Here is a 144,179-nt window from a genome sequence, read left to right on the forward strand (position 1 = left end):
TGGATTCTCGCCCATAACTTCCTCTTCCCTTTCAGAATCTGAATGAACTGTCACAACTTCTTCTTCAGATTCCAATTTCTCTTGACGAGCTTGTCTACGCCTTGCGTGCAAGGTTCTTTCAATTTCTGCGTCAAAAAGAAATTCAGCTGAGGCCTTACCTCGCATGCACAGCTTAGACAAATATTAGAATTAGAAAAAAAATAAAAAGTGCAGAAAATAAAATTTTAGTCGCAGAGCAACAAAATTCTAATTGAACTCAACTTAAACTCAATATTATGGCAGTCCCCGGCAACGGCGCCAAAAACTTGATCGGTAAAATAGCAAGTGTACTATTTTGCCTCTTGTAATAATAGGGAAAATTCCCCGAATGTCGATCTTAGGGACTGCGCAGGAATAATGAGTTCAATTCAAGGTTCAATTAAACAAAAACTTTAATGGGGTTTTGTTTGGTAATTATAACTTAACGAAAAATAGAATAAGCAGTAAATGAAATTGACTTTGTAACAAATGTGAGTAACATGCTAGGGATAGTGGATGATTGACAATGTAACAACTCTGAAATTTCTATTGCAACAACTTATTTTCAATAATCAATTACCGGTTCTTAAGGTTGTTTGATCCTAAGTCCTTAGTGAAAAAACCTTTGATCCTTCATCCTAAACCCTAAGTCCTTAGAGGTTTACAATGAAATCAAGCAATTAAGTTATCAAGAATATCCGGTTACTATAAGGTATTCCTAGTCCTAGGTAATATATATTATAGCATATTCTCATGAAAGCATTATCAATGGTGGTCCGCCTAAATGATAATCATAGATCAATTCCAATTTGTCCGAAAGGAAAAGCATTAGAAAGATCAAGAGAATAATTCAACAATTAAAAACATGATTGTTATTGCAATTGCAAACTCAGAGTCATTACAAAGTTAAATCAGAGCCACCCCCCTAGCATTGGGGGGTTTAGCTACTCATAGTATTCAAAGAAAACATAATAATGAATAAAGACATTACAAGAAATTGGAGGAGATTGAATCTTCAATTGCTTCCGTTCATGAAGATCTTCTCCTCTCCCAAACCCTTGCTTTCTCCAATCTTCTCTTGTATTCTTTTCTCTAAATTGTCAAAAAGTCCCTTCTTTCTTGCCCTAAAGTTGTTTTTATAATCAATCTTTCATTTTGGTTGAAACCAAATGCCAAGAATACCCTTAATGATCCCATTTGAGTGAGGAAGCTTAAAAACACATATTCAGCCCGCGCTCATCAACACGGGCCGTGTTCCTGCACACGGGCGCCCGTGTTGATCCTCTGACTTTGGTTCAAACTCGCATTTCCAGCTACATTTCAACACGGGTGGCCGTGTTGATTAACACGGTCCGTGTGAGCCCTTAACTTCATAATTTGGCTTTGTGTTCTTCATCAAAGTTGTAGCCCTTTTCGTTAGCGAAATTTTTCCACCGGAACCGCGTCATTCCGAGTTACGAAGCTCTAGTTTTGATCAAAATACTACACGCATATCACGATGAGAAACATGCTGAAAATTTCCATATCTCACACTTGCTAACACGAGCCGTGTCAGCCCTGTGACTTTCATCTCTGTTGCATTTTCTTTGCCACGCTTCATCCTAACATGGTCAGTTTCAGGTGACACAGGTGGTCGTGTCAGACCTCATGTAGCTTGACTTTTCACTTCCTTCGAAACTCCCCTTTTTGTACTTTTTGACATTGATTTGTCTCGATTTATTCCTTTAAGCCTGCAAACAGTAAAATACACAACCAAAGCATAAAATGTCGAATAAAGAAATAAAACACTCAATAACATAACTTAAACATACTTAAAAACAACGGAAAATATATGTGTGAAAACCACTGATCAAACTCCCCCAAACTTAAACCGTTGCTTGACCTCAAGCGACAATTACAAAAGTTAATGACCCTCAAAGCACACGGTGTTCATACGTGAGATATCCGCCTGTATTGATCAAGAAACAGTTGGTTCGGCATTCACATGACGCGGCGAGCTTTGTTACCACATTAAACCTCAAGCTCCCGTTTCGGATACCTCTCCAACTATGCTTTGCACTTAAGCCTCTTTCCGATTTTCCTCCTCTTTCATTCGGACAATCATATTAAGGCACTGCATCTCTTATAATACTCATCACCTGCATGAGACGAATCAAGGCTTCTTATTTTCTTTTCGTGGCACCAAACTAGCAGCATTGGCTACTTTTTATTCCCGATGAAATTTTCAAACTTTGCAGTTATATATTGTCCTTTTGGACGACGTTTGGGGATCAATCTCCTTTGGGCTGAATAACTGGGTGAGGGTTACCCAACTTAGCGAGTCGATTGCCTTTTACCGCCTTTTCATCATTTGGTGCCAACTTTATATCTCTTTTTTTTTCTCAACCAGTCACCATGCAAGTGAATCTGAATTATGCCAGACTGTATCAATAAACTACTCGAGAAGTACTTCTCAGGAGACAAGTACTATGGTGCAAATCTACATGTTAGACTCGTATTTCTTTTAGGGAACCAAGGGTGTTTAAACAAACCTCTTCTTGTCACATTATTCCGCACTTCCTGTCCTCAAACAAACCTCGCTTCATCTCTATATACTATTCCCGATCGCTCTTTAGGATCAAAACTTCTTCAACAAAAATTAAAATTTCGGTCCAAATTTGGGCAAAATTCACTTTATGGTTTCACATCATACCAATAACATAAAAATAAAATGCAAAGAGAAGAACCTCCCCCAAACTTGAACTAAACATTGGCCTCAATGTTTCAGAACGAGCCTGAGAGAGGTGACTCACAGAGGGTAATGCACTCTAATGATCACTTCCAAGCTTTCACCAGAGACGTCCTCTTTTATTTCATGAAAATAAAATAAACAAACGGAGAAATTAATTATTAAAAGTGTGGGTTTCCTCCCACAAAGCGCTTCTTTTAACGTCGCATGGCTCGACGGTCCAATACCCTTTATTAAGGAGGGTACTTCCTCCTCCAAACTTGGTTGCTTGTCACTTCTGCAACCACAAACTTATGAAGCCGAGAAGTAGGGATCACTTTTCTCTTCAAGTTACTACCCACTTTCATCTTCTCACCTTTACTTTCCACTGTTTTCTTCTTCTTGATTTCTTGAATTACCGTAGGAATTTTTATAGGTGTATGAGCTGAGGCCACCTTAGAGATGATACTTGAAATTTATTCAGGATGATGTGGACTTTTGTTGGCTCCCTCACTTCTGATCATACCAACTTTAGATTGATTATTCCCACCAGCAACTTGTTTTTTGACTTCTAACACCTTCAGTGTTACCTCCTCATCAAATGATTTAACTACGAGTTCCCCTTTTTCAATATCCAAATTGCAGCGACTAGTAAGCAAAAATGGTCGCCCAAGAAGGATTGGAGTCTCTTCATCCTCAGGAATGTCCAGGATGTGGAAATCAACTAGGAATACAAACTTATCAATCTCTACCAATACATCTTCAGCTATCCCATATGACTGCTTAATGGTATGATCGGCGAATTTCAACTTTGTCTCACTCTCGCTTATCTTTCCAATGTCAAGCTTTTTGAAAATAGACAATGGCATTAAACTTACACTAGAACCAGAATCAATTAACACCTTCTGGAACGATCTGTCATTGATAGTGCAAGGAATTGCCACTGCTCCAGGGTCTTTCTTCTTGATTGGGATCCTCCTTTCTGGTGAGACTCTACCACACTTTTCAGTTACCACTTCAGGTTCCCCTCCTACAGGTCTCTTTTTAGAAATCACTTCTTTCATGAATTTCTTGTACAAAGGCATATTCTCCAGTGCTTCAAAGAAGGGTAGGTTAATCTCTAACTTTTTGAACATTGCAGCAAACTTCTCAAAATCCTTTTCTGTTGAATTCTTCTTTGTCACTCTAGAAGGAAAAGGTAGCTTGATTTCTGGTTTAGCATCTTTTTTCTCTTCACGTGGCTTAACCGGTGGTATCACACTTTCGGACTCTTTCGCATTCTCTCTTATCTCCAAATCTACCTCAATGAACAAGGGATCATCTATTTCCTCTTTTTCTTTTTCCGATTCTACCACTTTCTTACTCCTTGTAGTAACAGCATTAATCTTCTCTTGGTCTTTCGGATTTTTCACAGTTGAGCTCGGAAAGGTACCTTGTGCCTGTAGAGTGAGATGTTGTGCTATCTGACCCACTTGAACTTCCAAATTTTTAATTGAAGCGGTGGTGTTTCTGTGGTTGTTTCTTGTTTCTTCTTGGAACTGAGAGCACAGCCCAGCCAATCTTTGAATTGCCACTTCCCACTCTGCCTTCTGGGTGCCTTGTTGTTGTTGATCTTTCCAAGCAAAATTTGGATGATTCTTCCACCCTGGATTATAGGTGTTAGAATACGGATTGTTTTGCCTCAAGAACTTGATCTCTTCAATTTGTTGAGGAGTTGCAAAACAATACACAGTTTGGTGAGGGCCGCTACAAATCTCACAGCTGACAGTTTGAGCCGGTTGAACTTGAGCGACAGTTTGAGTCTCAACAGCAATCTTCTTTAGTCTTCTCTCAACTTCAGTTGCAATTTGGTCTTCCATTTTTATAACTTTATTAGCCAACTTCAAATCAATTATCCCTTCAGCATGGCTTACACTACGGTCATATAATTCCAAATGCTCATTCGCAGCAATAGCTTCAATGATTTTCTTGATACCAGTGGCTGTTGAGAAATTAGTTGAGCCACCGGCTGCCGTATCGATCAACTGCTTTGTCTTTATTTTAAGCCCGTTAACAAATACTTGCATCTGTTTAGTATGATCCATGTTATGAGTTGGGCATGCTACGAGGATCCTCTTGAATCTTTTGTAGGCATCTCCCAACGGTTCACCCTCTTTATGCTTAAAGTTCAGAATTTCATACCTTTTTCTTAGAAATACTGACGCTGGAAAATACTCATTCAGGAAGGCCTTTTCCATCTCTTCCCAAGATGTGATACTGCCCGCTGGGAGGGAATAAAACCACTCTTCTTCCTCTTCGGCTAAGGTGAAAGGAAACATCCTTAGCTTCTTGGCTTCTTCAGTATGACCATCAATTTTCAGAGTGGTGCTCATGGTCAAAAATCTTTGCAAGTGCTTGTTTGCATCTTCATTAACCTTTCCAGTGAAAGGCTTTCTTTCGAGCTGAGTGATTGTGCTTGGATGCAATTGAGAATTAAGAACATTCACCGGTTGGTTGACAATTGTTAGTCTCCCACCTGGTGTATTCACAACACCATAGTCTCCGAGGAGTCTCTCAGGTTGAGGTGGATTCTCGCCCATAACTTCCTCTTCACTTTCAGAATCAGAATGAACTGTCACAACTTCTTCTTCAGATTCCAATTTCTCTTGACGAGCTTGTCTACGCCTTGCGTGCAAGGTTCTTTCAATTTCTGCGTCAAAAAGAAATTCAGCTGAGGCCTTACCTCGCATGCACAGCTTAGACAAATATTAGAATTAGAAAAAAATAAAAAGTGCAAAAAATAAAATTTTAGTCGCAGAGCAACAAAATTCTAATTGAACTCAACTTAAACTCAATATTATGGCAGTCCCCGGCAACGGCGCCAAAAACTTGATCGGTAAAATAGCAAGTGTACTATTTTGCCTCTTGTAATAATAGGGGAAATTCCCCGAATGTCGATCTCAGGGACTGCGCGGGAATAATGAGTTCAATTCAAGGTTCAATTAAACAAAAACTTTAATGGGGTTTTGTTTGGTAATTATAACTTAACGAAAAATAGAATAAGCAGTAAATGAAATTGACTTTGTAACAAATGTGAGTAACATGATAGGGATAGTGGATGATTGACAATGTAACAACTCTGAAATTTCTATTGCAACAACTTATTTTCAATAATCAATTACCGGTTCTTAAGGTTGTTTGATCCTAAGTCCTTAGTGAAAAAACCTTTGATCCTTCATCCTAAACCCTAAGTCCTTAGAGGTTTACAATGAAATCAAGCAATTAAGTTTTCAAGAATATCCGGTTACTATAAGGTATTCCTAGTCCTAGATAATATCTATTATAGCATATTCTCATGAAAGCATTATCAATGGTGGTCCGCCTAAATGATAATCATAGATCAATTCCAATTTGTCCGAAAGGAAAAGCATTAGAAAGATCAAGAGAATAATTCAACAATTAAAAACATGATTGTTATTGCAATTGCAAACTCAGAGTCATTACAAAGGTAAATCAGAGCCACCCCCTAGCATTGGGGGGTTTAGCTACTCATAGTATTCAAAGAAAACATAATAATGAATAAAGACATTACAAGAAATTGGAGGAGATTGAATCTTCAATTGCTTCCGTTCATGAAGATCTTCTCCTCTCCCAAACCCTTGCTTTCTCCAATCTTCTCTTGTATTCTTTTCTCTAAATTGTCAAAAAGTCCCTTCTTTCTTGCCCTAAAGTTGTTTTTATAATCAATCTTTCATTTCGGTTGAAACCAAATGCCAAGAATACCCTTAATGATCCCATTTGAGTGAGGAAGCTTAAAAACACATATTCAGCCCGCACTCATCAACACGGGCCGTGTTCCTGCACACGGGCGCCCGTGTTGATCCTCTGACTTTGGTTCAAACTCGCATTTCCAGCCACATTTCAACACGGGTGGCCGTGTTGATTAACACGGTCCGTGTGAGCCCTTAACTTCATAATTTGGCTTTGTGTTCTTCATCAAATTTGTGGCCCTTTTCGTTAGCGAAATTTTGCCACCGGAACCGCATCATTCTGAGTTACGAAGCTCTAGTTATGATCAAAATACTACACGCATATCACGATGAGAAACATGTTGAAAATTTCCATATCTCACACTTGCTAACACGAGCCGTGTCAGCCCTGTGACTTTCATCTCTTTTGCATTTTCTTTGCCATGCTTCATCCTAACATGGCCAGTTTCAGGTGACACAGGTGGTCGTGCCAGACCTCATGTAGCTTGACTTTTCACTTCCTTCGAAACTCCCCTTTTGTACTTTTTGGCATTGATTTGTCTCGATTTATTCCTTTAAGCCTGCAAACAGTAAAATACACAACCAAAGCATAAAATGTTGAATAAAGAAATAAAACACTCAATAACATAACTTAAACATACTTAAAAACAACGGAAAATATATGTGTGAAAACCACTGATCACTAACCTTGTGAGGGGATCTTTTGGGGAAAGAACTTAGAACGGTCCTAACTTAAGGAATCTTCCCCAATAAGTTATTTTATTATCATGCTTTGCATCCAGCATTTCATGACATTGCATATCATTTTCATCATGCAAGTACCTCATTCCAACTGTCTCTTTCATTCAGTTGTCTGTCAACTGTCAAACTGGTTCCTCCACACGAGTACGAGACTAGAGCCAACGTCAGACGAAGAATGGCGGACCAAGAGCAACACAATGCACAAGTTCGAATGGAGATTGAGGATCTGAAGTTAGGAATGACTAAGCTCACCGAGATGTTGCAAGTTCTGATTGCTAGAGGAGAACCACCTCAAAGGACTGTCATTCAAGAGGTCGCCGACAATGTCGAAGATCCTATTCCTGTTCAAAGGCCAGCCACTACTTGGCCCGAGTTTGGTTTACCTCCAGATTATTCTCCGCCTCACGCTACTGCTGCTATGTTTGGTCAAACTTCACGACCAATATTCCAAGCTCCAATCATGACTGAGTCTCAGCCAATTGTGCACGCTGCTGCCCAAACCGCTTATGGGAATCCTCTCTTTGAGTACCATGCTGAAGGTCATCAAAGTGAAAGTCAAAGAGAAGCTGGGGACATTGATGAAGTCAGAGAACAATATCAAGTCTTGGAGAAAAGACTAAGAGCTATGGAAGGCGCTGATTACTTTGGGTTTGCTGCTGAGAACATGTGTTTGGTTTCCGACCTGGTCATACCTGCCAAGTTCAAAACTCCTGAGTTCGAAAAGTACAAAGGGTACACTTGTCCAAGAAGTCATTTGACCATCTACTACCGCAAGATGGCTGCTTATACCAAGAACGACAAATTGCTGATTCACTGCTTTCAAGATAGTCTGACTAGCGCTTCCCTGAAATGGTATATGGGACTTGAGAAGAGTCATATCTACTGCTTCCAAGATCTGACTGACGCTTTCATGAAGCAATACAAGTACAATCTAGACATGGCTCCTGATCACCGTCAACTACAAAACATGTCTCAAAAAGAAAGAGAGTCCTTCAAGGAGTATGCTCAACGTTGGAGAGAGCTAGCTTCTCAAGTGGAACCTCCTTTGGCTGAAAAGAAATTAACTGGAATGTTCATGGATACTCTCTCACCTTTCTATTGGGAGAAGATGATTGGAAGTATGTCCTCCAACTTTACTGATTTGGTGACCATCGGTCAAAGGCTAGAGGAAGGAATTAAGAATGGCAAGGTTGTCAATGCTGCTGAATCCTCTAATGGGGCAAGGAAGTCTTTTGGAAACTTCCATAAGAAAAAGGAAGGAGAAACAAATGTTGTGAGTGATGAAGACAGAAGACCTCGTCAAAGGACTAATAACTATGATCAACCAATTGTAGTTACAGTTGCTCCTGTGACCAAGGCTCCACAAGTTCAAGCTCCTCAACCTCAAGTCGCAAATCAAAATCAGAATCGTGGTAGGACGACCTATGATCCTATTCCCATGACCTACACTGAGCTATATCTTGCATTGGTCAAGAAAGGTCTGATTACAACAAGAGCTTTTACTCCTCTGAATCCTCTTCCACCCGGTTTCAGATCAGATTTGCATTGTGAATTTCATCAAGGTGGTGCTGGCCATAATTTGGAAAGTTGTTTCGCGTTGAAGGCTAGAGTGCAAGAGCTGATGATATACTTCAAGGATATCAACCCCAATGTTGTCAAGAATCCTTTGCCCGAGCATGACAAGAGTGGCTGAGGACAAAGAAAGCCAAGTTACCTCCCTAAAGCCAAGTGTTTCATGATAGGATAGCTCCTCCTCGTCACTGATTAGTCACTAGGCCTTGTTTCTTTCTGTTTGCAATTTCCTTGTTTTAATTTGTGTACTGCATTAAATTTTGTTTGTTTCTGAATGTTTGATTTTAATGAAATGAGCGTTGCATATTTGAATCAATCCATTTACATCCATTGTTTGTTTCTTTATGCTTTCTCTTTCAAAAAAATAATAATAAAAATATATCTCTTTTTCACTTCCTTTATCAAGCTTTTGTTTATGCAAAGATTGGAGGGAGGATGATGACAACGAAATACCAAAGTTGTTGAATTGTATGCTTTCAAATAAAACTTTGCTGATGATATACAGGCATTGTTTCAATCCCCAAACACTGGAGAAATAAGGAAGTAAATCCCTTGTTAACCCCCTTTGAGCCTTAGAAGTTGGTGTTTCCTTCTATATGCAAAACCCGCAATTTTAACCTGGGGCAGGGTAGTTCTCAGTTAATTTATTTGTGCATTCAAATTCAAGAGAATCATTAAGTATACCTCTCAATAAGGGTTTCAATCAAAAGTGACCAAGATGGTTATCATTAATCATTATCAAGGCGGTCACTATCTTTCCAATGTATCAAAAATTCAAAGAAAAAGCCCGCTAAGTCAACACCTATGAAGGAGACTTAGGCAAAATTGGGGCATCCCGCTGACTGTAATCTCAAATGAAAACAGGTCAGGCAAAAGTTAGGGATATAAAAAGGAGTCAATAAATTCCTTGAGCAACAATAAAACGTTGTGACTATCAAAAGGAAGAAGTGACTGTCATCTCAAAGATTCCCTTGATCTTTAAACCATCATCATTATCATAGGTGCAATTCCAAAGCCTTTTGGAGCCTGCATGCATAATTTGAATTAACTGAGCGTAGGACTGAAGTTCATCGCGAAGAATGGGGTGGGTACAAATATATTTTGAGCCTATATCCTTTGTTTCTATAACCGTGAACCAAGCCACGTTACAACCGTGAAGCAAGGTTTATTTTGAAAGCACACTACAACAAGGTTACGTTAACCTGACTCCTAAAGATCTTTGCAAATTGTTTGTTTTACCATACCTTTTGCTTTATCCATCAAATTTGAATGTCTAGACAACTGTGTTTGGACCTTTGATTCATTTTCTTTACATCAATAGCATCATTACTACAATGAGTTTGATTTCAAAATATGCTTTGAGCATTGCATTAAAATTAACATTTTTTGAACGAACATTTTATTTGCAAGTACTCATCTTTCAAGCAAGTTCAAACAGTCGAGAAACTTGATGAGTGATCCTATCAGGGGCACGTTACTTCAAGATCCTGTTGTTCAAAATTTATGCTGGGGCAAGCATTCCCAACTTTTATTTCAAGAACTGAAGCAACGATCAGGTGACAATCATCCACTCAGGGGCATTCATCTTCAACGATCCCCAAGCAGTTTATCAGTCCTTCTCAAAAGGATCATCAGCGTGACAAAACAAAGTCGGCAATGTGCTTGTGTTGAGGAATCAGAATTGCAACCTTCCCTCACAAAAGAGTCTACCTCAGTTGTCATAACCAATTGCATTACATTCATCATTCACATATCATGCATAGAAAATTCAAAAAAATCATGCATCTAAACAAAATTCATACTCATTTGCATTCTTTCAAGGTCCCGTTGTTATCAACATTTTACCTTGAAATGAAAGCCCAACTTACTTGGCATTTACCAAAACGATATTTGTCTCTTCATCCAAAGCTACTCTTTGATTTGTATTTGTGTCTCTTCATCCAAAGCTACTCTTGGATTTGTATTTGTCTCTCTTTGTTCAATGCTACTATTGGATGTCTTATCGTTTCTCTTCGTCCAAAGCTACTCTTGGATTTGTATTTGCTTCTCTCTGTCTAAAGCTACTGTTGGACATGTTGTTTCTCACCTTTTATCCAAAGCTATTGTTGGATATCACAATCCCTAGTAAAGCGTTATTCAAAGCTACTGTTGAATGATCTTTGTATCTTTGAGTAGGAATACCATCCTTTTCTCATCCAAAGCCACTCTTGGATGTTCTTGAGTTTGTTTCTTCCTTCCCATCCGATGCTACTATTAGATGGTCGCTCGTATTTTCCAAATTTGGTATCCATGTCATCTATTGCTCCTCAGGATGACTCTGATATATTTTCTGGTTCAGGTTTCCTTTTTGCATTCAAAGCCACTTTGAATCTCTTTGGTTTCCGTTTTATCCAAAGCTACTGTTGGATTATCCCCGTTGTTTTCAGAGTTTGGATTCTATTTGTTCAAAGCTACTGTTGGACGTCTCTGCCATATCTCCGAGTTTGTAGGTCTCCTCTTGCATTCAAAGCCACTGTTGAGTCTTGTTGGTTTCCTCCCATCCGAAGCTACTATCGGATGTCTCCGATGTTTCCCTAGAGTTTGGAACCTTTTTCAGATTCATCTAAAGCCACTCTTGAATGTCTCTGATGATTTCTGTCGTCTAAAACTACTCTTAGACATTCCCACTATCTTTCTACCCAGAGTTTATCTCTCATTTTGAAGTCTCTCCATCATTAGTCTGTCTCTTGTGGCACTATATTCCCCACATAATTCAGAGCGTCTCATATCATATTGCATTCAAAATAACAAAAAAAAGAGTCCATGCATTGCATTTCATTTGCATATGAAGGACAAAAATTGTGTACTTTGTATTTAAGTCTCTTCACATCTTCGAAAGAAGAAACTTAAATAGGGGCATCTGTCGTACCCCAATTTTTGACCTACTCTTTTTTTAACCATTTCACTATCCATCTGCATCATTTATTAAGTCGGGTTAGTTTGTTAAGCGTGTCACTTTTTCGACTTTTTACGATTGTTTTTCTTCTAGCGTTTTTAATTGAATTATTAGTTTAAAATTGATTCTTTTTTCTCTTTAATAATCATTGTGAATAATGTTTATATTTTATTTAATTTTTGCTCCTTTATAATAATTTCTGATTAATTTGGTTTTTCTACTAAAGTTCGAAAAAATGCATATATAAAATGTTGTGTCTTAATTTCTAGTCTTATTTTATTTTATTTATTTTTTTATCTTTTAATTAGAATTAATGTTATTTTTGTTTTTTTAATTAAAAAATTTATTTTTGTTATACAAATAGAAATAGTATTTAATTTAAATTGTTGTTAATACAAGACCCAAATTACAAGTCTTAAAGCCCATTTCACATTTTTTTTTACAATAGACAAAACAAAAAAAATGGTAATAACAATACAAAAATAAAAATAGAAAAAAGCAGTCTTCTTCTGCTATCCCACGCCATGCTATCCCATGCCATGCGCCATAACTGTCCAAATACCTGCAAAAAAAAACATGCTGCAGCCATGCCCTGCTCTCCATCAGCCTGCACATATGACAAACATTGCACAGAAATGATCATACAAAAACCTGAAACAATAAGGTGCTAAAACAGGGCATCATATTTGTTCAAAAATCCATTCCATTTCCTCCCAAATTCCCCCAAAATTTAACTCAACTCTCCTATATAACATATGGCTCAGAACAAAAAAAAGGGGAGGACCAAAAAACGGATTAGAGGAAAAACCACAAAAGAGAAATTCTGAAAACTTCAACCAAATACACATACCAACACTTCACATCCTTCACAAACCTTCACATACCAAAATCCATTACACCTTACAGAAACCACTTAAACTTCATCACATAACACAACCTGCAATTTCAAAACATAACTCAACGCACATAAACGCAACTTGCAAAATTCCTCACCACACTTCAGAACCTCCTTCACATCATCAATCATCAAATGCTCAGCACAAACTTGCATCCTCCAGAATTGAATCCATAAACAACACCCTTTACAGACCTCACAACCTCACACATCTTGCTCACAAGCAGTTCAGACAGAGACAACAAAAAACAGAAAAAACACACAGCATACCGCAACAAGCACATAGCAAGTCCAGATCTCGAAAGGAAAAGAGATGAAGGGTTGAGTTGAATCGGAAGCATCAAGAGAGAAAGGGCATACCTGGAAATCTTCCCTCGGTAACATCCGAGTCGGTATTTCGCGTTCTTTTTACTTTCACTTTAATGTTCACTTTTCACCTGAGTTTATGGGTTGTAAAGGCTTGTGTCTCCATTTCGTCGCTTTATCTTGCTCACATTATTGTTCGGTTCATAAAAGCAGAGAAAACGCATTGAAACCGAGAGAAAATAGAGAGAGAGAGAGAGAGAGAGAGAGAGAGAGAGAGAGAGAGAGAGAGGCGAGATCTAGAAAGTTTAACATGTTGTTGTTGTTGTTCTATCCTGAGCGATTGAGAAAGCAGTAGCGAGAACGTGAGCTGAGAGACGAAGAGAGTTCCATTCTCTTTTATTATTGTTGCTCTTGTTTCGATTCAGCGAGAGAGAGAAATAGAGATCGAGTGAGGAAGAGATTCATATTGTTTTTTTTCATTTTTTCCTTCATGGAATAGCAACGTGAGAGAGATGAAGATAGCAGAGTTTGAGTGAGGAAAGAGACGAAGAGCGGCCGTTTTCGATCCTTCAGACTATAGGGTTTTTTTACTTTTGTCAAATGAATGGAACAAATGGGCCATTGGATCTGGGCCCGAATTAGTCTTATTGATATTCCCACCAACTACTCTGAACGCTGCACCCCTCTTCGGGTGTGTCTCTTTACCTCTTGGGCCTTCTCCATGATGGGCCATCAGCTTTCTTTTTGTTGGCACCAATCTTATTTTTGTTCATCTAATTGTTTTTTTATTTTCTATTGTTTAGTTTATTTCTTTAGTGTTAGATTTTAGTTCCTAATAAATTCATAATTTTTAAAATACCAAAAACATGTTTTCTTTAGTTTAGATCTTATTTTTTATTTTCTTTATGTTATTAAAAATACCAAAAATATTAGAATAAGTTCAATTCAAACTAATAAATCTTGGTCCAATGCCAAGTCGTTTCAAATAATTCTCGATCCAACGTCGAGCTTTTTTTTCTTTTTTTGAAAACTCTTTTTTTCTTAATCATACCTAAAGATCGTGTGACAAGGGGTGTACACATATTGAATACCTCGATTCTTTTAGATTAACACCTTTTTTCTAAAACCCTTCTTAATCAAATCAAAAGATTAAGTGACAAGGGGTGGACACCTCTTGAATATCTTGATCTTTTGAATTAAAACATTTTTTTCAAATCAAAGTGATCAAGTGACAAGAAGTGAACACCTCTTGAATACCTTGATCCTTTGAATCAAAACACACTAATCAAATCAAAGTGATCAAGTGACAAGAAGTGAACACCTCTTGAATACCTTGATCCTTTGAATCAAAACTATTAATAAAACCAAGAGATTAAGTGACAAGGGGTGAACACCTCTTGAATACCTTGATCTTTTGAATTAAAATAAATTAATTAACAAGGACAACAAGTGACAATGGGGCTCGCTCCTGTTCAATACCTTGGGTAAAGACGCGCTAGGTGCACACCTATGCTCAATCCTTTGCTAAACGTCCGCAAAAACATCCTTTAAAACACAACTTCAATCTCATTCAACCTTTTTTGCCTTATGTCTTTTAAAAATCTTTTCATAAACGAGACTCTTAATCAATTTTCAATACGAACATACTTCCACATGTGAAGATCGAACATCTTCCACTCGAATGCGATGATGGCCAAAATCATGTCTTATCTTGATTTAGTCATCCATTCTTGTAGTGATATCATATCCATGTGCGCGTAGTATTTCCATTTGAAAGCGATCGAGTACCTCTCGCTAAAATCAATTAACAAACTTTCGTGGTTCGTAGCCCGAACTATGATTGCTCTGACTTTCCCATTGCACTAGGGAATACGTAGGCACAAGATACAAACGTCTTGGCGAGCATAATAATTAAAAATCTTTTCTTTTTTCACAATAATAATAAAAAACCCTAAAAAAACATTTCTTTCATCTTTTCTCGATTAATAAGCTAAAGAACACAAACATTACACTAACACTCAAAACACGAAACTAACTAAATGAGTCCCATCGAGTACGATGGAGGTGAGGGGTGCTAACACCTTCCCCTTGCTTAACCGACTCCCGAACCCTAATTTGGTTACGACGACCATCTTATCCATTTTTTTTCATTCATGGGTTTTATCGATATTTTCCCTTTCCTTCTTGGAATAAATAAAATTCGGTGGCGACTCTATTGCACTTCGAGCGCGCGATAAACGCTCGAGTCACATTTTTACCGCTACAAATAGCAAGATGGCAAATGATCTTAACGGAGTATGACATTCAGTACACTTCACAAAAGGCGATCAAAGGAAGTGTGGTAGATGATCATCTGGCTCATCAAGCAGTGAATGATTATCAAGCATTGAACTTTGACTTCCCAGATGAAGACATTATGCTAGTTACTGACTACGAACAACCAGGATCGGAGGAAGGACCCGAGCTAGGATCCCGATGGACTATGGTTTTTGACGGAGCCTCTAATGCGCTTGGCAATGGCATCGGAGCTGTGATCATTTCTCCTACAGGAGGACATACACCATTCACTGTCAGATTATGTTTCAACTGCACTAACAATATAGCCGAGTATGAAGCATGTATTCTGGGTCTCAAAGCTGCAATCGATCTAAGAATCAAGTTCCTGGAAGTCTACGGAGACTCAGCCCTTGTAATTTATCAAGTCAAAGAGGAATGGGACACGAAGCACCCGAATCTAATTCCATACAAAGAATATGTGCTGAGTTTGATTCCGTATTTTGAAGAAATCACTTTTGAACACATCCCGCGTGAAGAAAATCAACTGGCCGATGCCTTAGCTACCATGTCATCTATGTTCAAAGTCATGTGGGACAATGAGACGCCAATGATCACCATTTATAGACAGGATGAACCAGCCTATTGCAATGAGATTGATACCGAAGGAGTAGAAGAAAAACCATGGTTCCATGAAGTAAAAAGATATCTCGAAGCTCAGGAGTACCCTGAAGGGGCATCCATTAACGATAGAAATTTTCTAAGAAGATTTTCTACTAAATTCTTTCTAAGTAATGGAATCCTGTACAAACACAACCATGACTCGACTTTGCTTCGTTGTGTGAACAAGAAGGAAGCGGAACAGATTATGGAAGACATACACGATGGTGCTTTTGGTACTCATTCAAGTGGACATACAATGGCTAAAAAGATCTTAAGAGCAGGTTATTACTGGTCTACCATGGAGACAGACTGCCATCGTCACTCCAGAACCTATCACAAATGCCAGATATATGCCGACAAAGTACATGTACCCCCAGTCCCATTAAACATCCTGACGGCTCCTTGGCCTTTTGCAATATGGGGTATTGATATGATTGGAGAAATCAAGCCTACTGTCTCCAACGGACATTGCTTTATTCTGGTCGCTATTGATTACTTCACCAAATGGGTAGAAGCAGCTTCGTTTGCTTCAGTCACCAAGAATGTTGTGGTCCGGTTTATCAAGCACAATCTCATTTGTCGGTATGGCATCCCTGAAAGGAGCATCACAAACAATGGCACAAATTTAAACAACAAGATGATTACTGAACTCTGCACGCAGTTCCAGATCAAACATCATAATTCCTCTCCATATCGACCAAAGATGAATGGCACGGTGGAAGCTGCCAACAAGAACATCAAGAATATCATACAAAAGATGACAGTAACCTACAAAGACTGGCATGAGATGTTACCTTTTGCTCTTCATGGTTATCGCACATCAGCGCGTACTTCAACAGGGGAAACTCCATTCTCCTTAGTCTATGGTATGGAGGCAGTTCTGCCAATTGAAATTCATATTCCTTCCCTAAGGATTATGAAAGAAGCTGATCTAAACGAATACGATTGGATTCAGACTCGGTTGGACCAGATAAACTTGATTAATGAGAAGAGGCTTGCGGCTATTTGTCATGGTCAGTTGTACCAGAAGCGTATGATCAAAGCCTTCGACAAGAAAGTCAAAAGTCAGGCATACCAAACTGGTGATTTGGTTGTCAAATGCATCATCTTACCACAAGGTGACCCCAAGGGCAAGTGGACTCCCACTTACGAGGGACCATTTGTAATCAAGAAAGTATTCTCCGGCGGAGCCATGTTGCTTACCATTATGGATGGCGAGGATTTCCCACACCCTGTAAATGCGGACATAGTCAAGAAGTACTTCGCTTAAAAGAAAAGCTCGCTAAGTCGAAAACCTGAAAGGGCGACTTAAGCATGAGCGTCTCGGTGGATTGAAAACCTGAAAGGGCGATCCAGGAAAAAGTTAGAGACTAAAAAATAAATAATTATCCCGGTAGGCTGAAAACCTGGAAAAGGCAGCCTAGGCAAAAGTTAGGGAATAAAGTGTACGACTATGTCCCGTTTGGCTACTTAATCACCTTCAAGGTTCAACACATCAAAGGCACCAATCAGTCCAATCACTTTCTTTCAACAAGTGAGGGATGAGATGCTCGAAGACAGATTGGCAATAGCAGAGTTGAAACTTGACTGGATTGTTTTCACATAGCTATTTATAAGTACTTTTCAAAGTTTTATGACAATTTCCTACTACTAGGATTTTTGTCTCCTTGTACTAATCCGCCTATTATGGCTCTCTTTCAAAATCAATACAGTTCATGCTCAAAATCAATGTTTCCACTTTTTCTGTTTTGAGTACATAAACGTCCCAATGATAATTTTGAATAAACATATGCATTTGAATATGACTGATGTTTATAAGAAAAACAGGAATAGCATTCAGGTAATGTCCCAATCATCTAGACATCATCCCGAAACCAGCATCAGAAAAAAGTCCCCAACAGAGATGCATTTCTCAGCAAATTCCTCAATGAGATTGTTCTCTCCAACAAAGTGATTCGAGAAACCTTATTCCCCAACAGGGCCGTTCAAGATCACTATCCCAAGGAGGATTACACACCTTTCTCATTCCCATTCAAAGTGCAATAAAATTAGAACTTTCAAATTACCTTTCATCCTCAAGCGGTAGTCAAAGATCCCTCAACAGAGCACTCTAGTCCATAAAAAAGTGCCCCAGCTGAGTGTACTCGAACAAGATAGCAAAGATCATCAACGATCATATTGCCTTCATTTCCTTCATAACTAGCAGGGATTTATTTTCCCAACCAGAAGTTTGATACGCTCTAAACTGCATAAGTCATGTCCATACATCATACATCATATGCATATTCATACATAGCATATAATGTTTCATGACAAACACATACATAACATGCACGATTCTCATTTAGATTAAGAATCTCAACATATACATTACATGCATCATGACATGGCATGTCGCTAACTCGATTTTTCAGGTGGACGAATATCCTCAGCAAAGTTGTTCTCAATCACATGCAGTATTCTCCTGGATTCTATTCAGACAAACATTCCTCTCAGGTATAATCAAGCCAAAGATTCATTCTGAAGAGATCTCTCTTTTCGAACCACCTATCAACTCAAAACAAGCAACACAGGTCTAAGTCGATACCTTGGACGGTTCCTTAATGATCTACCTTCAGATCTAAGTCAATACCTTAGACGGTTCCTTAATGATCTATCTTCAGATCTAAGTCGATACCTTAGACGGTTCCTTAAAGCAGTCAATCTTCAAGATCCAAAGCGGATACCTCAGACGGTTCCACAACGATCAACCTTCAAAGATCTAAAGCTGATACCTCAGACGGTTCCACATAGATCAACTTTCAAAATCTAAAGCGGAAAAACTTTGGACAGTTCCGTAACTATCAACCTCCAAGACTTAAAGCGGTAACCTCGGTCAGTTCCGTAACTATCAACCGTCAAGATATAATCAAAGGATTCATTCTGATGAACAAACTATCAACACATTTGCCAGATGGCATCTGAAAGCCCATCTCAGGTAATGTTTCAATCTGCCAACAACATTTCTCAGACAACATTCAAATGCAATTTCCAACATCACTTCCGGTGGAGATAAGTGCAAATTTTCAGGGCATCTAAATATTCAATCATCTTCTACCTTCAGATTCAAATCAGTCTCTTTAGGTTTAAGAAGATTGAATAGGGGGAACTGTTATACCCCAAAATTTGCCCGCATCTTTTTCAAGAAGAAGGCAACAGACTTTTGTCTAAAAATTGGGAGTTTCATATAATCTTGGATTTTATTTCATAAATATCCTGATTTTATGAATACTCGATTTTTAGAATTTCTCTTATACGGTATTTTGGTTCGCTGTTGAATTTATTCTTACACAAACGCCAAGTACTGCTTATCACTTCACACACGCTATTTATTTGAGATTTATTTGCAGATAAATAGTACTGACGCAATTGGTACAGAATTAAATTTTGCAGGCGCAGAGTCCGGGGATTCAGACTGTACTGGCAACAAGTAAATTATTATTAGTTTTTTGTTTCCCACTAATTTTTGTACTATATATTATTATTTTCAAAATCTCTTCTATTATTTTCAAAATCTCTTACTTACTTTTAAAATCTCTTTCTTTCAAATCAAATCCTAACTTTATTCTATACATCTCTCTTTTCAAACCCTACCATACACTTTCTTTCAAATCCTACTACCACTCAAATTTTCCTTTTTGTACGGAATCACTTCATTTCCCCAACGTCTCTATCCTTCTTTTCACTCTATAAATACCTCTCATTTTTTCCATAAATTCTCACATCAAATTTCAACACATTTCTCAAACTTCTACCTCATAATTATTTTCTCTTCTTCCTCGTCAAAAATGGCAAAATGGATGGATATGTGTTTTCTTATGGTCATCATTGTTTTAGTGGTGATCATGTCCTTTTTCTGTCTGCATAGTCCTGAAAAATGAGGACCTGGGTTGCTTACACTCCCGTTCATCTATATGTTGTTATTTATAGCATGGGTTTTTAATCGTCATTTTTAAAGTTTGTCGTATCTTTCGCTTTTAAATAATGTACCGTTTATTTTATCTGTCGTATTGTTCATTATATTATGTAATATTTGTATTGTCAGTATTAAATGTCGTACTATCTGTCGTACTGTAGTTTAATTATCTAGATAATATTATGTGTGTTTTCTGCTAGTTAAATATTTATTTTTCTGTGCATTAAATATTTTTCAAGGTTATTATCGGTAATTTCGTTCGCATACAGTATATTTTATTTATTTATTATGTTTGTGTTTTTCTAACAAATCATGTAAATAAATTTTCACCATTAACACAACAAAAAAAACAAAAATAAAAAATTAACTTTAACTGTTGAATTTTCACTTTAACTGTTACGTTAATACCCGGACAGCCAGTTAACAGTCAAACCCGCTGACAGCACGATTGTCCGTGTTTTGTACCATCAATTAAATCAATATTTTTCATATCAAAATTCCAAGATTTTTTTCTAGAAGTCTTCTGATAATAACATGATCAGGAGAGACTCAGCACTGCACAAAAATCAGGTACGCTTAACTGTCTCTTACACAAATAGTCCCTAACTAGGGTTTTTGTTTTTTTTCAGGAGAACGAGTTTTTTGAGACCTCAAATGGATTTCATGGACCTCCATATGTCTCAAAGTACCACCATACAAATTTTCAAACTTCAATTCGCTCAGACGCACAGTCAGCAGCTCAAACAGTCAACAGACGACCAGTTTGATCGAAAAGTCAACAGACAGTCAAAAATGAATTTTTTTTTCAACATCCATATTTTGTCAAAAGATTCATCATTTGATCAATGGTTGATCATGATTCATCAAGAAAATATGAAAAATCAACAAAACCCTAAGTTTCAAAATTAGGGTATTCTCCTAAAAGTCAACTGAACTTTGACCGGCCATAACTCTCTCCTCGTTCATTCAAAAAATTCCAACCAAAGCTTGTTTTGAAGGAAATTCAATTATCTTTCAAATGCAATTGATCCCATGGTCATTGGATTCACCATTTGAAAAATATGAGCTCATACATTACAGGTCATTTTCAAAGTCAACAAAAAGTGGTTTTTTGTCAAAGGCCATAACATCAAGATAACTTCTCCAAATGAAAACAAGTTTCCAAAGTAACTTGTAGAGGATATCTTGAGGTTTCTAAAAAGTACAAGAACTCCTTCATATGATCAAAATTGAGGGATTTATGCCTTGTTGAAGTTGGCTATTTTTTGGGAAAATGCATGAAACCAACATTGATAAAAAAATGATTTTTTTTCAAAAGAGGCCAAGTTTTCATGATCCAAACATGATTCTAATGATGCTAAGGGCCTCCTCGACCAACTTATGGCCCATAACATTTTTATTTCTTTTTTGGTTTAATTTTATAACATTTAAAGTTAAATTAAAAAAGAAATGGTGAAGGATAATGATACAATGCTTTGTTCTTAAGCTAAAGCCATCAAAATTGATCAACACTCTGCAGCATGAAGGTACATAGCAGGCCTAGAGCAAGAGGGATGAAGAAAATTAAGCCATGGTCAAAAATTCAAAGATTTTTAATATTAAAAAATCAAAAGTTCAAAAAAGCAATCAAAGCTTCTTAGCTTAAGATTGCAGCACATTCATTGCTTATAAATGAAGTAGAATACTTCATCAACAACACACACACGAAAATACATCAAGAGAATAGCCAAGAAACTCACCAATTTTCAAAAAATATCAAAGAACTTGCAAAATTCGAATTTCATTTTCCATCCATTCTCAAGCCAAACCAAACACACAAACACTCTTCTGAGCCTTCATATACCAAAACCCAACCCTTACACGAAGCTTAAACACCTTATAGAAGCCTCACTCACTCACATGCATATATAAATCATATCTAACGTTTGGTTTGAGTTTGTGAAGTGATTTATAGTAGCTTTGACGTGCAACATGAAGCTTTAAGTCCCTGAAATACATCTTGCCATTGCCAACCGTGTGTTCATATTCTTCTTCGAATCTCTTGAACAAGGCCGTTTCAAGACAAACTAACACCACCAGCGGATTCCCAGACCTCGATTTAGGGGGGTAGGGTCCTTCTTTGGTATTTATTTGACCTATTTTTACAGGTGGAGGGATGCCCTAGCCGGAGAAGAAGACCGGAAACACTGTTCCGGCGGTCAACAAGTCCCAGGGGAGAGTCAGTGCACGCGTGGCTCCTTCCAGTCTTCCCATTGGCTAGTCAACAGGTCCATGGCTTGTGTGGCAAAACGTTAAAACATGATTGGTTGTTATATAAAAACGTGGGTCCCAGCTTGACTTATACAAAATCTGGAGGATCACACGCGTGTAGCCCACACAAGCTTTGTAACACCCCATAATTTCAGTTTATTAATTTAATATGGATTTAAATTAAATAATTGGAATTTTAGAATTTAAATTGGATTTAATTGGAAAATGATGGAATAAAGGCTATTGGGCTTATGGTGTGATGTTAGTAAAAGAGGGGTGCTATATTGGTTATGCCTTTTACTAAGTTGTGATATTTTATTTTATTTTATTTTCATAAAATAAGAAAGAAAGGAACCATTTGGGGAGAAAGGAAGAACACGTGAAAAGAGCAAGAGAAGAGAAAGAGGCAAGAACGTGAAACCGGAAGGAGAGCATCCAAGAGATTCATCGAGGTAAGGGGGGGACTCTTCCTTTTAGTATCTCTTATGTGGTCTTAGGTGATAGGTAGATTGATGTATGGTTGATTCAATTAGACATTGGGATTGTTAGGTTAGGGTGTTCTAATTTGGATTGAATTGATGATGATTGTGTGAACTATTTGGTTAATAATGCGTTAAATGATGTTTTTGTGGTGTGTAATTGAATATATGATGATTGTATGCCTGTATGTGATGTCTGGAATCGTTTTTGGGTGAAAGGGGAGTGAAATCGCAGGGTCTGTCGCAGACTTGGGGTTTGCTGAAATCGCAGGTCCGCTGAGCGGAGGGGGTCCGCTGAGCGGAGGTCCCAACGTAGTTCGCTTCTGTTTGACGTCGCTTGAGGTCCGCTGAGCGGGGGTTGGAAGGGTTTCGCTTCTGCCTTGCTCCGCTGAGCGAACCTTGCTGTGTGTAAAATTTTCCAAACTTCAAAATAACGTATCTTTTGATCCGTGAATCATTTCTTAGTGCCGTTTTGGGCGTTGTGCAAGTAATTAAGTGTTTTATAAGATGGATGATGAATATTGGTATTATCCGACTTTATTACCTTAAAGACTAGATTTAATTACTTGACGAGAATTGAACATTGTGTGCATATGAAATAGGTGTGACAATGTGTTTGATGTGATGATGAATTGGTTGTGATTTGTTATTATGATTGTGATGGATGCATGACTATTTGAATGATGTTGAAAACATGTACATACTTATTCGGTGATGTGGTGTTGAGATGAGTTGTTCATCGTGATTCGGTGTGTTTTAAGTATGTTATATGTGTTTCATTCATTCATATGCATTGATGTTGGATCCCGGTGATGTTTGGATCGTTGGTGGACATATTTCCCATTGTGTGGAAATTGTGTCGGTGGGCCGTATCTCGATGAGGCGTAGATCGGTTAGGTGGATTGATTCCACGGATTATTGGTACCACATGCATAGTGTCAGTTGTGTCATATGCATTCTGTCATAATATGATTGTATGGATTTCTGTAGTGTGTGTTGTAATCTATTATTGTGTGAATTAATAATGGGTGTGAATCTGAATATGTATAATTGGGTGAACGGTATATTATGATGCTTGTTGCTTATGAATTGCATAATATTTACTAATTGAGAATGAGACTCACCCTTACATGTTGTCATTTTCAGATTGAGGAGTAGCGGCATTAGTGCTTGGTGAGGATGACTCATAGAGTTTATCCGTTTATGTTGGATCGTGTCGGTCATGCTCTGATCTGTAACACTGGGGAACGATAGTTGTAGAAGTTTTTATGAACTTATCCATTTTATTTGATGTTGAAATATGATTCCATTTGGTTGTATTTGATGATGTTTAGTATTCCGCTGTGATAAACATAATTATGTTTTGGTGAACCGTTTCCTAATGAAGCATGACTTTGACCTTAGTTGATTTATTTATTTTAAATAATTGTGGCACCCTTGTGCATATGTTTTTACTCTGATTAATTATTAAAATTGCCGCGGGGTTTAGAAGGGTGTTACAAGCTTACCATGCTCTCCCCAATCTGATCCATTGATTTCCACTAAAAACACATCCAATGTTCATAAACACGCATGCACACCCTGGAGTCTCAGCTCCTTACCAAACAGGATCTTTCTTTTAATATTTTTAATTTCTTTCTTTTATAACTTCTAAAATTATTTAAAAATAGTTTTAAAAATCAAAAAATTATATAAAAAATATTTTTAGGTTGATAAAATATTGTATTAATTTTTGACATAAAAATATTTTATTTTTCTTAATAATTAAAATATTTTCTTAATTAATCAATATATTCATATATTTCCTTTCAATAATTATTTCTAACCTATCAAAAAACCAGAAAAAAATATTTTCTTTTTATTAAATTAGGTTTATATATTATAAACTAATTTTGTACATATTTAGAATATTTTTTCTCTTTAAGCTTTAATTATTTGTATAATTATTTGTATAATTATATGTTAATTAACTTAATAAATTTCCAAAATCATTTCAAAAAAATTACAAAAAAATTAGTTTTATTTTAAAATTAATTAACAAGCTATATGAACATATTTTAGGCTTAATTTTTAGGTTTAAATTTTATTTCTACCTTTTTCTCATTTTAATTAAATTAATTATGCCTTAATTTTAATTAAAATCAACCATCCAAAAAAATCCAAAAATATTTTCTTTTATCTTATTGCAATTTAAATTCATAGATAAGTGTATAGGTTGTCAAAATCATGTAAATAGCGTAGTTTACATTTCTCGCACAATCGATGTAATAGCGTAGATTTACTTTCGGCATTTTATATTCCCGAACTTTAAATTTCTGTACATATAAAACTGCGTGTATGTCAAAGATAATAACCATAGCGTTAGATCACTAACTTCAAAGATAAAAATATCTAAATCAAAAACACAATCACACTTGCACCTCTTAGGGTAATCCCTCTGTTACTCTTTTCAAAATCAATTCTACTGTTTCAAATACAATTCAAAACAATTTTTTCTGTATCCAGTCAAAGAAAATTTTCTAAAAGAAAATAGGAAATGACCTTATAAACTTAGGGTAGATCTCCTAATTGCTTGCTCAAATCAAACAAAACAACAAATGTCTCACATATCATTGTTTTTCAAAACTTTCAAAAAAAGACAACATTTTGTATATATCCAAACAAGGATCATTACGAAGTTAAAGATCTTTTTTTCAAAACATCTTTCGAAAGATAAAATACTTTGTATACATCCGCGCAAGGATCATTACAAAGTCAATTTACAAAGGTATTTTAAAACCACATACAAGCATTTCAAAGCAAGACAAATGATTCAAACAAGTGAGCTAAGCAATTAAGAGCCCATGGATAACCATGGATACAAAGGGGTGCTAATACCTTCCCTTTGTATAACCTACCCCCGAACCCAAAATCTCTTAAAGGTCTTTTTCTGTTTCTTTTATAAACCTTTCCTTAATTGGATAAAATAAAAGTCGGTGGCGACTCTCTGATTTTCAAAACTCAAACTAAAAGAAGAGTCAGTTCGTATCTCACGAGAAAAACCGAGGACGACACATAGCAAGTGAATCCTTTCACGCAGGTAAACTTGTCAGAACCATGGCAAGTAATCCCTTTTACGCAGGTAAACTTGTCACAACCATGGCAAGTAATCTCTTTTACGCAGGTAAACTTGTCAGAACCATGGCAAGTAATCCCTTTTACGCAGGTAAACTTGTTAGAACCATGGCAAGTAATCCCTTTTACGCATGTAAACTTGTCAGAACCATGGAAAGTAATCCCTTTTACATAGGTAAACTTGTCAGAACCATGGCAAGTAATCCCTTTTACGCAGGTAAACTTGTCAGAACCATGGCAAGTAATCCCTTCTACGCAGGTGAATTTGCTAGAACCATAGCAAGTAAATCCTCTTACGTAGGTGAATCTGCTTGAACCATAGCAGGTGATCCCTTCCTCGTCTAGGATATATGCAAGGGCTTACTAGAACTGTAGTAAATCCTTCTCTTCAAACTGTGAAGGCTTGCTAGCACTATAGCAAGTGGAGTATCTTCTACACAACAAACGGCGAGTCCTCGCTATGTAAGACTCGGGCTTTAGCAGGACGCTTTCATCTTTCACAATTCAGTACAAGGAAAATTTAGGGGTCTTCCATTATTTAATGACTCTTCGATTCGAAAAGCGTGAGACCCGCGTATTCTCACGCCATCCAATCCAAGGTAATTAAATAGGGGCAGTTGTCATACGCCAAAATTTTCCCATCTCATTTCACCTTCAAACTCATACAATGATTCAAGGATCAAGGGTTAACTCAAGGCACACTCTCCTGATCAAAGATCTTCTGAACCAGGGTTTTGCATTCTCTTAAGAAAATTTGTGAATCAAGGTCTCCAATGGATTTCATATGGCTCATTAGACTTCAAACCATCCTGTCATACCCCAAAATTTGCCCTCATATACTTACGAACGCCATTTTATTTCGAATAAATGAATTGGCACAATAGGTAAGAATTTGAGCGTGAAAGCTTCATTAGCGCGAGGTCCCGAGTTCAAATCCCACTTCTAACATTTTCCCTTTTACTTTCTTTTTAATTTTAGTTCTAACTTTATTTCCATTTATTCAAAAATCACAAAAATTGCATTTTTTATCATTTTAATTTTAATTTTCGCACTAATTTAATAGGCATTTTTTAAAATAGTCAATTTTCACTTTTATGTTTTTTTTAGTCAAAAAATCACCAAAAATCATAAAATATTAAAAAAAAAATCAAAAATAGTATTTTTTCATCATTTAATTATTATTTTCGTATTTATATATTAGGAATTTTTAAAATATTATTTTTTCATAAAAATCTTTATTTTTTGTATTTTTAGTCCAAAAATCATTAGAAAAAAAAGATTTACAAAGATTTTGTTTATATTTCTAAATATTGTATAATTGTATAGTTTAGGAAAGAATCAACATAATTAGTTAAATATTTCAAAAATCAAAATCAAATTATATTTGATTTAGAGTTACGATTTCTTAATTAATTAATTGATTCTTTTAATATTTTTGTTAACCTAATTTTTATGTATAAGTAGCACTAGGTTCTACACTTTTAAAAACTAACAATTACCAATTTCTCAATTCAATCTCTCACAACTAAACCCTTATTTTTTAACACCTTCAACCCCATTCTTCATTCCTAATTCCTACATACAAAACAATTCACCGAGTTTCTTCAATATCTTTTGTTCTTCTTTTGCTTGGTTCTTGACCAATGATTTCCTATGAGGCCTCCTCTTCTTCTTCTTTTTTTTTTTAAATAAAAAACTTTTTCTAAATCTTTTTGTCAAAACTAAAAATAAACCTTTTGTTTTTAAAACCTTTTGGCCAATGATTATCATATGAGGCCTTGATGTATGTTTTTATACTAACTTTAGTTTTTGGCCAATGGTGATACTTGAGGCCACATTTTATCAAAATTCTTATGTTTTTGACATCCTCTTTATGTTTCGAAACATTTTCTTTCAACTCCCTTTTTTAAAAACCTTTTTCAAATACTTTATCTAGAATTACAATATTTTTGGCCAATGATGATACCTGAGGCTTGTTTTTTTTAAAATCATTGCTTTGGCCATTGTTGCTACATTTTAGTTTAAATTTATGTTTTTACGATCATAATATTTTTTTTAGCCATGATCTAACTTTCTGAACCTTTCTTTATTTCTTGGGAAAATTGTAAATTACATGAGGCCAAATCCTTTTTATAATATTTTTTATTTTTATTGTATCTATTATCATTACTAACCTTTTTTTATTATAATTATTATTATTAGTAATATTTTTGTTAATTTCTTCTATTATTATTATTATTATTGTTATTATTATTATATTATTGTTATTATTACTATTATACTATTATTATTATTATTATATTATTGTTATTATTACTATTATACTATTATTATTCTTATTATATTATTGTTATTATTATTATTATATTATTATTATTCTTATTCTTATTCTTATATTATTTTTGCAGGTACCTCCTTAAGCCATCACACCAAGTACCCTCATGAGCGCACAACACCCAATCTGAGCTAAGTTTCATTTTTTTGTTTTTATTTTTAATTGCATGAAATTTTTTATATATATTCTTTTATTTTTTTATTATTATTATAATTTCTTTCTTTTATTTATTTTTATTTATTTAATCAAATTAGTTTTTATACATAATAATTTCATAGTTATTTGTTTTAATCGAAAACTTGTTTTTTAATTTTATCAATAATTATTTTTAAACAATAAAAATTGTTATTTTTGTATATATTTTTAATTAATTAATTAATTAATTGAAAATTAATAATTAATATTTTGTTAACCTTGATTCATTTATAAACCCTAGAATCTTCAGGCAGGTGTTCTCCACTAACGCATTTTTAAGCCTTATAAACCTTTTGGGTCACAATAAGTTTTCTTAAATAACCCTTTAGGGTTTGTAAACTTTTTAGGGTTTGTAATCAATTAGGGTTTAAATCAGTTAATGCACTAACATTTTTCTTCTTCGTGGCTAATTTTCAAGATTAACCAAGATCCTTCAGTTACGCGCCATCATATCAAAAAGCTAAGTTCTAACTCTTTTTTTGTTTAAATATCATTTTAATTCTTATTTTGCCTTTTGCCCAAAATAGGGTTTACTTCAAATAGTCAATGAATCTCTCCTACACTCACCCATATTATTTTCATTTTAATTTTCAAAGTCAATCGAGGATTCGAGGAAGATCAAGGCATTCAAAGACGTTTAAAACTAATTATTGTTCCCTCTTATTTTCTGCTTTTATTTCCCCTTCCCCGCAGGTGTTTATTGTAATAGCGTAGGACTTTATGTTTTCCTGCCTTTAATTTCTGCAATTTTAAACTGCGTGGTTAGTAATCTTAGGGAGTGCAAGCCTTGAATTAACATAGATCACTAATTATAAGATAAAATACCTGAATTAACCACTTGATTGTGCCACACACACACACCTTTAGGGTAATCCCTCTGGTTGCCTGGTTGCCTTATTACTGTTGCCTTGTGGCCTTAATTTTGTTGCCTAAGAATAGTCAAGTCCCTAGATTCCGAGGATACCTAAAGCAAATGTTGCCTTCAAAGTTATTGAAACTCCCTCGAAGCTGCCTCGGTAAAATGTGATGATTGTCCCAATTGCTAAGGTATCCTCGCATGATGCCTAAAAAGATAAAATGACTATTATATCCTTCCCTTAGACTACCTGCCCTCTTTATGGTAGGGACAGTCTTGTGGCGAACGATTATTCTCGATGACCCTTAAACATCCAATTGAAAGACTTTCTGCCCTCTTATGGTATGGATAGACCCTTTCGCCCTGAAAAGCTAAAAAAACAAATTTCAAAACTTAGGGTGGTTGCTACTAATTGCTTTATTTTTTTTCAAACTCAAATTTAAATTCAAATCTATCTTTCCCACTCTTTTCAAATACTTTCAAAACAAGGCTACGCTTACTTACAAGCTAAATTCCTTAACGAATCTTTTTCTATTCACATCCTACTTTTCAAACAATTCAAACATTTTGAAAACAAAGTGAGCTAAGCAATTAAGAGCCCATGGATAACCATGGATACAAAGGGTGCCTAACACCTTCCCTTTGTATAACTTACCCCCCGAACTCAAAATCTTTTTAAAAGGTCTTTTCCTGTTCTTTTAGCCTTTCTATATTGGATAAAATAAAAGTCGGTGGCGACTCTTGCTATCCGCATATTTCGTTAAAGTCAGTTCACCATATTACAGAACTGGCGACTCTGCTGGGGATTCTTTCGATTAAAAAGAGGGGTTACCTTAGAGCTAGGATCACTTTAAATTTGTTTAACTTGTTTGCTTTATCTTAAAAGGTTGTTTTGGGTATTCTACTGTGTGAAAGATCCTACACCCGGATCTAGTGTACCTTAGGTATGTGGCATGAGACCAGGGAGGTTGTACGACATGTATCGTTATGGTTGAACTAGTGGCCACCGCTAGTGCGACGCTTTGGTTTGTCCTGATGGCCCTTGAATATGATTGAGGAGACATTTGGTTACCGCGTGGTGTCACAAGCACTAATTCGCCCTTAGAACCTTAGTTGAACTTGACTTTGGCCTATAGGAAGTAGCGAGATAGCTGGCTTTGGATTCCTGACTAAAGCCGGTTGATACTCGATGCTACACTCATTGAGATTGGACTCTAGGGATGCTTTTGGCTGGCCGATCGAGTGCCATGTTGAGACAATGCCCGCGAGAAAGATCAGGGATATGAGCACCATAGAGCCCGGTTACTATTCTAGGACAGGTTGAACCAACTTAACTTCAGTGGGGAGGGTACTTACCTACGAACTTCACGCAAGCCTTTAAACCTAAGGACACTTGTGTGACTTGTTTGTGCTTGCTACAAACCCTTTGGTTTTCTTGCAGGTTTTTCTTGTGGGACTCACTCATCCTTACTATCTCACGCTTTTCCTGATGCATTGCATAACATCATGACATCATGACATCATAAGCATAACATGATTTAACTAACCCTTTCAAGGATCTTAGGAATTTAGGGCGCACAATTTCAGGTGTTCTTATCAAGGACTGAATTCCTATCAAGGGGCAAGAGGATTTATTTTCCTCTGGCCACATACCTTCCAATTCAAAGACTCAGCACCTATCAAGGGGCAAGAGGAATTATTTTCCTCTAGCCGTGTACCTTCAAATTCAGAAGTATCCTGAATCAGAGGCTATAACCCACTGGATATGGTGGGCTCGATTCTCAAAGGAGGACGTTCCAAAACGAAAGTCAGAATTCTTCAGACAAAGACGCGACAAAATAATTTTCTAATGTTACTAACTAAAATCCTAAAGATCCTTGAAAACATTGCATCTGCATTCATAACATCCCATCACAGGTTTCTACCATAGGTTTCTCACCTCCTCGCTGTTTATTTCAGCATTATGAACCTCGAACAATCAGTTAAGAATCTCCAAGATCAGAATTCCGAATTCCAAGCCTTGATCCTTAACTTGGCCAAGGGGCAAGACGATCTGAATAACCTTGTTAACCCAGAAGAAAAAGGATCAGTATATGCGGAAAAGTTTACTCCATTGCACATGTCATTGTCTCAAATTCTGCAACAACTGCTCAATCAGAACATGATAACCCTCTTGCCTCCATATTCAAGTCCTGCCAATCATGCTCCAGGGTACAAGTACAATATAAGATGTGCTTATCATTCGATTAGTCTTGGACATGATACCGAAGATTGTGGACCATTGAAGCATAGGATTCAAGATTGGATCGATGACAAGATCACTGATTTCAATTCACCCGAGGAACCTCATATAACTGATGTTGTGCACAATCAAAAGAGCCGTAATAAACGCAATCGATCCGTGGGGACAATTTTGATCCCTACACCAGTTCTACAATAACGATGAGAGCCAGACATACCTAAGCGTCAATTCACCAAGATCAATATGTCCTTGGCTCAAGCATTACAGCATCTGGGGAAGACCGAATTGATTACTCTGAGGGATCCTCCTAAGAATCCTAACACCTCTACTCCTGGCTATAAACTCAACTTGAGGTGCACATATCATTCCAACAGTCCTGGACATTACACAAACAATTGCTGGACATTGAAGAATAAATATTCAAGTTCTGGTCGATGACGGGGAAATCAAATTCAATCCTCCTAAAAACTCCTAGGATGAGCACTGCTCATATGCCTAGTCATGACAAGAATGACTGACGTCTAGACGGGCGAACTTTTGGATCATTAGATCTACTTTCATTTGCAAGATTCTTTTCTGTTTGTTTAAACATTTGACTCATGATAGACATTATCTGTTTTAATAAGCATCATCAGTGCATTGCATATGTTTGTCTTGAATAAATTATTTCGCTATCACTCATTTTAAACTGTGTCTTTACTTTGCATATGTTTATGTGATACTCGACTCCTGCTAAAGTTGTATGCCTTTTGAGGGAGGATGACGAAAACGATACCGCAATCTCATACAATATGCTTTCGAACGAACTATGCTGACGATGTACAGGCATTGTTTCAATTCCTAAACAGTGGAGATATAAGGATGTTAATCCCTCGCCAACCCCTTTGAGCCTAAGAAGTAGAAGTTTCTTTCTCATACAAATTAAATCCTTAATCACAACCTGGGGCAGGGTAGTTACTCAGTTAACTCAGTTGTACTAGCTGTTGTTTATACGAATAATGATGGATTTTCGCAACCAGTAAGTCATGCAATCAATATCCACCAAAAAGAAAAATCATCAAGTCAAAACCTATGAAGGAGACTTATCAAAAATCAAAACATCCCGCTGACTGTAATCTCAAAATAAACAGTTCAGGAAAAAGTTAGGGATAACAAATTCAAAAAGAGGTCAGTACAAATCCTCGACAAAAATAATGTCACAAAAGCAAAAAGAATTACAAAGAAGAATGACTGACTGTCCGAATAAACTTCTGGTGCTTCAACCGCCATCAAATATCATTGTTAATACTTCAAGCTTTGCTAAAAGCTGAAACGCAAAGTTAACAGAGCATAGGATCGAAGGACATCACGAAGATTGGGATGGGTATAAATAAAATTTTGAGCCTTTATCCTTTGTTTCTTAAACCATGAACCAAGCCACGTTACAACCCTTGAAAGTCCTAACTGAAGCATGGTTAGTTCGAAAGCATATTGTCACCAAAAGGTATCCTGACTCCTTAAGGTTTACCAAAAATGCTGAGTTGATATTTCGTATTTTACAAACATCACGCTTTTACATCTCTAGTTTAAATGTTTTTCAACAAACTCAAGACAAATGTATGCATTGCATCTCATGAATGTATTATTAAACATATTCTGCTACATAATTTCAAATGTTAGCAACAGAAAGAATTTGCACAGGGTATGACTAATGACTCAAAGTTATCTCGACCAACAAAGATTACTTCAAAAAGCAATGTCTCCTACGTACACAAGGGGCATGACACGTTTTGCCCAATCAATTTGGGGCAATCAAGTCAAGATTCCGATAATCTCTCAAAAACGCCAAAACAATCAGGGGCATGCATTCAAGTAGATTTGAAGCTACTTCCCAATCAACATGGGACATTGTCCTGGGCCTATGATTACTAGAGGCACGTCACTCATAATGCACATCTCATAAGGTCCTCGCGAGGAGAATCCTCCCAAAGTCCATACTAGCAGGGGCAAATCTATCCAAGTCCAGTTTGACATCTTGATCAATACTCAGTGGTGTGTCCTACTCAATATAAGTCCAGAAGTAGCAAGAGCTATAAATAAATGGGGGCAAAATTCAAAGCAGTCATGCCTTCCCACAAAGCCGGTTTCACAGGATCATATCCCCACAGAGAAATCATTAAGAAGATATCTTCAAATGTTCTCGTCCCGACAAAGACTTAGTTCCTCAACGGAGTTTACATCTTCGACACTGCCGATTCCCCGACATGTTTCTCTTCTTTAAACAGGGTTATTCATCTCTCTTATCCCCAGTCAGGGTACATCAAGGTCAAATATTCAAATGGTTCTCATCCCCAAGCAGAAATAATAAATCCCCAGCTGAGCATCTTCAAAACAAGATCAGACATCAAAATCACAAAGACATAGAGATTTATTTTCTCAATCAAAACAACATAAATCATATTCACACGTCATATGTCATAAACATATTCATAAATTGCATACATTACCTCATAATGAATTCATACACGTCATATGTCTTAAGCATGAGTCATCAAAGGTAGCTTATCTTCTGCAGCAAAAGGAAGTACAAAGCAAGAGAAGTAAAGGAGAGCAAGCTTTGGTCAAAGTTTCAAAGATTTTTAATATTTAAAAATCAAAGTAAGCACATCAACTTCACAAAATTCTCACAAAAATGTCAAGGGCATAGCCATCAACTTCACAAAATTCTCACAAAAATATCAAACACTTTGTAATTTTCGTTTTGCAACTTCTAGCTTACTTCAATAAAAAATAACCATTCAAATCATCCCTTGGGGTCACATAGAGTAAGATTGATGCACTAAAGAAGTCCCATAATGATTTAAATACGTGTATCACCATCTTTATGTTCCTAACTTCATAACTTTCGTTTTCGTATGCATACTTGATTAAAATAAAAACTAACCACTTGCATGGACTCATGGCATGATATAGAGTAGATTTGAGTGATCACATGCAAGCTTTAACGTGGTTTTGAAGCTCCACCATTTTTGAGCTTCAAACATGTGAAGCTTTCATTCTCCATGATACAAGCTCCAAATGAAAAAACTAACGACGCTATCATGTTCAGAAGGGTCCATTTAGGTGATCTGGGTGGCCCTTGTTCTTTTTTATTTTCATTTTGTAGGTCATTCAAAAGGTTAAAAAATTGAAAGCAAAATCCGCAGGAAAATCCGCAGGTAAGTTTGCAGGAAATTCCGCAGGTACCAAGGAAGAAGATGATGAATAGTAAGGAGGAAAGTTTGACTGCTCGCGTGGCGCTTTCCTCTCCTCTCATTCGCTGGTCAACCACACGTGGGTCCCAGTCTGGATAATATATTCCCCTTGAATTCAGCGCACGTCACCCACCATTATATCATGTTCCCTCACATCTAAGCCATTGGATCATGATCTCAGCACATCCAACGCACCAAAACGCACCCTCATGTCATAGACTTTCAGATTAATCACACAGGATCACAACCTTGTTTTATTTTCTATTTTTATTTTAATTTCTTTGCAAAATTAATTTAAATAGTTTCAAAAATCAAAAAAATATAATAAAAATATTTTTAGGCTTCTAAAATAATCTTCTATTTTTTTGACATAAAATATTTTATTTTTTCTTAAATATTAAAATATTTTATATAATTAATTAGTATATATTTATATATTTGCTTTTTAATTATTTTAACCAATCAAAAAATCATTAAAAAATTGTTCTTTATATTAAATATAGTTTATATATTATAGGCTAATTTTGTACATATTTAGAATATTTTCTCCTTAAGTTTTAATTATTTGTATACTTATTTGCATAATTATGTATTAATTAACTTAATAATTTCAAAATCAATTTCAAAAATTCCTAAAAAATTGGTTTTGCTTTAAAATTAATTGATAAGCATTTTGAACATATTTTAAACTTAATTTTTAGGTTTACATTTTATTTCCATCTTTTTCTCATTTTAATTAAATTAATCATGCATTAATTCTAATTAAAATCAATCATCAAAAAATCCAAAAATATTTCTTTTATTCTCTTGCAATTTAAATTCATAGATCAAGTGTATAGGTTGTCAAATTCATGTAAATAGCGTAGTTTACATTTCCCGCACAATCGATGTAATAGCGTAGATTTACTTTCCGCATTTTACATTCCCGCATTTTAATTACAGTACATATAAAATTGCGTGTATGTCAGAGATAAAAACTGAAGCGTTAGGTCACTAACTTCAAAGATAAAATACCTGAATCAAAACACAATCACATTTGCACCTCTTAGGGTAATCCCTCTTTCACTCTTTTCAAAATCAAAACCAAATTCTACTGTTTCAAGTACAAAATCGAACTTTTGTTTATATTCGATAAAAGGAGAATTTTCTAAAGGAAATAGGAAGAGACCTTATAAACTTAGGGTAGACCTCCTAATTTGCTTGCTCAAATCAAAACAAACAAATCTCTCATATATCATTGTTTTTCAAAATAAAACTTTCAAAAAAGACAATACTTTGTATACATCCAAACGAGGATCATTACGAAGTTAACGTTCTTTTTTCAAAACATCTTTTTGAAAGATAAAACACTTTGTATACATCCGCACAAGGATCATTACAAAGTCAATTTACGAAGGTATTTGAAACCACATACAAGCATTTCAAGGCAATAGAAAAGTGATTCAAAACAAGTGAGCTAAGCAAATTAAAGAGCCCATGGATAACCATGGATACAAAGGGTGCTAACACCTTCCCTTTGTATAACCTACCCCCTTACCCAGAATTTCTTAAAGGTCTTTTTTATGTTTCTTTTATAAACCTTTCCTTAATTGGATAAAATAAAAGTCGGTGGCGACTCTCTGATTTTCAAAAATACAAAAGCAGAAAGAAAAGAGTCAGTTCGCGTATCTCTCCACGAGAGGTATGGTAAAAAACCGAGGTCGACAGAACTGGCGACTCCACTGGGGACTTACTTTCTAAAAACAAAATGTTTTCAACAGGGGTTACCTTTAGAGTATAGATCACTTCGATGTTTTCAATTGCTTGACTTGATTGCTCTATTCTTTCAAAGGTTTGATTGGGTATTTTGCTTGTGTGAAAGATTTTAACCCGATTCTCGAGATACCTTAAGTATGTGACAATAGACCAAGGAAACTGTACGGCATGTACCGATACGGTTGATCTGGTAGTCACCGTTAGTGCGATACTTTGGTTTATACTGGTGTCCCTTGAAAACGATCAAGGAGTATGTTAGGCTTCCGAAATGTCATTAAACACTAATTTGTCTTAGAACCTTTAGTTGAAATTGACTTGTGGCCTATTAAGTGGCTAGCTTTGAAATTGATCGAAGCTAGTTATCCTCGAGGAATATTTTGATCGGCCATCCGAGCGCCGTATTGAGATGTTGTCTCCAAGGATCATAGAACCCGAATACTATTCTAGGACAGGTTTTAACCAACTCAACTTCAGTGGGGAGGGTATCACCTATGAACTTCATGCAAGCCTTTAAACCTAAGGCTATTGTTTGATTTGTTTGTGTTTGCCACATGTTTGACATCATGACATCATAAGCATCATAAGCATCATAAGCATATCATTTTCTCACTAATCATTTCAAGGATCGAAGAGTTTACCTTTGTTCTGTTATTGCAGGTAATAGCTCCCGCTACCAGAGATTACATCCGAATCAACATCTCAACAGTACCATCAGAACTAAAGGACTTAATATTGGAATTTCCCAGGAATGCTCAATTCACCGAGAAGCACGATCACCTACTCCGTTTGGCTACCTCAAATTTTGAAGAAGACATGATACGGGTCCTGTTTCAGTTCTTTGATCCCGAACATCATTGTTTTACCTTTCCCGATTACTAGTTAGTACCCACTTTGGAAGAGTTTTCTGAACTAATGGGATTACCTGTTCGAGATCAACTACCTTTCACTGGTTTAGAAAGGATTCCAAAGCCTGAAATCATTGCTGCTGCCTTACATTTGCGAAAGTCAGAAATCGAGTCCAATTGGGAAACAAAGAGTGGAGTTAAGGGTTTGCTTGCTAAGTTCTTAATGGAAAAGGCTCGACTATTACTAAAAAACAAAAGTTACCCAGCTTTCGAGGAGGTTGTGGCTCTTTTGATCTATGGGTTGGTTTTATTCCCTAATCCCGACCAGTTCATAAGTGTGCACATTATCAACCTTTTCTTAACCCGTAACCCGGGGTACCAACCTTGCTGGGAGACATTCTGCATTCTCTACACACTCGTACCATAAAGAAACGAGGAACTCTTATGTGCTGTGTACCACTACTGGCTAGATGGTTTACATTTCACCTTCCCCGATCAGTGTTGAGAAATGAACAAAGAATGCAATGGTCTCGCAGGATTATGTCTTTGTCTCATTCAGATATCCGGTGGAACAATTTCTTTCAGAGAGACATTACTATCATTGACCATTGTGGGGAGTACCCTAATGTGCCACTCCTTGGCATCAAGGGAGGCATCACTTATAATCCCTCTTTAGCTTTACGCCAATTCGGATATGCACGGAGAAACGGTCCTCACGACATGATTATCCGTGGCATTGTGTTTGATTACGAGGACGATTCCCACAGACATCGACGGAGGTTTATACATGCGTGGGGCAGTGTATATAGAGTAGAAAGCAAAACTTTAGGGAAATGGAATTCTATACCTATGGAACCTTACCTCAGATGGGTGCGTACTCACGCTCAGAAATTCATCATGCCATATCCCGCTATTCTACCTGTGACTATTGAGCTAGAAGTCGAAGGAGACGAACCTCAAGTTATTCTACATCCGGATATGCCAACTGACTTGGAAGAGTTGCAGAAATCTTGGATTCAACTAAAAGAGGAAAGAGACACCTTCAAAGCACACTGTCAAGACTATGAAAGGAAAGTATTGGAGCTCACCGGACAACTCCAAGAAGAACAGCAGATCAACACATTCCTGGGTGCAAAGAGAAAGCGTCCATGGGAGACCTGAAGGATTCTTCATTTTCTTTATTTCTATTTTGTAAGCCCGAAAGAGGCAAAGAAAAAAAAAAGAAAAAGAAAAGAAAGAAAAAAATAAATAAATTGTTTAACTAATAAATGTTTGTTTCTCCTTTGTTTTAACAAATCTAAATTCTAAGATCCTTGAAAACATTGCATGTGTATTTCATTCATAAACATTGCATAACAGGTTCACATGACGGATTTCTCATCTCCTCGCTGTTTATTTCAGTTAGAAGAGATGGAATCTGAAACAAGCATCAAGAATCTCGAAGCACAGAACGCCCAAGTTCAAGTAGCCATTCTGGAACTGGCAAAGGGGCAACAAGAACTGAAAGCCCTGATAATCAAGAAGAAAAAGAAGCCCAAAGGATCTGTAGGCTTGAGTCACCTGAAAAGGAAGATCAAAATCCCAGTCAAAAAGTCCAAAAAGCCACCGATCCCTGAAATAGTGGGTGATGGTGAACAAGGAGACAATCACAGCAACCAGGGTTCTGCCAAACCCTCTCTCTCTTCCAATGAAGAAGATTATCATTCTGGAGACGAACAGGATGATGACAAATACCAGCAGTTGGAAGAACGCATGAAAGCTATGGAGATACAAAAAATACCTGGCTTAGATTTCAATGATCTGGGACTCGTCTCAGATATTGTTATCCATCCAAAATTCAAAGTTCCTGTCTTTGCAAAATATGATGGAGTTTCTTGCCCAAAACTACATCTCAGGTCCTACATAAGGAAGATACAACCTCATACAACAGATAACAAATTGTGGATTCATTTTTTCCAAGAAAGTCTGTCTGGTACACAACTCGAGTGGTACTACCAGCTGGAAAGTACAAAAGTTCATACCTGGGAGGATTTAGCTGCTGCTTTTTACAAACAATATCAATACAATGCTGACCTTGCACCAACCCGTACTCAACTGCGGGGCATGTCAATGGCGCCAAAAGAAAGTTTTAAAGGTTATGCACAAAAGTGGAGAGACCTGGCTGGAAGGGTTCAACCACCCTTATCGGATCGCGAGTTGGTCGACATATTCATGGGCACTTTAACTGGCCCTTTCTATAGTCATTTGCTGGGAAGCTCATCATCAGGTTTCACTAACCTGATACTGACTGGAGAACGTGTCGAAAGCGGCATTCAAAATGGAAAAATTCAAATAGGCTCTTCCTCTGGTACTACAAAAAGGCCTATCAGTGGGAGAAATGAAGTTAACACAATGCATAGTCAGAAAGGCCGCAAAAGTGAGCATCACCGATCTGTAGGGGCAGTTCTGATTTCCGCATCTGCACCTCAAAAAGTTCAACCGCCAAAATATACGCGTCGACCAGATGCACCAAGAAGAAATTTCACCAGAATCAATATGCCAATTTCTCAAGCATTGCAGCATTTGTTAAAAGCAGATCTGATCACATTAAAAGACCCTCCAAAGAATGTCAACACTTCCTCTCCGAGTTATCGCCCTGATGCAACATGTGCGTATCACTCTAACTTTCTAGGACATGACGCAGATCATTGTTGGGCCTTAAAAAATAAAATACAAGACATGATAGATGCTGGGAAAATTGAGTTTGATCCTCCAGAAACTCCAAATGTCATCACTGTACCTATGCCGAAGCACGGCAAAATTGTTAATGCTATCCTGGACACTGTTTACATCTATGATGTGAGGGCATTGTCGACTCCGCTCCTTGAAGTCAAAAGAAAGCTAATCCAAGCTGGTTACTTTCCAGGTTGCGACCCTGATTGCTTTTATTGTGCACACCTGCCCAATGGTTGTGAGAATCTGAAAATAGGAATCCAAAAGTGGATGGATCGCCGTATCATTATGTTTGAGAGGCTCCCTTCTATGGACGATCTATGCGAAGTCTTTTCAAACGGGATGAGAATAGAAGATGTCTCGGTGGTTTCCAACGTACCATTCAAAATCTCTGCCAAGGCTCCTTTCAAAATTTCTGCCACACCCAAAGTGGCATCAGTAATCATTACTAGTCCAACTCCATTTCCATATTCCTCAGACAAAGTTGTCCCGTGGGGTTACGACACTAATGTTTATGTCCATGGAGTTAAGCAGGATACCTTGACCGAAGAGGCCAGGAATTTTACTACAACTGTTGATAATATTGCGGGTACTAGGAAGATTACGAGAAGTGGAAGGATCTTTTCACCAGAAATTTCTCCAAATGTTGCTGCTGGTCCAGTCCAGGTCCCAGTTCCTAATCAAGATATCAACGCTCGAGGCAAAGAGCCACAAGTTGAACCAGTTCAAATACCGGTGGAAGTCACTGTTGAGGATCCATCAAAGCAAGAAATGGAGGAAATATTGAAAATCATCTGCAAGAGTGATTACAATATTGTCGAACAACTGGGGCACACTGCTTCAAAAATCTCAATGTTGTCTCTGCTAAAATATTACGAAGCTCATGCCAAAGCCCTGATGAAGTTCCTGAAAGCTGCCCATGTATCACAAGAGATTTCAGTCGATCAATTTGAAAATTCTGTTGCCAATCTAACAGTGAATAATGGCCTCGGTTTCTCTGATGTTGATCTAACCCCTGCTGGGAAAAATCACAATAAAGCCGTGCACATCTCTATTGAATGTAATGGCACCACTCTATCTCATGTGCTGGTAGATAACGGTTCCTCTTTGAACGTGTTACCAAAAACAGTGCCGGAAAAGCTCGACTTCGAAGGAATTGTGTTACAACCAAGCGATGTTGTGGTAAGAGCCTTTGATGGGTCAACAAGAACAGTGTACGGAAAGGTGAATCTCCCAATCCGAGTGGGCTCTCAGATCTTTGATTCTACCTTTTACGTAATGGAAATTCACCCAGCATATTCCTGTCTACTAGGACGCCCTTGGATACATGGGGCAAATGCTGTAACTTCTACCCTACATCAGAAGTTGAAATATCCAGTAAAAGGAAAGATTGTCACAGTTTACGGTGAAGAGGAATATGTGGTTAGCCACCTGAGCAATTCCAAGTATGTTGAGTTAGATGACGAATTCACTCCTGAAGAAGCCTGGGAAATACCAAATAACGAGGGTTGTTTTCTGTCAGAGTACACCACTCACCAGAATGCACAAGTCTCTACCCAAGACATCATCCCAACTGGATGGGACGGCCTTATTGATTATCTTGCTCAGCCAACAGAGATATCTCAGCCTGGGCTCTCGTATCCAGCAGAGTATATCACTTACCCCGAAGGATCAACAACTCATTTCCCCACCAACGAAATCAATAATGTGGAAGATGAAGAGGACAACTGCAACTGGAGCAGCTGGATACTCCCTGCTCACAACAATGGATTGAACAACTGGGAAGTTGAGGATATGATCTCCTTTGATCAAGAGTAAATGCAATTTCCTGTTTTCGTTGTTTATATTGTTCAAATATAAAAATGGTTCATGTACTATCGAACCATGAACTTGAAAGCCGTGTGCCTTGCCCGAAGCACACTGGTCCTTTTTATAAGGGTTTGTCATATCATGATCATGTTCATTCAATAAAATCATGGGACGTTTGCATATTCAAATTTTGTGATCCTTTTCCTTTCTTTGCTTTGTTCATTTTTCAAATAGCTATGTGTTCTTACACACACCCACATAAATAAATGCAGATTCACATTCACTCTGGATCCAGTTGATAACGATTCTGCTATTGCCCGTCATGACTTTGAAAATCCGATCTACCAAACTGAGGACGAAAGTGAGGAAGATTGCGAAGTACCAAGAGAACTTGCAAGGCTGTTAGAATAGGAAGAAAAGACTATACAGCCACATGAGGAACCAATTGAGGTCGTCAACTTGGGCAATGACGAGGAAAAGAAAGAAGTCAAGATAGGGGCTGATCTAGAAGACAGTGTAAAGCAAAGACTAATTCAAATGTTGCGAGACTACGTCGAGATATTCGCCTGGTCCTATGAAGATATGCCTGGCCTTGACACGGACATTGTGGTTCATCGCTTACCAATCAAAGAAGGTAGCACTCCAGTTAAGCAGAAACTGCGGAGAAGTAGGCCCGATATGTCCAAGAAGATCAAAGACGAGGTTGAAAAGCAATTCAATGCCGGTTTTCTGAAAGTTGTAAGTTATCCTCCTTGGATAGCTAACATCGTGCCTGTGCCTAAAAAAGACGGGAAAGTCAGAATGTGTATAGACTACAGAGATCTGAATCGGGCAAGCCCCAAAGATGATTTCCCTTTACCTCACATTGATGTACTGGTTGACAATACCGCACAATGCAAGGTATTCTCCTTCATGGATGGATTCTCAGGGTACAATCAAATCAAGATGGCACCCGAAGACATGGAAAAAACAACCTTCACAATACCCTGGGGAACCTTTTGTTACAAAGTAATGCCCTTTGGTTTAAAGAATGCGGGAGCTACATATCAGCGTGCAATGGTAGCTCTATTCCATGATATGATTCATCAGGAGATAGAGGTTTATGTCGATGATATGATTGCAAAATCCAACACCGAAGAAGAACATCTGGGTCATCTGCACAAGCTGTTTGACAGACTCAAGAAATACAGGTTGCGACTGAATCCGAACAAGTGTACCTCCAAATTGTTGAAAAAAGATCAAGTGGAAAGGTGGAATGACAAATGCCAATTAGCCTTTGATAAGATCAAATAGTATCTCCAAAAACCGCCAATCTTGTTACCACCTGTAGAAGGAAGACCTCTGATAATGTACCTAACTATGTTAGAAGATTCAATGGGGTGTGTACTGGGGCAACATGACGAGTTCGACCGAAAGGAGCATGCAATCTACTATCTTAGCAAAAAGTTTACCGGTTGTGAAACAAGATACTCGCTGCTCGAGAAAACTTGCTGTGCCTTAGCATGGGCGGCTCGCTGACTAAGACAGTATATGCTAAACCATACCACCTTCCTGATCTCCAAAATGGATCCTATCAAGTATGTATTCGAAAAACCTGCTCTCTCTGGAAGAATAGCAAGATGGCAAATGATCTTGACAGAATATGACATCCAGTATACTTCACAAAAAGCAATCAAAGGAAGTGTGGTAGCTGATCATCTAGCTCATCAAGCAGTGGATGATTATCAAGCATTGAACTTTGACTTCCCAGATGAAGATATTATGCTAGTCACTGACTACGAGCAACCAGGACCGGAAGAAGGACCCGAGCCAGGATCCCGATGGACTATGGTTTTTGATGGAGCTTCTAACGCACTCGGCAATGGCATTGGAGCTGTGATCATTTCCCCTGCAGGGGGTTATACACCTTTTACTGCCAGATTATGCTTCAATTGCACTAACAATATAGCCGAGTACGAAGCATGTATTCTAGGTCTCAAAGCTGCAATCGACCTAAGAATCAAATTCCTGGAGGTCTACGGAGACTCGGCCTTGGTAATTTATCAAGTCAAAGAGGAATGGGACACGAAGCACCCGAATCTAATTCCGTACAAAGAATATGTGATGAGTTTGATTCCTTACTTTGAAGAAATCACTTTTGAACACATCCCGCGTGAAGAAAATCAACTAGCTGATGCTTTAGCTACCATGTCATCCATGTTCAAAGTCAGGTGGGACAATGAGGCGCCAATGATCACCATTTACAGACAAGACGAACCAGCCTATTGCAATGAGATCGATGCCGAAGGAACGGAAGAAAAACCATGGTTCCATGAAGTAAAAAGATATCTCGTAGCTTAGGAGTACCCTGAAGGGGCATCCATTAACGACAGAAAGTTTCTAAGGAGATTTGCTGCCAAATTCTCCCTAAGTAATGGAACCCTATACAAACGCAACCATGACTCGACTTTACTTCGTTGTGTAAACAAGAAGGAAGCAGAACAAATTATGGAAGACAAACACGATGGTGCCTTTGGTACTCATTTAAGTGGACATACAATGGCTAAAAAGATCTTAAGAGCAGGTTATTACTGGTCTACCATGGAGACAGACTGCCATCATCACTCCCGAACCTGTCACAAATGCCAGATATATGCAGACAAAGTACATGTACCTCCGGTCCCGTTAAACGTCATGACGGCTCCTTGGCCTTTTGCAATGTGGGTGTCGCGGGCGAAAAATCGTTGTCTTTTTAAATGAGACACCTGATGCCTTCTTTGGGCTCGAGTGCTCAAAAAATATGATTTTTCTTTTGTACCGACCAAACTTTTTATTGTTTCCAAAAGAGGAAAAGGAAAAAAGTTGCAATAACCTTAAAAGTGGGGGGAGAGATCTTGGGTAAGAGGGTTGGTTATACGAAGGGAAGGTATTAGCACCCAACGTATCTATAGTACTCTATAGGTTTCTTTGTTTTGTTTATTCCATTCTTGTTATGGTGGAGATTCTTGTGAAAAAGAGGTGGGACCTAAGGTGTTTGTTTGATTATGCTCGCAAAGATCATCGCGATCCTCTGCATACATATCCCTTAGAGGGAATCAGAGCATCTGTAGCTCGAGGTCTACGGGTGCTATGGTTTGAATGGTTTTTTTGTTTTGTTTTGCTCGCCAAGGATCGACCTTGTGCCTACGTATTCTCAAAGGGATGTTGAGAAAGTCAGAGCAATCGTAGTTCCCACTTATGCTAGTGGAAGCAAAGGAAAATAGACAAATGTCGTCTAAATGCTAGATGTATCTAATCTATATCATCACATACATCTGTTTGATTTTTGTTTGAAAATCTTTTCATTATAAGCCCGGGGCCATGCCACTTAGGGTGCTTAGAATGATAAAGATGTTTTTGTTGTTTAACCAGCCTTGTGGCAAAAGTTTCAATGAAGTCAGCCTTGTGACAAAAACTTTGATTAATCAGCCAGCCTTGTGGCAAAAGTTTCAATGAAGTCAGCCTTGTGACAAAAACTTTGATTAATCATCCAGTACGGTGGTAAAACAGTTTGATTGATTAGCCAGCCTTGTGGCAAAAAAGAAAGTTTGATTGATTGATTGATTGATTGTTTGTGATGATATAAAAGAGATACTCCTAGCATAGAGATGAAAAATGTCTAATCTCCTAGGGTATTTTGATTTGGATATTTGGGATACTTATAAGAAGCCCGTGGGTCCTTGTACGAAGCCCAAGAGGAGGCTATCCGAGGGTCCTTGCATTGTAAGCCCAAGAGGAGGCTATGGGAGGGACAATCCAGGGTCCTTGCATTGTAAGCCCAAGAGGAGGCTATGGGAGGGACACTCGTTTGTACAAAGCCCAAGGGGAGGCATGGTATAGTTGGTTTGAGCTCTTAGAGCGATTTCACCGGGAAACCATACTCTATGTCCTAACCTAAACTAGTGGAGATTCTTTGCACGAAGCCCAATAGGAGGCTATGGGGAACCTAGTGTTGTACTAAGTTGAACAAGCACACATATCACACATATGAACAAACATGAACAAGTATGAACAAACATGAACAGGTATGAACAATTATATATATATGACAGAGTGTGTGTATATAATGGAGTTTATGAAGGAAATATACCTGTAAGCATGATCCATTTGTATACACGAGAGCTCGGGACTTATACTCGAGGAGAGGTCCACTTGAATTCATTCAAAGCTATGTAAACAGGTATTTACAAAGGGGCTTGGGACTTATACCTACATGGAGGCCCATGATATTTTTGGGAAGATTTAAAGAAAACCTTCATTTTTGGTTTGTTATTCAAAGTTAAAAATCAAACTGATCGAGATATGTACAAAAGGCGTACAATGAAATACCTAATTTCATGTACTTGAGTGGGTATGTACAAAAGGGCTTGGGACTTATACCTACATGGAGGCCCGTGGTATATTTGAAAAGCAGACGCGTCGTTTGAAAAACGGTTTGAAAGTTTGTTTTGAAAGAAAGTTTATTTATTTTGAATAAAAGACTGTGTAAAAAGGAAAAAAGGAGTGGGTCTTATACTCTCTAATATTCGAGAGGCCCCTGTTTTATTTTCATAAAACAGGGTGGATGGTTTTGAAAATGATTTGAATGTTTTTTGAAAGAACTGTTTGGAAGCAATTTGGAAAAAGTTTTCTGTTAAAAACTGTACAAAGAAAAACGAAAGGGACTTATACTCTCTAATATTCGAGAGGCCCCACATCGTTTTGAAAATCAATTGATCAATTAAAAAGATTTAATCAATAGTTTTCTTTGAAAATCAAAAGAAAATGGTTTATCGTTTTTGAAAAGAATCGCGATCGCTTATTTAAAATGATTTGAATTTTGAAAGAAGTTAATTTAATCAAGATAAACAAAAAGATTGTCTTCAATTGACACTTAGATGATTAAGGTTTGCTCAAAAAATATTTACAAGTGATTAAATTTGAGAAATCAAGTGAAAAACAATATTTAAAAGTATTAAAAAACACTTAAAATATGTTATTTTAAACTTAATTAAAAATGTATTAAACAAATATATTTTTGTGATTTTCTTTGATATTCATAAAATACATATATAAAATAATAAGTGTGTAAAAAATGAATAAAAAATGAGTTAATTTGATTGGTTAAATTAATGGTTGAAGTTGTGAAGAAAATGAAGAGAAATAGTGATAAAAAAGAAGGGTTTGGTCCCATAGGGACTTGAACTCGTGACCCTGAGGTCACTACTCAAAACAAAAGCCAACTGAGCCACGCTTGTGGCTTGTAATATACACGCGTTGAATTAATTATATTTTAAATCAATTTCCAGAAATCCTTTGAACCAAAAACGCGCCAAGAACAACCCTCCAACTGAAATTTGAAAATCTCTAAAACTGTGTTGTTTTGATCAAGCAAAGGGTCTATCTCACTCGGTTTTTCACAAGGAACATGATGGTGATCTCAGAATTCATTTATTTTTGCTCTAAAGGGGTCAATTTTCGCATGAACATGAAGAACCCTAGAACTGAAATTCAATGTGAAATCGTGTATGTGCAAGTTATGATGCAATTGATTGAGGGTTAATGATCCTCATAGGTGCAGAAACAAGATGGTATGCTCACATTTCATTTATGATGCGTGGAAGTATGAATTTGAAGTTCATGAGCACTTACCTTAAAAACGGCACAACTGAGAATCGAATTCTTGCTTGGAGGTGTTACAGAAGTTGTTTGATGATCTGGATAGCTTCAATGAACCTTATGGAAGGTGTCTGGATGCTTGGAACCATCTGAATTCATCTGGGCATGGCCATGGTACCCAATCTGCATAAGCTTCAAGAGTGAATCGAATTTGATGATTCTGAGGTTATTGGCTATATGTGATGGATTGGATAGTTCATATGTGATATATGGATGATGTTAGAAGTGGTAGTTTGGACAGAATTGAGCCTGAACAAAAATTGGCATGATAAGTCTCATGTTATGCATATTTGGAGGTGAGATTATGATTTTGAGTTTTCAGGTGTTTTGGGGTGTATGAGTGATTCAGACACATCATATATGACATTTAGAAGTTGTGGGAAGCATCACTTTGTTCAGAACTTGCAAGGTTTGGAGGTTGAGTTTTCTACCTCACTTTGAAACATATGACTTGTAATTCAAGAAAGAAGAGAGAAAACCTATAATTGTGAGGTTTTGGTGTGATTTGCAATGAAGTTTGGACCTCTATTTATAGGCCAAGAGTTCTGAATGCAGAGCTTTGCAACTTGATCAAAGTTTGATGATTTGGCTTAAGAGATAAAAAGGAATCTTTTACATTTAATGCAAAATGGTTAAAGTGACCAAACCATGGTTAAAACTCAAGCTTCTTATCCTCTTCCATTCTGATCTCAAATCAGAGAAAATATCTTCAATTATTGCCTCTTTGCATCATTACTTGGATTATAGGCAATGTAGTCTTGAAACTTAGTGAAAAATGGTGAAAATTCAAGTGAAAATGATCACTAAATGCATAATTCAAAACCATAGCTACACTCCATATTTTTTCATGCTCTTGGACATTTTGGAAAGCTCATGTTGCATACTTCAAAACCCTAGTTGAAAGTTTCTTCAAGACCTTTAAGGAAATGGGTGAAAAAGATCCATGAACTTTGAGAAAAATGAAGTTTTAAGTGAAGTTTTCATAAGATGCCAACTTTGAAGCTCCATATCTCTTAAATGGTTGATCTTATGGAAAAAAATTATATGTGTCAAAGTTGTTTATTGGATCAAAATCTACAACTTTCATGTTGGAAGTTTTTTTCAGTTTGTAGGTGAAATTTTGAGAAATTCCCTTTCAAAGTTTGGAAAAAACCATTGAAAAACACTTAGAATTTTTCTAAGTATGGAAAGTCAAACTTTTGACTTTTTGATTCTTGATTGATTTTCTTGATTTTTCCTGATCAAATGACTTCATATATCATATATTGATGATTCAAAACTTCAAAAGTCATGGTTGACCAAAATTCCCCAAAAGTCAATGGTGATCTTGTTGAGTTGACTTTTTCAAACGAATCGCGTTTCTGGAGATTTCAAATGAAACAGGCTATCCTCACCATATGAATGGTATGAATGGATCATATTGAAGCATTAGAGGATATTAAGCCATGGTTTGAGTTGTGACACCATGTCCTGATTAAAAAGTCAGTTGTTCAGTGAATTAGGTCAAAAACCCTAATTGTCGACCAGATGAAATTGATGACTGTGGATCTTGAATTGAGATGTAATTTCCATTGGATGTTGTCATAGGGATTATTTGAAGATGATTGAAACCTTTGATTGACTCCCTGGGGATTTTTAGGGTTTCCCAAATGTGATCCCTGATTTTAGTCCCTGATAGTTCAAAACCCTGATCTGAGGATTTGTCTGATCAATCTTTGTGTAGGAGATATTATGAGCCAATGGATTAGGACAAAATGATGCACTTGAGGTCTTGATATCATGTCCCAAGCCATTAGGTCAAATTCTGAGCAAGGGTCAGGAGTGTGCTGTCTTCAGTCAAAACCCTAATTCAGTCGATTCAAAGCTGTTGAGCTTGTTGAAATGAATCTCTGAGGACCAAATGTTGATTGTAGATGAAGATGATTCATTTGAGATGGAGGGGGAAAAAAACCCTAATTGATTGGTATTTGTACTGATGAGTGATTTCCTGATTAAATCCTGCTGAGTCACAAGTAACAAACACAAGCTATGCAATTTGTTAGAGATGCAAATGATGCATATGCAAATGATATGAGGTGGTATCTTAGGTCAAAAATTGGGGTATGACAGATGCCCCTATTTAAGTTTCTTCAACCTGAGACATGAAGATTGAAAATCTTTATTTTGATAGGGTGGAAGAGACTTAAATATCAGAAGACGCGAATTTTGGACCTAAGATACCAAAATTGCGAATGATGCAAAGATATCTGACTCCGCTGGGGAAAAGAGGTTGGGGAGGATGTCTCAATCCGTTTTTAGGAAGAGAATCCGTTTTATTGGGAAAGCAAGTGTATGCTTCACCGGGGAATGATAGCTTTGTAAGAAAAGCTTACCTATCGACATTATCGACTATCAACATGGGGATAGACTTGTTTATAATGCGAAGGTGAAAGGTATGAAACCGTATTACCGACTATCAGCATGGTGATAGACTTGACATGGTAAAAGAGTTTCAAAGGTTCGGTTAATATTACCGACTATCAGCATGGTGATAGACATGTTTAATAATATAACCAGAACAAAAAGATTACCGACTACCAGCCTCGTGATAGTGGTTCTGAAGACATGATCAATTATCAGCCGAGTGATAAAATGATTCTGGAGACTTTGCTAGGGAAATTACTGGTTATTCAGCCTTGTGAACAGTAATAAGGCCCTGATTTGTCAAATGGTCTTCATGATTGATTTCCTAGAGAGGAAAAGTCTTTTGGAAGAGACATAAGCTGCTCGGATGATGAGGCGATTGTTTATGGTTCAATTTTTTTCTTGACTCTATTTGGAGAATCGGAATTTGAATCTTTGGTAAAGACAGGGTTCTAACCAAGAATGAATTGGAAAGAGACAGTCAAACAAGACTTTGTACCCAATGAGGAATGAACTCAACTGGGGATTTTCTCCTTTGTTTTGAGAGGAAAACCTAAAGAAACCTTCTTCCACGAGGGATGATCTCAGTGGGGAACTGGAGAAAGAATATGTTCTTTTCTGCTTATGGGTGACAACCTACTTGGAGAGATGACACGCCCATACTTGTTTCTTTTCTTTCTTTTCTTTCTTCTTTTTTTTTCTTTTTTCTCTACTTTTTTGGGATAGATATATCCTGATCAAGCGATTATTGAAAAATGCAAGAATGCATAAATGATGCAAATATGTATGAATGATGAATGTCAAGAATGTAGCATGCATACTGACAATACTGACAGACAGAGGAGTATGTACTGGAGAAGGACCGACGTCGCAATACAACCAGATACTTGGCAAATGTTTTTCAACACGGTGTAGATAACACAGGTGATGAATGGTGTTGCATGTTTTAAACTTCTCTGGGGAAGATGAGCATCTTTTCTCATTGAGATGGAAGATCTTCTTCACAGGAGATGGAAAATCTTCGTCACTGAGGATAAAAGATCCTCTTCACTGGGGATAAAATACCTTCTTCAATGGGGATAGAAGAGCTTCTTTGCTGGGGATAGAAGAGCTTCTTTACCTCGAGGGGTAATTGCTTCAGGAATTCTTTTCTGGGACCAGAATACCGTTGTCTCAACAATTTTTCAGGGAGAATCCTTTTGTTCATCCTATGGAGACGACTGCTGATGTTCCTTCTGTTGTTCATAACTCAAAGGAAAATTTCGCTTTTATTTTGAAAAAGAAAAGTGAAGTAAATTCATTTAAAACTTATTTTTTTTCTTTTTTTCAAAAAGTGAATAACACAATTAAAGCGTCATTTTGCAAGCTAAAAGAAATTAGAGATTGCAAACAAATGGGCACAAGGCTCAAATTTATTTAATAGGATGGAAATCAGCTAAAGGCGTGATTCCATGGAGTATTTACAAAAGTTGGAAATGGTAATTATGCGGAAAAGGCTACATTGAAAGCAATAACCACTATTCCCTTAACAACTTTGAGTTACAACTGTGCTTGTCGCTTCAGATTTGGCGATGATTTGATTGAAGATCCTTTGATGAGAAAGACTCCTCAGGTGACGAAGTATGGACTGATGCAGTTACTTTGTCATAAATCCTTAATTTTTGCCTAGATTGCCCTTTCAGGTTTTCAATCTACCAGGATGAATTTTTCTGTTTTTGTCTCTAATTTTTGCCTGGACCGCCCTTTCGGGTTTTCAGTCCACCGAGACGCTCATTTTTGCCTAAGTCGCCCTTTGCGGGTTTTCAACTTACCGAGCTGTTCTTTTGTAATTTTTAGACAAAGTATTTCTTGACTGCATCAGCATTCACAGGATGTGGGAGTTCATCACCATCCATGGTTGCAAGAGTCATGGCGCCGCCAGAAAATGTTCTTTTGACAACATACGGGCCTTCGTAATTAGGAGACCATTTGCCCCTAGAATCTGGTTGAAAAGACAAGATCTTCTTAAGCACGAGGTCGCCTTCTTGAAATTCACGAGGTCGAACCTTTTTGTTGAAAGCTTGTTTCATCCTTGCTTGGCATAACTGTCCATGGCATAGAGCGGTCATACGTTTTTCTTCGATTAAGTTCAACTGATCGTATCTGTTTTGACACCATTCAGCCTCTGATAACTTAGTCTCCATGAGGACTCTCATTGATGGTATTTCAACTTCTACGGGGAGCACAGCTTCCATGCCGTATACTAGAGAAAAGGGAGTTGCCCCTGTTGAAGTACGCACTGAAGTACGGTACCCATGTAAAGCAAATGGCAGCATTTCATGCCAGTCTTTGTAAGTGACGACCATTTTCTGGACGATCTTCTTAATGTTCTTGTTGGCAGCTTCAACGGCGCCGTTCATTTTTGGTCTGTAAGGAGAAGAGTTATGATGCTCAATCTTGAATTCCTCACATAATTCTTTCATCATCTTGTTGTTCAGATTTGAACCATTGTCAGTAATGATCTTGCTGGGAATACCATATCGGCAAATGATGTTATTCTTGATAAACCTCACAACCACTTGTCTTGTAACATTGGCGTAAGATGCTGCTTCGACCCATTTGGTGAAGTAATCAATGGCTACCAAGATGAAACGATGACCGTTTGAAGCTTTCGGTTCGATCATTCCAATCATATCAATACCCCACATGGAGAAAGGCCATGGAGATGAGAGAACGTTGAGTAGAGTCGGTGGCACATGGATCTTATCTGCGTAGATCTGGCACTTGTGACATCTCTTCACGTGTTTGTAACAGTCTGATTCCATTGTCAACCAATAGTATCCTGCTCTTAAGATCTTTTTGGACATTGCATGCCCATTTGAATGAGTTCCAAAGGACCCTTCATGCACTTCATGCATTAACATGTCTGCTTCGTGTCTATCCACACATCTGAGCAAAACCATGTCGAAGTTTCTTTTGTATAGCACATCTCCGTTCAGGAAGAAACTGCCAGAAAGTCTCCTTAGAGTTTTCTTATCTTTGTTTGATGCCCCAAGCGGGTACTCTTGAGTTTGAAGGAAGCGTTTGATGTCGTGGAACCACGGTTTATCATCGATGACTGCTTCAGTTGCAAACACATAGGCGGGCCTTTCAAGGCGCGTGATTCTTACTTTAGGCACATCATCCCAGTGACTAACTTTGAACATGGAAGATAGAGTAGCCAAGGCGTCTGCCATTCGATTCTGATCTCGAGGTATATGATACAATTCAACTTTGTTGAAGAAAGTCAAAAGACGTCTTGCATAATCTCTGTAAGGAATCAAGCCAGGGTGGTAAGTTTCCCACTTGTCTTTGATTTGGTTGATCACAAGGGCTGAATCTCCATATATGTCTAGGATCTTGATCCTTAAGTCAATGGCTTCTTCGAGACCCATGATACAAGCTTCATATTCTGCGATGTTGTTGGTGCAATCAAATAGCAATCTGGTGGAGAACGGGATATGAGTACCCTTGGGAGTGATGATGATTGCCCCAATTCCATTTCCAAAAGCGTTTACTGCTCCATCAAAAATTAGGCCCCATCTTGATCCAGGCTCAGGACCTTCTTCAGGTAACGGTTCGTCACAATCTTTCATCTTCAAGTACAAGACATCTTCATCAGGAAAGTCAAACTTGAGAGATTGATATTCATTAATTGGTTGATGCGCCAAATGATCGGCGAGAATGCTTCCTTTGACCGCTTTTTGAGCACGGTATTCAATGTCATATTCGGATAACAGCATTTGCCATCGGGCAATCCTTCCTGTTAATGCAGGCTTTTCAAAGACATACTTGATCGGATCCATTTTGGAGATTAACCAAGTAGTATTGTTGATCATGTATTGGCGGAGACGTTTTGAAGCCCAAGCCAAAGCACAACATGTTTTTTCGAGCATGGAGTAACGAGACTCACAATCTGTGAATTTCTTACTCAGGTAATAGATGGCATGCTCCTTCTTACCGGTTTCATCTTGTTGTCCAAGCATACAGCCCATGGATTCTTCCAACACGGTAAGGTACATGATTAGTGGTCTTCCTTCAACCGGAGGAATCAATATCGGTGGTTCTAACAGGTACTCTTTGATACTGTCGAACGCTTTTTGGAAATCTTCAGTCCATACAACCCCTTGATCTTTGCGGAGAAGCTTGAAAATTGGCCCACAAGTAGCAGTCATTTGAGAGATGAATCTGGAGATATAGTTCAATCGTCCGAGAAATCCTCTTACTTGCTTTTCAGTTTTTGGCGCAGGCATCTCTTGAATAGCTCTGACTTTGTCGGGATCTACTTCAATACCTCTTTGGCTGACAATGAACCCCAAGAGTTTTCCAGATCTAACCCCAAAAGTACATTTGTTAGGATTCAAGCGAAGCTGATATTTCCTTAGTCGTTGAAACAACTTCAAAAGGTATTCAATATGTTCTTCTTCTGTGCTGGACTTGGCTATCATGTCGTCCACATAAACTTCTATTTCTTTATGCATCATGTCATGAAAGAGAGTAGTCATTGCCCTTTGGTAAGTTGCGCCTGCATTCTTTAATCCAAACGGCATCATTTTGTAGCAAAAGGTACCCCATGGGGTGATGAAAGATGTCTTCTCCATGTCTTCGGGAGCCATCTTGATCTGATTATAACCGGAGAACCCGTCCATGAAGGAAAAGACGTTGAACTTAGCGGTGTTATCAACCAGCATGTCAATATGTGGTAATGGAAAGTCATCTTTTGGACTGGCTTTGTTCAAGTCACGGTAGTCAACACACATTCTGACTTTGCCATCTTTCTTCGGAACTGGCACTATGTTGGCCAACCATTGAGGATACTCTGAGGTGACAAGAAAACCTGCATCGAGTTGTTTTTGAACTTCCACTTTGATCTTGTTAGCCATATCAGGGTGAGTCCTTCGCAATTTCTGCTTAACTGGCGGACATTCTGGCTTTAATGGCAAGTAATGCTGAACAATATTGGTATCCAACCAAGGCATGTCTTGGTAGGACCAGGCAAACACGTCAACATATTCTTTGAGAAGGTCTGTCAACTTACTCTTGATATCAGTATCAAGCAGCGATCCAATGGTCACTTCTTTTTTGTCTTCTTCAGAACCCAAATTGATCTTTTCTAAAGGCTCTTTGTGAGGCAGAATGGCTCTTTCCTCGTGCTTAAGTAATCGAGAGATCTCGTCCGGAATCTCCTCTTCTTCCTCTTCCTCGGCTTCGAACACAGGAAACTCAAAGTTGGGAGAGGGCATAGGGTTATTGCATTCAATGGGTTTATCAATAGTAAATCTGCACATGTGATTTATATTTATTTCAGAAAATTTATGAATGCAGGAGTGTATGCAGATTTTTTTGAAAAAGTTTTTTTTTTTTATTTTTATTTTTTTATTTTTATTTTGGTTTTTTAGGATTACCATTTCCAGAAAAAAGCAAAAATAAAACATATAATGTAGGGAATTCAAAATGACACTTTATTTATGATTCATTTTTGAAACAAAACCCTAAACACAAACTCATTTGTCTTGGGCAGGACAAAGAGGGAAACTTTTAAAACAAAGCCCTATACACAAAGTTATTTGGGCGGAACATTAAAAGCAAAGCCCTATAAAACATCTCTCTGCTTTGGGCAAGGCAGGAGGTCAAAATAACAGCGAGGTGATTACTTTGAGCGGCGAACAACATTCGGAACGTCGACAGCCTTCCAGTAACAACGAACTCCTCTGTGCATTATGTATTCAGGAAAATCCTCCCCAGAATTATCTTCAGCAATGACATTGACCGCTGGTCGAGCAGGATTTGAAGGTCCTGGTTTGTCACCCTTGTTCTTTGTAGAGTTGAAACGGTCTTCTTCTACTTCTTGAAGAGCATAAGATGAGTCACAATCTTCAGAATTTTCAGGATGTATTTCCCAGTCTTCAGGATGAAGAGACTCATTGTCAGCGACACTTTCCGAGTCAGTTGCGGGACCATCTTCCCCTTCATCTTCAAAAATGGCATTTATGTGATAATAACCATCTTCAGGATTGTTAATCTTGGCAGATGCATTGAAGCTGAAATCTTCAGTAATTTCAGGCTGCTGAGAAAATTGACAGGGCTGATAAGCCTCTTCTGGTTGACTATTATATTCAAAGGAATCTCCCCATCCAGTTGGTTGGATATCCTCAATCGCAATCTTGTAACTTTCAGGTGCAGTATATTTCACCATGTAATCAAATTTTCCACTTGGTTGTCCCAAAGTGTCCCATATTTCTGCAGGAACAGGCTCAGTTTCATTGCCTTTGGATTTCTCTGACGGAGGATATGGTTCTTCCTGAGATATGTATCCCGAGTCATTTAGATAACATTTCCATTCTTCTTCATCATCGGAGAGACCTTCTTCGATGCATTCTTCAATAAGGACATTAACCTCTTGAGGAATTGGGTTAAGGAACCCTCCACTATGGAACGTTTCTTTGATCGGACGAAGGGTTTCATCCTTCTTGGTGCAGTTTGAGAATGTTGGTGAACATCCGAGACCTGCTCTAGTTTCATTCTTGGTAGGGATCACAACTTGCCCCCAGCCAGTGGTAGTTCCATCTTTCACTACTTTTACCGCCTCTTTGTAAGAAGAGATCGATGCTTTCTTCATGGAAGATTCGTCTTCTAAAGAGAGACCTTGGAACTGTGTTCCTTCCACATCATCAGCACTAATGAAAGAGAAATTGGATAAATGACTCACCATTAAGGCTTGTTCTCCACTTATTGTTACCAATTTTCCATTTGTTACAAATTTTAGCTTTTGATGGAGCGTAGAAGTCACTGCCCCTGCTTCATGGATCCATGGTCGTCCTAACAGACAGCTATAAGCAGCTTGAATGTCCATGACCTGGAAGGTGATTTGAAATGTATGGGGACCAATTGTCATGGGAAGGTTAACTTCGCCGATAACAGATTTTCGCGATCCGTCAAATGCTTTGACAACTACACCACTGAACTTCATAGGCATTCCTTGGTAAGACAAGCGAGCAAGAGTTGTCTTTGGCATCACATTCAAGGAAGATCCGGTGTCTACCAACACATTAGACAAGGAATCTGACTGGCAGTTCATAGAAATGTGCAAAGCAAGATTGTGATTTCTGCCCTCCTCGGGGAGTTCTTCATCACAGAAGCTTAAATTGTTACAAGCTGTTATGTTGGCTATTATCCCATCAAAATGGTCAACAGTCACATCATGATCTACAAAAGCTTGATCTAAGACCTTCATCAGGGCTTCCCTGTGGGCTTCTGAATTCAACAACAATGAAAGTATTGAGATTTTTGAAGGAGTCTGCATAAGCTGATCCACAATCTTGTATTCACTTCTTTTGATAAGCTTCAAAATTTCGTCAAAGTCAGGATTCACATTGGTTCCACTGGATTGACCAACATCAGTGTTTGTATTACTGACAGGAATTTCTACAGGACTCCCTACTGGTGTATTGAAAGGATTTTTTCCGGTAGCAGGAGCAACGGGCTGCTTCGGAGGTAGCGGAGTATACACACGTCCACTTCTTGGTACACGACTCACATCAGCAATGTTTACAACAGATGAGAGAGTAGGTAAAGGAACTTCTTGTCCGTCCTTTATCATTGTGGCATTGTAGTTGTATGGAACTGCCTTGTCAGAGTCATAAGGAACAGATCCAGGTAGACAGATGATCAAAGGAGCAATAGGAACCTTCGGCTTGTTGTAAGTAACTTCCATGCGCTCAGGCATGTTGAAATGAGGAACGATGACGTTAACTGTAGGCATTTCCGAGTTGATATCTGAGACTAAAAGCTCATGCGGATAACATCCTATCATGTTAACTTCATTTTCATCCCTATTTCTGTAGATCTCAATAGTACCATTATCTATCAAAACTTGGAGATCTCTTCTCACAATCGAACACCCGTGAGGATCCACACAACATATTCTACAGGAACCGTATTGATGCTGGCGAAAACTCGGCCCTCGACAGAGAGTAGCGTGCATTTGTACCAAATCGGCTCTTGAGAAATTGATATTATAGACTCGGTACGGACCAGGACATCCATACACCATGTTCACAACATGCCCTCCATGATTGGGCAGCGGATTTGCTTGCACATTAGGATTCAAATTTCTGAAAGAGAGGAGATTAGATCTAACCAACCTCTGAACTTCGTATTTCAAAGCTATGCAATGCTCAAGATCATGGCCAGGTGCTCCTTGATGATAAGGGCATGAGACCTCAGCTTTGTACCACCATGGGAGTCTCTCAGGTACTGGTGGTGGTGCTTTAGTTTGAACAAGACCTCTTTCAATTAAAGCAGGGTACAATTCTGTGTAGGTCATTGGAATCGGATCAAACTGTGGAGCTCTTTGTACACGATTCTGATTATTGTTAAGCTGCTGAGCCTGTTGTCGAGGCTGTTGTTGTTGAAACTGCGGAGTAAACCCCGGATTCGGTGTTGTATTAACGACTGGCGCAATAGCAGAAATCTGTTGTTGACGATTGACGTTTCCTCTTGGCTTCCCTTGGGACACCATGTCAACACTTTGTTCTTTCTTCTTTGGGAAACCACTTCCGAACTTTTTGGTTCCACTCGAAGATCCACCTTCTTTAGTTAGACGTCCGGTTCGGACCCCTTCTTCTAGACGCATCCCCATGTTTACCATTTCGGTGAAATCACTTGGAGCACTAGCAATCATGCGTTCATAATAAAACGGACTGAGAGTATTCAAGAAGATCTTTGTCATCTCTTTCTCTTTTAACGGTGGATTAATCTGAGCAGCAGTTTCTCTCCATCGTTGGGCATACTCTTTGAAAGCTTCATGATCTTTCTGAGCCATGGACCGAAGCTGATCTCTGTCTGGAGCCATGTCCGAGTTATACTTGTATTGTCGGACAAAGGCCTCGCCTAGGTCATTGAAAGTCCGAATATTAGTGCTATCCAAGCCTGTGTACCACTTCAGTGCGGCACCAGTCAAACTGTCTTGAAAGTAATGGATAAGCAACTGATGATTATCTGCATAAGTAGACATCTTTCTGGCATACATCACAAGATGGCTTTGCGGACAAGAACTACCTTTGTACTTCTCAAAGTCTGGGACCTTGAATTTAGCAGGTATTTGTACACTGGGAACCAAACATAGCTCCTGGGCATTCTTTCCAAACAAATCTTTCCCACGAATAGCCTTGACTTCCAATTGAATCTTGTTGAACTGTTCTTGGAGATCTCCCACAAGGTTATGCTGATTTGTGCTATCACCTTGATCATGATAAATCTCATTGCCATCATAAGGAACAGTGTGAACCGTAGGGGTCGGAACTGTCATAGTGGGTTGAGAAAGTGCCATAGTGATTTGGGAAAAAGTTACCCCTGAATGTGGAATAAACGCCGAACCTTGTGCAGTAGGCGCTTCAGTTGTAGCTGTTTGAACCCCAGAGAAATTATGGCGGAAACCTGTACCGAAGCTGAAAGGCGGGCCCCAACCTTCTGGCATAGAGAAAGATGGAATGTTGAATGCAACTGTAGAAACTGGAGTAGTGACTTCAGATGTTACCGTTGCTTGACTGTTGGGTGGCGGCGGCTGATTCTGTGCGGCCATCAAGGAGTCAACCAGAGTAGTGAGACTTTCCAACTTTTCCTGAAGGGTGGTCACTGTACCACGAAGCTCAATATTCTCTTGTTCAGAGTGTTCCATTACTCTTCTTCTGCTTGAACGAGTATTGTATCTGTGATCTGATTGCGAGCGCGGTCGAGAAACTTTGAGACGCGACAGCTTGACGATCTAATGGAGAAAGATCCAAAAGATGAGACTCTATATAACAGACTCGATATGCAGAATGATGTATGCAAAAAGAAGTTTATGATTTTTCCAAACATTTTAAAGATTATTTCCTTGCAAATATTTGAACACAAACAATTCTTTTATTGAATTAATGGGAAATGTTACAACATTGGAGCGTAGCTCCTTACAGAATCAAATGATACATGAAAATCTAAACAAATCCTAAACATCTTCATCAGACGAAGAACCAAATGCATTGTGCAGCTTGAGCTTCATGATTTCTTTCCCATAGTAAGCTTTCAACTCGGCCTTTTCAGCTCTCAGCTTGTCAACCACATTCTTCCAATTGTCAGGCATCGGAGCGTTGCTTGTTGAGCCTTCAAGCTTTTTCTTGCTTTCTTTGATGTATCTTCTGACTGCGGCATCTTTCCGACAGATCTTCTCATCTTTGTTCATGAGCCATCCATCCTGATAATAGAGAGTTTCTTCATGTTCTTTCACTTGTTTCTTCAACTTTCTATTTTCCACATCAGTTTTTCGAAACTTTTCTTTCCAAGCGTCTTTTTCTATCCTCATCTTGGTCAGAGTGTCTTGGTATTCCTCCATAGCAGGAATGTTGGGTCGTTGAGGTACCACAGGGAACATGGGTTTTTCATAATCATAAGGCATTTGAAACTCCTTTGCCCTTTTCTTTACCCAACAGATGTAGGCGTTCGTAGCGATACAGTTCTTTATCTCACCTTTTTCTTTCCATCGGATGTCGTACCAGGCTTTCACCATTTTTGTTTTCAACCCTTGAGGATCATTTCCTTCCTGATAGAAGTAGCTTTCCACTGTAGGGCCAATGGGTTTAGTTGAATTTGCATACCCGAGTTGTCGTCGGGCTAGGACCGGATTGTAGTTAATTCCTCCTTGTGTACCAATGAGGGGTACGTTGGCGAATTCTCCACAACTTTCAATGGTTTCTGTACCGCAGCGAGCCAAGGTATACCACTGAATATCATTATTAGTAAGAGACATAAGTCTTTGAGACCAACGTAAACCTTCCCGGTTTTCCGTGAAAATGGGAGACTTAGGTAAGTGTGAAACAATCCATTTAAACAACAGAGGTGCACAACATACAATAATTCCACCACCTTGGTGATTCCTATGATGGACAGAGAAATACATGTCACCAAGCAGAGTCGGAACGGGATTTCCATTCAAAAAGACCTTTATGGCATTGATATCAACAAAGTTGTCGATATTGGGAAACAGAACCAACCCATAGATGAGCAAGGCTAGTACAGCTTCAAAAGCTATCATGCTACCAGTCTCGATGAAATAAAAGGCTTTCTTTATTAGAAACTGTGAAGGCAAACCTGGAAGGTTTCCTTTGGTAGTCCAATTACTCTCTATTTCAGATTTCTTCAAGTGGGTTCCTGTTGCAATGACTGGTGACTTAGGAATGGCTTCCAAACCATTGAAAGGTATTTTGTCAGACACAGGAATACCCAAAAGATTGGCATATTCCTCCAAGGTTGGTACCAACTGATAGTCTGGAAAGGTAAAACACCGGTATACGGGATCATAAAACTGAACCAGAGTTTTGAGAAGTCCTTCATCAACATGAGTGTTCAAGATAGGCAAAAGCTTTCCATGGCTTTTCCTAAAATCAGAAGGATCTTGTACAAAAGATGCTAACTCTTTAAGTCTTTCCACATTAGGCTCTTTGAAACCGTATCTCTTGGTATGCCTTTTTACCCACTCCATAACCTAATCCTATAATGTTTGCAAAGAAAATTCTCTAATTGTTTGGAAAAAATCATGTTTTTATGGAAAAAGATTTTTTTTATTTTTTATGGATGTATGAACGCATGGATGCATGGATGCCACATATTCAAACATGGTAAAGCGAACATGGTAACGCAAACATGGTACTGTAAACATGGCAACACAAACATGGTAACACAAACATGGTACACACAGGTTCAAAGGTCCAGCGTCACGAGCATGAGGTCAGAGAACCAAACATGGGATAGTTCTAGTTAATCACCTGTACAACATGTTCAACTGATACGTCAGAGTCTACATTTTTCTTTCGGATATTACCGGCTTTCCACAATTAAACTCATGAGCCAGCAATATTCTCAAGAAAAACTCGTCTGAGTGTGGTTCTCCGCATGACAACTAATCCAAGTCTTCACCTGAATAGTTTCTGCACCACAACCTAATAAGGCCAGGATGGGTTGGGGTTCTACAGTCTCTCAGCTTCTACAGTTCAATGAAAGCAACAATGTCTTCGCAATTAACTTGCTAAACATATATTACAAACAAGGAACCTCCACTGAGCGGAAGGATTCTCACGTGCGCCTGCACATGACTATACCCTCCACCTAATTCTTATGTGTACTTAATCCGGGTTAGGATTTGTCCATAATGTATCACTTGTAACAGAACCACAGATGTAACGGAACCAAAACCACACATATAACAAAAAATGAAATGAAAAATAAAGCAAATAGAATTAACCCTTCCTTTGGAAACAATAAAAAGATGGTCCCCAGTGAAGTCGCCATTTTTCTGTCGCGGGCGAAAAATCGTTGTCTTTTTAAATGAGACACCTGATGCCTTCTTTGGGCTCGAGTGCTCAAAAAATATGATTTTTCTTTTGTACCGACCAAACTTTTTATTGTTTCCAAAAGAGGAAAAGGAAAAAAGTTGCAATAACCTTAAAAGTGGGGGGAGAGATCTTGGGTAAGAGGGTTGGTTATACGAAGGGAAGGTATTAGCACCCAACGTATCTATAGTACTCTATAGGTTTCTTTGTTTTGTTTATTCCATTCTTGTTATGGTGGAGATTCTTGTGAAAAAGAGGTGGGACCTAAGGTGTTTGTTTGATTATGCTCGCAAAGATCATCGCGATCCTCTGCATACATATCCCTTAGAGGGAATCAGAGCATCTGTAGCTCGAGGTCTACGGGTGCTATGGTTTGAATGGTTTTTTTGTTTTGTTTTGCTCGCCAAGGATCGACCTTGTGCCTACGTATTCTCAAAGGGATGTTGAGAAAGTCAGAGCAATCGTAGTTCCCACTTATGCTAGTGGAAGCAAAGGAAAATAGACAAATGTCGTCTAAATGCTAGATGTATCTAATCTATATCATCACATACATCTGTTTGATTTTTGTTTGAAAATCTTTTCATTATAAGCCCGGGGCCATGCCACTTAGGGTGCTTAGAATGATAAAGATGTTTTTGTTGTTTAACCAGCCTTGTGGCAAAAGTTTCAATGAAGTCAGCCTTGTGACAAAAACTTTGATTAATCAGCCAGCCTTGTGGCAAAAGTTTCAATGAAGTCAGCCTTGTGACAAAAACTTTGATTAATCATCCAGTACGGTGGTAAAACAGTTTGATTGATTAGCCAGCCTTGTGGCAAAAAAGAAAGTTTGATTGATTGATTGATTGATTGTTTGTGATGATATAAAAGAGATACTCCTAGCATAGAGATGAAAAATGTCTAATCTCCTAGGGTATTTTGATTTGGATATTTGGGATGCTTATAAGAAGCCCGTGGGTCCTTGTACGAAGCCCAAGAGGAGGCTATCCGAGGGTCCTTGCATTGTAAGCCCAAGAGGAGGCTATGGGAGGGACAATCCAGGGTCCTTGCATTGTAAGCCCAAGAGGAGGCTATGGGAGGGACACTCGTTTGTACAAAGCCCAAGGGGAGGCATGGTATAGTTGGTTTGAGCTCTTAGAGCGATTTCACCGGGAAACCATACTCTATGTCCTAACCTAAACTAGTGGAGATTCTTTGCACGAAGCCCAATAGGAGGCTATGGGGAACCTAGTGTTGTACTAAGTTGAACAAGCACACATATCACACATATGAACAAACATGAACAAGTATGAACAAACATGAACAGGTATGAACAATTATATATATATGACAGAGTGTGTGTATATAATGGAGTTTATGAAGGAAATATACCTGTAAGCATGATCCATTTGTATACACGAGAGCTCGGGACTTATACTCGAGGAGAGGTCCACTTGAATTCATTCAAAGCTATGTAAACAGGTATTTACAAAGGGGCTTGGGACTTATACCTACATGGAGGCCCATGATATTTTTGGGAAGATTTAAAGAAAACCTTCATTTTTGGTTTGTTATTCAAAGTTAAAAATCAAACTGATCGAGATATGTACAAAAGGCGTACAATGAAATACCTAATTTCATGTACTTGAGTGGGTATGTACAAAAGGGCTTGGGACTTATACCTACATGGAGGCCCGTGGTATATTTGAAAAGCAGACGCGTCGTTTGAAAAACGGTTTGAAAGTTTGTTTTGAAAGAAAGTTTATTTATTTTGAATAAAAGACTGTGTAAAAAGGAAAAAAGGAGTGGGTCTTATACTCTCTAATATTCGAGAGGCCCCTGTTTTATTTTCATAAAACAGGGTGGATGGTTTTGAAAATGATTTGAATGTTTTTTGAAAGAAATGTTTGGAAGCAATTTGGAAAAAGTTTTCTGTTAAAAACTGTACAAAGAAAAACGAAAGGGACTTATACTCTCTAATATTCGAGAGGCCCCACATCGTTTTGAAAATCAATTGATCAATTAAAAAGATTTAATCAATAGTTTTCTTTGAAAATCAAAAGAAAATGGTTTATCGTTTTTGAAAAGAATCGCGATCGCTTATTTAAAATGATTTGAATTTTGAAAGAAGTTAATTTAATCAAGATAAACAAAAAGATTGTCTTCAATTGACACTTAGATGATTAGGGTTTGCTCAAAAAATATTTACAAGTGATTAAATTTGAGAAATCAAGTGAAAAACAATATTTAAAAGTATTAAAAAACACTTAAAATATGTTATTTTAAACTTAATTAAAAATGTATTAAACAAATATATTTTTGTGATTTTCTTTGATATTCATAAAATACATATATAAAATAATAAGTGTGTAAAAAATGAATAAAAAATGAGTTAATTTGATTGGTTAAATTAATGGTTGAAGTTGTGAAGAAAATGAAGAGAAATAGTGATAAAAAAGAAGGGTTTGGTCCCATAGGGACTTGAACTCGTGACCCTGAGGTCACTACTCAAAACAAAATCCAACTGAGCCACGCTTGTGGCTTGTAATATACACGCGTTGAATTAATTATATTTTAAATCAATTTCCAGAAATCCTTTGAACCAAAAACGCGCCAAGAACAACCCTCCAACTGAAATTTGAAAATCTCTAAAACTGTGTTGTTTTGATCAAGCAAAGGGTCTATCTCACTCGGTTTTTCACAAGGAACATGATGGTGATCTCAGAATTCATTCATTTTTGCTCTAAAGGGGTCAATTTTCGCATGAACATGAAGAACCCTAGAACTGAAATTCAATGTGAAATCGTGTATGTGCAAGTTATGATGCAATTGATTGAGGGTTAATGATCCTCATAGGTGCAGAAACAAGATGGTATGCTCACATTTCATTTATGATGCGTGGAAGTATGAATTTGAAGTTCATGAGCACTTACCTTAAAAACGGCACAACTGAGAATCGAATTCTTGCTTGGAGGTGTTACAGAAGTTGTTTGATGATCTGGATAGCTTCAATGAACCTTATGGAAGGTGTCTGGATGCTTGGAACCATCTGAATTCATCTGGGCATGGCCATGGTACCCGATCTGCATAAGCTTCAAGAGTGAATCGAATTTGATGATTCTGAGGTTATTGGCTATATGTGATGGATTGGATAGTTCATATGTGATATATGGATGATGTTAGAAGTGGTAGTTTGGACAGAATTGAGCCTGAACAAAAATTGGCATGATAAGTCTCATGTTATGCATATTTGGAGGTGAGATGATGATTTTGAGTTTTCAGGTGTTTTGGGGTGTATGAGTGATTCAGACACATCATATATGACATTTAGAAGTTGTGGGAAGCATCACTTTGTTCAGAACTTGCAAGGTTTGGAGGTTGAGTTTTCTACCTCACTTTGAAACATATGACTTGTAATTCAAGAAAGAAGAGAGAAAACCTATAATTGTGAGGTTTTGGTGTGATTTGCAATGAAGTTTGGACCTCTATTTATAGGCCAAGAGTTCTGAATGCAGAGCTTTGCAACTTGATCAAAGTTTGATGATTTGGCTTAAGAGATAAAAAGGAATCTTTTACATTTAATGCAAAATGGTTAAAGTGACCAAACCATGGTTAAAACTCAAGCTTCTTATCCTCTTCCATTCTGATCTCAAATCAGAGAAAATATCTTCAATTATTGCCTCTTTGCATCATTACTTGGATTATAGGCAATGTAGTCTTGAAACTTAGTGAAAAATGGTGAAAATTCAAGTGAAAATGATCACTAAATGCATAATTCAAAACCATAGCTACACTCCATATTTTTTCATGCTCTTGGACATTTTGGAAAGCTCATGTTGCATACTTCAAAACCCTAGTTGAAAGTTTCTTCAAGACCTTTAAGGAAATGGGTGAAAAAGATCCATGAACTTTGAGAAAAATGAAGTTTTAAGTGAAGTTTTCATAAGATGTCAACTTTGAAGCTCCATATCTCTTAAATGGTTGATCTTATGGAAAAAAATTATATGTGTCAAAGTTGTTTATTGGATCAAAATCTACAACTTTCATGTTGGAAGTTTTTTTCAGTTTGTAGGTGAAATTTTGAGAAATTCCCTTTCAAAGTTTGGAAAAAACCATTGAAAAACACTTAGAATTTTTCTAAGTATGGAAAGTCAAACTTTTGACTTTTTGATTCTTGATTGATTTTCTTGATTTTTCCTGATCAAATGACTTCATATATCATATATTGATGATTCAAAACTTCAAAAGTCATGGTTGACCAAAATTCCCCAAAAGTCAATGGTGATCTTGTTGAGTTGACTTTTTCAGACGAATCGCGTTTCTGGAGATTTCAAATGAAACAGGCTATCCTCACCATATGAATGGTATGAATGGATCATATTGAAGCATTAGAGGATATTAAGCCATGGTTTGAGTTGTGACACCATGTCCTGATTAAAAAGTCAGTTGTTCAGTGAATTAGGTCAAAAACCCTAATTGTCGACCAGATGAAATTGATGACTGTGGATCTTGAATTGAGATGTAATTTCCATTGGATGTTGTCATAGGGATTATTTGAAGATGATTGAAACCTTTGATTGACTCCCTGGGGATTTTTAGGGTTTCCCAAATGTGATCCCTGATTTTAGTCCCTGATAGTTCAAAACCCTGATCTGAGGATTTGTCTGATCAATCTTTGTGTAGGAGATATTATGAGCCAATGGATTAGGACAAAATGATGCACTTGAGGTCTTGATATCATGTCCCAAGCCATTAGGTCAAATTCTGAGCAAGGGTCAGGAGTGTGCTGTCTTCAGTCAAAACCCTAATTCAGTCGATTCAAAGCTGTTGAGCTTGTGGAAATGAATCTCTGAGGACCAAATGTTGATTGTAGATGAAGATGATTCATTTGAGATAGAGGGGGAACAAAACCCTAATTGATTGGTATTTGTACTGATGAGTGATTTCCTGATTAAATCCTGCTGAGTCACAAGTAACAAACACAAGCTATGCAATTTGTTAGAGATGCAAATGATGCATATGCAAATGATATGAGGTGGTATCTTAGGTCAAAAATTGGGGTATGACAGTGGGGTATTGATATGATTGGAGAAATCAAACCTACTGCTTCCAACGGACATCGTTTTATCCTGGTCGCTATTGACTACTTCACAAAATGGGTAGAAGAAGCTTCATTTGCTTCTGTCACCAAGAATATTGTGGCCAGGTTTATCAAGCACAATCTCATTGGTCGGTATGGCATCCCTGAAAGGATCATCACAGACAACGACACAAATTTAAACAACAGAATGATTACTGAACTCTACACACAGTTCAAGATCAAACATCATAATTCCTCTCCATATCGAACAAAGATGAATGGCGCGGTGGAAGCTGCCAACAAGAACATCAAGAAGATCATACAAAAGATGACAGTAACCTACAAGGACTGGCATGAGATGTTACCTTTTGCTCTTCATGGTTATCGCACATCTGCGCGTACTTCAACAGGGGCAACTCCATTCTCCTTAGTCTATGGTATGGAGGCAGTTCTTCCAATTGAAATTCAAATTCCTTCCCTAAGGATTATGAAAGAAGCTGATCTAGACAAAGACGATTAGATTCAAACGCGGTTAGACCAGATAAACTTGATTGATGAAAAGAGGCTCGCAGCTATTTGTCATGGTCAGTTGTACCAAAAGCGTATGATCAAATCCTTCAACAAAAAAGTCAAAAGTCAAGCATACCAAACCGGCGGCTTGGTTGTCAAACGCATCATCTTACCACAAGGTGACCCCAGGGGCAAGTGGACTCCCACTTATGAGGGACCATTTGTAATCAAGAAAATATTCTCCGGCGGTGCCATGTTGCTTACCACTATGGATGGCGAGGATTTTCCACACCCTGTAAATGCGGACATAGTCAAAAAGTACTTCGCTTAAAGAACAGCTCGCTAAGTTGAAAACCTGAAAGGGCGACTTAGGCAAAAAATGAGCGTCTCGGTGGATTGAAAACCTGAAAGGGCGATCCAGGCAAAAGTTAGAGACTAAAAAATATAATTATCCCGGTAGGCTGAAAACCTGAAAAGGCAGTCTAGGCAAAAGTTAGGGAATAAAGCGTACAACTATGTTCCGTTTATTTACCTACTCACCTTCAAGATTCAACACATCAAAGACACTGATCAGTCCAATTACTTTCTTCCAACAAGTGAGGGATGAGATGCTCGAAGACAGATTGGCAATAGCAGAGTTGAAACTTGACTGGATTATTTTCACATAGCTATTTCTCTTTATATACTTTTCAAAGCTTTATGACAATTTCCTACTACTAGGATGTTTGTCTCCTTGTACTAATCAGCCTATCATGGCTCTTTTTCAAAGATCAATACAGATCATGCTCAAAATCAATATTTTCACTTTTTCTGTTTTGAATACGTAAACGTCCCAATGATAATTTTGAATGAACATGTGCATTTGAATATGATTGATGTTTATAAGAAAAACAGGAATAGCATTCAGGTAATGTCCCAATCATTTGGACATCGTCCTGAAACCAGCATCAGAAGGAAAATCCCCAACAGAGATGCATTTCTCAGCAAATTCCTCAATAAGATTTTTCTCTCCAACAAAGTGATTCGAGGAATCTTATTCCCCAGCAGGGCTGTTCCAGATTGCTATCCCCAGAAGGTGTGATCTCCACACCAAGACTTGGTCAAATAGTGCATCGGAGGATTATGCATCTTCCTCATTCCCATTTTAAAGGGTATCAAAATCAAAATTTTCAAATTACTTTTCATCCCCGAGCGGTAATCAAAGATCCTTCAACAGAGCACCCTGGTTCTCACAGAAGGTCCCCAGCCGAGGGTACTCAAACAAGACGACAAAAAAATCATCAACGATCACAATGCCTTCATTTCCAAATGACTAGCGGGGATTTATTTTCCCAACCAGAAGCTTGACACGCTCAAGTCATACATCATACATCATACATCATACATCATACATCATACATCATACATCATGTATCATACATCATACATATATTCATACACATCATATAATGTTTTATGGCAAGCGCATACATAAACATGCATATTTCTCCTTTAGTTCGAGAATCTCAACACATACATTACATACATCATAAACATTGCATATCACTAACTTGATTTTTTCAGGCAGACGGATGTCTTCAGCAAAGATGTTCTCAATCACATACAGTGTTCCCCTGAATTCTATTCAGATAAGCAGTCCTCTCAGATATAATCAAGCCAAGGATTCATTCTGAAGGGATCTCTCTTTCCAAATTATCTATCAACTCAAAAACATACCATCAAGGATCTAAAGCTGATACCTCAGACGGTTCAGAACGATCTACTATCAAGGATCTAAAGCTGATACCTCAGACGGTTCAGAACGATCTACCATCGAAGATCTAAAGCTGATACCTCAGACGGTTCCAGAACGATCTACCATCGAAGATCTAAAGCTGATACCTCAGACGGTTCCAGAACGATCTACCATCGAAGATCTAAAGCTAATGCCTCAGACGGTTCCACAATGATCAACTTTCAAATCTAAAGCGGAAAAACTTTGGACAGTTCCGTAACGATCATCCTCCTAGACTTAAAGCGGTAACCTTGGACGGTTCCGAAACAGTCAACGCATCAGTTTTCAAATCCTTCATCAAGATATAATCAATGGATTCATTCTGATGAGCAAACCATCAACACATTTCCCAGGTGGCATTTAAAGGCCCATCTCAGGTAATGTTTCGATCTGCCAACAACATTTCTCAGACAACATTCAAATGCAACTTCCAACATCTCTTCCGATCAAGGTAAGTGCAAATTTTCAGGGCATCTAAATATTCAATCATCTTCTACCTTCAGATTTTAAACAATCTCCTCAGGTTTAAGAAGATTGAATAGGGGCAACTGTTATACCCCAAAATTTGCCCGCATCTTTTTTTTCAAAGAAAACTCCAATCTAAAAATTAAGAGTTTCATATAATCTTGGATTTTTATTTCATAAATATCCTGACGTATGAAATGCTTAGTTTTTAGAATCTTTCTTATACGGTATTTTGGCTCGCTGTTGAATATATTATTACACAAACGCCAAGTATTGTTTATTACTTCACACACGCTATTTATTTGAAATTTATTTACAGATAAATAGTACTGACGCAATTGGTACAGAACTAAATCTTTTGCAGGCGCAGAGTCCGGGAACTCAGACTGTACTGGTAACAAGTAAATTATTATTAATTTTTTTGTTTCCCACTAATTTTTGTACTAAATTCCATTATTTTCAAAATCTTTTCCTTTATTTTCAAAATCTCTTTCTTTCAAAATCAAATCCTAACTTTATTCTATACATCTCTCTTTTTTCCAACACTATCATACACTTTCTTTCAAATCCTACTTCCACTCAAATTTTCCTTTTGTACGGAATCACTTCATTCCCCAACGTTTCTATCCTTCTTTTCATTCTATAAATACCTCTCATTTTTTCCATAAAATCTCACATCAAATTCTAACTCATCTCTCAAATTTCTACTTCATATTCATTCTTTCTTCTTCCCCGGCAAAATGGCGAAGCGGATGGAAACGTGTTTTCTTATGGTCATCACCGTCGTGGTGGTAATCATGTCTTTCTTCTGCCTACATAGTCCTGAAAAATGTGGACCTGGGATGCTTACACTCCCAATCATCTACATGTTATTATTTGTAGCATGGGTTATTATTCGTCATTCTTAAAGTTTGTCGTATTTCTTATTTCTTAATGTACCGTTTACTCGTTGTACTGTTCATTATAGTATGTAATATTTGTACCGTCAGTATTAAACGCCGTACTATCTGTCGTACTGTTGCTTAATTATTAAGATAATATTTTGTGTGTTTTCTTCCAGTTAAATATTTATTTTTCTGTGCAGTAAATATTTTTCAGGGTTATTATTGGTAATTTTGCTCGCATACAGTAAATATTAGTTATTTATTATGTCTGTGTTTTTTTTTTAACAAGTCATGTAAATAAATTTTCAAAATTAACACAAAACAAAAATAACAAAGAAAATCAACTTTGACTGTTGAATTTTTTACTCTAACTGCTACATTAATACCCGAACAGTCAGTTGACAGTCAAACCGCTGACAGTGCAATTCTCTGTGTTTTGTACCATCAATAAAATCAATCTTTTGCAATTCAAAATTCCAAGATTTTTGTTCTAGAAGTCTTCTGAATATCACATGATTAGCAGAGACTCAGTACTGCACAAAAATCAGGTACGCTTAACTGTCTCCTACACAAATAGTCCCTAATTAGGGTTTATTGTTTTTTTCAGGAGAACAAGTTTTTGAGACCTCAAATGGATTTCATGGACTTCCATATATCTCAAAGTACCACCATACAAATTTTCAAACTTCAATTCACTCAGACGTACAGTCAGCAGCTCAAACAGTCAACATACGACCCGTTTGACCAAAAAGTCAACAGACAGTCAAAAATGAAATTTTTTGTCAACATCCATATTTTGTCAAAGGATTCATCATTTGATAATTGGATGATCATAATTCATCAAGGAAAGATCAAAAATCAACAAAACCCTAAGTTTCAAAATTAGGGTTTTCTCCTAAAAAGTCAACTGAACTTTGACTGGTCATAACTCTCTCATCCTTCATCCAAAAAATTCTAACCAAAGCTCATTTTGAAGGAAATTCAATTATCTTTCAAATGCAATTGGTCCCATGGTCATTAGATTCACCATTTGAAAAATATGAGCCAAGACATTACAGGTCATTTTCAAAGTCAACAAAAAGTCACTTTTTTCAAAAGGACACACAAGGAGCATGGAAAATAATTTTGACATGAGACCAAAGACATTGGTTAGAGTACTCTTTGAGGTTTCCAAAAAGTACAAGATCTCCTTCATATGATAAAAATTGAGGGATTTATGCCTTGTTGAAGTTGACGATTTTTTGGGAAAATGCATGAAATCAACATTGATCAAAAATCTGTTTTTTCCAAATGGGGCCAAGTTTTCATGATCCATACATGTTTCCCATAATGTGAAGGGCCTCCCACGACCCAGACAAAGCCCATAACATTTTTTTTCCTTTTTTGGTTTAATTTTGTCACATTTAAGATTAAATTAAAAAAGGAAAATGGAAGGATAATGTGTAGCTTGAATCTTAAGCATGAGTCATCAAAGGTAGCTTATCTTCTGCAGCAAAAGGAAGTACAAAGCAAGAGAAGTAAAGGAGAGCAAGCTTTGGTCAAAGTTTCAAAGATTTTTAATATTTAAAAATCAAAGTTTCAACAAAGCTCATCAATGCTTCTTAGCTTCAATTTTAAGCACATCTTAGCTTATAAATTAGGTGGTATGCTTCACCAATAAGGAGATACGAAAATAGCAAGGGCATAGCCATCAACTTCACAAAATTCTCACAAAAATATCAAACACTTTGTAATTTTTCGTTTTGCAACTTCTAGCTTACTTCAATAAAAAATAACCATTCAAATCATCCCTTGAGGTCACATAGAGTAAGATTGATGCACTAAACAAGTCCCATAATGATTTAAATACGTGTATCACCATCTTCATGTTCCTAACTTCATAACTTTCGTTTTCGTATGCATACTTGATTAAAATAAAAACTAACCACTTGCATGGACTCATGGCATGATATAGAGTAGATTTGAGTGATCACATGCAAGCTTTAACGTGGTTTTGAAGCTCCACCATTTTTGAGCTTCAAACATGTGAAGCTTTCGTTCTCCATGATACAAGCTCCAAATGAAAAAACTAACGACGCTATCATGTTCAGAAGGGTCCATTTAGGTGATCTGGGTGGCCCTTGTTCTTTTTTATTTTCATTTTGTAGGTCATTCAAAAGGTTAAAAAATTGAAAGCAAAATCCGCAGGAAAATCCGCAGGTAAGTTTGCAGGAAATTCCTCAGGTACCAAGGAAGAAGATGATGAATAGTAAGGAGGAAAGTTTGACTGCTCGCGTGGCGCTTTCCTCTCCTCTCATTCGCTGGTCAACCACACGTGGGTCCCAGTCTGGATAATATATTCCCCTTGAATTCAGCGCATGTCACCCACCATTATATCATGTTCCCTCACAATCTAAGCCATTGGATCATGATCTCAGCACATCCAACGCACCAAAACGCACCCTCATGTCATAGACTTTCAGATTAATCACACAGGATCACAGCCTTGTTTTATTTTCTATTTTTATTTTAATTTCTTTGCAAAATTAATTTAAATAGTTTCAAAAATCAAAAAAATATAATAAAAATATTTTTAGGCTTCTAAAATAATCTACTATTTTTTTGACATAAAATATTTTATTTTTTCTTAAATATTAAAATATTTTATATAATTAATTAGTATATATTTATATATTTGCTTTTTAATTATTTTAACCAATCAAAAAATCATAAAAAAATTGTTCTTTATATTAAATATAGTTTATATATTATAGGCTAATTTTGTACATATTTAGAATATTTTCTCCTTAAGTTTTAATTATTTGTATAATTATTTGCATAATTATGTATTAATTAACTTAATAATTTCAAAATCAATTTCAAAAATTCCAAAAAAATTAATTTTGCTTTAAAATTAATTGATAAGCATTTTGAACATATTTTAAACTTAATTTTTAGGTTTAAATTTTATTTCCATCTTTTTCTCATTTTAATTAAATTAATCATGCATTAATTCTAATTAAAATCAATCATCAAAAAATCCAAAAATATTTCTTTTATTCTCTTGCAATTTAAATTCATAGATCAAGTGTATAGGTTGTCAAATTCATGTAAATAGCGTAGTTTACATTTCCCGCACAATCGATGTAATAGCGTAGATTTACTTTCCGCATTTTACATTCCCGCATTTTAATTACAATACATACAAAATTGCGTGTATGTCAAAGATAAAAACTGAAGCGTTAGGTCACTAACTTCAAAGATAAAATACCTGAATCAAAACACAATCACATTTGCACCTCTTAGGGTAATCCCTCTTTCACTCTTTTCAAAATCAAAACCAAATTCTACTGTTTCAAGTACAAAATCGAACTTTTGTTTATATCCGATAAAAGGAGAATTTTCTAAAGGAAATAGGAAGAGACCTTATAAACTTAGGGTAGACCTCCTAATTTGCTTGCTCAAATCAAAACAAACAAATCTCTCATATATCATTATTTTTCAAAATAAAACTTTCAAAAAAGACAATACTTTGTATACATCCAAACGAGGATCATTACGAAGTTAACGTTCTTTTTTCAAAACATCTTTTTGAAAGATAAAACACTTTGTATACATCCGCACAAGGATCATTACAAAGTCAATTTACGAAGGTATTTGAAACCACATACAAGCATTTGAAGGCAATAGAAAAGTGATTCAAAACAAGTGAGCTAAGCAAATTAAAGAGCCCATGGATAACCATGGATACAAAGGGTGCTAACACCTTCCCTTTGTATAACCTACCCCCTTACCCAGAATTTCTTAAAGGTCTTTTTTCTGTTTCTTTTATAAACCTTTCCTTAATTGGATAAAATAAAAGTCGGTGGCGACTCTCTGATTTTCAAAAATACAAAAGCAGGAAGAAAAGAGTCAGTTCGCGTATCTCTCCACGAGAGGTATGGTAAAAAACCGAGGTCGACACACGGTCAACTCTCTAAGATCTAATTCTATCATCACGAACGGTGTAGACACGGTCATCTTTCCGAGATCTAATTCAGTTACTACGAACGGTACTGACACAGTCAACCTTCCAAGAGCTGAGTCCATCATCACAAACGGTGTGGACACGATCATCTCTCCAAGTCTAATTCAATTATTACGAACGGTACTGACACGACAAAAAGATCTAATTCAGTTACTACGAACGGTGCTGACACGATCGACCTTCAAAGATCTAATTCTATCATCACGAACGGTGTAGACACAATCAACTTTTCCAAAGTCTAATTCAGTTACTACGAACGGTGCTGACACGACTAATCTCCAACAAACACTTCTCAATACAAAGGATTCGGTCTAACGCACGACCCATCCTTCAGCCTAACGCATGGCTTTCCAGACATCTACAAATGAAAATTGGATCCGGTCTAACGCACGACCCATCCTTCAGCCTAACGCACGGCTTTCTAGACATATACCTATGCAAAATTGGATCCGATCTAACGCACGACCCATCCTTCAGCCTAACGCACGGCTTTCCAGACATCTACCGATGCAAAATCGGATCCGGTCTAACGCACGACCCATCCTTCTGCCTAACGCACGGCTTTCCAGAAATTTATCAAATGCAAATTGCATCCGGTCTAATGTACGACTCTCCCCAAAAAGTATAGCCTAACGTATGACTTACTTTGACACTTATCAACATAGTGGATTCAGTCTAACGTACGACTCATCTTAAGTATATCCTTCAGATATAGTCTAACATACGACGTTTTCTGACTCTCAAGTCTATCAAGATGGATGGCATCTTTAAGCCCATCTCAATCAAGTCTCTCAATATCCTGAAGCCCAACTCCAGAAAAGGTCCCTACATCAGCAAGGGCAAATTTCTTGGTATTCTAGTGTTCAATCCTCTTCCACTTTCAGATTCCGACAGGCACACAGGCCAATCTACATCTTCAGGTTTAAGAAGATTGAACAGGGGCAGCTGTCATACCCCAAAATTTGCCCTCATATACTTACGAACGCCATTTTATTTCGAATAAATGAATTGGCACAATAGGTAAGAATTTGAGCGTGAAAGCTTCATTAGCGCGAGGTCTCGAGTTCAAATCCCACTTCTAACATTTTCCCTTTTACCTTCTTTTTAATTTTAGTTCTAACTTTATTTCCATTTATTCAAAAATCACAAAAATTGCATTTTTTTATCATTTTAATTTTAATTTTCGCACTAATTAAATAGGCATTTTTTAAAATAGTCAATTTTCACTTTTATGTATTTTTTAGTCAAAAAATCATAAAATATTAAAAAAAATCAAAAATAGTATTTTTTTCATCATTTAATTATTATTTTCGTATTTATTTATTAGGAATTTTTAAAATATTATTTTTTGTATTTTTAGTCCAAAAATCATTAGGAAAAAAAGATTTACAAAGATTTTGTTTATATTTCTAAATATTGTATAATTGTATAGCTTAGGAAAGAATCAACATAATTTGTTAAATATTTCAGAAATCAAAATCAAATTATATTTGATTTAGAGTTATGATTTATTAATTAATTATTAATCAAAATCAAATATTTCAGAAATCAAAATCAAATTAATTAATTATGTATAAATAGCACTGGGTTCTACACTTTTAAAAACTAACATTTACCAATTTCTCAATTCAATCTCTCACAACTAAACCCTTATTTTTTAACACCTTCAACCCCATTCTTCATTCCTAATTCCTACATACAAAACAATTCACCGAGTTTCTTCAATATCTTTTGTTCTTCTTTTGCTTGGTTCTTGACCAATGATTTCCTATGAGGCCTCCTCTTCTTCTTTCTTTTTTTTTAAATAAAAAACTTTTTCTAAATCTTTTTGTCAAAACTAAAAATAAACCTTTTGTTTTTAAAACCTTTTGGCCAATGATTATCATATGAGGCCCTTGATGTATGTTTTTGGGTTAATGAACATTTTCGTCCCTTTAAATATTTCAAATTTCGTTTTTAGTCCCTCCAAAATTTTCCTTTAAGAAATCGTCCCTTCAAAATTTTTCTTCCGAACTATTGGTCCCTAACGTCAAATTTCGTAGCTAATCAGTGGCTAAAGTCGTATCTAATCTCTAGCAAATTTGACGTTAGGGACCAATAGTTTAGACGAAAAATTTTGAAGGGACGATTTCTTAAAGGAAATTTTTTGAGGGACTAAAAACGAAATATGCAATATTTAGAGGGACCAAAAAGTTCATTAACCCTATGTTTTTATACTAACTTTAGTTTTTGGCCAATGGTGATACTTGAGGCCACCTTTTATCAAAATTCCTATGTTTTTGACATCCTCTTTATGTTTCGAAACACTTTCTTTCAACTCCTTTTTTAAAAACTGTAACAACCCAAATTACACTAGAGAGATATTGACATATGAGTGGTAGAGGTCACTAAGCTATGCAACAAGAGGTGCAAATGACATAGATGGAATATATATTATAAGCATAACTAATAAGTTTAGTTAGAAGTGGACTAAATGGCAAGATGGTAAATACCATTTAGTTAAAGGGGCTTGTTGGTCCAAAAGGTAAGTATATCATCAAGAAAGGGCTTGTTAGACTTGTAGAAATCAGAATTTAGAGAAAGAAGAAAGAAAGGGGTGGAAACGTGAAAGGAAGAAGGGAGAGGAAGTGTGGACTCAAGCTCCACCAAAAGCATGCATGTGCAATTGGTAGAAGATTTTGAGGATTTTGGCTTCAAGAATCAAGCTTGGTTTGGTAATCAACATCATCTCCATTCTCAATCTACCAAATCAGAATCTCCATCACCATCTTCACCAAGTTCAGAATTTGTTCTTGAGGTGAGTTCCATAGTTAGAACTTGGGTAAGAATTGGGGTTTTGTGATCAATTGCATGTTTGGGAACAAGGGTTAGAATGATCAATTGTTGTTGCATGCTTTATTAATGATGGAGTAGGTGTTCTTGAAGTGATAATACATGTATTAATTGCTTTTACATGTTAGGGTTCGGATTGGAATGGATTAGAAAGTGTTAGAACTGATCTTATGTAGTAAAAATGTCATTTTTGGCTCTGGTTCAGTGAGCAATCGATTGCACACCAGTGCAAATCGATTGCACTGTGAAAAATTGGCATTCTGCGCTTCTGGTTCAGCAAGCAATCGATTGCACACTGGTGCAAATCGATTGCACCTGACAGAAAATTATTCCTTTATTGTTTCGACCATAACTTGAGTTCTACAACTCGAAACGAAGCCCGGTCGGAAGCGTTGGAAAGGTCTTTTAATGATCTTTACGAATATGCTTAGATATAATGCTTTTAATTAATTTAAAAGTTATGGCAAATGGATTTTTAGTTACATGATATTGGATTAACATTAATAGAATTAAGAAATGTATGTTTAATTCCCCGAGTGCGGTTCCGTTCCATGTCGGGAATCGAAAGCCTCTTTGTTATGAGACTAATGTGTGTCCATGTACCTTCTAAATAATTATATGGTCTGATTATGTTTCATATATTCCATGATCGAAACATATTTAACTCACATGTGACGAGTATGTACAAATGACATGATATTTATACGATGGACTTTGTCTAATATTATGTGCATATAATACAATGTAAATTGTTTTCCCGTCGTTTCGGTTGGACGTTCGGATGCTTGATTTTGTGAACTTGATTTGGTTGAATATGCGTGAATCGGAGTATAACCGTACTACTAGGATAGTAAATCCTGTTTACCCACTATGTGGATGCCCATTGGTAGCCCGTGTGGCGTTTGTGATATGTATTATATACCATGGATGATTTGGCATTTATGCCTGTTGTATATACGTGTCTATATCCGTATATTTTGCGTTACCTGAGCTACTATTGCGGTGGAAGCAAGTGAGGGTCTTTAATGGCGTTTCCCACTTGGTAACTCACCTGCGTGATTAGTATGGTAAGTGGGTGATGCCATATAGGCAATCACTGAATTACTTGCCTCTAGTAACGTCAATTAGACAATGTTACTAGGCTTTCGCCCGGTGGGATTGTACGTCGAAAAGGACATATTGCACCTGTTTACTCACCTGCGTACAGAGGATGAATACCATTGCAGTGGAAGCAAGACCGGGGTCTTTAATGGCGTTTCCCACTTGGTAACTCACTGGCGTGCTTGGTGATGATGTTGTAAATGCCACGTAGGCAATGGTACAACTTAACTCATCTCGGGTGGAATTCCATATAGGAATGACCCGAATTCATCGTGCGGTGTGCTTGTGCAAGTCTTTCGACATATATGTACTTGGATACTCACCGAGGGTACGTGGCAGAGGTAGCCTAGTCAGATGGGTATAACTCCTTGATTCCTCACATAAGGATGTGAGTTTGCATATTGTGAATTGTTGTTTTATTGAACACCTCATTGGATAGTTAAGGGACTTCCAATTGTGGTGATACCCTTGTTTGTATTTGCACCTAAACGTGAGGCATAACCCCGGATTCTAGGTGAATCCGTTTATGATGCATGCACCCTGTAGAACTGAGTGAACCCGTAAGATAGGGGAACTCACTGAGATTTAGTAATCTCACCCCATTCCAATTATTATTTTTCAGGAACAGGTTATAAGTGTTAAATTTGCTAGATGATCGGTTTCGAAGCTGCAGATGTGTAAAAGGCAGGAAGACCTATGTAGAAGTTACCTTTCCGCTGTGCAATGATGAAGACAAGCTTCTTGGATACTCTATAATTAAGATTTATGTTGTATTCGGTTTTTTTTCTCAATTCTTGTCTTTCACCTAGTTTGTATGTTTCTTGTATCATAAATAACATTACCGCATATTATTCTATACATATATGTACGGGGTGTTACAAAAACCTTTTTCAAATACTTTATATAGAATTACAATATTTTTGGCCAATGATGATACCTGAGGCTTGTTTTTTTTAAAATCATTGTTTTGGCCATTGTTGCTACATTTTAGTTTAAATTTATGTTTTTACGATCATAATATTTTTTTTAGCCATGATCTAACTTTCTGAACCTTTCTTTATTTCTTGGGAAAATTGTAAATTACATGAGGCCAAACCCTTTTTATAATATTTTTTATTTTTATTGTAACTATTATTATTACTAACCTTTTTTTATTATAATTATTATTAGTAATATTTTTGTTAATTGCTTCTATTATTATTATTATTATTATTATTATTATTGTTATTATTATTATTATTATATTATTGTTATTATTACTATTATACTATTATTATTATTATATTATTGTTATTATTACTATTATACTATTATTATTCTTATTATATTATTGTTATTATTACTATTATATTATTATTATTATTCTTATTCTTATCTTATTTTTGTAGGTACCTCCTTAAGCCATCACACCATGTACCCTCATGAGCGCACAACACCCAATCTGAGCTAAGTTTCATTTTTTTTGTTTTTATTTTTAATTGCATGAAATTTTTTATATATATTCTTTTATTTATTATTATTATTATAATTTCTTTCTTTTATTTATTTTTATTTATTTAACCAAATTAGTTTTTATACATGATAATTTCATAGTTATTTGTTTTAATCGAAAACTCGTTTTTTTAATTTTATCAATAATTATTTTTAAACAATAAAAATTGTTATTTTTGTATATATTTTTAATTAATTAATTAATTTAAAATTAATAATTAATTTTTTGTTAACCTTGATTCATTTATAAACCCCAGAATCTTCAGGCAGGTGTTCTCCACTAACGCATTTTTAAGCCTTATAAACCTTTTGGGTCACAATAAGTTTTCTTAAATAACCCTTTAGGGTTTGTAAACTTTTTAGGGTTTGTAATCAATTAGGGTTTAAATCAGTTAATGCACTAACATTTTTCTTCTTCGTGGCTAATTTTCAGGATTAACCAAGATCCTTCAGTCACGCGCCATCATATCAAAAAGCTAAGTTCTAACTCTTTTTTTTTTGTTTAAATATCATTTTAATTCTTATTTTGCCTTTTGCCCAAAATAGGGTTTACTTCAAATAGTCAATGAATCTCTCCTACACTCACCCATATTATTTTCATTTTAATTTTCAGAGTCAATCGAGGGTTCGAGGAAGATCAAGGCATTCAAAGACGTTTAAAACTAATTATTGTTTCCTCTTATTTTCTGCTTTTATTTCCCCTTCCCCGCAGGTGTTTATTGTAATAGCGTAGGACTTTATGTTTTCCTGCCTTTATATTCTGCAATTTTAAACTGCGTGGTTAGTAATCTTAGGGAGTGCAAGCCTTTAATTAACATAGATCACTAATTATAAGATAAAATACCTGAATTAACCACCTGATTGTGCCACACACACACACCTTTAGGGTAATCCCTCTGGTTGCCTTGTTGCCTTATTACTATTACATTGTGGCCTTAATTTTGTTTCCTAAGAATAGTCAAGTCCCTCAATTCTGAGGATACCTAAAGCAAATGTTGCCTTCAAAGTTATTGAAGCTCCCTCGAAGCTGCCTCGGTAAAATGTGATGATTGTCCCAATTGCTAAGGTATCCTCGCATGATGCCTAAAAAGATAAAATGACTATTATATCCTTCCCTTAGACTACCTGCCCTCTTTATGGTAGTGACAGTCTTGTGGCGAACGATTATTCTCGATGACCCTTAAACATCCAATTGAAAGACTTCATGTCCTCTTATGGTATGGATAGACCCTTTCGCCCTGAAAAGCTAAAAAAACAAATTTCAAAACTTAGGGTGGTTGCTACTAATTGATTGCTTTTTTTTCACACTCAAATTTAAATTCAAATCTATCTTTCCCACTCTTTTCAAATACTTTCAAAACAAGGCTACGCTTATTTACAAGCTAAAGTCCTTAACGAATCATTTTCTATTCACATCCTACTTTTCAAACAATTCAAACATTTTGAAAACAAAGTGAGCTAAGCAATTAAGAGCCCATGGATAACCATGGATACAAAGGGTGCCTTACACCTTTCCTTTGTATAACTTACCCCCCGAACTCAAAATCTTTTTAAAAGGTCTTTTCCTGTTCTTTTAGCCTTTATATATTGGATAAAATAAAAGTTGGTGGCGACTCTTTCTATCCGCACATTTCGTTAAAGTCAGTTCACCGTATTACACATCCCCATGGAAAAATTCAAGCTTTAATTCAAAATATTGCTCAGTCAAAAGCTCAGAAAGTCAACAGTCGACTAGTTTGATCTAAAAGTCAACTATGGTCAAAGTACAGTCAAAATTCCTGATTCTTGGTCAACATCAAAATTTTGAAGTAAAATTCATAATTTGACCAAGGGTTGATCATGATTCATCAAGAAAAGCTCAGAAATCAATAAAATTCAAAGTTTCTAAATTAGGGTTTTGAGTTAAAAGTCAACTCAACTTTGACCAGCCATAACTTTCACATAGAACTTCAGAAATTTCCCGACAAAAGCCTATTTTGAAGGAAATTGAATTCTATACAACTTTGTCTCTCTAGTGCCAAGGCCAAAAATGCTTCATTGGGGAGATATGACACAAACCATTACAGGTCCTTTTTGAAAGTCTGTAAAGAAGCAGTTTTTTATCAGAAGCAATATCATCATGATAAAATCTCCAAATGAAAAATATGTTCCCAAAGTGGCTTATAAAGGACATCTTGAGCTTTCCAAAAAGTCCTAGAAATCTTCCATATCTTAAAAATTGAGGGAGATATGCCTCGTCAAAGTTGGACAATTTTGAAGGGAAAATGTGAAACAAAGGTGATTCAAAATGGGTTTTCATTTAAATGGTTATTAAAATTACATAAATCAAGTGAAAATCAAATATTTAATTAGAGGCCTCATAAGGATCAAATCCTATCAGCAATTACACCATATTTCCAATATTATTTCGTGCATAATTTAATTGAACAAGATTGGAACAAAATTGATCAAATTTAGAAAGATCCATAAATCAAATTTCTCAAATTTTCAATAATTGATTCAAATAGATTTTTGCAAATTTTGTTAACCTAATTGGTTCTACTATAAGTACATAAGAGGTTCATATCACAAGGGGACAAATTTTTGGAGAGGACCCTATTCAAAGAGCAAAAATTTCTTCAAGAACTCAAGATTCGGTTTTGGAGATTGAAGGCGTTTAAAAGGATTCTGAGCATTGCTACACGTTCATTGGTGATTGTTGAAGCTGTTTCGATACTCACACGACTTCAGCATCCCCAGAAACACCTCCATTAAGGCCACAGTTTGTCTTCTTGAATTTGAAATTGATTGCTATGACTCATGCAATATAAACATGTTTTGAATGCATATTATTGTTTGTTTTGATGTGTGGAACGATTGGTTAATTTATTGAATGAATGCTTGACTATATTGTAGTGTGCCATTGTTAGGTTTAAAGGTCTTAAATTCGGGTTTTCTGGTTTAGGTAAAATTGGGGGTAATTAGGCGTATCATTGTGTTCAGGGGAACTGGACGAAGGGATTGGTGGGGTCGCGAAACATTTTTCATGTGTGTATGTGGTTTTGATAATTGGCAGGTGTGTTTGCTACAAAAGAAATCGTAGCAAAAATCGTAGCTATTGTTTCAAAGATTTGCAGGTTCTAGGGAAGAAGAAGGGTGTGTGGCAACGCACCATTGGTTGGTTTGAATTGCGTGCATTTTTCCATTTAATGTTTGTTAGGTCCATATATTATGAGTTGAACGCGTTTGTTAAACAGAACAAGCGCTTGGTAGAGTTGGCTGGGGGTAGTGTTGGAGTAAAGGGACGTGGGTTCGATCTCTCACTCCCCAATGTTATTTTTTTTAAAAGTATTTCCTTTCCAGATCCCATGCGCTGCCAACCCTATAGTCTACCATACACCTTCAATAGCCAGTCACATGATGGCATCTCCCACAGATCCAACGCACTAGAATTGAAGGTGCATACCTTGACCCATTAGCCTTACCACATGTTGCACCCCAAAATTTGCCCAAATATTTATTCCTAACTCGCTTAGACATGTCATTTCATATGCATCTCTCCATTAAGGCATTAACACATCATGCATCACTAATCAATAAGTTGGGCTTGGGATCAAGGATTGGGGCTTCTACTTCATTCTAGCTCGATTCATCTAGTTATCTTCGAGTATGAGACTGTGGAAGTTGGGTTTGATGTATGGGCGTTATGGATTCTTTCTCCTCCTGTTACTAGGGTTGTGCTTCATACAAATTCACCATGGCTAGGGATTAGGATTTATTTTCCTAACCAAGGTCGTTTAAGGGTTCCTCGTTATTGGCTCTATACTTCTCAAGAGATTTAAAAGTATCATTTTTATGGTGTTATCTTGGTTAAAGCTTGCTTTGAAATGTTTTATGTGAAGGATTACATTTGTCTTTACCATTCATTTGTTGGGATTGCTTCAAGAGAAAGATGGTTTGGATTTGAACACAAAGTGAGGATTTTCATGTGCAAGATTCATTCATGATTAGTTCATAGAAATTCAAGTCACAAGGCTAAGGCATAATTGAAAGTTATCTAAATGGCATTCAAGGTTATATTCATGATCTCGATTTTTACTCAAACATCAAAGATCCCTCTAAGAGCTCAAAATTCTAATTCAAGAGTCAATATCATTCATTCACCATTAAAATATCCAAAGAAAATATCCAATTCCAAAGAAAATCACATTATTCGATATCCATTACAGAAAGTCAAACTACAAAAGAATTACATCAAAATATAACCTAATCCTACTTCACACCCTTCCTTCAAGCCTTTCAAACTAATCCACAATTCTACAATATCCAACCCTTCAAAAGTACAAGTCCATATAATCCCATGCCATAAGCTGCCACTTTAAACACCCTACATAATTAGAGCTTGCAGCATAAAACCAAGGTTAACTCACAAGATTCAAAAATAACAGAGTTCTGAACCACAAGAAAATAAGCCCGATCATGAACCAAACCGTTCCACACGTTCCAATCCATCAAACCACATGCTTCATGTTCAACATCTTTCTCCACCTATCGCAAAACAATCCCTACATAATGCCCTGCAACAAAAAAGCCAACATATGCTTAGCAGAAAGTTCAAGCTTCAAACGGTTCGATTGGAACTCAGTTTTAGAACAACGAAAATAAGCTAACATTTAATAGTTTCCTGTAAACTCACTCTCTAACTTCCAAACACAGTCCAACTAACTATTAACCACCAAAACAGCCACATAACCATCACATAACAGAACCCAAGCTTCTACCAACTGTTTTGAAATTTCTCACGAATAGAATTTGTAAGAAAAACCAAACCTTTCCTAACTAATTTTCAAGCCGCCTCAGCAAATAGCAGCTCCCTAAACCAAACCAACCCTATAACAATGTTACAACTAACAGAATTGTTAACCAATCCTATAACAACCTAATGTCTCTAACCAACTTACTAACAGCTTCTAACAACCTATAACCAATTTTGTAACTAACTTTTCAGTTTGTAACTACCTTCTAACAGAGCTAACTGAAATATGGAATAAGAACTGAATAACAGAAAAGTTCAGAGGTAGAAAACTAACCTGAGAACTTCTATAAATCAGAACACTGCTCCATTCTTTGCTTCCCTTCAACATTTTTTGATCTCTCGATTCATTCTCCACCATTTCATCATCATCACTCTCCCACAATTCCCTTCCACTTCTACCTCAAATCATCATCTTCAATTTCTCTCTCACGATCCATAATAGAAAACCTGTAAAGAATCAGAAATCAACACAAAAAAATCAGCAACAATCTTCAAGCCTGAACCTTTACTTCACGACCTTCATTCGCACCTTCCACAACCTTCCCCATACTCCTCAATCACTGAATCCTCAATCACCTCCGCAAAACTCTATAACTTGAGAGAGTCACCTTCACTGAAATCTGCAAGAAGAACGTAAATCATCATCTCCTCTGTGACCACATCCATCATCATTGAACGCGATAACAAGAAGAAGAAAAAGAAGGTGATTGCGGAAGAAATATGATTTTACCTGAACTTCCTCTTTGAAACTCCTCGCCACCGAGAAAAAGCTCCGATCGAGACAATGGGTAATCTGAGATGAGAGCGAGCTTGATTCGGAGAGGCTTGATTCAGAGAGGTTATTGTTGAGAGGTGACCGATTTGAAGTGGAGACAAGAGCAGGGTGCATCGCGAATCACGCCGGAGCAAGGGAGGCGGAGGGATTTCTCCGGCTGTCGCGAGTTCACGAAGAAGATGAAAGCGAGCAAAGCAAAGGAACTGATTATGATGAGAGGAGATGTCGTTGATACGTATAAGATTCTAAAAGGTCTCTTTCTATTCTTTTAGCCTTTCCAATTGGATAAAATAAAAATCGGTGGCCACTCTTGCTATCCGCAACATTTCAAAAAGTCAATTCTCCTACCGTATTACACAAATGCTATCAGAATGAGACAACCCCTCCTAGGATTAAATCCCTATGGCGGAATTCGACCTATGAATATCCGTTTCTGTTTCAACACCCACCTTATAGGAAACCTTGGACCACATGAGCATGAATTGCTCATTAACCATAACACTGTCCACCAATTTGTCTTGCCTAACCCTATAACGAGTGTTCATAACCGAGATAACTGGCTCTTTGACCTGGATCACCCACCTACTCCACCCTCACCTGAAACCCCTCAACCCTATGAGATCCCTAATGATTATGATCCCCAGACTCCTCCTCATTATTATGATTTTCCTTCCCCTAATCGCCCTGTTGTTTCCCTTGATGCTTCTCTTGTTACTGCTGCTTCTACTGTTCCGGCTATTGCTGGACCTCCCCCTCCTGATTTTACTACCGCTATTGCTAATTTAGTGGCACAAATTGAAGGCCTACGCGGCAAGTTTGTCACTTTACATACAGACTTTCACGGTTTTATGGATATCATAACGGAGCAATTGGATCACCTTTATCAGCATTTCTTTTCACCTAAAAGTGGCTGGATTTCTTTTTTGAGTTTTTGATTTTCCAACCCTCGTCACTAAAACAATGTGGACACTGTTTGTTTTAATTGTGAGGGAAGGAAAATTAGGATTTCCAACTTTTAGTGTTTTATTTTTTTAGTTTTTAGTATTTTAACTTTTAGTTTTAATTTTTGATTTTCAGAATTTTAAAACTTCAGTTTTTTTTGCTTTCTTTAATTTAAGAAGTTTAATTCAGCAAAACTTTTAGTTTGGTTTTTATGTGGATTTTATCTGTGATTTATCTGTGATAATGTTGCCTGTGGAAAGAGTTTGGTTTGAGTGGTGGTTTGATTTATTTAGTGTGTCTACATTGTCTGCAACATTACCTGTTATTTAGTATTTCTACACAGTCTACAAGTATATTACCTACTATCTACTGGTTTCATATTTTATACATGTTATATCTGCTATTGAACTGCTGAATCCACTATATTGAATGTGATGCTAATCTATTTCTAGTGTTACCTGCTACTGATTTAACACAACAATACAATGATGCAATAGTATTGTCTTTAAAGCTGCCAGTAGATACCTTTTTTCTGTGTTTATAAACTTATTATTGTGTTAGTCAAATATGTGATAAAGTTGTCAAAGAAACTTTGATTGATTCTGCAATCTGAATTAAGTTGTGCACATGACCCTAAATGCATGTGAATCTATGTTGTTAATATTTTGAAAGAGTGTAGAAAGAGGTCCAATAAAATGACATGCAGTGCTGAACGCATTTGGAATTTAGTGGATTTTTGATGTGGGACGCCCGCCCTATTCTCTTATGGAGTCCGCACCTTGTCCCTGCCCCTGTCCCATTATTTCCACCTAGGGCGCCCGTCCCTTGTTTACAAGTGGCCCCGCCCCACTCATTTTTTTCTTCCCTTCTCTCACGTGCTCCCTCTCTTCCTCTTGTCTCTTCCTCCCTTTTTCAATTCTTTTCTTTGTCTTATATGCTCTTGCATGCATTTTGAATGGTTAGTCAAAAAAATAATAATGTTTCACCAACTCATGCAATGTACCGCATTTACTACACTGTAAAAATATTTACTCCACATTAAATTCTTTCCATCTAACTCACCCCCTCTCGCACGTTTTTCTTCCTCCCTCCATCTATTCCTTTAATTCTATCTTTAATTCATCACTCCAACACTACTCTTTCTATTTCTTCTTTAAACCTTCCCCAAACTCTAAAAGTCTCAACCTTTCTCTTTTCCCCTCATTCAACGAACAACTTCCAGTAACCATACATCCTTCCAAATTCCCTTTTAAAACCCACTATCAAACCATTCATTCCCTTAATTTCTAAACCATCATATAAAACTCATTCATCCTCTACATTATTCTACCACCTCCTTCTCAAAACTTTCATAAATTCCACTCCTTCAAAGAAATTCCCACACCAAATTTTTTTTCACTATGAATCCTAGAGCCCAAAACCAAAACAAGCAAGTTAGACCAGAAAGGCCACCACCGGACCTCTCAAGAGTCATTGTTACGACCGGCTTTTAATTTTAAGCTTTTAATTTTGAAAAATAGAAACAACTCCAACTTCTGGCTCGATGGGGTTGACTACGGATTATCTCCTTATTTCTCCACTGTTTAGGAATGAAACAATGCCTTACATCATCAGCTCGGTTTTATATTGAAAGCATATGTTTAGCGAAAGTTAGTTAGTTATTCTCCCTTAAGTTTGTTAATAATTGAAAATCGAAAATGGAAAGTTGAAAATGGAATCGAAGAGTGAAAAATGGAAAGTCGTAGTAATGAAGAAGAGAATGAATTATTTCCAAAACATGCATGGCCTTTTATTGAATTACTAATCGAAAGGTACAAAATTTACACCAAATACAACTTAGCAACTAGGAATTTACAATTCGAAATGATAAAACCTATTGATCCTATGGATAATCTCCTTTGTTGATCCAATAACTTTATTTTACTTCTTAGTTCTCTGACTTGTAGAAGTAAAGGGTGATTTTTTATTCTCCTTGGGCATACCCATTTTGTTGAGAAGGCAATTGATCTTGACGTAGGGGAATCTCCAAATTGAATTTGGGGCGTAGGCGTATGTAAGTAGTTTGTATAGTGAAGAGTATCCTTTTCTCCTTGTAGGACCAAGCTCATTTGAATATCTAATGATAAATCTCCTCTCTCCATAGTTTAAGATTCTACTCGAGTTTATTCACGAGTCTCGGGAAATCAACTAGCGTAATTGTTGATTGGATAAGGGCGAAGGTGGAAATGCAAATGCAAATGCAAATGTATGAATGCATGAAGATGCGTGGGAAACCCCTACAGGATATGGACTATGATCGATAGATGGAAATCCCTACAGGCTAGGGAATGCGTAGGAGAGAGAACATGATGACCATTCAACATGGTCCCTAGATCTCATGATCCCATGGCCATCTGGAGGCCATGTGACGTGTATTAACGAAGATGTCCTTCGTGGGAAGGACAAGATTTTCAAAAAGGAATCCCTACACAGGCTAGGGATTGCGATAAACAAAGAAAGTCCCTACAGGCTAGAGAATGCCCGGAAATGAACACATGGTGACCGTTCAAGATGGTCACCAAATCTCATGAGTCGTTTGCTTCAAATATAATAGCCCTCAAAATAGATATCCGAGGGCGTAGATTCAAAGTCTAATGAACGAGTGGCTTGGATTGCATATTGATTGAGGATGTACGGTATGCGAGCATTTGGGGATTCATTAAGAGGCCATATGTTGCGCATTCGGGGACAGAGGGATGTCCACTTAAACTGAAATCTGAGAGGTCTTATAGACAATGTCAGATTAAAAGGGAATCCCTACAGGCTAGGGATCCGGGTTACGTGAAATAATACCTTACGAGTCTATGGGATGATACTTGTAAGAGATAACCCTACGTGGACTTAGATTTACCACGTAATGCCCCTCTCGGGATGGCTTCCCATGAAGGGTGGGATGATAAAATTACCTTAGTACGTAGGTTCATAAGTTCGTCCTACGAATTTTCTACCCTTCCCAAAGGTGGTTTAATTTTAAGGGTCTCATGGTGCTCTTTCATACCCTCTAAAACTTTTTGTTTCGTCAGATTTTTGTTGAAAGGGCTTTTTTTTGTCCATGAGGTTCAAATTTTAGGGGTAGGTTCCCAGAGAGATCAGCCAAATTCCGCATCCTACCCTCGACAAAGTCTAGCCTCGTCTAAGATATTTCTCGGAATTCAGCCCACTCTGAGTGGAATTGTCACTAAAGCTCGTAGGCGATGCAAGTCTCCTCTTACTTAGTGACAATTCCCACACTTAAGGTTTAACAATAATTTTATACATATAACCCAGCAATAATAAGGCAAATAAATTTCAAATAATAATATTTAACATTATTAAAGAAATAAAATAAAGAACAATATGTAAAGAAAAATAAATTACCAAATAAATATAAACCATAAACCCAAAACCTAAACCAAAGAGACATGCCCCAAACCTTAAGTGCTTCTCTGCTTTAATGGTCCCCAGCAGAGTCGCCAGCTGTTACGACCGGCTTTTAATTTTAAGCTCTTAACTTAAACTACAGAGTCGCCACCTATGTTTTTATTTTATCCTAAGATAAGGGTAAACATGGGATAAAAACCTAAATAAGAGTTTCTAAGTAAGTTGAGAAATTAGGGTTAAGGGAAGGTGTTAGGCACCCTTAACCCTTCCTTAAGGTTTTCTAAATGTCTTTAAGGTTTGAAGGTTTATAAAAAAAGTTGTGGTTAAAGGTAGGGTAGAGAATAAAATCTCAAACCTACTTAGTTTTGGGGGAAGGGGACTCGTTTCGGTTGTCCGAATGCCTACGTACCTCCTTAATGGAGGATCAGAGTCAACGTAGTTCCTAGTGTTTGTTGGTGTTTTTTATGGGATTGTATGCATTTATTTGGTATGTGTAAAAATGTTTTAGAAATTATCGTAGTTCGCAGTTTATCGTAGTTCGTAGTTGATAGAATAAATTTATATTTTTGCATATAATCCCTTTTTATATTTTTTATGTTAAATAATTAATGTTAAATTGCATTGGAAAGTTAGGTGTTTTAATAGATAGAAGTTTATAAATTAATATATGTGAGGGATAGTGAATTAATGTTTTAAATAAAAAAAAGTTGTAAGTTTATCGATTTAGGAAAAAAAAGTAAAGAAAGGATTAATAAAAAAAGTAGTTAAATAGCCATTAGACTTAGTTATAATGTAAAGGAAGAATCAATATTTTAACGAGCTAATAATTTGACTAAGTCTTTTTAACATAGTTAGTAATCAGACTAAAATCATTTAATTAATTAAATTAGTTGCTAAATTATTATTTTTAAAAATTTGAGTACGATTCTAGTTATTACCTATCTAAATTACTTATTAAATAAATCAATATAGATTAAAAGGAGAAAGAAAATAATTGTTATATTAAGAGTCTATAAAATTATTAATGATTACACCATTTTATATAAATTATTACGAAATACATTAGAGAATTATTAAATAAGATTATTGGTTATTATATTATTACTTAAATTAATTTTTAAATAAGAAAATTGATTGAAAATTAGGGGGGTGCATTTTATGTTTACAAGTAAATTTTGAGGGTGTTAATAGTTATAGGCTCAACCCAACAAACTCTAAGGTATGTTGGATTTAGTGTGGGTGCGCTCACGGTATTACGGTGGGATGTAGAGTTATGATCGTTGATCCAGATCCAATGGTCCAGAAAATCATGATTTGTAGACGTGGATCTAGAATATTTTAATCGAATGGTCTGCATGTATTTATTTTAAACGAGGGAGTATAATAAGATTATGTGGGGCACCGCCCACTTGACCAATCACGTGGCCTTTAAATGGCCACGGGTGGCCTTTAAATGGCCACGTGTCGCGATCATGCTTGAGGTGGGGAATTAATTATATTTTGTTTTTTTTTTACAAATTCATTTTTCATTTTTCATCAATTCTTTCTTCCTCTCACCTTACCTTACGGTCTCTCTCTTTCTTTGCAAACAACAAAGAAAACCCAGAAGATGAAACCCAGATGAAGATCTTTATGATCTTCATCTTCTTCCCTCTCGTCTTCATAAACCAAACCCATAAACCCATGAACATAAACCCTAAATTCATCAAACCTAACAGTCATAACCCTCCATCCTAAGAAATATTTTAACAACTTACACCTCTATTTTGCATCCACCCTTTGGAGAAAAGAATTTTTGAAATGGGCTTAACAATCACAAAGTTAAGCCCTTAATATCTTTATTTGTACACCTCCTATAAGTTAAATATATAAAAAAAACAAACAAGAATAATAATAATAATAATAATAATAATAATAATAATAATCGTATACCAAATAAATAAAATAAAATATAGGGTAAATTTTGGGGTATGACAGCTGCCCCTATTTAATCAATCTTGGATCGAAAGGCGTGAGAATACACTGGTCTCACGCTTTTCGGATCGAAGAGTGATTAAATAATGGAAGAGTCCTAAATTTACCTTGTGCGTGCATAAGAGAGATGTAAAGAATTATCTTGCTAAAGCTTGAGACTTACATAGCGATGATTCGTAAATTCTTGCATTAAGGATTCACCTGCTATAGTTCTAGCGAGCTTACCTGCGTATTAAAGGAATCACCTACTATAGTTCTAGCAAGCTACCTGCGTAAAGGATTCACCTGCTATGGTTCTAGCAAGCTACCTGCATAAAGGATTCACCTGCTATGGTTCTAGCAAGCTACCTGCATAAAGGATTCACCTGCTATAGTTTTAGCAAGCTTACCTGCGTAAAAGGGATTACCTGCTATGGTTCTAGCAAGCTTACCTGCAACAAAAGGGATTACCTACTATGGTTCTAGCAAGCTTACCTGCGTAAAAAAAGGATTACTTGCTATGGTTCTAGCAAGCTTACCTGCGTAAAAAGGGATTACCTGCTATGGTTCTAGCAAGCTACTTGCATAAAGGATTCACTTGCTATAGTTCTAGCAAGCTTACATGCATAAAGGATTCACCTGCTATAGTTCTAGCAAGCTTACCTGCGTAAAAGGGATTACCTGCTATGGTTCTAGCAAGCTTACCTGCATCGAAAGGAGTCACTTGCCCTGGTTCGGACAAGTTTACCTGCACAAATAGGATTCGCTTGCCATGGTTCTGTCAAGCTTACCTGTATTAATAGGGATCACTTGCCATGGTTCTGACAAGCTTACCTGCACCGATAGGAATCATTTGCTATAGTTCTAGCAAACTTACCTGCACCAAAAGGAATCGTTTGCTATGGTTCTAGCAAACTTACCTGCACCAAAAGGAATCGTTTGCTATGGTTCTAGCAAACTTACCTGCACCAAAAGGAATCGTTTGCTATGGTTCTAGCAAACTTACCTGCATAGATTTCTTTGACATATCCGCAGAATTTAGAAATATGAGAGCCAGTGACCTGGCGTTGTATGTGTTGTCTGTACCAAGTTAGCGTGCGAAGCGTAGTGTATAAAGTGTAGCGTGTAAAGTGTAGTGTGCGAAGCGTAGTCTGTAAAGTGTAGTGTGTAAAGCGTAGCGTTTGTACCATGTAAATGTCTTATGATGTTGACTCGAATGCTTATGTCGGTGCATGTGTATATGTGTTAATGCTGATGTAAATCCCAAGATTTTATCTCCTTAAGCCCATTGAACCTGTTTAACCCATGTCTCCCCCTATACCACGACTATTCTTATACCGGCTTGGTAATGTTTATGTATGTGGATAATGCTTATGCTTATGTATATGTTGATTGATGTAACGAGTGGAGTGAAATAACGTCTTATATAAGACTACCTGAAAAGGTTTATGGATTGGATATGAAAATTTGTCTTAAAGAAGACTACCTGAAAAGGTTCTTAGAAAGGATAAAATTTTCCTTAAAGAAGACTACCTGGAAAGGTTTCTTTTATCAAAGGATAAGGAATGTCTTAAAGTAGACTACCTGGAAAGGCTGAAAGATGTCTTAAACAAGACTAGCTAAAAAGGTTCTTGGAAAGGACGATGAATGTCTTAGAAAAGACTACCTAGAAAGGTTCTTAGAAAAAGAATGTCTTAAAGAAGACTACCTGAAGAGGTTCTTGGAAAGGATGACAATTTGCCTTAAAGAAGATTACCTGGAAAGGTTTTTTTTTTTAGCGAAGGATAAGAAATGTCTTAAAGAAGACCACCGGGAAAGGCTGAAAGATGTCTTAAAAGACTACCTAAAAAGGTTCTTGGAAATGACAATGAATGTCTTAGAAAAGACTACCTAGAAAGGTTCTTAGAAAGGATAAAATTTGTCTTAAAGAAGACTACCTGAAAAGGTTTTTTTTATCAAAGGATAAGGAATGTCTTAAAGTAGACTACCTGGAAAGGATGACAATTGGTCTTAGATAAGGCTGCCTGAAGAGGTTCCTAGAAAGGATAAAATTTGTCTTAAAGAAGACTACCTGGAAAGGCTGAAAGATGTCTTAAAAAAGACTACCTGGAGAGGTTCCTGGAAAGGATAACAATTTGTCTTAAAGAAGACTACCTGAAAAGGTTCATAGAAAGGATCGTAAGATTTGTCTTAAAGAAGACTACCTAAAAAAGGTGTGGTGTAATGTATCAACCAATGTATGTAATTGTATTTATGTTTTGATGTACGTAATGTTTTAACCAATGTATGTAATGCGTGACTTGGGCATGGATATTGAAGTGCCGATAAAGATTTGGGCTCTACGAAGTTAGGTTTATGTTATATCAGATGAATAAAAAATGATATGCATGACTTGACGCAAGAGCGAAGTGCTTTGATGGATGCATGATTGAAGTATGTTTGAATGATGCCCCAATGATGGGTCGTGGATAACAAAGGCGTAGAGATGTTACTAATGTAACAAGGTTGTTTGTCATACGATGGTAGGGTGTTATGCTAGCATGATTTCCTGATACTCGTTTTAAACTCGAAGATAGTAAATTTAAGATAGAGATTTACTCGGGATTGTAAAAAATATGAGGATAGCTTTCCCTTTCGCGGTATTTCTTGCCCCAATTTATCGGGTATTTGCAAATATTTGTCTTGATATGAGCTTGGACGTAGTTTTATTGTTGTATGCACTTGAGATGTCTAACCATTATTTTGATTTTTGAGATACTCCACGCCTTTGACTTAGAATCACTTATCATACGAATTTGATATGCATTGCCCCAACATTTGATAGTTGAAAGGCCTGCCCTCGATCTCCAGGTTATGGAAGGCGTGATATCAATTCGATACGGATTGCTCTAAGATTCTTGAAAATTTGTACTCGAAGTTGCTTCAAAATGGAACACAGGTCCACCATTGAGATATGAACTGCCCCAATATTTGAATTTTAAAGGATATGCCCCTGATTGTTATTTCTTCAAGATGTGACCCAAGTTGATTGACTCTTAGAATGATTGCCCCTAGTCAAATAGGATGTTTGATTGTATGCCCCTGTAATCCTTGAGGTTTTGCCCCTCTTTAGGAAAACCCTCTGGACGTGTTTTCCCCATTCAAGAGTCTTTATTAGAAAGGATCGCCTTTGATTAACCAATTTCGATATCTCCTCGATGCTAAGTATTTATTTGAAGTTAAAGTTGTACCCTTTGAAAAGTAATTCTTAGTTATGCACATGCCAGTTTTGAAATTGAAGTTCGTTATGAAATAGAAATGGATTATTAGAGATGGATGTTTGAAGAAACGAAGTGGTTAGCAATAAATTAACAAACATGGGAGTCAGTATAACACAAATTTTGCCGAGTATGCTTTCGGAGTTAACCTTGCTTCAATTAGGGATTTTGAATGTTGTATCGTGGCCGTGGTTCGTGGTTTAAGAAACAAAGGATATAAGGCTCAAAATTTATTTAGCCAACCCCATTCTCCAATCCTATGTTCGATTAATCCAAAGGGTGTATTTGATCTGTAAGAGAAATTTCGTAGTCGTGCAAATGGGAAGCGTAGATATGGGTCAAGCATTTAATGATAAGCTTTGATGATTCTTGAGGTGGCAGTCACAAGATTATCCTCCAATTTCTTTTGATTTTAATCCCTAAATTTTGCATGGACCAATTCTTTTGAATTGTGGTCCATCGGGATGCTGCCCTAACTTTTGTCTAAGTCAAGTTTATTTTATTTTACTTTATGGAATTTTCCATTTGACTTAGCGGGCTTTTTTCTTTTTTTGAAATTGTTCTTTGGAAATTTCTCTATAGACTTTGAACAGTGTGACTGCCATGCTGATTTTGATTTGTGAACTTCACCTTTGTTGCTTCCTCTATTTTGAATGACGAATGTGATGAAGATGATGTGCTTGAACCTCTTGCTTAAATTGACTTGATTCTCTTGAGAATAGAATACACCATTGAATTAATCAAAGTCTACCCTGCCCCAGGTTAAGAATAAGGTTAATTTTGAAAAATAGAAACAACTCCAACTTCTGGCTCGATGGGGTTGACTACGGATTATCTTCTTATTTCTCCACTGTTTAGGATTGAAACAATGCCTTACATCATCAGCTCGGTTTTATATTGAAAGCATATGTTTAGCGAAAGTTAGTTAGTTATTCTCCCTTAAGTTTGTTAATAATTGAAAATCGAAAATGGAAAGTTGAAAATGGAATCGAAGAGTGAAAAATGGAAAGTCGTAGTAATGAAGAAGAGAATGAATTATTTCCAAAACATGCATGGCCTTTTATTGAATTACTAATCGAAAGGTACAAAATTTACACCAAATACAACTTAGCAACTAGGAATTTACAATTCGAAATGATAAAACCTATTGATCCTAGGGATAATCTCCTTTGTTGATCCAATAACTTTATTTTACTTCTTAGTTCTCTGACTTGTAGAAGTAAAGGGTGATTTTTTATTCTCCTTGGGCATACCCATTTTGTTGAGAAGGCAGTTGATCTTGACGTAGGGGAATCTCCAAATTGAAATTGGGGCGTAGGCGTATGTAAGTAGTTTGTATAGTGAAGAGTATCCTTTTCTCCTTGTAGGACCAAGCTCATTTGAATATCTAATGATAAATCTCCTCTCTCCATAGTTTAAGATTCTACTCGAGTTTATTCACGAGTCTCGGGAAATCAACTAGCGTAATTGTTGATTGGATAAGGGCGAAGGTGGAAATGCAAATGCAAATGCAAATGTATGAATGCATGAAGATGCGTGGGAAACCCCTACAGGATATGGACTATGATAGATATATGGAAATCCCTACAGGCTAGGGAATGCGTAGGAGAGAGAACATGATGACCATTCAACATGGTCCCTAGATCTCATGATCCCATGGCCATCTGGAGGCCATGTGACGTGTATTAACGAAGATGTCCTTCGTGGGAAGGACAAGATTTTCAAAATGGAATCCCTACACAGGCTAGGGATTGCGATAAACAAAGAAAGTCCCTACAGGCTAGAGAATGCCCGGAAATGAACACATGGTGACCGTTCAAGATGGTCACCAAATCTCATGAGTCGTTTGCTTCAAATATAATAGCCATCAAAATAGATATCCGAGGGCGTAGATTCAAAGTCTAATGAACGAGTGGCTTGGATTGCATATTGATTGAGGATGTACGGTATGCGAGCATTTGGGGATTCATCAAGAGTCTCCTCATCACGTGGCCATTAAGAGGCCATATGTTGCGCATTCGGGGACAGAGGGATGTCCACTTAAACTGAAATCTGAGAGGTCTTATAGACAATGTCAGATTAAAAGGGAATCCCTACAGGCTAGGGATCCGGGTTACGTGAAATAATACCTTACGAGTCTATGGGATGATACTTGTAAGAGATAACCCTACGTGGACTTAGATTTACCACGTAATGCCCCTCTCGGGATGGCTTCCCATGAAGGGTGGGATGATAAAATTACCTTAGTACGTAGGTTCATAAGTTCGTCCTACGAATTTTCTACCCTTCCCAAAGGTGGTTTAATTTTAAGGGTCTCATGGTGCTCTTTCATACCCTCTGAAACTTTTTGTTTCGTCAGATTTTTTTTGAAAGGGCTTTTTTTTGTCCATGAGGTTCGAATTTTAGGGGTAGGTTCCCAGAGAGATCAGCCAAATTCCGCATCCTACCTTCGACAAAGTCTAGCCTCGTCTAAGATATTTCTCGGAATTCAACCCACTCTGAGTGGAATTGTCACTAAAGCTCGTAGGCGATGCAAGTCTCCTCTTACTTAGTGACAATTCCCACACTTAAGGTTTAACAATAATTTTATACATATAACCCAGCAATAATAAGGCAAATAAATTTCAAATAATAATATTTAACATTATTAAAGAAATAAAATAAAGAACAATATGTAAAGAAAAATAAATTACCAAATAAATATAAACCATAAACCCAAAACCTAAACCAAAGAGACATGCCCCAAACCTTAAGTGCTTCTCTGCTTTAATGGTCCCCAGCAGAGTCGCCAGCTGTTACGACCGGCTTTTAATTTTAAGCTTTTAACTTAAACTACAGAGTCGCCACCTATGTTTTTATTTTATCCTAAGATAAGGGTAAACATGGGATAAAAACCTAAATAAGAGTTTCTAGGTAAGTTGAGAAATTAGGGTTAAGGGAAGGTGTTAGGCACCTTTAACCCTTCCTTAAGGTTTTCTAAATGTCTTTAAGGTTTGAAGGTTTATAAAAAAAGTTGTGGTTAAAGGTAGGGTAGAGAATAAAATCTCAAACCTACTTAGTTTTGGGGGAAGGGGACTCGTTTCGGTTGTCCGAATGCCTACGTACCTCCTTAATGGAGGATCAGAGTCAACGTAATTCCTAGTGTTTGTTGGTGTTTTGTATAGGATTGTATGCATTTATTTGGTATGTGTAAAAATGTTTTAGAAATTATCGTAATTCGCAGTTTATCGTAGTTCGTAGTTTATCGTAGTTCGTAGTTGATAGAATAAATTTATATTTTTGCATATAATTCCTTTTTATATTTTTTATGTTAAATAATTAATGTTAAATTGCATTGGAAAGTTAGGTGTTTTAATAGATAGAAGTTTATAAATTAATATATGTGAGGGATAGTGAATTAATGTTTTAAATAAAAAAAAGTTGTAAGTTTATCGATTTAGGAAAAAAAAGTAAAGAAAGGATTAATAAAAAAAGTAGTTAAATAGCCATTAGACTTAGTTATAATGTAAAGGAAGAATCAATATTTTAACGAGCTAATAATTTGACTAAGTCTTTTTAACATAGTTAGTAATCAGACTAAAATCATTTAATTAATTAAATTAGTTGCTAAATTATTATTTTTAAAAATTTGAGTACGATTCTAGTTATTACCTATCTAAATTACTTATTAAATAAATCAATATAGATTAAAAAGAGAAAGAAAATAATTGTTATATTAAGAGTCTATAAAATTATTAATGATTACACCATTTTATGTAAATTATTACGAAATACATTAGAGAATTATTAAATAAGATTATTGGTTATTATATTATTACTTAAATTAATTTTTAAATAAGAAAATTGATTGAAAATTAGGGGGGTGCGTTTCATGTTTACAAGTAAATTTTGAGGGTGTTAATAGTTATAGGCTCAACCCAACAAACTCTAAGGTCTGTTGGATTTAGTGTGGGTGCGCTCACGGTATTACGGTGGGATGTAGAGTTATGATCGTTGATCCAGATCCAATGGTCCAGAAAATCATGATTTGTAGACGTGGATCTAGAATATTTTAATCGAATGGTCTGCATGTATTTATTTTAAACGAGAGAGTATAATAAGATTATGTGGGGCACCGCCCACTTGACCAATCACGTGGCCTTTAAATGGCCACGGGTGGCCTTTAAATGGCCACGTGTCGCGATCATGCTTGAGGTGGGGAATTAATTATATTTTGTTTTTTTTTTACAAATTCATTTTTCATTTTTCATCAATTCTTTCTTCCTCTCACCTTACCTTACGGTCTCTCTCTTTCTTTGCAAACAACAAAGAAAACCCAGAAGATGAAACCCAGATGAAGATCTTTATGATCTTCATCTTCTTCCCTCTCGTCTTCATAAACCAAACCCATAAACCCATGAACATAAACCCTAAATTTAGGGGTGGCAATAAAATCCATTAAGAGAATATCCATCCAATCCATCCAATAATTTATCCATCCAATCCATCCATTAAACAAAAAGCAAATATAATGGATTAGTCCAATCCATCCATAAAACTACATGGATGGATTCAATCCATCCATCTCATTTTATAAATCCATTGGATTTTAGTTTATTACTACTATTTATTAAATTAACTTTTTACTAAAAAACATGAAAAATCTAAAATTAAACAATTCCTTAACATTTTTGTTTCTCACAATATCTAAAATTAAACAATTCCTTAACATTTTTGTTTCTCACAATATTCACAGCCATTTGTTTTTCTTTCCTATGTTAATGTTAAAAAAATGAACGGAGACATAAATATTCAACAATTTGTTTTTTTTATTTACATACTACAGTAAACTACATGTAGATTTAATTTAATATGCATAGGGTGGTTTGTTTTCTCCTAAACAAAATTAATAATGCTGATACTTAAATGACTTTGTTTAGTATTAATATTAAAATTGCTTAATTGTTACGCATTAAATTTATTTAATTAAACATTCACGTTAAATTTGTTTAATTGGTATATGCATTGAATTTTAATTTTCTTTTCAATAGAATAGTTTATGGAGAAGTTAGTTGGTTAAAATTAGAAAGTTAATTAAAAAGTTAAGTTAATTAAGACGTTGGTTGATTAGAATTAGATACCGATATAAATATTTATAATTTAAAAATTTTAAAAAAAGTTTCATAAAAAAATTGTTTTCGTAAAATTAATTGAAATTTTTTTAAAAAAATATCGAAGTTAATTTTACGGATGGATGGATATCCATCCATTAAAAATACTTAATGGATGGATTGGATGGATTATATCCCTTGGTGGATGGATTGGATTTTTCAAAAGAAAGTTTAGTGGATTGTTAATGGATTAATGGATCGTTTTGATCCATCCATTAACAATCCAATCCAAATCCATCCAATCCATCCATTTTGCCACCCCTACCTAAATTCATCAAACCTAACAGTCATAACCCTCCATCAACCCAAAACAAATCGCAAACACAAGAATCAAAATCCAGCAATCGAATGCATGTTCATCAAAATAAATAAATCCTATGCTAAGTGTTTTCGGACCTTACCTCTTCCAGACATTCTTTACGATTCTCCTCTCCGATCTCGATTTGATTCTGCTTCCTGTTTGTTTCAGGTACTAATGGTGGTGGAACAACAGGCTTTAACTTCTCTCTCCGTCTCCTTCTGATTTTTCTCTCTTTTTTCTCCTCTTCTGTAGATTTTAAGATTTTAATTTACAGAGTTTTTTAGGATTAGTCGATTTAGGAAATTAGATTAAGAGCTTTGATTTTGAATTAATCCGAAGATCTGAATTAATTTTAATGTTATTGATTTGATTCCAATTGTTTCTGGATTTAGATATTTGTTTGTAATTGTAATGAATTTTGAACGATTACATGTATCTTGCTTTTTAATACGAAATTATTTCTTGCTCCATCTTGATTTGAATTTTTTGTTGTTATTGATTCCGGATTTTAATGTTTTGGATTCGAATTGATTAAGGAAAATTTTTGTGTGAGGTGAAGGTGGCGTCGGGGAAGAAGATGAACAGGGTTAGGGTTAGTTGACTTAGTCAATTGTTTGATAAATAAATAAGAATTAAATAAATATATGAAATTAATATTAAACAATTTAATAATTTTCTTTACTAATTATAAAGCTGTTTATATTAATAATAATAATTAATATAGTGGTAATTTTTATCATTGAAAAAGTCATTATTTTTATGTTAGTTTATTATTATAAATAAATAAAACAACAACCTAGCCTAAAAATAAGGACCATATGCGCCCCCCTTTGTTACACTTTTTTTTTCCATTTTTATCATAAATGTTTATTATTCAAAGTTAATAAATTTAGGGAATTAATTTGTTTTAGTTTGAAAAGGTCAAAGACCATGGTTTATTCTTTTTTCTAATTTAAAAACTTATTTAACTAAAACTACCATTTTAATAAAATAAATAATACGAATGTAATTTTTTAAATTATATATAGGTAAGATAAATATTAAGATACCCCTAAATGGGCTATAATTCAATGGGCCTAAGAAATATTTTAACAACTTACGCCTCTATTTTGCATCCACCCTTTGGAGAAAAGAATTTTTGAAATGGGCTTAACAATCACAAAGTTAAGCCCTTAATATCTTTATTTGTACACCTCCTATAAGTTAAATATATAAAAAAAAACAAACAAGAATAATAATAATAATAATCGTATACCAAATAAATAAAATAAAATATAGGGTAAATTTTGGGGTATGACAGTCATCTTTCGAACCAATGACGATGGAGAACAAGAGAGAAAATATTTATAATTTTACAAACGCTCCGCCGTGCCCATAAAATACATGGATGTTGATTGCCTGAACAGATTAGGACTGCTTGAGAGGGTACGATGGATGCTTACCAATACTGGCTTGACCCACCTTTGTACCAAAAACTCTCCCACTTATGAACCACTAGTACTGGAATTTTTAAGTTCCTTTACATATGAGTCTCCACCTGACGAACCTTATCTCACAGGAACCGCCTATTTTAGGATGTTCAATCAAGAATACTCCATAGACCAATAACACATTACTGAAGTGCTACAGCTCACGCGAGGAGAAAATGTTAGCCATACGGTTCACATAAACGAGGTACCGTGGGAAATAGTAGGATTCCAACTCTAGGAAAATTTAACTAGTGAAACGAACCAAGGTTGGAAAGACCTTTACGCTTCGCACATCCAAAATCCTGCAATACGCTACTTCCATCGCGTATTGGCTAATATTATCTTTGGTCGAACCAACAACCATAAGGTGAACCAAAAAGAGTTGTTCTTCATGTTCTGCTCACTCTCCAGGAGACAGATTAATGCGGCTCCATTCCTTTTGGGGCACACTCATGCGTCTATTATTTTGAAAGGAACTAATCCTTTTTGTTTCGACGGTATAATTACCTCGCTAGCAATCGCTATGGGTTTAACCAACGAGCTTTCAACTATTTCTCATCTGGAAATGCCGGCACAAAGCTCTGGATATCACCTACTTCTGAGATTCTGGCTTAATTTCTCCAAGGGCAGATGGTAGTTTCAATTTGGTTGTTAATGGCAGAAAAGTGGAAAGTGTCATTTTGCCTTGTCCTAATTGCATTAATGTGTGAAACATGGCATTTTGGCATTATGATCTAAATGCACCTGCTCCAGGTATAAATGTACAAGCAAATTAAGGTGAGGCCGATAACGCAGCAGTTGATGAAATAGAGCAAGAACTAGAGCAAGAGGCTCCTCAGCCCAATATCAACCCGCCTGGTGCACATGTGGCCCCTGAAAATTTCCCCCAGTAAATCACACTGGACACCCTTTATGCCGCCATGATGCAACAAAACGAGGTATCAAATCAGCGCCATAATGAAATGTTGCAACTGGTCCAACAAATTCAGAGGGATCAGCAGAATTACGCAACTCGGAATGACCAGCAATATGAGAAGGTGATCGATCGTATGTCAGGTTTAAGCAATGAAATGCACGCGTTGTCACATCGTGTAGACGATGTTCATAACTACTTTCAACAATCTGATGTACCACCTGAATCTGATAGACGTAGAAGGATTCGAACGAGAGGGCGAGGAAGGACTCACGAGCAAAATGAGGAGTAGGGATTATTTTTCTCTCTACCTTGTTGCATTGGGGACAATGCACATATTAAGTGTGGGGGAAGAGTTTTAATGTTTTCTTATTTTTAGTTGTCGCAATTTCCATTCAATAAAATATTTATGTTAATTAAATCCTACGTATAAGATTTTTCGTGCTTATTTTAATTCCTCAATTTCTTGAGCCATATCAAAAATTTCCGCATTCTTAGATGCATAGCTCTACATGATCGAAAGTACGAAGGTTACTTATATTTAAGAAATGTTAGGAACTTAAGTGAAATTGAGACAATATTATTACCGTCTCGACACTCTAAAACCTCTGAGTATGCAAGACCGATTTGAGTACCTATTATACTAAAGTCTCAAACTTTAGTTTTAAAGTAGCCCAGAGTAATTTATTTAGTAGTCGACACTGTCTTAAACAGAAACTATGTAGAGAGTCGAAGAATATAAGTGAATGATCTATATAATATGAGAAAATAATATTTTCTCTTATGCTTTACTGTTATAGGGGATGTACCAACTAAGTTAGGTGACCCTTACCCAGTCGTTTAACCCAACGGTTATAGAACTTGAGATATTTGATAAAAGAAACTCATTGTTGGTTGGTTCAGAAGTACTCTGGTACTGAACTTGGTAGGGAGGACTACAGTTAGATCCCCTGTAATTTGCAATATAGTTTATAAAAGGAGTATACCACATAATTGTGCCATAACTCCATGCTTAAAAGGATAATACTCACTAACCGACTACTCTACTATGTGCGTGAAAAGATAATGGGCTTAATGTGATTGCGCGCGAATGAAAATGGGTGAAACAAAGCGAAAAGAATAAGGTTGAGCTATAGAAGCATGATTCGGATTGGTATGCATATATCAGAGTTGTCTAGTGTCGTTACTGTACTTTTAGTGTTGAGATTAGCCTCAAAGAGTTCTAACAAAAACTCTCCGTAGCCAAGTACAACTCGAGCGATGTCATGAGTCAGCATTAAATTTTTATTGCCTAACTGTTTTTACTGATTATTTGCTTGAAGACAAGTAAAAGTTCAAGTATATGGGAGTTTGATAACACAATCTTATATCGTATATTTGATTCCATTAACATAAATTATGTCTTTATTTTACTTTAATTATATTATTTTATGTTAGTATTATGCTGGTATTTTCATTTTATTTCAGGTATTTGATTTATCTCAAGTTTGAAAAAAAGAAGGGAAATAAAGAAATTGGGTGAACTATTTAGTGAAGAAATAAAGAAAATGCAATGCCCAAAGATTTGAGGCCCAATGGACAGAAGAAGAATGTAGAAGAAAAAAAATAAAAAAATTAAAGCAAGGTGGGGCACCCACCTTCATATGTGGCCCCCACCCCACCTTACAATCAAGTGAAGAAGAAGAAAAGGAATAAGGGGAGCCCACTTCCTCTTGTGCCCCCCCCCCCCCCTCCGCCCCTAGTGAAAAGAACATGGGACGTCCGTCCCTTGGCTTGTGGCCCCACCACAAGCGTTGTTTTCTATTTCCAAATTTTTCTCCACACGTTCAGCTTCAGTAACGATTCAACTTCTCCAACGTTTTCTCTCCGCAAATTTCTCAAGGGCTACCGATTCTTCAGCAACCACCTCCACTCTTCCTAAATTCTCTCAATTGCAGTTTCTGAAGCACAACTATAAAATAAAGCAGAAATAATATTTCTGGGTTCGGAAGTTTTTAATCTAGATTCAGCATACAGTTAAAACCAATTTATTTTTCCAGCTTCCTTTCAATTTCCAATTTCCAGTTTCTGCATTTGATTTCTACACCGAAAATCAAGTGCCCTTTAGTTTTATTTTTAGACTTCCATAATTAGTTTAGGGGGGCCCATTTGATTTCCAAACATCACCAAATTCAATTATCACATCTCATACACACATAACAATCACATAATTGCATATATTCAAATATCACATAACACCAATGTGACTGAATGCAAGACACGTGACTCTATGTATGTGGTACCAAATGTGAACCCAACGTTTCACCGCTTTCCGATTCAATATCTAGAATCCAAGCCACGCTTCCGATCCGGACAAGACCAAAGCCCACCAAACGTAAACATATAGCCCACCGCTTCTATATCCATCTCAAGGATCAAGCCATCACTTATATTTCAAAGCAAACCACCTCTATCTCAAGGCAAACTATGCTATGAATATATGTACAATTATCACCAACACATATGCAATTAAGATCATCTCTACCATCTTAACATTCCGGATATCACAATAATTTAAGTCTATGAATTATCCACCAATTGTACATATACACATTCATAACGAATATACTATTCACATATATAGGCCAATTATCAAATACGAACATAAATTCCAATTAACACTAGTAATCATACTATCTCATGCTAATTCACATTTGCCAATATATATATATATATATATATATATATATATATATATATATATATATATATATATATATGTGTGTGTGTGTGTGTGTGTGTGTGTGTGTGTGTGTGTGTGTGTGTGTGTGTGTGTGTGTGTGTGAATACACACTTTCACAATTAATAAAATAATCGCTAGGATTCATGCCATACGGCTACCCACAGAGAATCATTATCAAAACAACATCATTGGCATGCAATATATTATTCTCAACATAAATATTCAAGCCAAAACACAATTACGGTCAAATTCTCAAAATACCGTAATTTACCGATAAACCGAATAATTAATCCAAGTCCAAGTATATTCCAAAGACAATTAATTATCATATCAAAGATTATCATCAAAACCTAATAATCACAAATCATAGAAATTTAGGGGTTTCACCCTAAACATGTCAAAACCTAGAAGTTGAAGAATAAAATCCCTAAATCATGTTAATCTACCCATTGACCCAATCATTCTAACCCATATTAATAAGGAATTTCTCCCTTACCTTGGTAAATTTGGACTCTTTCACCATAGCTCCAAGCATTTCTCCAAAAGAAATCCTTTCTAACATCATTTGGAGACACACATAAAAACTAGTTCGAGAATTAGCTTATCAGACGAACTTAAAATCCTCAAAATCAAAATCTCTCCGGTCAGAACTTACCTCTATGAGTTAGGAACGTTGTGTCCAAGTACCGCAACGATCTAACGGTTGGATTGAGAGATACGTCCGTTTTTCCAAGGTGACTCTATGCTGAAACTTGCTGCAAAAATTGAGGCTTCCTCCATAATTTTTCTTCTTCTCACAAGTGCTCCTCCCTTTTTTTTCTTCTCTCTTTTTTCTCCCCCAAAATGAGTTATGAGACTCCAACTCTAAAACCCTAACTTTCTACTCTAACTATCTCTCTTATGTCAATTGGACTTAACCCACCAATCCATCCATTATATTTCTATCACTTAGGCCCTTTTAGTTATATCTCTTTGATAACTCAATTAAGTCAAACAATACAAACACTCACATAATTAAATATTTAAATAATTATTATATCACATAATAACTAAATAAATAAGTAATTTTTAAAAACACCAAATAATATAATTACTAATATAATTAATACAAATCAGGATGTTACAAACAAAACCATAGCTTCTCCCTTTTCTATCCCTTTTCGGGGGAATGAAAACCTCATCTATCTCCCCTAACTCTTTAAATTCAAAATACAAGTCTTTTGCCTTCCATTTATCGTTGAACTCTATAAAGAAAAACATTGTGCTTCCACCTGCCTCCTTCCTTCCTCCATACCTTGCTGCAGCCCATCTTGTGCCTCCCGCCCTCATAACATTCCTGTTCGCAACCCTTTTCTAGACTCCATTACCGTCGTCCATTGTTTCAGACCCCTTAAAAATACTATTTTGAATGCTATCTTTAGAGTAATCAACTAATTCACCCTATTCTGAATAATCATTTTGTTACTTATTTAATTTATGGTTTAATACCACTTTATCTTTTGAGTTTTATTTTATTAAAAATTGTCTTCGAATTTGCAAGAGACCCAAATTCTCAAAAAACTAAAATAAAAGGACTAAAATTCCGGATTTTAAAATAGGGTAACCCAAACAAAAAAAAATGATAATAGAGGGACCAAAATTTTGCAATTAAGCCAAAAAGATAGCAAGTCCTGTTAAAGAAAAAAAAAAACAAATACCTTTAGCCTATAGCAGTTTCTTCTCATTCTTAGATGGATGAAACGACCGCCATTACGGAAACCCTAAGGCTATGTTTGGATATCATAAAATCAACGGAGCGGAATGGAGCAGAGCGGAGTGGGACGGAGCGGAACGAAGATACCATTCCATTGTTTGGAAATTTTAGGACGGAACAAGATAAGTTGTTCATTCCGCCCAAATCGAAGGGTAAGAAAAATGGTGGTAAGTGATGGAATGGAATGGAATCCATACCACTCTATTCCGCTCCGTTCCATCCGTTTTTAAATTATCCAAATAATGGAATATCATTTTATTCCATCCCATTCCGCTCCGCTCCATCCGGTTCCATCAATCCAAACAAAGCCTAACAACTCTGTCACTTGACGCATCGCCATTACCAGCTCTTCCATTTGAAATTGTAGTAGAAATTCTATATCGTTTGCCGGTGAAGCTTCTCCTTCAACTTCGATGTCTATGTAAGTCCTTAAATACCCTAATTTCTGATCCCAAATTCATAAGGAAACATCTTCGCTTGTCAACTCCCTGCCACCGCCTCCTTTTGTTCTGCAGTAGCGTGTCCGATGTACTTTCTTACCCACTTCACTCCAGTTTCAGCATTGTCACTGATTACGCCACCCGGCACGAGTATCCTTTCACTTTCAAAGAACCATTCTACTGTATCTTTGGCTCTTGTGACGGAATGTTTTGTCTGGAGGTCAACCGCTCTGTTATTTTGTGGAACCCTTCCATTCAAAAATAAAAAACATTACCTTCTATAGGTGGTTATCCTCCAGTTACTGCATATGGTATTGGGTTTGATACTTTAATTGATAATTATAAGGTGGTTTGTGTTGTTGATGAAGGAATTCTTGAAGATGCTAAAATAAAGGTTCATACGTTGGGTACTAATTCTTGGAGAATGATTCCAGGTGACTTTCCTGTCCCGACCCGTAGATCGCTCAAATTAGCTAGTGGCACACTCAACTGGCTTTCTTTTGATGATTATAGGATTGTTTCTTTTGATTTGGTGAATGAGTCATGCCGAAAACTCTTGCCTCCCACGTACTGTGGGGAAGCTGTGTATAGTGTGATCTTGGATGTTTTGCGAGATTGTTTGTGTATCTTTGCTCATAGTTACACATCTTCTACTGTTTGGATGATGAAGGAATATGGAAATGAAGAGTCTTGGACTCAGTTGTTCCGTGTTCCTCGTAGGGAAGAATCTTTCTATGATATACATACAAGGCCAATATGGATTTCCAAGGATGACCTAGTGCTCATGAAGAAGAAAATGAATTTGGCCATTTGTGATTTCAAAAACGGTGCTTTTAAGATTCAAATGATTCAAAACATCGATGATTGGCTTTCCCCTGAAGTCTACATTGAGAGTTTGGTATCACCTTGTTTCTAATGCGAGGATATCAATGTGGTAGGTACTATGTGACTTGAACTTTAGACTCAATTGCAACTTATTTGTTATGTTTATGTTACTTATTATATACTTGTTCTAGTTACTAGTGACTTTATTGATCTTTCATTAGTGGTTGATTGCATATGTAGCTTGAAAAATTGATATGTTATTCTCTTTTCTTTGATAGTTTGTTTCGTTGATTCTCTGTTTATGCATTATCTTTTATTTGACAAATTATAGGTTTCTTTGGATGATTTTTTATTCGATTTTTTAATCTAAACTTACCTATTAAACCAAAGCATTAGTATGTCTGCTAAAGTGTCTACTAACCCCTGTACAAATTTCATAATGTTTGTTTCAGATCTTGTCTCATTCATTATGAACATGGAAAATCAATATGAATCACGCATGTGATTCTTAGTGAAAAAATTAGGAAAAATTTGATAGATATGAAAGTGGTCACAATGAGTGTGTAAAACAATACAAACTTACTAGAGTCTTAAAACAAATACTTGGAGTTAATGCAAGCAAGTTATGCTTTACCATTTTAATTTGCAGTCTCCCCTTTAGCTTCTCGCTCTAGGCATAAGTAAAATTTGTGTTTTATTAGGCACTAAAATTTAGAGATCATTTTGTGGTTTTAAAATGATTTGTAAATTTTTTCCTATTATTTAATTTGTGAAAAAACACGGTTCGTATTATTTAATTTGTGAAAAAACACGGGTTCCTACATTTTAACTCGCACAAAGCATGTGAGAATTGGAGAGAAAGTTTTCAAATAATATCGTCATCTAGTACTTAATAGGATGATTCCTACCCCAAAAACTTAGATGTTGAAATATTTTTTTATCCTGTGGAATTTGAATGTTATGTAGTATGTCTTCTGTCTGTATACTAGATAGTTAGGATAATCTCTAACCTGAATAATGTAGTATGGTACTTTAAAGTTTAAAGCAAAGTAGCAAACCAACAAAAATACTGTCAACAGAATATAGTTGATCATATTAGCAACCTTATTACCTTTGGGAATATCAACCTGTTGAATATTTGCAAGAAATAGATTCTAAATTGAACACTTAACTTAAGTGATAATTGACTTGATAGGAACTTTTTCCATAAACAGCTGATTGTATCATATATAGTATTTCTGTGAACATTGGAAAAATAATAGTAGTTCTGTAGTAAGAAGAAACAAATACAGCTGATGAAAAAAATATTCAAGAAAAAATATATCTAAACTTCATTTACAAAGAGTCATTGACCATTAGAATATTGTAAATGATTGTTTAATGCTAGCATTGGCCACAGGTAATACCCGAACTTTTTATGGAATTCATTAGATATTAATTTTCGGCATCTCATTCTTTCTCCCCCTCCTTCAATTAGAGTTCCAAACTATCTATTATTTCTCATATATTTGTTCTGGTGCTTGATTTTAATGAAGAATGAAAATCATTTTTGGATGCTCTTTAATTTTAAATTCTCATGTAAAGCTTTGTAGTAATTGTACAAGAACCATTTGATGTAATGGCTTCCAAATATTTAGAAGAATTAGCCTTTTTGGTTGCCCTCATATGCCTCATTAGTCTGGTAACCAAGTATTGGAATGAGTATCTTTTATTTTCTACTTTTCATTCTCAAGAGACCAAACATATTTTGAGAATTTCTATATTTCATTGACTTTCGAAGAAGTTTCCCTTTTCTGGTTTTAGTTTGTTAAGCTGAGACAGTGTTTGGTTATTAGTTAGTTATGTAAACTGGCTTAGTAGCCTATGCTTGAGCCCTCACATCTATAAAGTCTTCATAAATACTTTGACCATTTGTGCAGGAATTGAATGGAGCTACATAGAGCCAAAAAAGAATGGTAACTAACCAATGTCAACAGAACCAAGAGCCTTTGGTTTTATGATTTAAGGTTTTATGATTTACGACACTGCTGCTAATTCAGCGCTTCTTACAGCCTGTAGGAGGAAGCACTCTGAAGTTGATACAGTTACAACTGAAACGTTGGTTGTGAGCAGGGCCGGCCCAAGGGCCAAGCCACCAAGGTTAGGGTTTTAAGCCTCAAAAGTTTGGACTTAAAAAAGGCGTCAAAATTTTTTTATTTAGTTATAAAAATATATAACAATACATTAGTCACATATATTTATAGTTGAGTTGCTAAAATTTAGGTCTCTTTTTCTTTTGGTCTTGAGTTCAACTCTTAGCAATCACAAAATTATTATTCAAAAATATATTTTAAAGGTCTCATTTTAAAATTTGCTTTAGGCCTCTAAACGGATAGGGTCAGCCCTGGTTGTGAGATGCATGAGATGCAGTTCCTATTATATATCTAGTATAGAACATATTCAAGATTGTAAATTTTGATTGGATCAATTTGATAGTTATTAACCCATTTTGTTTTCTATACTGCTTGGAACATGTATGGGTTTTCTTGTTGAATGAATGTGTTTACTTCAAATAAATAGATAAGCATATTTGAATATTGCTTGGGAAAAGTCTTCCTAGAAAATTGGAAACAGTTCAAATAAACAACGTGAGTAGTACCTTTAGATGCTGGAAAAAATGGATTATGTTATAGATACTATAATCATTGAATAGAGTTTTAATATAATAACTAATAGCAAACCCGTACCCGTGCATATGCACGAGCTCTGGTCTGATACGCACATTTGTTTATGTAATATATTTATTTTAAATAGAAAATTAAAATATATATATATATATATATATATATATATATATATATATATATATATATATATATATATATATATATATATATATATATATATATAGAGAGAGATTAACAATAGATTTTTTTGTATGTAAAAATATTTAAATCAATAATAAATTTTTTTCCGTATATCATTTTTGAAACATAAATATTTAAATTATAAACACCATTTTTTGTAAATCAAAATATTTATATCACTAAGAAATTTTTTTCCGTGTATACAAATATTACTTATGTTTAGATATTATTTACAAAAATATCTGGATTAATTATAAATTTTTATATATGAAAATATTTAAATAAATAATATATTTTTTCCCCTATACCATTTTTGAATAAATGTTTTTTGGATCATAAATACTATTTTTCGTATATAAAAATATTTAGATCATTAATAAATGTGTTTCTGTATACAAATATTATTTTTGTTTAGGTATCATTTACAAAAATATCTAAATCAATAATAAATTTTCGTATGTAAACATATTTAGATAAATAATATATTTTTTCTCGTATACCATTTTTGAATAAATTTTTTTGGATCATAAATACTATTTTTTGTATATAAAATTATTTAGATCATTAATAACTTTTTTTTTCCATATACAAATATTATTTTTGTTTAGGTATCATTTACAAAAATATTAGGACCAATAGTAAATTCTCGTATGTAAAAATGTTTAGATCAATAATAGATTTTTTCTCGTATACAAATATTTAGATCAAATTATTTATTTTAATTAGAAGACAATTGTTAAAAACTTAATTAAACACCGTCAAATATATTTTAAAATAAGTAACATTCGTTTTGTTACACCTTAAAATTTTATTATTAAATAACATTCGGATCAATATTATTTTGTTCTGGCATATTTTATAAAAATATTTGGATCAATATAACTTTTTTTTTTATGTATTATCTTAACAAATGTTAATTATCAATATGACAATTTGTAAATATTAGAACGTGTAGACTACTCTAATAAATACAGATGTTATAGTTTTTTATATAAAATTAAAAATTTGGTAAAAATCTATATTAATGGTCCATTAATAATTAGTATATACTATTAAGGTTATGTTTCTTTCAAGGTTGTAAAAGATATTCTTAGGAATACAACATTCTTTTGTTTGATTCAAGTTTAAAAAAATTATTTCTAGACATTTTTTATTTCTATGATTTTTTTTTACACATAATTTTTTTTTTTATTCCAAGACTTAAAGAGTGGAAATATAACATTCTCATGGGAATAAGTTCAACCAACTCTAACTTCCCACCATCATTCACATTTACTATATTTTTTTTAAAATATTTTTAAACTAAATAAATTTTATCATTATTCCTAGGTAACTAAATTCTTATCAAACACATAAGTTGGATTATTATTCCAAGGAATATTAATCCTGAGAATACCATTTCAAGGAATAATTATTGTAACCTTAAAACAAACACACCTAGGGGAGCACACGGGTCGGTTTGGGTTGAATTTAGCCAAAACCATAATTCAACCCGTACATGGTACACTGGTTTGGGTGAGGTAAAATAACCACCCACAATATCACTGGGTTGGTTTGGATAAAACCACAAATTTGTGAGTTGGATTGGGTTGGATAGTGGGTTACCCAATATTTTTTTCCCTAGGCCCTCCCGGGTAGCCCTCCTCCTCCTCCTCCCTGTGTGGAGGATCAGCATCAGGTATCTCCTCCTCCTCCTCCTCCTCCTCCTCCTGGTATCTCACCTCCTCCTCCTCCCGTACCTCCTCATGACGAGAAGAAGATACCCGAGCCAGCCGACTCCTCGATCCAGACGAGAAACCAGACTCATCTGTCTGGACGGGTGCTCGTACTTCACCCCGTCCCCGGGTCGATGCAAGCTGCGCCGCCCGCTCGCGTCTAGCCGACGCTGTCTGTGTATCTCTCCCCTGTCTAATTCTAGCTGAGTTGCCTGCCATTTTCCTGAAACAATTGAAATCCATAAGCGAACATGTTAGAAGGCTAAACAAACAACAAAATAAAAAAAAACATTTGGGTCAACTTCGGAAGTGCATTTCCGAAACTGGTCAGGGAGGTGTTTTTGGAAATGCACTTCCGAAAACACCTGCGACACCATTTTTGCAGAAAACCCAAAAGCTTGCCCTAAGTGCATCAAAACCTCAATTTTCCTATCTAAACAACACCAGTGACATGTAATAACTTAAATGAACTACACTATACCACCCCTAATATCAATTTCAATCCTAAATTGAAAGTTTAGAAAACTTATAGATTTGAGATGTTGTTGGAGGTGCTTTAGAAGTAGTTTAAGAGTCTTTGGAGTAGCCTTTGATGGTCTTTGAATTTGCCTTTGGTGGTTATGCAACTGGTTCAGACGAATTTTTGGATTTTTGAATGATTTAGGGTAAATGATTTTAGGGGGGAGGCTGTTTTGTTTAAACAACAAAAACGTGCATTATTTCGGAAATGCATTTCCGAAATATTTTTTTACGTAAAAAAAGGTGATTTCGGAAATGCATTTCTGAAATCAGTCTTTTTTTCAACTTCGAAAATACATTTTTGAAATAATGGGACAATTATTGAATTTCGCTGAGGGTCACCAAGAAGATAGGGAGGTGGATAAAGAAATTCGCAAAAGATAAGTCTAATTATGTTGGGCCTCAGGCCCAAAAAAATCATTTTAAATTTGTATGAAATAATAAATAATTTAGGGACCAAAAAGTTGGCTTTTAAAATAGAGGGACTAAAACTTTTAAAACTTGAAAATAGGGGGACTAAAAATGTATTTAAGCCAAAATTGTTTAGTAGTTCTAGATAGCGGGAGCATGAGATTAGTCGACCTTGACCAATTAATGTAGTATATGATTGTTAGAATACAAAAATTGGGCTATTTATATTTGGTGTGTGAACTACAATTGGCTTTTTTAACAACTAAAGAAAGATGCACCTAAAGATTAGTATACTACATGCTAATCTAATCTAATCTAGATTGAACATTAAATGAAGAGTAGTTTTTCTGATTTAAAATTTTAAGGTTTGTTTATTGAGGATGAAATATAATAATATAAGATAAACGAACAGTAAGATAAACTATATTTTATCATGTATTTGATTGGGACTTCCCTCCGTCTCATAATAAGTGTCTCATTTGCATTTTTTCTATGTCTGAAAATAAATGTCTCTTTAGAATACCAATGCAACATTTATTATTTTTTCCCACTACTATATCCCTATATATTAACTTTCACGTTTTCCAACTACTTCACTATCTATAATAAATAAGGATATTTTAATAAATAATATTAAATTTATCATTAAAATCAACACATCTAATCATTTTCTTAAGAACCGTGAAAAACTCAAATAAGACACTTATTATGAGACGGAGGGAGTAAATTTTATCATGGTCATTTGATTGACATATGATAAGAAATATGATATTATACTTTATAATTTTATGTATTTGATACACACTTAATATTGATATGATAACATAAATATTAAATTTAAATTATAAAATCTCTTTTAAAAAATAATTAATTTTAAATAATCTTTAAAAACATTAGATAAATTTTATAAAAGGACATTGATACTACCAAAATAATTATATTATATAAATTAATGTTTAACTAACAAATATTTAAACTTACTAATGATCTAATATATACCTATAACATTAGAAGATTTGAGTTCTATAAATATAAGTTTTTTAATTCCTCCTATTATTTGAATAAAATTTAAAATGTTTAGAATAATTTATAGCCTAAATTGTATTCTACAACAAAATTTATTATTTTATATTATAATTACATTTAAATAAATTATATACCAATTAAAATTGAAAATTATTCGTATAAGAAGTTTTCACGGGACACTATCACCACAATACGTTTTTTATTTTAATATATAAAATATTATAAATATATATAATTTGCATTAACTTACTATTTTCACGGGACACTATCATCACAATACTTTTTTTAAAGCAACAAAATTTTATAAATATTTATAATTATCAATGATATTTGTAAATATTTATAGTTATTAGTTATATTTGTAAATATTTATACTTATTTGACATATTAAATTTATCATCTTAGTGATTTCATAAATATTTCTTTTTAAAATATTTTTAGTTATTAGTGATTTTATAATAAGAGTTGTATATCACCAACTTAGTCTTATTGATTTATCTAAGATATGAATAACTATTGCATTTCCATGTTCTTTTTTTTACATAGCTACTATATATAGATTCATTTCGTCTATATTATGTTTTGTTAATCTTAAATTAACATTTCTCTTTCGAATTTTTAAACTTCTTTTTTTAGCATTTGTAATACATTATTCATCTTAAAATTTGACATACCCGTGCGGACGCACGGGTCCTCTACTAGTTTTGAATAAAACTTTAGCGTTTTCAATATATGAAAGAAAAAAAAAGTATAAGATGATTTGAGGTTAGTGAGACTGAGACATAAGCCGAGATATTTCCTTTCCTAATTGGAACCCCAAGGTTTTGAAATTTTCATGATAATATTACCTTTCCATCCTCGTTTAATGTTATATAAATCCTATTTCTGATTCTAATCTAGACAGACGCGATGATGATTTCTTCCATTGATAGGGAAAACCCTATCATCTCTAATTCACTACCCATTCTTCCTTTTGATCTCATAACAGAAATACTTTCTAAGCTATCTGTCAAACTTCTTATCCAATTCGGATGTGTTTCCAAATCATGGAATTCTCTAATATCTCATGATCCCGAATTCGCTAAAAAGCATCTTACCAATTCAATAACGCACTCGCTCAACTCTTTAGGCTTTACTTATCCGGTAATGATGTTTGGCTTATGAAGGAATATGGAAAAAAGAGTCTTGGATCAAATTGTTCACTATTTCATACAAGCAATATCCTAGTATGCGCTTGGCCAAGGTGCTATATTTTTATGAGAACGGCCAGGTGTTGCTTCAATCTAAACTGTCATTTTATGCTCCGGAGTTGATTATATATGATCCAAGGATTGGTACTTTTAAGTTCGTTACGTTTCAAAAGAGTTTTAATGGTTCAAGGGTTGGTGGCATAGGTCTCTCAAATTATGGTGGCCTAGTAGCCTCCATTGAAAGCTTGATATCACCCTGTTCTTAATTCTATTCTTAATTCTAGGATTTGCATACGGTGCTATATCTCTTTAGCCTAAGAGGGCCTATAGGTTAATTTAGTTTATGTTATTCATTTTCTACTTGATTTAATTACTGGTTACTCTATGAGTCGTTGTTTACTAATGGATAATTGAATCTATATGAATTTGTAGTTGCAAATACTTGAGATGAGAACCATTTAATACAATAAATACATTTGAAAGAAACTGATATGGTGAGGCCTTGTATTTTTTTATTCATGAACTTTATAATTTTTCTCTAAATATATTTTAATGGTATTGTTCGACTTGAGAAGTTGATCTCAGAAGCCTAGAAATTTTCATGTATATGATTTAGTTAGCTTGTTGTATTAGTAACATATGGCTTTAGTGGTGACTAGCAAGTTATGCACACAGTCACTTTTGTTTTTGTACATGCTTGCAGATGTACGGCTGAGAAGTGATTTGTATTGAAGAGTAATTCAATATTCAGAAGATGTTCATCAGAAGTTCTGAGTACCAGAGTATCAGAAGTTCTGATGTGGGTTGATCTTCTGATGGTTACTCAGAAGATAGTATTGACCAGAAGATGTTATCTGGATCCCATTAGCTTAGCTGTTTAGTAGTAAGGGTACTTTAGTATTTTGTAGTACTGTACTATTTGTATCTTAGACTTGCTCACTAAGTTTACTGTTTTAGGGCTTATGTGGCAAGATTTTCTTTTCCTATAAATAGCCTTGTAATAGCTATCATTAATAGTAGAATACAACATTTATTCTCTCATCTCTTTTGCGCCGTTATTTTTATTCTCTTTGTTATCATCTTTATCCATTGTGCATCAACAATTGGTATCTAGAGCTCCGGTTCTAAACACAGGGAAACACGAGTGAACGTGAGTTTGTGTGACTGTGTGATTGATTTTGTTTCCGGGAAACAAAGTTGTGTTAAATCACATTTTTCGTGGTTGTTTGTGGGTTGGGAAACACTGTGTGAGTGTGAGTGAAATCTGATTTTTCCGCACAAGTTTGAAGATGAGTGGAAGCAACTTGAATACCAAACTTCCAATTCTTGATGGTAAAAACTGGAATAGATGGATGATTCAAATGCGTGTATTATTTGGTGCTCAAGATGTTTTAGATCTTGTCACTAGAGGATATGTTCCGGTTGCAGCGGATGCAACGGAAGAACAAAGAGAAGCGCAGAGGGAAACGATCAAGAGAGATCAAAAGGCGTTGTTCTTCATCCATCAGTGTGTGGATGGGAATGTGTTTGAGAAGATTTCTGATGCTATGACGTCTAAGGAGGCGTGGGATATACTGGTCAGGTGTTACGGTGGTGACATATCAGTAAAGAAGGTGAAGCTTCAATCCCTGAGAAAGCAATATGAAAATCTCAACATGAAGAACAATGATAAAGTCTCTGAGTATATCTCTAGAGTGATTGTGATCACTAATGAGATGAAGGCTTGTGGAGAAACTCTTTCTGAACAAGTAATTATAGAGAAGATATTGAGGTCACTTACTCCTCAATTTGATTATATTGTTGTATCTATTGAACATTCTAAAGATCTGGAAACCATGAGAATAGAAGAGTTGCAAAGCAGTCTAGAAGCACAAGAGTTACGTCTGACTGAGAGAACTTCTGAGAGAGAAGTTGAGCAAGCTCTGAAGGCTTCTTTTGTCAAGAAGGACCAGAAGCATAGACGTGGTGATAGATTCCAGAAGGAAGCCTCAACTTCTAATGAGAAGAGATATCAGAAGGGAAAGGATAAGAAGAAAGTTCAATGTTAATGTTGCAAACAGTTTGGCCATTTTGCTAGAGACTGTTTGGCAAACAAAGGAAGGAAATCAGAAGAAGCAAATATAGCTAGAGGTGATTCTGATGACGAACCTGTGCTATTGATGGCTTCAGAGTCTGACGAAAGATGTTTGTCAGAGTGGTGGTATATGGACACTGGGTGTTCAAATCACTTGACTGGAAACAAACAATGGCTGATAGAGTTTGACTCTGAAAGGAGGACAAAGATCAAATGTGCTGATGATAAGTACCTTTATGCAGAAGGAATGGGAAATGTCAAAGTCAAAGTGAAGAATGGTAAGAATGCTCTGATCAAAGATGTTTGGTATGTTCCTGGAATCAGAAGCAATTTGATGAGTGTAGGTCAGCTCATTGAGAAAGGTTTCTCAGTTGTTATGAAGAACAACCTCTTGAAGTTGTATGATTCCAATAAGAAGTTGATTATGCAATCTGAACAGGGAAGCAACAGAACATTCAAGGTGAATGTAGAAACAGCTGAAACAGAGTATCTGAGTGCTGAAGGCTCAGAAGGTGATAGTAAGCTGTGGCACAAGAGGTTGGGGCACTTGAACTATAGAAGTCTGGGGCATCTAAGTTCTTACAAGCTCGTGCGTGGCATTCCAAAGATTGTGAAGCCTGAGAAGTCATGTGAGGTATGCATGAAAGGAAAGCAACCCAGATTGCCATTTGTATCAGAAGTTGCTCCAAGAGCAAAGCATGCTCTGGGAGTAGTGCACTCTGATGTGTGTGGACCATTTCCAGAACCTTCACTTGGAGGAAATAGGTATTTTGTGTCTTTTGTGGATGAGTTCACAAGAATGACGTGGGTAACACTTATCAAGTTTAAGACTGAGGTGTTCATAGAATTCCAGAAGTTCAAGGTGAAGGCTGAGAAGCAGAGTGGTCAGAAGATAAAGATTCTCAGAACGGATGGTGGAGGCGAGTATACATCTACAGAATTCCAGAAGTTCTGTGATGATAATGGAATTGAGCATGAGGTTACTGCTCCTTATACTCCTCAACACAATGGTCTTGCTGAACGTAGAAACCGTACTTTGCTTGACATAACGAGAAGTATGCTAAAAGAGAAGAAGCTTCCTCATAATCTATGGGGAGAAGCTGTTGCTACTGCAGCATATGTGCTCAACAGGTGTCCAACGAAGAGGATGAAGGAGATTGTTCCTTTAGAGAAGTGGACTAAAGAGAAGCAAAGTGTTAGTCATCTGAAGGTTTTTGGTTCTGTGTGTTACAAACATGTTCCAGAAGCTAGAAGGAAGAAGCTGGATGATAGGAGTAGAGTGATGTTATTGGTGGGGTACCACAGTACAGGTGCATACAAGCTCTATTGTCCAGAGACTAACAAAGTTGAAGTCAGCAGAGACGTCATTATGAAGGAATCAGAAGTTTGGGATTGGAGAGAGTCTCAACCAACTTCTGATGTAGAGATAGCTTTTGAAGAAAAGTTAGAGTCAGAAGATGAAGAATCTTCTGAAGACGAGTCAGAAGATGAGTCAGATGGAGAATCTGATTCTGATCCAGATTCTGATGATGACCCAGAATCTGGTGGTAGTCATGATTCTGGAAGGGAAAACTCTGAAGACGTAGAGTCTGGAGGACAAGCTTCTGGAGATGATCATGAAGGTGGAGACTCTGGAGTAGTTGACTCTGAAGTAGTTCAACGGTCACAAAGAGTTAGAACAATACCTAGAAGGTTTGCAGATTTTGACATGTTGCAAGACACAAAAGTTGACTCAGAAGGAGATGTCATTCAGTGTGCCATGTTAGTAGATTCTGAACCAGTGAGTATTGAAGAAGCGCTCAAGAAGAAGGTCTGGCTGAATGCCATGAAAGAAGAACTTGAGGCTATAGAAAGAAACAAGACCTGGAAGCTGACAGAACTTCCAAAGAAGAAGAAAGCCATCAGCGTCAGATGGGTTTTCAAGGTAAAGCTGAAGCCAGATGGATCAGTTGGTAAACACAAAGCGAGGCTAGTGGCAAGAGGTTTTCTTCAGAAACCTGGACTAGATTACTTTGAGGTGTTTGCTCCTGTAGCTAGACATGAAACAATCAGACTGGTGATTGCGTTAGCTGCGAACAGAGGTTGGTCCTTGATGCATCTGGATGTAAAGTCTGCATTTCTGAATGGTCCATTACAAGAGGAGGTATATGTGTCACAACCCCCTGGCCTTGTGAAAAAGAATAAGGAAGGGATGGTGTACAAATTACATAAAGCTCTGTATGGATTGAAGCAAGCGCCCAGAGCTTGGAATTTGAAATTGATTCATTTTTCAAGAAGCAAGGGTTTCAGAAGTATGAGATGGAATATGGAGTCTATGTGCAACATTCTGGAAGCAATATGATTCTGTTATGTCTGTATGTTGATGACATATTGCTTACGGGGAGTTGTCCAGAAGATCTGATGAAGTTCAAGAAGGTGCTGATGAATGAGTTTGAGATTACCGACCTTGGGAAAATGTCATATTTTCTAGGGATGGAGATTCTGTACTCAGCTGAAGTATGAGTTAGAACTTCTGAAGAAGTTCAAGCTGGAGAATTGCAAAGCTGTTGTTACACCGTCAGAAACGAATAAGAAGTTGGATTCTGATTCTGAAGGTGAAGATGTTGATGCTACGGTATTCAAACAGCTGGTTGGTTCTCTAAGGTATTTGTGTAATACCAGGTCTGATATATGCTATGCAGTTGGATTGGTGAGTAGGTTCATGAGTAAACCTAAGTGGTCCCATTACCAAGCTGCTGTGAGAGTCTTGAGATATGTCAAGGGTGTAACACGCAAATTCTACCCAAAGCATTTAGGCAAGAAAATATCAAAGTATTAAAATTTCATACAACACAATTAGGATGTTACACCAAGTAACCAAGAAACACCTAGAAAACAAACGGCCATCAACGATGCCAAAAGCATACAACACCTGCCTATAAAACGATACATAACACACGGAAGATATGAACATAAAAATGTACGTATAGTTCTCACTCTCAAAGAGGAGTTTTCCAAAATAAAGTGTTTACAATACACATCAGCACATCATCACATATACATGTTCAAAAGAGTCATATACAAATAAATAACAACAGACTCCCGACTCCCCGGTGTTACGTATCAGAGCAACCAACAAGACCAACTGGAGAACTACCTCATCCAAAGACTCCCGAAGCGGCTAATCTGCAGGATGCCACTCAAGCATCAAATCAGCAGAAGGGTGAGTATATAGTTCATTACGAATAAGTATAATATATGTAGCGACTAAAACACAATTAATCAAAATACAACACACGGATCAACATAATATCTCAAGAATAAAAGTCACGGCAATCCACTCATTCAACCACAATCGATATATAAGTAATGCGACACATGAATGATAACATAAATTATAAAGACAGACAATGATGAATGAGACTCGACTATGCATATGCATGTGGTACCAAATCCGGAGTAAAATCCTCCTTGTCATTATGACAAATACACCTGGCCGAGCATTATGCTGGGACTTTATTCCACTCAGGAAGCCCGCAGGCTGTCGTCATCGAGCATGTAGCTCCCACTGATGACCTCTTGCCACTCAGGCTAATATACCGTTACCGAGCATTAAGCTCCTACTGGTAACCAATGCCCGCAGGCCATCTGTTAACAGCATTCCGCCATTAACGTATTGAAATGTTATGATGCGCAAATATATGACTCTAATACATGACAACATCATCATCAACAATATAACACGATCATACACTCACGTTACATCGTTTATATTCTATCCATAAGGATACATCACCAATTAATAACATCGTTATCAATTACATCACACCATAATTACCACACAGGCATTAATAAGCACACAACACACACTCACCGTCAAAACATACTGGCCACATTAGCATAAATGATCGCATAATTGCATCACATCAAATTAATATTGGCCATCGGCCCACAACTTCATCAATACATCATCAACAAGTTGTAATAACAACAATTCAACAATGATAATACATCATTCTCATAACAACAATTACATGCCATAAGGCCACACATCATGTTAACAACAAACAACCAAACATCGTCACATATCAAGAATAAACATTCATTAATACATAACACATATAAACATGATCTCATGTTATCGACAACTAATCACATACCTCGTATCAATACGATAACATTCACAAAACATATCATCATGATTTATCATGCACTAGTTCACAAAACCATTTATGAAAATCAACCAACCACTAATACATCCTACATCATCATATAGAGCATGGAAATAGCTTCCAAATGTTTCAAACGACACATAAAACGAACACCCAAGTTAAAAGATACGACTTTTCAAAGTTTGGAAAACATAAACATACTTCATATGTTAACCCTACTTAGTTGTACCACTAAATCCTAATAAAAATTATAGGATACTACATCCTATGAATCATTTTATTAAATCCTAGTGTAGATTATTGTCGTAGCTTTCCAACGCTTCGAACGGTGACAAAATCGGAGTTACGGATCAAAAGTTATGATCGTTACAAAATCTGTCAAAAATGGAAAAAGCTGTAGGTCGACGCATGGAAATCATAGGTCGACGCATTGAACTCCTGTCACCCTCGAGTATGCGCACGCTGACCCAATAGGTCGACGCATTCATCAGAAAACCCAGATTTTTGCCTTTTAGGCTGCATAGGTCGACGCAAACCCCTGTGTAGGTCGACCTAAGCTTCGTAGAAACCCTAAATCACCATTTCCACCAACCAAACTCTTATAAACATTACTCTAACACCTATACGTCATTATAACATCAATATAACACACACATGCCATATAAACAACATAACATTCAACTTTCATGGTTGATTCATTAATCTCTCTCAAACCTAACATTTTCTTACAAAACAAGAAAAAATAGAAGATATGGAAAGGATGAAGAAGATGAACAAGAACAACTATATAAACCATACAAATGCATAATAAACGACATACTCCCCCTTACCCGACTATAGCGACGATCGGAACTCGATTCGGATGAAAAACCACCAATCTCCACTTTTCTTCTTTTCCTCTTATTCTTTCTCTCTTCCCTTTCTTTCTCTCTTCTTTCCTTTTCTGTTTTTCTTTCTTTTCTTTCTTTCTATCTCTCTTATCTCTTTTCTTATAAAGAAAATATCTACTTTACGGTCTAAACTCAATTGCTCAGAAAAACCCCAAAACGCAGAATATCACCTTAATAATATTTCTAGTACCAAAAATATGAAAACCTTCAATTAAATATTAGTCCGCCATCCCGAACTAATACCGACTGAAATGACTCCAAAAACGGTAAAATTCCAATAAACGTCACAAACGTCCAAATTAAGCATATACTTATATTTCCAGGCGTTACAAAGGGAACTCTGAAGTATGGCATATTGTTTCCTTCTGGGAGAAAGGAAGAATCAGAGTTATTGAGTTATTCTGATTCTGATTGGTGTGGAGACAGAGTTGATAGAAGGAGTACTTCTGGATATTTGTTCATGTTTCTGGGAAGTCCTATTTCTTGGAGTTCCAAGAAGCAACCTGTTGTTACTCTATCAACCTGTGAAGCTGAGTACATCGCAGGCGCTGTAGCTTCATGTCAAGCTGTGTGGCTTCTGAACTTATTAGAAGATCTGAAGATTAAAGTGAAGAAACCTCTGTGCTGATGATTGATAACAAGTCTGCAATCAATCTTGCCAAGAATCCGGTGTTACACGGAAGAAGCAAGCATATTGAGACTAAGTATCATTTCTTGAGAAGCCAAGTCCAGAATGGAACATTAGAAGTTGTGCACTGTAGCACTCAGAAGCAGATGGCAGATGTTCTGACGAAGGCGATCAAGACAGATCAATTTCTGCTCTTAAGGAATGGAATTGGCGTTATCAGCTTTGAGTGAAGAATATGAATTAAGGGATGGTATTGAAGAGTAATTCAATATTCAGAAGATGTTCATCAGAAGTTCTGAGTACCAGAGTATCAGAAGTTCTGAAGTGGGTTGATCTTCTGATGGTTACTCAGAAGATATTATTGACCAGAAGATGTTATCCGGGTCCCATTAGCTTAGCTGTTTAGTAGTAAGAGTACTTTAGTATTTTGTAGTACTGTACTGTTTGTACCTTAGACTTGCTCACTAAGTTTACTGTTTTAGGGCTTATGTGGCAAGATTTTCTTTTCCTATAAATAGCCTTGTAATAGCTATCATTAATAGTAGAATACAACATTTATTCTCTCATCTCTTTTGCGCCGTTATTTTTATTCTTTTTGTTATCATCTTTATTCATTGTGCACCAACAATTTGTACGGCAACCATTTTTGTTCTATGAAGAAACATCAGTCAAATTACACGGCGATGCTATCATTTAGCAATATGATCTTTAGATCACTGTCTTGTTTTGTATTTTGTGACTTTGGTTTGCTGCCCCCCCCCCCCCCCCCCCCCCCCCCCCCCCCCCCACCCACCCACATTGTACATAAGCTTGCCCTTTATGCATTGCTACATAACTACTTCATGGATATTTCTTAGATGCGAGTTAGGATGACAAACAAATAGATGTAAACACTATTCATAATTGTCCTCTATTGAATTTTTGTTTTCTTTACTAGTATCCCAATTAGCATTAGAAAAGTCGCTTGCACCAAGATCTGCAGAGGATTCAAAGAAGAAATAGTTGTTACTTATTTGCAAGTACCCTAATATCTTTTAGGTGTACACATTCTTGCGGAAATAATGCATGTTGTCTCTACTTAGGAACCTCATAAAGAATTGCTAAAGTTATTTGATTATGCTTAATACCTGATTCATTTGGCTGCTTTTGGATCATGGGGGTAATATTCCTATCTTGTAAACTAAATGGCAATGCAGCTTCTAGGCTGATCAGTTTGAGAACCAAGGATTTGGGAGATAAACCAAACAAAGGGATGACAACGAAGGGATATTTAAGATAAAACAAAACAAATTACAAAGGGATCAAGTTTTGCAAGAAAAGTAATGACCAAAGTTTTTAGGAAAATAAATGATGAAAAACCAAATTGTTTTCGGCATTTTGACACTTGTTAGAAAGAAAATTTTTATTTATGCAACTAGAAAACGTTATAGATTTTGTTGTTTGGCTTTGACAACAGATAACTCATGAACTATTTTCGTTAATTGTAAGTTGAACACCGTTTTTAGGTATGACCACTGGAGGCAGCTTAGACCAAGAAAATGATACTAATTTCACCTTGTTGGAAATTTGGTTTATGACTGGAAGAATACAATGTTTCTGTTTACATCATGTAATCAACCCTTATTTGTTGAAGAATGCATTTAGTTATTGTTAGATGCTAACGATTTTGAATTTAACATTGTTATGAAAGATTATTATATCAAGATGAAAGAGATGGAGATGATATAGTATCAATGCTCTTTACTTTAGACAGTTTTACATTTCTTTTGTGAACTTTAGGTATGTATATGACTGGCTTTGTTTTGGTTGCTAAGTATATCATGGGGATTTGATTAGAAAAAGCAATGTTATTATTTTTCTGCATTTTACTAGGCTGATTTATATGATGGAGTTAGAATATTTACATCTTTATACTAGTTTGTCATGGCAGGTTGAAAATGAGTCTTATTTGTCACAAACTGAATTGTTATTCTTGCACATTGACTTGATTGCTTGTAGTTTATCATTGCCTATATGGCTATAAACACATTTAAAATTGGACATCTAGAGAAATAAGGTAATAAGATGAAGATGGTACTGTCTCAAAATTGCTTTCTTCTTGTGTTGAGTTGTTCCATTTATTGATGAGATATAATAGTTTTTCTTACTTAATTATGCTTTGTATTTTAATCATTTAACTCATTTTTGCACCCTTTGAATGCTCTATTTTATGTATTACCCCATTTATTTTTTTAACCAAGTTTATCAAAACCGAGTGGCACTGACTGCCTCAGACAAGTTTATCAAAACCGAGTGGCACCAATCCTCCACATACTAACATCCAACAACTTAGTGGATGTTTTCGCAATTGCTTTCCACAAATTAGAGTCTGTATTCTTAGCTTAAAGAATACCATCATTCTTCTCCACCTTATATTTGTGTCTCAAAACATTACACCACAAGTCTTCTTCCTCATTTATGATCTTACAACCTAACTTCATGACACAAGTCTGGTTCATAATATCTAGGTACCTCAAACCAAGACCACCTTCTCTATTAGCTTTAGTAACTATTTCCCATCCCACAGTGTGATGCTTTCTTTTCACCTGTGTATCACCCCAAATGAAACCTCGTTGCAACTTCTGGATTTCCTAAATACAAGCTTTCGGAAGTAAGTTTGTCATTATGGGATAAATCGGAAAAGCCTCAATGAAACTTTTGGCTAAAGTCACTCTCCCTGGAAATGACAAATGTCTTTCCTTCCAACTTGACAGCTTGTTCGCCACTTGATCTATATCATATTGAAAATCACGCTTCCTTAATGCTTTCCCTTTGAGCGGCACTCCTAAATACTTTCACAAGTCATGAGTTTCACTAAATCCTAATACATGTAACAGCTTTGCCCTAGTATTCCTTGCAACATTGTGAAAGAAGAGAATACTGGACTTCTCATTACTTATCTCTTTCCCCAACAAAAGTTCTCAAGAGTTTCTTTGACACTGTAACGCCCCGAATTTAATTAATTGGTTAATTAAATTAATTAAGGATTTAATTATCGGTATTAATCCAGGAGGAATTATTGAATTATGATGTTGTTTGAGCGGTTAAGTCGATAGTCGGGTAAATTAGTCGGTTTAATCGGAGAAATAATATTAGAAATAATATTCTTATATTAGAATAATTATTTAATTGAGTTGGTTTCGCGGTGGTGCGTGAATTAGCAAAATGGAGGTGCTAATATTACGCCCAATGGGAAGTAATAATGTTATTTGGTTATATTTGATAAAAAGAGAAATTTGATGTATCAATAACTTTTAGAGGAAAAGTGACTATCAGAACAGAAGCAAGGGTTTGGAGAATGGATTTGCCGTGAAGAAGAAAAGAAATGAGATACGTGAGCTTTGCCGTGGAAAGAAAAACAAAAGAATTATGTGAAGCCGGAAGCTAGGAATTCGACCGGAAATTGTAGAGCGGACTCCGAATACAAGGTAAGGGTGGGGTTATTGCTCTATAAACGGGAATATGATGAATAGTATGTGGGGTTTAGGGTATTAATATTATCTCTGTGTTTTTGTATGATTGTGGTATATGTTATATTGAATTTTCTGGAGAATTTGGGATATACTTTATTACTGTTATGATGATTATTGAGTAAATTTTTGCTGTGAGTGACTTGAGTGAAATATACTCATTTGATTGATGAATATCTGTCCTTTGATGTGAGTAATGCTGTGATGTCGGGTTGGTGAGGTTTTTGCAAATTGGAACGATTCTAGGCTAAAGAAGGAAGAGGGACGGGGAAATTATGAGACTGAGAAGAGGAGAAAGAAAATGGGAAGGGGGCCATAAGTATGGGCCGCCCGCCCCTCAAGTCTTAGGAGGTGGTACGCCCGCCCTTTATAAGGGATTGGGTGGGACGTCCGTCCCTTGCTTGGGTGGGGCCCCTTCTACGCGTGGGTGGTACTTTTGTGTATTGATTTTGTTTGGGCCTGTTAGTTTAGTTAAGGGTGTGTTTGGTTCAAATGAGGGGGAGGGGAGGGGAGGGATTTTAATGAAAGGGAGGGAAGGGGAGGGGAGGTGAGGGGATTTTTTTAATCAGATGGGTGTTTGGTTCAAACGAGGGGAGGGGAGGGGAAGGGAGGGATTTTAATTAAAAATAGGTTTGGTTCAGGAGGGGAGGGGAGGGGTTTTATTAATAATTTACATTTTTATCCTTATTATCTTATATAAGTGTTACAATATGATATTCAAATGTGAAAAATTTATACATATTTTTTTGTTAGTAAAATTTTTAATATTGGGTGACTAAAAAATTATAATTTACTACATAACGTTAAAAAATTGAATTCACTTAATTTGAATAAAATGTTCAAAAACAAATTAAACTATATGTTGATAACTTTGAAATCGTAATGAATTATTTAACACATAAAATACATAAAATAATTTATTATTAAATATAAATAGTTTAAATTTTTTAATAAAATAAATTAATTAATTAAAATGAAAAATTTAAAATTTGATATAAAAGAAAATATGATAGGATACATAACAAAATTAGAAAAAAAACATAAATAAACATAAAAGAGTTATAAAAAAAATCAAAAAAGTGAAATGATTATGATTTATATTAAGGACAAAAATTTCAAAATAATTTAAAGGTAGAGAATAATTATAATAAGTTGATAGAAGCAATCGAGAAAAATCACATAGAAGAGAGCAATAAAACAAAAGAAAATGAATAATGTTAAAATATTAAAATTAAACTGAGGATATTATAGTAATTATAATAATTTTTAAAATATTAAAGTTGAGATTCCCTCCCCTCCCCTCCAAATCCCTCCGATTTGGAGGAACGCAAAAAGTGTGTTTTGGAGGGGTTTTGCTCCCCTCCCTTTCCCTCCCATCCCCTCATAAAATTTGAACCAAACACATTTAATTAAAAATATTCCCTCCCCTCCCCTCCCCTCCCCTCCATCTACCCCGAACCAAACACACCCTAAGGGAAACCTTAGTGAAATGGAGTCAACTTAGTAACAATTATTAAGTGGGGTAGCATACTTAGCTGTTGGCATATTAAATTAGTAAGGCGAATAATTGGAAACGGATGGAAACAGTGGTAGGTTTAATAAAATAGTAGAAGATACATATATTGATAGTAGTAGTATTGGTGATGTATAATAACAAAGTGTTAGCAGTATATGGTTAACAAAATTATTCTATATAATAGAAATAATTGGGTAACAGTGAATAGTAGAACTATTGATGTAGCCAGTAAAAGTAAATGTTTGGACTGAAACTTGGTAAATTAACCGATACAAATAATTTCAGAGTATACTTATATAGTAGGTATGTAGTATAAGTATAAATGGGAGCTGATTAACTAATGGAAACAGAAGACTATTATGTAGTTGGTATTGTTATAACAGGACGAGTAAAATACTTAGTGAACACAAGTAAACAAATAGTAGACATAAAATATATAGCGGTTAGGATAATATTCGGGGTATCTGGGACTAGTCTGTAAACCGTTCTTTGGTGATGTTTTGTGATGTTGCGTGTTTTTGTGAAGTAATGCGATGTTTTGCGTGAATTATCTATGATTGATTTATTGTTGGTGAATTGTTGTCATTGAATTCGTTGTTGTAAATATATTGCGATGTTGTGATGCGATGAGTTTTGGGAATTATTGTGAAGTGCGGGATATAATGTGACAATGAGTTAACCTAATTATCAGTAATATTTGTGATATAGGCGTATGCCTCGTGACGATGTTGTTGATATTTGTTTGTGATGATGCATTCATTGACTCGCATGAATTGCATTTTTGTGACGGCCTGGATTGGCAAACAGTAACGAAGGCTTATGCCTTTTGAATGCCTCTAATAATTGGCAATTGGCGATGGGGGCTAAAGCCCTGGGTACTACATGCATGTGCATTTGTTAGAGTAGCATTGCATTTTGGGTGATTATGAGTTTATGTGATTTGATGTATGACTTATGTGAACTGTCGTGACTTGAATATGAATTTATGTGTGATATTGCGACGTGTGTCGTCTGGTTGAAATAGCGAAGTAAATAGACAGTGACGATTATACCGCAAAGTGATGATTATTATAACTTGAACTTGAATATATACTGTTTATCATAATACTGTTTATATTGTTTGATATCTCACCCCTTTTCTGTTTCACCGTTACCTTTATACTGGTAACGTGCAGATGATGGATGTGATGAAGATTTAGATGTTGTGAGTCGAGTCGGTGTCGCTCTGATACGTAGCACTCGGGGGGACAACGTATGTTTTTAGTTTATGTTTGCTTTGCTGAATTTTTATGACGTTTTGCAGTTCATTTGAAATTTTGAAGTTGTTTTGCGAAGATGCTATGATGTTAACTTGAATTTTTGAGAAGATGTGAATCCGCTGCGTGGTTATTAAATATGTGTTGAAATGACTTTTAAGAATTAAATTATTTGTTATAAGTTTGTTCGCTTTGATCGAAGTTCTATGTATCTATGTTGAAGGTGTGAATGTCATAGATGATTTAAATGACAAGATGTGACATCTCATTTGTTGATAAAATTTTCAAATAATTCTGATTTTCGTTATAATTACCGAATATATGGTGGGTAGAATTAAGGTGTTACATTAGTGGTAGCAGAGCAGGTCGGTCTGGCTGGCCAATATTTTCTAATGTTGTTTATTCCTCTGTACGCGACAATTGTGTGAAACACTGTTGGTACTTGTTGCTTTCTGGTTGTTGCAGGAATTAGTTTGAGCAAAGTGGGGGAGAAGCTTTGCTTCTCAGAATGTGTATCAGTTGCAAGATTGCGAAGACGATTGTTGTCTCGGTGTTTCAGAAAGCGAATTTCAGTGAAGGATGTGCCTCTCGAGCTATAAGAAGTTTGAGAGCGTCAAGGGCTGTGTAATACGGTGGGAGAACTGACCTTTTAAATATTGCGGATAGCAAGAGTCGCCACCGACTTTTATTTTATCCAATATATAGAAAGGCTAAAAGAACAGAAAAAAAACCTTTTTTTTAAAGACTTTGAGTTCGGGGGGTAAGTTATACAAAGGGAAGGTGTAAGCACCTTTTGTATCCATGGTTATCCATGGGCTCTTAATTGCTTAGCTCACTTTGTTTTAAAAAATGTTTGAAGTGTGGAAAAAGAATTTTGTTTAAGGACTTTAGCTTGCAAATAAGCGTAGCCTTTTTGAAAATTAATTTTGAAAAGAGTGGGAAAAAGACTTTGAATTTAGAGCAAGCAATTAATAGCAACTACCCTAAGTTTTAAAATTTGTTCTTTTAGCTTTACAATGAAGGATAGAAAAACACTTAGAAAGGGGGAGTTTGAATAAGTGTAGTATCAAAACTTGTAAAATAAAAACAACTTGCACAATTATTTTTATCCTGGTTCGTTGTTAACTAAACTACTCCAGTCCACCCTTATCAGGTGATTTACCTCAACTGAGGATTTAATCCACTAATCACACGAGATTACAATGGTTTTCCACTTAGACACTGCTAAGTCTTCTAGAGTCTTCTGATCACAACCTGATCACTCTAGGAACAATCTGCTTAGATACCCTCTAAGACTTTTCTAGAGTATTCTGATCTAACTGATCACTCTAGTCCTTTACAACTTAATGTAAACAAATTCTAAGAGTATTACAATGCTTCTTAAAAGCGATAATCACAACTGTGATATTTCTCTTACAGTTTAAAGCTTACTCTCACTATATTATTACAACAGCAATAAGTGAGGTTGAAGATGAAGTTTGAGAGCTTTCAAAATGAACAGCGTTTCAGCAAAGTTTTTGTTAAGAGTTGTATGCAATTTTGTTAACCTTTGCTTCTCTTCAGAACTTCATTTTATAGGCACATGAGAAGATGACCGTTGGGAGCATTTAATGCTTTGCGTATTCCGTACAGCATTGCATTTAATGTTTCACACTTTTGTCAACTACCTCGAGCCTTGCTTTTGCTGTGACTACTGATGTTGCTGTTAATAGCTTCTAACGTTCCTTTTGTCAGTCAGCGTAGCCTGCCATCTTGTACTTGATTCTGATTGATCTTTTGTAGATACAACGTTTGAATATCATCAGAGTACAAACAGCTTGGTGCATAAGCATCTTCTGATCTTCTGACCTTGAAGTGCTTCTGAGAGTGATACCATTACTTCAGTGCTTCTGCTTCTGAACTCCAGTCCTTCTGATGCTTCCATAGACCATGTTCTGATTCTGCTTGACCATCTTCTGATGTCTTGCCAGACCATGTTCTGATGTTGCATGTTGAACCTTCAGAGTCAAAGCTTCTGAACGCTGATTTGTGCATACTCTTTATATATTTCCTGAAAAGGAAATTGCATTGGATTAGAGTACCACATTATCTTAAGCAAAATTCATATACATTGTTATCATCAAAACTAAGATAATTTGATCAGAACAATTCTTGTTCTAACATTCAAGGCTATCCATACCATAGGGGGTAGGAAGTCCTCTCATTGGATTTTGAAGGGTCATCGAGATTATCGTTCGCCACAAGACTGTCCCTGCCATAAAGAGGGCAGGTAGTCTAAGGGAAGGATGTAATAATCATTTAATCTTAAGGCAACAGGCGAGGATACTTTAGCAATGAGACAAATCATCATTTACCGAGGCAACATCGAGGGACAAAATTGATGATGAATGAACTGAGGGAAACATTTTGCCTCAGGTATCCTCGGAATCGAGGGACTTGACTATTTTAAAGGCAACAATAATAAGGCAACAAGGCAGCAAATAATAAGACAACAGGCAACAAGAGGGGTTACCCTAAAGGTGTGTGTGTGGCACAATCACGTGGTTAAATTCAGTTATTTTATCTTGTAATTAATTATTCTAGGTTAATTCAAGGCTTGCACTCCCTAGGATTACTAACCACGCAGTTTAAAAATGCAGAAATTAAAGGCAGAAAATAAAATCCTACGCTATTATAATAAACACCTGTGGGAAAAAATAAAAAGGCAAAATAAAAAAGAAAATTATTAATAATCAGATGGCTTGAGCCTTCATCGATTCTTGGCAAACCCTGAAAAATTAAGAATGAAGAAGAGAAAGGTTAGTGTATTAAAGATCGACAACCCTAATTTATCAGGATAAATCAGGGTTTAAACAATTGGCTTAAATAAAATGTGAAAAGTTAATAGTTTAATATTTATCGAAAGTTCGACTAAATATAACAATTAAATAATTATTGGATTAAATCCTAATTATTTAATTGATTAAAAGTATATATGGAAATTTAAATTTTAATATTGAAAAAACAATTATTGTTTGAATTATGAAAAGTCGAGTTTTCGATAAAAATTAAATAATTATAAAATTATTGTATAAAAAATAATTTGTAAAAATAAATAAAACAAAAAAGAAGAAATTATAATAAAAGAAAAAAAGAGAAATAAATAAAAGGTATTCATGTAATTAAAAATAAAAATAAAAATTGAAAAAAACTTAGCTTTTAATCTTGTGTGACGCATCCCTGAGGGTGCATGGTGGAGTTGTATGTTTGTGTGCGTCAGATTTGGAACCAGTGAAATCTGAAAGCTCATGCTAATGGGATGCACCGTATGCGTGTGGGTGAGCCACACTGGATCTGACATCATCCATACCAAACGCGCGCCCTGAAGCATTTGAAATGGACCAATCAGACGCAACCACGTCTTAGTCTTCTCCAACTAAAAATCTGAAACGCGTCTTTTATAGCGCTTTTCCATGTTAGCTATAAAAGCTTGCACCTATTATACCTGTGAAAGCATAAAACCCACAAAACAACATAAAAATATTTCACAACCTATTCACTACGATCGTCCAAGGCCCCTGAGTTCAAAAACAACATTGATTTCCCCTAATTTGGCCTCAAACGTAAAGCCCCAATTTTAGAGCTTGAAACCCTAACAATGGCATTAGCCTTAAACACGCACAGAAAGACAATTAAAATTCCAGAAACAATCAAAACCACATCACAAGTAATAATTTGCAAATAGATTTCAGTATGGATGCTTGAATCAAACGAATCGAAGATTTTCAAAAAGACACAAACCGTGAGTGTGGGGAGAGAATTCAAGTGCTTCTGGCTATGGATTTTGATGTGTTAACATCCAGAAAACTTCAAAGAATTGATTAGGATCCTTCTCTTGGCTTGAATCGAGCTAGAACCTGGAAATTGTGTTTGAGATTTCCTTGACTTTTATGAATTCTGTTAGGGTTCTTGGAGGCTGCACCAAACGTTCCCCTGCATCTGAATAGGTTTACTACTTATAGTAGTGTGAATTAGGTTAATAAAACAGGAAAAAAATCTTATTGAATCATGGATTTGCATTCTTGGAAAATTGATTGGAAATTTGTCTTAAAAGCTTCTAAATTTGGCCAATTTGATCCAATCTCTTTCCAATTAGCTTTTGCACGAAATTTGATTGGATATTTTGTTTAAATGGTGATTGAATGTGATTGGAATAAGGTCTTTAACAAAATATTTGATTTTCCATGATTTATATAAATTAATTATCACTTTTAAATGATCAAAAATTCATATAAAATCAAATAAAAATTCAAAAATTCGTGGCAACTAGATTTGATGTCTTGGATAACTTGAGGATCAAAATTGGGCCAAAAAAGATTGGACTTGTTTGCAACAAACTTTATTTTGGAGCCATTTTATTTCACATTTTTTCCTTTAAAATGGTCCAACTTTGACAAGGCATATCTCCCTCAATTTTTAAGATATGGAGGAGTTCTATGACTTTTTGGAAACCTCAAGATGTCCTCTATAAGATACTTTGGAAGCTTTGTTTCATTTGAGTATTTTATCTTGATAATATGGGCTTTGACAAAAAACTACTTTTGGTTGACTTTCAAAAAGGACCTGTAATCTTTTGATCCATAACTCTCAAATGAAGCATTTCTAGCCTTGGCATGTGAGAGACAAAGTTGTAGAGAATTCAATTTCCTAATAGTTGAGCTTTGGATGGGAAATTTCTGATGTTCCATGTGAAAGTTATGCCTGGTCAAAGTTTAGTTGACTTTAGGTCAAAAAACCCTAATTTAGAAACTTTAGGTTTTGTTGATTTCTGAACTTTCCTTGATGAATCATGATCAATCCTTGATCAAATGATGAATGATACTTCAAAATAAGGATGTTGACAAAAAATCAGGACTTTTGACTGTACTTTGACCACACTTGACTTTTAGGTCAAACTAGTCGACTGTTGACTTTCTGAGCAATTGACTGGGCAATCTTTGGAATTGGAGCCTGAAGTTTGTCATGGAGATAGTTTGAAACATCATAAGTCCTCTGAAATCCATTGGAGACCTTGATTTATTAATTTTCTTCAGAGAAATCAAAACCTTAGTTTAGGAGGTCATTGTTTAGGAGAGTATGTCCTTAAGTCTTGAACTTTGGTATGAGCTTTGAAAGATGAAATGAGATGGGCAAATTTTGGGTTATGACAGGCTGTTTGGAATATGCCTAAGTTGAAGAAGAATGAGTTTTGGAGTGGAATTTCCGCAAGCAAAACGCAGGAAATTGCTGAATTTTTGTGAAACATCAAAAATTCGTAACTTGAGTTTTGGACGTCTGATTTGAGTCCCATTTGTAGTATTGGAAAGCTAACGAGATAAACTTTAATATAAAAATGATTGCAGCTTCTACACAAGCTGGATGTAAACTTTCTTTTTCAAATCTAAGACTAAAAGAATACGAAGCTTATTAATAGTCTATACAGAATGAATATGATCGTGAATTCGCAGCTTCTTCTTTGAGTCTTCAAGCCTTTATATAGCCAATAAAATAATATATTCGTTGGAGGGAAGTTCTGGAACTTTCAGAAGTTTGGCGTCTTGAACGTAGTGGGGGACAAGATAGTACTCAACGTCTGTACTTTCTTAGAAGTGGAATGAAACAGTCGTGTGTAACTTGTACCTTGTACTACATCGTAACGTTATCTTCTTTTCTTCTTGAACTTCAGAGGCTCATAGCATGACTTAGAAGAAAATAGAATAAGCTTTGAATTCTTCAGAACTTCAAGTCTTCAGAGTCACATCTTTAGATTCATCAGCACTTGGTCTTCAGAATCCTTTGTCTTCAGAAACTTGAGTCTCCAGAGCTTCAAGTCGTTAGAGTCTTCAGAACAACGTCTTCAGAGTCTTTCAGCACTTGGTCTTCAAAACTGGTTTCTTTAGACTTCGTAACAGAGTGATGACTTTAGATGCTTCTGCTTTTGAAGTGGTTGCTACTGTTCATTAGAACGTGTGTAGCGTGGAAACATAACCCGGTGGCTTCTGATGTTTTGGCTACGCCTTTTCGTCAGAATCATAACCTATTTGTTAAGTACTCAACAAAACAAATGTTAGTATAAAAAAACTGTTCATACCCAAATACACATTGTTATCATCAAAACTCAGAGACGTATTGCAGAACTAATCTTGTTCTAACATCCTTCTTATCATCTTCATGCAAAAACGCAGCGAGATAATAGTCATTGCTCAGATCAATAATACTAATGACACCTCTTTGCACCCACATCTGATTCCTCCTGTTCTCCAAAGCTTTATACCCTATTCTTTTTCCTAGCAACTTGACAATAACACCTCTCTTCCAAGGCTTTTGAATTCTTTTCTCTTCCTTTTCAGAGAAGATAAAATTAGGACATTCATATCCACCAATCCACACATCCTCCACTCTAATCTCTCCATACTCATCTTTAAGCTCTTCACACTATTTCCGACTTCCTTCCACTTCCCTCCATATCAACTGCAGTTCTTCTAGCCATGATATCTCTAAAAGAGATACCTTTTCCCAGACTACTATTCTCGACTTCCTTAACTTTTTTTGTACTTATTTCTTATAAATCCAATTATGCCGTTGTTTTCCCCAAACTCGACGGTGGAATAATTTTGTTAGTCGTGCCAGAATTGCTCCCAACCCTAGAAGAGGATTCATATTTTTAGAGACAATTCTACATATTTAGAATCAAGGGTTAACTCTTTTTTTTTTCAATCGTTCATATTAAATAAGAAGAGGGTGACACATCACCCGTAATAAATGTCAAATCAATAATATTTAGTTATTTTGTAAATAGTCTTTTACCCATGAAATAAGAAAAGTTTAAGTTCTTTTACAGAGGGCTTATAATGGAATTTCCAGATACTTTTATATATATATATATATATATATATATATATATATATATATATATATATATATATATATATAAGACGTATCATATGAGAATCACATTCTTATCTGAGAACATGAGAATGAATCTAAACAATTAAGTTTTAAAATAAATTGTGGAGATTATGTGTTAATCTTTTTTTTCTCTCTCCTCCATCATTTATTTTAATAATGGAGGTGAGAAAAAATATTATTTTTTTAAAATTTATTTTATAATAATTTAAAATAGTGGGCAAAATTGTAATTAATACAAGGAAGAATCAAATTGATAAAACTATGCATAGTCCAAGAATTTACCGCCTTCGCAAAGGAATAGGGAACTGAATTCGCTTTACGCTTAATAAACTTCACCTTGAAGTTCAGAAAAACATATAATAAACTTATAATAGACATAATAATCAAACTAAACTCATAGCCACCTTTGTGGTTTGAGTGGATGGCTTGAACCACCTGTTGAAAGTCACTTTCGAAAATAAATTTATCCAGGTGCAAAGTTATAACTCCTTCAATAGCTCCTTTATGGATCGAAGCTTGTGCTTTAAGGATGGCGACTAACAAGATACACCTGCAATAATGAAATTTCCACTTTTATCATGCACACACCAACCTATATTAGTAGTCACCCAATGATTACTAAACCCCGCGTCCACATTGCAATTTAACCATCCTTCTGTTGGCGGGTTCCAACTTGTGGTATCGTGATGATTATTATCACTTTCCTGAATCCTTCCAATTATGAAACATAATCATACCCAATTTGGTTGCTTCCTCTCCCTCGTTCTGCCAAATAAGATCATTCCTATTCTTCCAAATCACATCCATCATAACTTCAAATCTACAACAACCTTCCTATCCTCTGAGATACAAATATCAAGAATAAGGGACTTTACGTCACTACAAGAATGTAAACGGAGTTCTAGAAAATCTGACAAACCTGCTGCCCTCCAACACTAAATAGTCACATCACAACCAAAGAACACGTGCCAGTCATCTTCATCATTATTCTCACAAAGCTGACAAACTTATGGCCAACGTAGAAAATGTTGAAGAAGTCTGGTAGAGTTGGTAAGCAACCCCTACAAATTATCCACAACAGATGTTTGGCTCTGGCTGGGGCTTTAATGTTCCAAAGACTACTCTAATCCTCCCTCCCACTATCATTATTTTGCCTTATATACGAACTCCTCCACAATTTGTATCCAGATCGCACACTATACACTCCATTTTACTATTGTTTCCATATCAATCTATCTTTTACCACCTCCTTAAATAAGGGAACCTGTAATAGGTCTTCGATAGCTACATAATCAAACAAATCCCTTATCAACCGCACGTCCCATTGTTTACTATTAGCCAACATAAGGTGTTTAACGGTAATATCATGCATACCTTGCTTTTGGGGTCTAATAAGACATCCTTCTCTTTTTCCCTTAAGTCAAGGTTCGTTCATTGACATGATTTGACTTTCATCTCATATACTCTACCTGCACCCTAAAGTTAAAATATCTCTTGCTTTCCACATACTCCTCCATATAAAGCTAGGATTATACCCGATATTAGCATCTAAAAAAGAAGTTCTAGGATAATACCTTGACTATTGCTATTGCCTCCCTCACCATAAAGAATTCGTCATCTTCTCAATGTCATTGATGATCACATCCGGTAGGATAAAGATACTCATAATATAGGCTGAAATTGATTGAAGAACAAATTTTATCATGATTTCCTTTCCCATTTTTGATAGAGACCTACCCCTCCACGAATTAATTCTCTTTCGAATATGATCCTTGATAAAGGAAAAAGTGGCCTTTTTACTTATTACAATCATCGATGGTAATCATAAATACTTTTTAGTACCCATAACATGGAGGACTCCCATAATCCTTATAATATCCTCCTGCGCCGGTTTGCTCAAGTTTCAACTAAAAAACACTTTAAACATATTAATGTTAATCTCTTGGCCTAAAGCGTCAGCATAGGTATTGAGAAACTTTATTAGATGTCTCACCTCTATTAAATTGGCCCTGCAAAATCGAAAACAATTGTCAGCAAAAAGCAAATGGGGCACACTTGGTGCCCCCTCTGCAAATCTGGAACCCATGGATATCACCGTGCGCCACTGCTCCCTTAATAGGGCTGAGAGACCTTCTGAGATCAGTATAAAGAGGTAAGGAGATAGAGGTTCCCCTTGCCTAAGTCCTCTTCCTGGTTGAATTGGTCCAACACGATTCGAATCAGCAAGAACATAATAGTGCACCAAAATAACACATCACAACCCAATGAATCCATTTTTCCGCAAAACCCCTTTTTGGCGAGCATACCCTTAAAGAATCCATTTTTTCGCAAAATCCATTTCACGAACAAAAAGTATAAAAAATTAATTATCTATGTACTTTTGTAATATAAGCCATTTTCTAAAATTGAAACAAGACCTTCAAGTAATTTGTGACGTACCTTAGTAAGATACCGACTTTTTAATTTATATGAAAAAATAAAAATAAATGGCTACTCACTTAAACTCTTTTATATATAATATAATATGTGAAATTATAATACAAAATATTTTACCTATATTTCAAATTTTGAGTTTGTATATGAGTAATGCTATTCTTATACTATATTTATACACCAATACTTACACCAAATACTGTTCACCGTATTTATACGGTGAACAGTGTTTTTTTAAATAAAATAATAATATTTCTAAAAAATATATTTTATTTTTAAAATTACGGACAACACTGTTCATGTACGGACGTGCATTAGCCAACTTCATTACTGCATTAACCAAGTTTTTACACTGTATTAACCAAGTTTGATGACTGCTAATACCTCACTATACCAAATTTGTCTTTTAGCAGCACCCCTACTAAAGCGCTTTTAGTAAAAAGCGCTGGTATAGGTTGCGCTAAAAACAAAATAAAAAAACACGCTAAAAAAGCGCTCTTAAAGGTGGGGGGTTACGAAAGCGCTTTCAAAAAGCGCTCTTATAGGCTGGGGTACGAAAGCGCTTTCAAAAAGCGCTCTTATAGTGGGGGGGTACGAAAGCGCTTTCTGAAAGCGCTCTTATAGGGGGCTTATGAAAGCGCTTTCAAAAGCGCTCTTATAGGGGGTGGGATACAAGAGCGCTTTTATCCTAAAAAGCGCTGGTATAGCCTTAGTTACGAAAGCGCTTTTCAAAAGCGCTGTCATACCCTTTTTAAAATTAAAATTTTTAAAAACAAATTATACTAAACGCGCTTCATCGTTTCCAAATCCCTAATTTCTTCATTGCTGCCCACAGAAAACTGAAACCCAGAAAACTCAGAAAACTCGCTTCATCGTTTCCAAATCCCTCATTTCTTCATCGTTTCCATCCCTCATTTCTTCATTTCTTCATCGTTTCCATCGTTTTCATCTGAAACTCAGAAAGCTCACCATCTCATAAAATCGTGAGCCACCATTCTCCGTTCTCAATCGTCTTCTTCTCATCGTCTTCTGCTCTTTGCTTGTTCTCATCGTCTTCTGCTCTTTGCTTGTTCTCATCGTCTTCTTCTCAACGGCACTGCTCGTCGCTTGTTCAACTCTGGGCTTTTGTTCAGATTATTCGAGAGACACATACAGGTAAAGGTTCTTTCTCTGAGATACATTCAATTTACCTACTCTGTGGTTTAGACTATTTAGGAGTTTTGGAATGCATATATTTTCCCTACTTAGCTCCTAATATGTAGTTTAAGTAGTTTAAGTTTTGAAAATGCATACACAGTTGAAGTAAGTAGTTTAAGTTATGTATGCTCCATGTGACTGATTTAGTTGCCAATGATTGTTATGCAAGATGGAGAAAACGTATATTGCAATGCTTTTCATGAATTCTGTGTCTATGTCTTTCTTCTTCTATACTGTTTGTTCTTAAGTCCAACGTGTGAAGTGTTTGGTAATAAAGTGTAAAGTTGGAAAGTTTGTATTAAGGGAAAGAAAGACTGAAATCTCTAATGTCTAAATTAAGAAATCCTAGTATGTATCAGTGCTTCGTAAAACATCCCTTACCCACAATTCTTCTTTTATTATTCTTAAGTAAATTTTGCTGTTACCAAAATCCCACGTTTTTGTTTGATTAAAGATACCCAATTCAACCCTCTTTTCTTTCATTAGAATTCCGGTAAAGCTAACTACTATAACATAAAGAACTTGGCAGTTGTATTTCTAACCTTACTTTAGAGCACACCTTCAATTCTCATGTTTTTGTTTGATTAAAGATACCCAATTCAACCCTCTTTTCTTTCATTAGAATTCCGGTAAAGCTAACTACTATAACATTTTTTGTTTGAAAATTGTGTTAGTTTGTGAGTTTACTTGAATTTGAATGCATTTGACATAATGATACAATGCTGATTTTTTTAAGCTATGGATTATGACCTAATTTTTATATTCTTCAATTAAGTTTTTATTTTATATTTTTTAGGAATATCATTGCTAGATAGGGGTTACTTGTGAAGAGTGAAAGTTTGATCTCATTCAAGAAGTTGCTTTCTTCTATACAGGTAATTAATTGTTCTCTCTCGCCAAAGTAATATGTTGCGTTTTATTGCTTCTGATTCATTCCGTGTATCCTTTGCGTTTTGACAGAAACGCATTATACCGTTATGTTCCTTAATAATTAGTTGTTTTTGTTTAGCTTAATTAATTAAGACATGAGTGTAATACTCATTATTCCGACATGTGGAATATTCTCTGATTTTTAAGTGATGAACTTACTAACTTTGTAACTTTTAGATTATATTAAGTAATACTCAATATTCCGACATGTGGAATATTCTTGATGTCAATTTCGTTAATCGTTAAGTGATGAACTTACTAACTTTGTGAATTGAATTCGCCATAGGGGTTACTTGTGAAGAGTGAAAGTTTGACCGTTTTTGTTTAGCTTAATTAAGACATGGATAAGACATGGATGAATTCAAACCGATTGTCGAAAGAGTACGAGAAAGGGGTATGGAAATTCGTTGAGTTTGCGGTTGCGCACTCCGAAGACCCGCTTCGAATGCCGTGTCCTTGCTTGGGTTGCTGTTATGGGGGTAAGGTTGACGGGAATAAGTTGGCATCCCATTTACTACGGTTTGGAATTGATAGAAGTTATACATGTTGGACAATGCATGGTGAGAAAAGTAACGGGAATGCTGAGTCGAGTTGTAATAGGAAGTATGCTTCAAACGACGATTGCACAGACACATACAATTGCGATCGAGTCGAAGAGATTGCAGAAGCGCTTGAAGAAGATCTTGCGGATTGTCCCAAAATGTTTGAGAGGTTGGTAAGCGATGCAGAGAAACCGTTGTATGATGGTTGTTCAAAATTCACAAGATTGTCTGCGGTGTTAAAGTTGTACAACTTAAAGGCGGACAATGGATGGTCGGATAAAAGTTTCACAGAGTTATTAGCCCTTATGAAAGATATGCTACCAGAGGATAATGTTCTTCCCAATCGAACGTATGAAGCCAAAAAGATGTTGTCCTCTATTGGCATGAGCTATGATAAGATACATGCATGTCCAAACGATTGCGTTTTGTTTCAAAACGAGTATGCAGCGTTGAATGAGTGTCCTAAATGTGGTACCCCTCGATATAAGAAAAAGTTGTCTCCTGCTAAAGTCTTATGGTATTTTCCTATAATTCCGAGATTTAGACGCATGTATCGTAGTGAGACCGATTCAAGACACTTGACTTGGCATGCAGATGAAAGAATTATTGATGGAAAGTTGCGACATCCGGCAGACTCACCATAATGGATGAAAGTTGATACTGATTATCCTGAATTTGGAAAAGAAGCAAGAAACCTTCGGTTGTCATTGTCTACTGATGGAATGAACCCGCATGGTATTCAAAGTATCTCGCATAGCACATGGCCTGTGATTCTTATGATCTATAACCTACCTCCGTGGCTATGTATGAAGCGTAAGTACATGATGTTATCTATGCTAATTTTTGGGCCTAAACAACCAGGGAATGACATAGACGTATACTTGGCACCCTTAATCGAAGATTTAAAGTTTTTGTGGGAGAACGGTGTGGAGGTTTACGATGGGTATAGGAAGGAAAGTTTCAACTTGAGGGCGATGTTGTTTGGAACAATTAATGATTTTCCAGCATACGGAAATCTATCCGGGTACAACAATAAAGGTCAAAAGGCGTGTCCCGTTTGTGAAGATGAAACCGATACGACACGATTGGAGCTTTGTCAGAAGAATGTCTTTCTCGGCCATCGTAGATTCTTAAATTCTAATCATCAATACCGTGGGTGGAGAAAAGCATTCAACGGAAAGGCCGAACATGGTACAGCCCCGCCTTTTTTGTCAGGTGATCAAATTTTTGAAAAGGTGAAAGATGTGAGCACTCAGTTTGGCAAGCCTTTTGCACATTCACTTGTCAAGGGTGGGTGGAAGAAGAAGTCAATTTTTTTTGAACTTCCATATTGGAAGTCATTGTACGTAAGACATTTCCTGGATGTTATGCATATTGAAAAAAATGTATTTGACAGCGTCATAGGTACGTTACTCAATATACAAGGAAAGTCTAAGGATGGCCTCAACATAAGGAAGGACATGGTAAACATGGGAATGAGAACTGAATTGGGACCCGTGACGAA

This window comes from Vicia villosa, linkage group LG3 (genome assembly GCF_029867415.1).
Source record: "Vicia villosa cultivar HV-30 ecotype Madison, WI linkage group LG3, Vvil1.0, whole genome shotgun sequence".
NCBI lineage: Eukaryota > Viridiplantae > Streptophyta > Magnoliopsida > Fabales > Fabaceae > Vicia > Vicia villosa.